This window comes from Globicephala melas, chromosome 2 (genome assembly GCF_963455315.2).
Source record: "Globicephala melas chromosome 2, mGloMel1.2, whole genome shotgun sequence".
In the NCBI taxonomy this organism is placed as follows: Eukaryota; Metazoa; Chordata; class Mammalia; order Artiodactyla; family Delphinidae; genus Globicephala; species Globicephala melas.
Window position 1 is genome coordinate 172,219,495 of NC_083315.2, and position 123,731 is coordinate 172,343,225.

Below are 123,731 nucleotides of genomic sequence, written 5' to 3' on the forward strand. Positions count from 1 at the left end.
TTGTGGAATGAGCTCAGCTCAGGAGAATTTGGGTGATTTTTAGAAGTGGTGCTTTTGAGATGATGATAACCCCGCTTGGCAGGGGAGGAGGGCAGGACCCTGGCAGCAGCAGCCTCCCTGGGGCCGCTCACGAAGAGCCTTTCCTAGCGGCCTCCTGGCCTGACACAGCATGCCGCCGCCTCGAATTCCACCATCCCTCACTTTCCTTCTTTTTTATTTTATTTTATTTTATTTTTTAAACATCTTTATTGGGGTATAATTGCTTTACAATGGTGTGTTAGCTTCTGCTTTATAACAAAGTGAATCAGTTATACATATACATATGTTCCCATATCTCTTCCCTCTTGCATCTTCCTCCCCCCCACCCCCCCAACCCACCCCTCCAGGCGGTCATAAAGACGTTCCTTCTTAAGACAAGGGTTTCTACTAAAATGTAAATATTTTGTCTGGGAGAGGGAACACTTTGCTTTATTACCGAGGGAAAGGAAGTTGGAAACTAACTTTTATTGAGCACCTACTAAGTGCTTTATTATCAAGGGAAAGGAAGATGGAAAGTTACTGTTAATGAGCATCCGCTACGTGAGCTGGGCACCCCTGCACTGCCTTCAAGTCTACGAGGCAGCCTGGCAAGGCGGGGGAGTTACCCATGCCTGCACGCGAGGCGAGGGGATGGGATCTCAGAAGGACAAGGGCTTAGCGGAGCTGAGCTGGAATTCGAGCCCAGACCTAACTCTCCACCTCGCTCTGTTCTCAACACCCAGCTGTTCCTCTTTCTCCTTGGCAGGGGGGCTCCCTGGAGCGTGAGATGAGACAATGCAAGGGTCCTGGGGGCTCCCCGACCCGGGTTCCAGGGCAGCCCTGCCCTCCACCAGCTGTGTGGCCTAAACAGTCGCTTCATCTCTTGGATTTCACCTCCCCTGTGAATAGGGTAGCAACAGTGCCTACCCCAAGGGGGGCTGTTGTGGCAACCGGAGACATGCAAAGCCGGTGACACGGTGTCTGGGCAAAAGGGCTTCAGTAAAGGACAAGTCTGGTCTCCTTATCCACTTACACAGGATGAGGCATTTATAGCCCCAGCTCCCGACCTGGGGACACCCTGCCCCTTCTCTGACCCTGGTAGTGGCAGAAGCGGGACCTGGCTTCTCCTCCCCCGTGTCTCCATCCTGGGATCTGAGCAGAGAAGGCTGGTGGCAGCTGGAGCAGCTGGCCTGTAAGCGTGAGTTTTTTCACGGCGTTGGTGGCCTCTGTAAGCCACCCGATTCCCTTCTCGCTCCCGTGTTCACGCAACTGTGATCTGTGTCCCTTTTTCTTTCCCCCAGGAGCCTAGTTCACTACACAGAGGAGGCCAAATTCGGAATCCCTGCTTGAACTACTGGCCTTGGGCCCCTCTCTAAGATCCGAAGCAAGCCCTTGGCCTCCTGTGTGCCTCAGTCACCGTATCTCTAAAATGGGCAGCCCAGGGACTTCCCTGGCTGTCCGGTGGTTAAGACTCCACGCTTCCACTGCAGGGGGCACAGGTTCAGTGTCTGGTCGGGGAAGTAAGATCCCACCTGCCTTGCGGCACAGCCGAAAAAATTAAAATAAAAATAAATAAATAAAATGGGCAGCCCATCCATTTCAAATCTGCTTAACAGAGAGGAGTCTGGAGAAAAAACTAGTCCCTGACCTAGTGAAAACTGCCTTGAGGATGAAGTGCAGAAGCCACCAGCCGAGGGCGTCTGTTGATGACAGACAGGTGCTGCAGCCCACGGAACTTGGAATTGTAGGTTCCCTGAGCTGCTGGTGGGTTCAGGCTCCACCACGTGGCAGCATCTCGGGGCCTCCTTTCCTGTGGCTGCAACTCGGTCCCCACCAGGCTGGCCAGGACCCTGCCCTGGGCAGCCCGACCCCCGGGCAGCCCGTGGGAACTGACACCTCTCCACAACCTCATCCCACTTTGCAGAGGCGGAAACTGAGGTCAGGGAGGTCACGTCACTGGCAGAAAGTCTTGCAGCCAAGGTGTGCCAGTTTGCCTGACACAGAGTCTGGTGTCCTGGCCACCACGCCAAAACTGCTTCCAGGGTTATTACCATCATCACAATAGAAGACTCATACTGGTTGTAATTATTATTATTGAGGGCAGTGCCCTCGGCAGGCAGGTCTGGGTGGCTGCGTCATTGGGACCAGGTGCCTGGTTGGTGTCCAGGGTTCGGCAGAGTCCTGTCCCATCTGGCCCCAGGACTACACTGAAGATGTGAGGCCCCATCATGCGGCCTGAGTCTGCAGGCTGGGTCAACAACATGGGGTCTCTCCCACCCTCTGGCAGATCCTGGACTCAGGCAGCCACTCAGTGCCCATCTGCTCCTGGAAGCATTTGGTGACGGATGCAGCAGATTCATGGATGGGAACACTGAAAAATCAACCAGAGGCACTCACTGTTTCCATAAAGCAGAGTCCCCCCAGACCTACCCCCCAGGCAAGCTAAGTAAGTATCCCTGCTCCAAAAGGCAGTGCCTCCTGCTGGGTAAGCGCATGGTCCCTGGGCTCAAATCCTGGCGCTCCTGCTTGTTCCCTGTGTGACCCTGGACAAGTGACTTCAGCTGCTGCTCTGTTTCCCCATCTGCACAACAGGGCAAAGCTCAAGGTCATTGTGAGGACCGCAGGCTGGAAGTGTGCTTGGCCTGTGCTGGTGTGCAGTAAACGTTTGCACCATTATCCCTCCAGGTGGGGTCAGCTGAAGAAGGGGCTGTCTGCCCTGATGCTGGAGAAGAGGTGGGGTCACCGGGACGGGACTTGATGGTGATAGACCCTGTGGCGTGGTGGTCTCCATGTGTGGCTGGGACAGCCCTGTAGCCCCAGGGGGAATCGGCTCTGGGCTGGTGAAGCCAGAGGGCTTGCTGTCCCTGGGGGTCCAGGCCCGTGTGTTTGAGCCCCTCAGGCCCCCTGGTTCCCATGGAGCTGAGAGGCCCCGGTGGAGCCTGCCTAACAGGTTCCCTGCTTCCCTGCTCCAGCCAGGATTCCAGTTCCATCTTGTTCTGGTCTGTCCTGCATCTGGGACCAAGAGACAGGGGTAGAAACTGTTGAAGACCCATTTCCAGCCTCTGGGACACAGCCCGCCCAGCTGCCCCAGCTCTGGGCTTAGAGACCAAGTCTGCGGCCTCTGAATGGGGAACCCAGCGCCAGCGCCTGTGTCAGCCCAAAGCTGGCCCTGCAGGCTCCCAGCAGGACGGGTGCCTGGCCTGCAGGCTGCCCAGAAGGCTAGCTCACAGACACAGGGTTGAGAAAACCTGGGGCACCCAGAGGGGAGGCACCAGCGTGAGCAAAGAGGAGGAGAGGGTGGATTTGCAAGGTTCCTTCAGCAAATGGACAGCATGAAGGTGATGAGGTCCCACAGGGACCAAGGTCCCCAGGGAGTGTTGCTAAGGCAGGCTGGGGTCCCAGCATCCAGGAACAGCCGAGGGCCCAGGTGCTGAGGGGTTAGGACAGGACGGGGCAGGTGGGCAGTGGCTGTGCATGGGACAGCCTCTTCCTCTCTGTCTTTGAATGAAAAAACCCAAAAAGATGGCTTAAAAACTGTTGCTCTTGGGCTTCCCTGGTGGCGCAGTGGTTGAGAGTCCGCCTGCCGATGCAGGGGACGCGGGTTCGTGCCCCGATCCGGGAAGATCCCACATGCCGCAGAGCGGCTGGGCCCGTGAGTCATGGCCACTGAGCCTGCGCGTCCAGAGCCTGTGCTCCTCAACGGGAGAGGCCACAACAGTGAGAGGCCCGCATACCGCAAAAAAAAAAACCAAAAAAACAAAAAAAAAAACTGTTGCTCTGTTCAGGAGAGGTAAGTGGGGTCACAGGTGACCTCAGCTTCTTGCCCTTGCATTCCTGGACAAGGAGGACAGTGACAGGATGGAGGGAGAGGCAGTGCTCCTGGAAATTCAAGATGCTGAATCCCAGCCCAGGTGCCTCCCTCCCGCCAAGGAGCCTCCGGTGTTGTGTTGGTCACCTGGGGACATGGTGTGGCCACCGGCAGGACCGGGACGCTCTATGGGGCCCCCTGGTGGCCTGAGGAGTTCCTGCAGACACGCAGGCCAGGGCTGGCTCACTCCCGGACACCCCCTGACATAGGACCGTTCTCAGGAAGCTGAACGCCTGCCAGGTGCTTTGCTGGGTGTCACCAGGGAAAGGTCACCTCCAAACAGCCCCATGAGGTAGGGGTTACCCCCACTTTATACATGTGGACACCTGGAGGGGACTGTCCTGAATCATCAGGCTGCCGCCAAAAAACCATTGTCAGAGAAACAAGCAAGAGACAAAGTACAATTAAAAATAACATGAACATGTATTTATTTGAAAAATTAAGAGCGAGTGTGCTGGCACACACAGACTCCGGAGGATGGCACAGAACCTGGTATCACCCATGGCTTCCAGAAGGGGACCTGAGGCCTGGGCATAGGTGGGAAGGAGCCCTTTTCACCGGTTTAGTTTTGTGCTTTCTGGTTTTTGAACTCTATAGAAATATTGCCTATACTTAAAAGTACATGAAAAGGGGCTTCCCTAGTGGCACAGTGGTTAAGAATCCACCTGCCAATGCAGGGGACATGGGTTCGAGCCCTGGTCCGGGAAGATTCCACATGCCGCGGAGCAACTAAGCCCATGCGCCACAACTACTGAGCCTGTGCTCTAGACCCCGTGAGCCACAACTACTGAAGCCCACGTGCCACAACTACTGAAGCCTGCACGCCTAGATCCCGTGCTCTGCAACAAGAGAAGTCACCACAATAGGAAGCCCTCGCACTGCAACGAAGAGTAGCCCCCGCTCAGCGCAACTGGAGAAAGCCTGCGCACAGCAATGAAAACCCAACCCAGCCAATAAACAAATAAATATATATATATATATAAAGTACATGAAAGATCTAAACATTCACAGATTGAGCGACAGAAAGGAACTTGGAAGTGATCAGATCTTCCCCCTGTTATAGCAGCACTGACTTGCACGCCTCCAGCAATGGGAAGCTTACTCCTTAACGGGTCAGCTCCCAGTCTGGAAAGACCCTCTGTCTATGGACAGAAACGTATCTCCCTGGTTTAAACTCCCTCTCCTGGGATGACCTTTCGGGTATCAGTAGGATGTTTAGTACTGGCTGAGCAGCCCCTGGAGCCGTGGGTCCTGGTTTTAGCCTCCAACAAACTCAGAGTCCAGTTTCTGGAATCCCAGCAACAGGTGGGATTCTGAGGCCATTGTGTACAAGCCCCCAGCCAATATAGGACTCGCCCACCGCACACAGGGCAGGCAGCTGTTTGTAACACCAGGGAGAAGGCCCTGCTGCCCAGCTCCCCCAACCACTCAGAGTACCCATAAATTCCTCTTGCTGCATCCTCTTGCCCCTCTTCCTCCTGTCCAGTGTCTACAGAAATGCCCTTGCATTGTCATGTTCTGATCCAGCGCCTCTGGTCGGTCTTCAGTGTCAACATCCCGGAGCCTCAGTTTCCTCATCTGTAAAATGGCTTAATAATAATGCTTGCCCTAGAAGGTTGCTGTGAGTATCAAGTAAGATGATAGTTGACGCACACTGTGGGGTGAGAGGAGCCAGAGGTGGTGATGGAGGAGATGGGTCTGCCCCACCCAGGCCGCTGCCAGTGAGTGGACAGGATGGAGCTATGGGATTTACATTATTCCAAGTCCACACTATGAATATATATATATATATATATATATGAATATATATACATATACACATATTTGAATGTACCTACTGATGAGGGGGAGAGGGGTGGAGAGAGGTTTCCATCTGGGGTCTCAGCTCTATCCATGGCTGGGACTTGGACCCACCTGGGCAAGTCTGGCCATGTCCAGCCAAGTGATGGGTGGGCCTGACCGGATGGATAAGGAGCCTTCTAGGGGCAGGAGGGCCACACACGAGGGGCTAGGAGCACACTGGGGAAGGCAGCTGCTCCAGGGAAGCCCTATAAGATGCTGCAGCCCATGACCCTGGAGGGGGAGGGGGGGTGACCCAAGCCCAGCACGCCTGCACCTATCAAGCCCTCTGTTGCTTCAGCTGAAGCCTCAGGGGAGCACCAGCTGCCAGGCGTTGTGGGGACACCTAAGGGAGAATCTATGTTGTCAGGCAGACCCCCCCAAAGGAACTAAGCAGAACTATTTGCAACACATCTCAAGCTGGGGGACCCCAGAGCCATGTCACAACCAATGGAGTGTGGGCCCCTATGGCTTGAGACCTGCAGGATTTGGAGGGATGAGTCAGCCCCAGCCAGGGGCTCCCTGAGGCCAGCATTAGGGTACAGACTGTTCTGGGGGTACCATACAGGCGCTGTGGGTGGGTTCTGGGCAGAGAAGGGGCAGATTTAGAAGAGACACCTGGCAACAGTTCTAAGACAGCTTTAACTTATCCCACTTCCCAAGTCCAGGGTCATCAGGTGAGGGAGGCTGTCTTCACGGACTCTTTCCAGGGGCCACTGTCCTTCCAGGAAGCAGAGGGAAGGCAGAGGAGATCAGGTAGCCTCAGCCTTGCTGTCTATGAAATGACAGCCCGGTTTCCAGCTGACATCCGCATGCTGGGATTTTCCCCAGACCTTTGATTTTGAAACAAGGGCTCTGATGTCTTTTGATTGCCGTTCCTTCCTTCCTTGCACTTCCAGGACACGATTGAACAGCCCACAGTGGGCCAGAGGAGTTAAGGTCTGTCCTAGAGCAAGGCTGCAGCTCCCACTGCTGGGAGCCTGGCAGGACAGGAGCAAAGCGGGCATTTATTCCTCATGGAACCTCGGGATGAGGAAAGGAGGCTTCCCAGCAGGCAGAAGCTCTCACAGTCACTCCAGAAAAATCTCCCAGCCCCAGACCCCTAGGGGAAGTGTGCTCAGCATGTGGGAACATCTTCCCCAGGGCTTCTGAGCAGGAGTGAGGGTTAACCTCTATCTAGGGCTGGGAGAGGAGGTGCCCGTGCTCTAGAGATGCTGGGGGACAGGGCCATCATCTACCAGCCCCCCCTCTGGGGGCCCTTCCATTGCATTTCCCATCTAAGTCTTCTCCACTCCTCCTAGGGCGAGAATGCAATTCGTTTTTACAGATGAGGAAGTGCAGATGTGAGGGTTCTGACTTAGAGACGTATCAAGGCAACAGACTAGAAGAGTGTTAACATGTGTGCTGGGAAAATAAGAAGCCTTACTTCTGGGTCCTGGTTTTAGCCTCCCTGGCAGTCCAGCGGTTAAGACTGGCATTCCCAATACAGGGGGCATGGGTTTGATCCCTGCCCGGGGAACTAAGATCCCACATGCCGCAGAGTGTGGCCAAGGAATAAGCCTTACTTTTTTTTTTCTTTTTTTGTGTGGGCTGAGTTGCACGGCATGTGGGATCTTAGTTCCCCACCCAGGGATAGAACCTACGCCCCCTGCAGCGGAAGCGCAGAGTGTTAACCACTGGACCACTGGGGAAGTCCCTTTGAAGTCTTATTTGAGCAAATAAATAAACCAGGCTTTGGCTGCAGGACTTCTCAGAGCCTTTAGCATGCAGAGGTGCATCCTGAATCTCTGGGAGAGGCTTGGAATGTGGCGTTTCCCAAACTCACCTGACCGTGGCACCCCACACAGCCCAGCCCCTGATAAGAGCGCCCAGGACCCGTACTCTACAGAACAGCGCATGGGAAATGTCAGAAGAGAACATGTAAAATCCGGGTCCCCCAGAACAGCTGGGCCATCTTCCTGTGGGTGCAAATGAGAAAACTGAGGCTCAGGGAGGGATTTCTCCAAGGTCAACTTAGAATGCAGATTTGAGCCCAGGACTGTATGGTGTCCAGGCGACTTTCCTCTCGGCCTCCCATCCCTCGGTCTTCAGGGTGGTCCTTGGGCCCCTCCGACTAAAGAAAGGGTTATTTATTCCTTGACGCAGGGAGCCCGCTCTCCAAGGGCTGAGCCCGATCCTGTCGGCACGGCCACCCTCTCCACACTCCCTTTCTGGCACCGGCTCCTGGGGCCATCGGGGCTCCGAGTTCAGCCTGGAGTTAATATCCCGCCCCAGCCGCCGGCCTCTCTGCACCCAGGCCACAGGCTGGAGGTGCTGCCCGAGAGGACCAGGGCCCTGAGAATCAGCCTAGAGCACCCTTTCCTAGGAGAGGGCTGCAGTGTGGCTGGGGCTAGTTCATTAAGCTGGAGGCTTCACCAAAGCCACGGAGTGATAAGCACGCGGTTGCTGCCTCTCCGCCTGATTTATCAGCAGGATAACGAGGCAGGGCTGGAGCGATAAGGCCACATAGCCGGCAGCCAGTCAGAGGGAGGAAGCAGGCTGAGGTGACAGAGTCTGCTGCCTTCACCCTCAGGGCCTCTGGGAAGCATCCTGACACTGAGCCCTGGGTTCAAATCCCGGCCCCGTCATTTCCTGACCCCATCGTGATTCCTTGTCAGCAGCACCCCTTGCCTCAGTGTCTCCAACTGCATGCGACAGGGACCTCAGTGGCAACATGGGCTGGTGCAGGCAAGAGGGGAGCGAGGTCTTCGAGGGCTGCGAGACATCAACAAGCTTGCCCCTGAGTTCATGCCGCACCCCCAGAGACTCGGAGCAGCTGGGGAGACCCGGGGATCCTGCAGGCACAGGGGTGGGGTGGAGGCGGCATGCGGGTCCATGTGGCCCCCGCTGGCACCTGAGACCTGGCGGCACGCAGCTCATGTGTGCAGCCGTGCTGTGTGAGGCCTGCACGAGGTGGCACGGACAAAGCCCCAACACCCACCCCTGCAGGTCTTCAATAAACGCTAATTCTGTCTTCTGCTTTTTTCTTCTTCTTCCAAGTTTAAAATTAAAAATAGATGTTTTGAAAAGAGACCAGCAGACTGGCAGGCGAGCAGGTCTTCGGGGACGGCCTGAGCTGCCTTTTGGTGACTAGCGAGATAGGCAGAAGGGAGCCCTGACGGTCCGACGTGGTCCTAGGTGGCAGCTCGATGAGTGAGCACCCTGATCCTTGCGGACATATCTCCAACACCGGGGTGAGGGGAAAGAAGCAAGTCACAGGAGGAAAAGTACACAGCAGAGCTCAGTTGTAACAAGTTTAAGATGTTAGACGATGTTCTATATTCTTTGTGGTGCCTGTATGCACCCACTTTCAGGAGAACGTTCCCTCAGGAGCAGAGGAAAAGGCCATGAGGCTGATGTGAGGTGCAGGAGGCGGGAGCCGACTAGGTCTGTATTGAGGACATACTACGTGCCAGGTACTCTTCTAACAGGCTCACCTACCAGCCCATTTAACAGATGAGTAGACTGAGGCACAGAGCGGTCAAGCGGCCTGTCCAAAGTCACACAGTTAGTGGCAGAGGCCACGCTCTGGATTACTAACCCACATCGCCGCTCACACTATGGCTCAGCGTTCCTCGTGTTTTGAGAAAAGACTTAAGACGTCTACAGCAGTTGTGGTCAAATATTAACATGGGTAAAATCTGGTGGTGTGTCCTCGGGTGTTCTTTCTTCTGTGCTGTATAATTTCCTGTAGGTGTGAAATGTTTACAAAAGCCTCTTCTGGCCCTAGGCCCTTTGCCCGGCCATGACCCACATCACACCGGTAGTCCAGCTTCCCCGGGTGGCTGAGCAATGACCAGCTCACCTCTCCCTCCCCCCACAGTGCTCATGAGATGACGCCTAGCATACTCTCCTGCTGCGGCTGGGTGGTCTGGGCCCTGGGGAGAAAGGATCAGCCCATACCTGGGCTGCCCCATCGAGACAGGGAGGGCAAGTGGCCCCGCTGGGCAGACAGGTTGGCCCATGGCCTTTCCCATCACTCTGGGGAAGAAACTGATGGCTGTGTAATTGGCGGGCGTCTGCTCGGCAGGAGCTGATGCATGGCTGGCTGCCCACACTGCCCCAGTCTGGCCAGCATAGGCTTTGGTTCCTCTGGCCTGTGTGTCCTGGTTCTGGCATCTGGCAGTGCCCTCTGGGCTCCCGGAAATGTGGGCAATGCGCCTGGACCCTCAGGCAATCCTCAGGACCAATGGGCTGGGACCCAGAGTGGCCAGCAGTGGCCTGGTCTCACCTCCACCCTACCCCCACTCAAGAGGTAGGGAAATTGCGGCTGAGTTTGAGGCAGGGTCCTACCTAGGGTCACAAGGGGAGTCGACAGCAGGATTGGGTGTCCTCTTGTGCCAGGAGGGGCCTGGCTGGGCAAGAAGGCAGCCTTTGGGCCCTGAAGCATCTGCTGACAGCACACACGAAGCCAGTGTTTGGGGAAGAAAATCCGGAGGTTTCGTTAGCCACAGGCCTGGCTTCCGCCACTGTTTCCATCACGTGGGGCTCAAAGAACCAGCTTTGTTCCTGCTGCTTAGGTAGTGTCCCCCTCCCCCCGACAAATGTCCCTGGCTCCAGATGGCATTTGGTGAAATCGTCCGGGCCACATAGCCCATGGCCCCCCGCTCTGGCAGGAGCCCAGGCCTCAGGGGCTATGACATTCACTGGTGCTTCTTAGCTTGTCCCCCGCTTAGGTAAGAAGGCAGGTTAGACGGGGCTGCAGTTGGGGGACTGCCTTGGTGGGGTGGCGGACAGCCTCTGAGAAAGCCTTTAATCCTGGAGAGTAGGCCTTTGTTATGGAGACCACTGTGGGAGCATTTCACTGAGGGCCACTTTCCCCTCCCCCTGCAAGAGCTGTGAGGGGGGCTTGAGGGCTTCCTAGAGGTAAAGTCCCCAAACCACGCCCCTCCTTTAGACTGTGAAATCCCACCCCCACCCCGGGAGTTCCTCAGCCTCCCGTTCTTCTGCACTGAGCGCCCAGCAATTCGTCAACATGACCTTTGAAGCCTGCCGACAGGCTCTGGTTCCAGAAACTTCTGCTCCAGGTGACCAGATCACCGCTGGGACTCTGGACTTATTTGTCTCTCCAGATTTGGGGGTGGCGGTTGACCCTCGGACCTCAGTTCTCAAATGGGTCTGGGAAAAGTCACCAGTTTTCAGTTTGTTCAGCCTCTTTCTTAGTGGCAAGACAGGACTAACAACTTCCAAGCTCCTACACGCCAGAGAGGAACCAGAGACTCTCAGGCACCAGCTTGCTGTGCGACGCAGCCTGTGTTTCCTCGTCTGTCTAGTGGGTCTCAACACAAAGACTCTGTGGCCACGTGCTGCCAAGACCTGTCACAACAGGCGTGTTGGGGACCCTGGCAAATGTGAGTCCGTGGTGGAGTCACCAGAGTCCGGGCCCTCCAGCCTCCCTCCCCGTGACCTCAGGCAGCAGGCCTTCTCTGAGGTCAGACAGCGCAGCACACCAGAAAACAGCCAGGTGGGCACAGGGGCCTCGAGCCTAGTGCCCCATAGCTGCTTAATAAACATTTATGAAATGAACTAACGAACAAATCTCTAGGTTCTCCACCCAGATGGGGATGGGGGCTCAGCATGACACCATGCTCTGGCCTCAGACTGTGCCTCGGTAACTGGCCATGCCAGGTGCGTATGTTGGTGGGGAGGGTGTCTGCCTGGCCATCTCCTGTGGGAATGACATTGGGCATTGATGAGGCTGTCCCCAAAGTTCATGGCTATAGCCCAGGCTCCGTGTCTCCCCCTTCTCTCCCATCCCCATACACCCTTTCCAGGGCCCTGTGTTGATGTTATTATTATGGTCTGAATGTTTGTGTCCCTCCAAAATTCATATGTTGAAATTCTAACCCCCAAGACAATGGTATTAGGAAGTGGGGCCTTTGGGAGGTGATTAGGTCACAAGGGTGGAGCCCCCATGAGTGGGATTAGTGCCCTTGTAAAAAGACACGAGCTTGCTTCCTATCACTCTTTCTGCCATATAAGGATACGATAAGAAAGCCATTTGCAATGCAGAAGGGAACCATCATCAGAACCCAACTGTGCTGGCACCCTGATCTTAAACTTCCAGCCTCTAGACCTGTGAGAAATAAATTTCTGTTGCTTGCAAGCCACCCAGTTTGTGGTATTTTGTTATAGCAACCTGAGCAGACTGAGACAGGTATCATCACCCTGTCTGACTCCAGGCTGGGAGGAAGGGGCCATTGCAGAAGCCCTTTTCAGCTCCTGTCTTGGCTCTGCCCTTGCCCAGATCGTGTGCAGGAGGGCCCCTGAGGGCTGCATTTCCCAGGCTTCAGCTCCAGCCTCCACCTACTAGGTAGGCCAGTGAAAGGAGCTGGAAGGCCAGAGGAAGGGAGAAGCCAGGGAATTTCTCTCCCTCTGTCTCAGGCAGAATCTCTGAAGGGCTTGCCTCCTCCAGTTCCACCAGACAGACCCACTGGGTGTCCGACTTTGACCAAGGGACCCTCGCCCCTTGGCTTTAGTAACATTTCCTGCTGTTCCGTCAGTCAGGGACTTGTGGAATATTCCTGCTGTTGCTAGTCTCAAGGTTGCCTCACTGTCCCCTGTATGGCTTCTTGGTCATCAATTCTCTGCATTAAATTCCCCTTGTTTTAAATACTTAGAGATGTTTGATCTTCTGTGTACTCTCTGGCTCATACACGGCATCTGTTTGGGCCTAAGCCACAGAACTCAGGGAGCTCACAGTCCTGCAGAATCGAATCCACCCCCAGTCCTGCCATGAGGGGTGGCACAAAGACACAGATCCCCTTCCCCAGGGCAGCCCAAAGAGACCTGCCCAGGCTGGGTTTGTGAGTTGGGGCCATGAAGGCTAAGTAGGAGTTTGCCAGACAGAGAAGATGGAGAAAGGCATTCCTGGGAGGAGCAAGTGCCGAGGTCCACTTGGGAAAGTGCCCAGGGGTGGGGGGCGGTTTGGTGCCATGAGATTCTGGGGGGGGGGGCGTGTGTGTGTGCACGTGCGCGTGCATATAGGGGGTCCTGTCTGAGCAGCAGGAGCTGAGGCTGAGTCCCGGCCTGCTCTGTGTGTTGTACACCAGGGTTGCTCAAAGAGTGATCCCAGAATTTCTTGAATTAGAGTTTTGTAGGGGCCGTAACAATCTCTGGGCCTCAGAGGTCCATTTTTAGGGGGCTGGCTTGCTCCAAAGAGTGTGCAAACCACTGCCCTGGGCTCCGAGAGGCCTCAGACCTGGTTCAGCAGGGGAAGGACCCCATGGTATTTGCTTTTCAGAAAAACCTCTCTGGTTCTGTGGAGTGGTGGTGATGGGGAGGGAGGAGAGGCCTGGGGCTGCTGGGGAAGCTGGTTCCATAACCCAGGTGCATGATACAGGGCAGAAGCTGGGGCAGGAGCTGGAGGATGGACTGGATGCCCACCCAGGAGGTACACAGGAGTGGGCGGGGGGTGGGGGGTGGGGAGGGCCGGCCTGCAGTCCCAGGCTGTCAGGGAATCTGCTGACCCAGGAGGGCAGAAAGGGAAGAAGCCTGGGGTGGGGGCCAAGGCTGGATTCTAGAGTCTGCCCCATCCTCCCCCCCCACCCTGGGCCGACGTTTCACTTCTTGTGAGTGTCAGGGCAACACCACCAGCCCTTTACAGGCTGCAGTCCTATTTTTAAGTGATTCTGTGAGCACTCCCAACCACTGGCTCCATCGTGTTCCTCCCCTGGCCCAGTCAGAGGTAGGACCGGGAATCCAGGGGTCCAAACCTCTGGCTGGGGGCTCCTGCACGTCCTGCGCTAAAAAGCACCGGGGGTGGGGGCCAGCTGCGTCCCAGACGGCAACGGGAAACACAGTCCACACCCAGGCCCCAGGAGGCCGGGTCACTGCCATTGTAACTGGAAAGACTCCAGGTCCAGGAGCAAGGGGCTGCCCCAACGGCGGGAACAGAGGTTGCGCCGAGTTCCGAGTTTTGCACCGCGCCCCTCTTCCTTCAGTCCCGCCGGGACGTCCCCGACCAGAGGTGACCTCCTAGCAGGGGAGGTCTCCAAACCCCAGGCCCTGCGGGGCGGGCGCCCCGGGAGGGTGCTGGCGGGGCGAGGGGCGGGCGCTCAGGGCGCGGCCGGCGGCTACTCGTGGGCCGCACTGGGCCGGGGGTGCCCTCCCTCCGCCTCTTCCTCCGCGGGCCGGGCCGGGCCGGGGCGGAGCGGGGCGGCGGCATGGCGGGCCGGCGGGCCGGGGCCGGGACCGGGGTCTGGACGCTGCTTGCGCTGCTGGCGCTGCGGGCGCTCGGCGCCGCGGCGCACCCGCAGTGCCTGGACTTCAGGCCGCCCTTCCGGCCCCCGCAGCCGCTGCGCTTCTGCGCGCAGTACTCGGCCTTCGGCTGCTGCGCTCCCGAGCACGACGCGGCGCTGGCCCGGCGCTTCGGGGCCCTGGCGGCGCGCGTGGACGCCGCGATTTGGGCCGAGTGCGCCGGCTACGCGCTTGACCTGCTGTGCCAGGTGAGCGGGCGCGCGGGGCGCGCGCCAGGGGCCTAGTTCCTAGATGGGAGGTCGGCTCTGGCAACCCCACTGGGACAAGATCAAGGGTGGGCGGCGGGCTTTGTAACCCGAGCCCCCACCCCCACCCCCGCAGGAGTAACTGGGCACGGGGCAGAGATTCGGGCATCCTGGGATGGCTCTGGGCTTTGCCATCATTAGCTTTGTGACTTGGGCTTTATCTGGGCCTCGGTTTCCCCTCCTGATGAGGTCATCACTCCCTCAGAGTTTGGGGGGCTCTTCTGCCCTGGCACCGCCTAAAGACCCCCAGTGCCGCGGCCCTGGAGAGCCCTGCCCTTGTTGGAGTACCAGGGTGGGAAGCCTCTGACCTGCTCGGGGCTCCCCTGCGCTGCCCCCCGGGGAGATGGGAGCCGCAGACCCCTGCAGAGGGCATGGTCAAAGCGCTGGACTTGGGTTTGTCGCGGGGTTTGGGGGCACACTTCTCCCAGTGAGGGCCCTTCCCGCAACCTGGAGGAGCTGTCTGACAGCCCCTCAGTACTCCGGGATCCTGACGTGCGCTGGTGCTCGATCCTGGGTGACCCCCGGTGCTGAGATGTCCCAGGTGATTCCAGACCATACCTTGGTTTGTGCTGTGCCCTTTTCCCGGGATGGCACTCCCACCCGGCGTAGGCATAGGCACTCTCATCCTCCAAGACTACCCCAGTGAGATCCCTTTGGTGAAACCCCTCTGCCCCTGTGGGGGCTGAGTTCCCGCTTCTGCTCGCACCAGACTGTGCCTTAGCTGTTCGTTCTCCTGATTCCGGAGTGCCTGAGCAGAAGCCCTGGCCAGCAATGGGTGGAGGCTGAGAAGTCCTAAGGCTGGCCCTGGCCCCACAGCTGGACAGTGGGAGGACCCATGGGTGGAGGGGTCCTGCCCACACAGCACAGAGTCGTAGCCTTCAGCTGGCAGGGGCAGGCGCTGATGGGAGGAGCGAGAGGGCTGGCTTAGATCCAGACATACTAGGGTTCGATCCTGGCTCTGCCACTTCCTGGCTTTGCGACCCTGGGCAGGTCATCACTGCACTTCAGTTGCATCGTGTTTACAACAGGGGCGACCCTAGCTTCCCCCCCCAGGGTTGCCATGAAGACTAAATGACACATACTCAGGGCTCAGTGGATGATTCTGCCTGGGTTTCTCTAGTGCTTCCTTGGTCCCCACTGGTTGCCCTGCCCTGAGCAGGGACTGAGTGGGGCCTACAGGCTGATTCAGGGAACACCCAGAGTGGCAGGGACTTGCTTGGTGGTCACACAACTCAGTGGTGGCACTTGGACCACGATCGTTGCCATGTGAATGAGCCATCTGGGTAAGAAATAAGGGGGGGCTGGGAGCAGACAAGGGGACAGACCCTGGGGAGCTCCAGAATGCAAGGGGGTGGGCAGCTGTCCTTTGGCAGAGTCTGCTGAGCACCTACACTGTGCATCTCAGGGGAGCCGGAATGGTCTGGTCAAGTGTCCCCCTAGCTCACCTGCCTGGGGACTCCTGGGGCAGATCTTCTGGTCTTCCCACCCTGATCACATAGCAGAGTACGTGCATCCACCCCCCTTTTTTTAATTGAGCATTTACTATGTGCCAGGCTCAGCAGGGCCCAAAGGTGTGCAAGTCTGAGGAGGGAGAAGGGAAGGCTCAGGCCTGCTACCCCTCCCCTGGCAGGAGGCTCCCTCTCTCCTTGGGAACCTTCCCAGTACGGCCTGGCCTTGAGCAAGCAGCGGTAGAAGGGCCACTAGCATCTCGCCCCAGGCATCTCTGGGAGTGACCTCATGTCTGGAGCAAGCTTGGAGAGTACACCCGAGGCTGGATCACAGTTTCCCTGCCAGGACCTCGTGGGAGGGAGGGAAGGAGAATGCTAGATGGGGATGGTATTCTCTGCAAGCCAAGCCTGCGTCTGGATTCAGCACCTCCTGATTTCCACGAGGGGACGTGGCCAGGGTACTTTATTTACGAGTTTCAGTCAATGACGGCATTCAGGGATCCCCATCTGCTTGGACTCCAGATGGGGAGAGAGGCCATGAAACCATGCCTACACCCAAGTCCCCCCCTGAACCTGCCCCTATCTGGCACCCACCACTCCTCTAGATGCCCAGGATGGCTCCTTAGCCAGAGGCCAGTAGTCCCTCCTGGCCCCTTCAGACCCTTTCTTGGGGCTTTGCCCTCGTCCATCTGATGCCTATGTCATCAGGAGGAGAAGAGACAACTTGTGACACATGGCAGCTCAGGTCCCAGATTGATGGGAGCCAGTCCACATAGCGAACTTCCCATGTAACTGAGACGGCCTCTTTAAGTACCTAAGATCATCAAAGCATGGTTTCTGATAGAAGTCCGTGCAAACATGCTCTGCAGGCTCAGGTACTGGGCAGACCTTTCCTCGGAGCCTGTTAGGAGTTGGCCCTATGCTGGGTGCTGGGCCCAGAGGCAGTGGGCCAGTAGCAAGCTCAGTCTCAAAAGTTCCCTTGTTCATTTCAGGAGACAGACACACAGACACTTACCAGAATGGCCAAAAGGCTTCCCAAGGGTGACTGTGGAGCCATAGTGAGAAAGGCCACACTTACCCTGAAAAAGTCAGGGAAGCCTTCCTGGAGGAGGGGACACTGAGTTGCCTCTTGATAGTCCGTATTGTCTGAGCATTAGTTCAACAAACACATGCATCATTTCAGTTTATTCCTCCCAATGATTCTATGAGGTTGGAATTTTTTCCCCTTTTATAGATGAAGACATAGGCACAGAGAGGTTAAGGAAATTGCCCAAGGTCACTCAGGGAATGGTAGACTCAGTCTCCAGTGTGCTCTGACTCCAAAACCCCTCTCTTAATCACTTCGCCTGCCTTCTTGAAGCCCCACCATGTGCTGGGCCCTGGGGTCCCCGCCCTGGATGGTCTCACAGCCTATGGGGTGGACACACAAAGAGGTAATTAAGTCCTAGTCAAGCAGACCAGCTGAACAGTGGGGAGCTGACAGCAGAAGTGGAGAGCTCACACTGCAAGCTACAGAATTACAGCTTGGTGAGTGTTGTGTCTGAGATACGGACAGAGAGCTGTAGGACCATCCACAAGGGCTGGGGGATCAGGGCCCTGAGAGAATAGAGGTGTAAGGGAAGACTGTTGAGTTGTGCTTTGAGTCATGAATAGGAGTTTGCCAGATGCAGAAGTGGGCGAGGAGGGAACGTCCGATAAGAGAATATTGTGTACAAAGACTCAGCCTTCCTGGGGAATTCCCTGGCGGTCCAGTGATAGGACTCAGCATTTTCACTGCTGAGGGCCCGGGTTCAATCCCTGGTCGGGGAACTCAGATCCTGCAAGCTGCATGGTGGAACCAAAAAACAATAGACTTGGTCCACCTCAAGAGTAGACGGTGGACATAAGAAGCCTTCGGGACCCAGGACCATGGGTCATGAGTGTCAGTGACGGCACATTGGCAACCTCGGGGCAATAATGTGGGCAGGCTGTTTGCCCCTGTGCTGAAAGGCCCAGACAGCTAAGCAATGTGATACCGGGTTGGTTTTCCATGGGTTTTCTGCTGCCTCCCCCTCACTGACCACCGTGAGGCTAGTTGCCGACTGAACTCCTTGCGAGCAGCGACCGCTGCACCCTCTTGTCATTTCCTGCTCTGGACTACTCAGGCCTGGGCACCAGGTTTGTATTGTGTGTAAGTAAGAGTGAGTAAGGGTTGGCCGGACCCAGTGGGTTTGACGCATGGATGCTGAAATTCCAGCCTGGCTCCCCGGAGGCCCTCCCTGCTCCATCTCTAGTTCTGGGTGGGGTTTGGATGAGTGGAGGCTTTCAGATTGGCTTTCAGAAGTCTGTTTTGCTCCCCACTGTGTCTCTGGAGCCGAGGACAGTGCCTGGCACAGAGTCGGTACCCAGTAAACGCTTGTTGAATGGAACTCTGCTGAGTAATCTGAGAAAAGCCCCGGTCTGGGCCTCATGAGGCCTGGGTCTGAGCCTCGGCTTGGCCACTTTTTGGCACCTGGCCTTCTTGAAGCCTCAGGTTCTCATCTATACAGTAGAAATCACAATGACCCTACCTCGCAATGACTAAATGAGGCGTGTGCGCACACAGACCCTCCCTGGTCCGCCCACGGCTGCTAGCTGGACTCACAAGAGGCCCCAGGGGAACCGTGGGAGAGGCGGCACTGCACAGAGGCCGGGGCCTGGCCGTCGGGAACATGTGGAAATGCTTTCCCTGTCTGGGCCTGGGCAGTACTGAGCAGAAACACAAGCACGTCACCAAGTGGCCCTCAGCCCCACAGTAGCAGTAGTTGGGCCAGGAGGACAGGCCGTGGTGTGACTAAGAGCCCCAGTCGTGTAAAGGGAGGGAACGGCCCCTGGCCAGGAGCCTGAGAACACGGTTAGGAGGGCAGCCTGCCACCCTCTGCCCCTGAGGGCCTCCTGTTGGAACCCAGCCTGACCCTGCCTGTGAGGGCGGAGCGTGTGCCTGTCTGTGCCTCCCCTGCTGTGGGAAGAGCATCCCCTGATGCCTCGGGGGCCCAGGCTTGAGTCAGACCGGGCCTTGGCCTGGTGAGCTCACGCAGGGGGTGGGCGGGGGGTACCGGACTCATAACAGTTACATATGCTCAGGTCAGAGGCTCTAGACGAGGGAGTCCCTCAGAGAGCCTGGGGTGCTGAGGCCTCTGCTCTGGGGGGCTCTCAGCTCTCAGGTGGTGGGCACTGGAGCCTGAAGCTGGGAGAGGCCTGGTCACATTTGTTGCCACTGCCTGGGTTGCCAGAAAGCAGAACCCGGGGCAAAGCTCATGGCTCTTTCCCTTATTATGGTGAGAGGACGCTGTAAGCAGACGTGGCCAGGGGCAGAGGGAGAGCCCAGTCGAGAATGCCGTTGCGAGTCGGCTGCTGCCAAACGTGACGGATGCTTGAATTGGCAAGACTGGGGTTCCAAGAAAACCACACAAACTGTGAATCAGGACTGTCCTGGGGCGGGGGGTGGGGGAGGAAGGCGGAGCAGGTTATCTGTCAGCTCCCTTTTCCCAGGGGCCAAAGGTCTGTCACATCAGGCATTAACTCCCCCACATTCCGGATGGGGCCCACGTGGGAGATGAGTGGGGTCCCAAGCGTCTCATCAATGGGGATGCCCTCGGTGGGAGGTGAGGGGTGAGCCACGGCTGCTGGGTTTTGCCCTGTGACGTTAGACCCCAGGACCAGTGAGGTCAAGAAGGTCTGAAGAGGTGCCCAGGGGTGGGGGGGTTCCTGATTCATTTGTGTCACAGAACAACAGCTCTGGCAGCAGAGGACAGCCCCAGGGCCCTGCCTGGGAGGGGTTGAGCCCAAGGTGACTAAGGGATGGAGGAAGGGGGTCCCGGTGGTCAGGGGGACATGTGGGCATGTGTGTAATCAACGCACTCACACGTGTACATGCACCAGCCTCCCCGGTGCTGGGAGGATGAGGTTGGCCTGAGACCAAACCCAGATCCTCCATGTTGACCGATGGCGCTGGGTGACACTGGGGGGCCCACACCTGGGTCTCCCCATCTGTAGCACTCTCACCCTCATGGGCTCTTTTTTTTTTTAATTAATTAATTTATTTATTATTTATTTTTGGCTGCACTGGGTCTTTGTTGCTGCGCGTGGCTTTCTCTAGTTATGCCGAGCGGGGGCTACTCTTCGTTGCGGCGCGTGGGCTTCTCATCGCAGTGGCTTCTCTTGTTGCAGAGCTCCGACTCTAGGCGCGCGGACCTCAGTAGTTGTGGCTCGCAGGCTCTAGAGCGCAGGCTCAGTAGTTGTGGCGCACGGGCTTCGTTGCTCTGCAGCATGTGGGATCTTCCCGGACCAGGGCTCGAACCCATGTGTCCTGCATTGGCAGGAGGATTCTTAACCACTGCGCCACCAGGGAAGCCCCCCTTCATGGGCCCTTGTGATGATTAAATGAATAATGGAGGGAGGAGCCCTTATTCCCTGTTAAGGGCTGGTCAGGGTGGGTCAGTGCTCAGCACAACCCCTAGGTATTCACTGTGGGCCTCCTATGTGCTGGACATGGTCTCAGGCTCTGGAATACGACAGTGCCCAAGACAGGCAACATTCCTGCCCTCGTGGAATTTAGGTTCTGAGGAAGACAGACAATAAACACGTAAACACACTGATTTTATAATAATATCAGGGAATGTTAAGATTTTGTTCTTTTTGTTTTTTAAGCCGAGTCAGAGGCCAGGAGGGAATGGAGGTGGTGGCTGGGTGGTCAGGGAAGACTTCCTGGAGGTGCCCCTTGAGTAGGGATCTAAAAAAAGTGAAGTGAGGGAATTCCCTGGTGGTCCAGTGGTTAAGAATCCATGCTTCCAATGCAAGAGATGCAGGTTCGATCCCTGGTCGGGGAACTAATATCCTGCGTGCCATATAGCGTGGCCAAAAAAGTTAATTAATTTTAAAAATTTAAGAAGTGGAGTGAATCATGGAGGTATAGGGCAGAGGCAGCATATTAAAAGAGAAAGTGTATAAAAATGCCTCATATCCTTTCTGGCACACAGTAGGTGCTTAAGATTAGCTCCTGATGCTCATGTTAGTAGTAGTGGTAATAGTGTGGTTATTCTAACAGAAGCATCAGGTGAGAGAGAAGGAATGAAGGCGAGGAGATACAGGCCCTGTGTAGCTGCTGCTGTGGTTGAGACAGTTGGTGGTAATGGACAGATGGCGTCCTCCCATTTTACAGATCAGCAGACTGAGGTTCTAGGAGATGGGATGACCTGCCCGAGGTCACATAGCTGCTAAGACCACCCCAGAGCATCCCTGAGCCGTCCCTGTCTGTGCAGGAATGCTCGCCGTATGCGGCCCACCTCTACGACGCAGAGGATCCGTCCACGCCCCTGAGGACCGTGCCCGGGCTCTGCGAGGACTACTGCCTGGACCTGTGGCAGTCGTGCCGGGGCCTCTTCCGCCACCTGTCACCCGACCGCGAGCTCTGGACGCTGGAGGGCAACCGTGCCAAGTTCTGCCGCTACCTGTCCCTGGACGACACGGACTACTGCTTCCCGTACCTGCTGGTCAATGAGAACCTCAACTCCAACCTGGGCCGTGTGGTGGCCGACGCCATGGGCTGCCTGCAGCTATGTCTGGAGGAGGTGGCCAATGGGCTGCGCAACCCCGTGGCCATGGTCCACGCCCAGGACGGCTCCCACCGCTTCTTCGTGGCCGAGCAGCTGGGGCTGGTGTGGGTCTACCTGCCTGACCGCTCGCGGCTGGAGAAGCCCTTCCTGAACATCAGCCAGGCCGTGCTCACCTCGCCCTGGGAGGGCGACGAGCGGGGCTTCCTGGGCCTCGCCTTCCACCCCCGCTTCCGGCACAATGGCAAGCTCTACGTCTACTACTCAGTGGGTGTGGGCTTCCACGAGTGGATACGCATCAGCGAGTTCAGGGTCTCAGAGGATGACATGAACGCTGTGGACCACGACTCGGAGAGGTGGTTCCCCGGGAGCCCAGGCGGGAGGGGCGGGGCTGCGAGCGTGGCTGAGCCCTGGCGTGACCACACATGGCCAATTGGAGTTGCGCCCCCCAGGAGTTGTGAAATATTTTGAATGTCACGCTTGGTGAGGGGCCAAACCCCCTGTTCTGGGATCAGGGGAGGGGTAGTTGCCAAACAGACATCACCGGCTCATGTCCAACTCCTGGATCAGGTACTTTAGATGGTGCCTTTCATTTGGTTCTCATACAGCCCCATTTTACAAGAAGTGGAGGCTCAGAGAGGTGATGGGACTGTTAGGTCACACAGCTAGGAAGTGTCAGAGCTGGAACCCTGGTCTGTCTGCCTGCCTCCCAGGCCCAACCCACTGCTCCTACCAGGGCACTATGGCCCCAAGGCCCCAGTCTCACCTGGCCCCACCTCCTATTCCTCACCTGGACCTTCTGCCCCCCAGGCAGATTGCTCTCCTCCCCACCCTCCCCCAACAGCTTTATCTGTTCCTTGCCTCCAGGTCTCTGCTCCTCTCAACACCCAGCCTGCTCTCTGGGTATTAGTTATGCCCCAACTGTTTTCAAAACAGGTTTGACCTAGCCTGGCAAGAAGGGCATGCATAATCTGTCTCCAATGGGAAAATAAATCCTGTACCAGGTAACTCAAATAGGCAGAATTTGATACCGGGAATTAGTTCCTCGGGTGTTGGAAATGATGAAAGAGCAACCTGGAGAAGAAGGGAGGCAACTCTGGGTTTAACAACTGGAAGGAGCTGCCTCCGTCTCTTGGGCTGTGAGAAGTGGGGTTACTGGAGCCCCTGAGCTGGGGCCACTTGGTGGAAGCTAGAACCATGGTGGACCTGGGTGGGGGGAGCTGAAGCCAGCTGGAGTCAGGGACTGCCAAGACACTGCCTGAAACAGAGAGAGAGAGAGAGAAATACTGCTGCCTCTCCACCTGCTACTCCCCACTCTCCGCCCTCCAGTCTCTGGCCAATGCCTTCCACTGGCTGAACCTAGCTGGAGGCCATATAGCGGAGGAGCATGGGAAATGTAGTTTTCAGGAGCTGGCCCCCTGAAGTAGAGGAGCATGTAAGGGGAGGACCAGGACTGATCTGAGGGCAAATAGACAAATAATAGCACATGATGCATTCAATAAAATTGTAAACTCTTGACATTGAACTTATAAAAAGAAGGAGTTAAATATGCTGGCTAATGTGAGGTCTAATGTAGATTTTGCCTGTGAGCTTCCCGGCAGCCAGGGCAAAAGGAGAAAACATAATTCTCATTACCTTATATGAGGCTGCACAACCAGTTCTCCAAGAGAGGCCAAGTTTATCACATGGATCTCACAGAGGGGAGAGAGAGGGACAGAGTGGATGTGTCTTCAATGGTGACTTTTAAATATTGATTCCTGATGAAGACTGAAGATGGAACACAAAATAAACAGATGAATATATTGCAGAGTTAGGGTTCAGCAAAGGCTCTATGGGGACCTCACACGTACAAGCCAAGAAATTGACTCTTGCAGGGGCAGAAGTAGTCACAGCTGGCTCAGGGCAGAGCCAGGAGGGAGTGACCATCCTGGCCTGAGTCAGCTGTCAGTCTCTCTTCTCAGGGCTGAGACCCCAATGGGAGATGGATGACCGACAGTCTGAGCTGTCCTCTCCATGGAGGACCTGGAGTTTGGGGTTGTGTATGACTTACCAAGTCGTGTGTGTTGGCCTCACAATAGAAAGGCTTCTGGTCTTGGCTCTGAAGGTCCAAAGTCCTGGGTTCAAGTTGCTTGACATTTCTGTATCTCGGGTTTCTCATCTGTATTAATAAGGGCTTGGCAAGTCAGTCACCAGTCCTGGAACACCTAAACCAGCCTAAGCATTTCGATCAGAGGGAATTTAGTACAAGGAGTTGACTACAAAGGGATTGGGAGGCATGGAGAAGGAAAAGGGGATGGTCAGGTTACCTAAAGATGAGTTCCTGTGAGAAGCTAGAGGAACAAAAGGCAAAAGCATCTTTGTGCTTCTGAGCTTTGCCCCTCCTGGTACCCAGATGTCTGGGTGGAAACCCAGGAGTCCCTATTTGCCAGCCACTGTTGCCCTTCCTGCAACCACCCCTTCTGGAGGCAGCACCAGAAACCAGGGGAATGTGGCCCCTCCCTTCTCCTTGCCTTCCATCCTCCGTTGGCAAGCCCCTAACCGGAAGCCAGCTGGCTGGCAGTGTGGTGGAAGGTTCCGCCCTGGCAGGAGAGGAGGTTGCTGAGGAATGAGTGTGACTGAGCACAACCCACACCATCCAGCCCACCTCCTTAGAAGCTATGGCACATGATCAATGAGAGAGTGTGTCAGAAGTGCTCAGCTTAAGTGGCTGGCGTGTGGGTAGCTGTGATGACGAAGAAACCAGTTGTGCCAGTGATTGGGTCAACAGCTTCGCTTGATCCTAACAGGGCAGGTGCTAGCTGTGGGGAGAGTGGAAAAAGCACTAGACCAGAACTGGAAGTCCTGAGTTCTAGTCCCAGCTCTGCTATCTACGGGCTGTGTGACCTTGGGCAAGTTGCTCAACCTCTCTGAGCCTCTCGGTTCTCATTGGCACAATGGCGTGAATTATTCCTCCTGCCCAGCCTGCCAGATCCTTATAAAAATCACCTGCTATAAAGGATATGAAAAGTCTTTCCAACTATGAAACGGCATCCAGGAGACAGGAGGTTTTATTGCTGTGATCTTGTTTTGTGTTTTGGCTGAGGTTTTTTTTGGGGGGGCGGGGTGCTTATCTTCTTTTAGGATAATCCTGGAGATCGAAGAACCAGCCTCGAACCATAATGGGGGCCAGCTGCTCTTTGGGGATGATGGGTACCTCTACATCTTTACTGGAGATGGCGGGATGGCTGGAGACCCCTTTGGAAAGTTTGGAAATGCCCAAAACAAGTATGTTCTGATTTGGTTGGCTGGTGGGTTGTTTTACATATGCCTAGTTTACATACTATCCTGGAGGGGGGGTTACTTCCTCAGCCACGAAGTGTAGGGTAGTAGCAAGGGCTTTGGACCCCAGCTCAGTCTGCAGCTAGCTAGCTGGGGAACCCAGTCACTTCCTCTCATCAGTTAGAGAAGAAGAAGAATCCCCATGGGATTCATCATCATCATTATCTAGTCATGAAGAATAAAGGTGATCACGTTGTCATGGGTACCTGAGAGGTGACATCACAGAGCCTCTGGGAAGATCAGATTTTCTCTGAAGTCTGCCCAGCCCTGCTGGAGCCAGAGGAAGGAAAAGGGTGTTTTTCAGACCTAATGGGGAGTGTGGGCTGGTTGGGGCAGGGCTGTGTGGATGGGCATGTGGGTTTTCTGCCCCAAGGGTCACCCAAGATGGCCCAGAAATTGAAGCATAGTCTTGCTTTCAGTTCCTCACTTCTGGACTTGAGTAGATGGCCTGCCACCATTCCCCTCCTTACACACACACACACACACACACACACACACACACACACACACACACACACACACACACACACACACCCCTCGTGCATATAGATGAGGATATCCAGGAGTCTCAGGGCAGCCTCCGCCATTCTCTTAGTCAAAATCACAAAACCTTCCTCAGCCCAGAAAGTAAAAATAGCGAGTATGCCGTTGATTACAGTAATTAAAGTGCTCCCAATTTGTGACTTGTGCTTTCATATGTGACAGTGTAAGAATCATTGCAGCGTTCTCATGTTTGGGATGTATTTAGAGATGAAGTTGAGAAAATAGAAATTAAGGATTTGTGGATAATTGGACAGGACTTAAAACATTACTTTGCTGTTATGAGTTTTGCCCACTTATGTAGCAAAGCTTGGTGCGTGGCGTATGGGCTCCGGGGAGTAATCTGTAGCTTGGTGGTGAGCAGACTGGAGCGTATGAGAGGAACCCACTGGGGCAAAACCTAGAAGTCCGCAATAGGGGATTAACTGTGGGACATCTACTGGGGGAGAGCGTTTTATCATCATGAAAGAGAATACTTGTGAGGTACCTTTAATGAGGAGGGAAAAGCTTGGGTGCTGATGCTATGTGAGAATGATGGGGTACACAGTTGCATCAAATGGGCGGACCAGCCAGTCCTGCCTTGAAAAGCAAGCCAAAGGGAGTGCACCAAAATGCTAACAGCTGGGGAAAACCACGCAGTAAGTAAGCGCATCAAAAAATCACAGATGAAGAGGGCGTACATCTTTAAGCATGTTACAGGCTCCATCATGTGTCACTTTTGTTATGCGATGAATGAGACCCAAAAGCCGCTCACCCCCAGGGGCTGCATGGAGGTTAGGGCTGCACCCCGTTCTGCGTGGCTCTGGAGGGCACATCCTGAGGTCTCCTCGCTCCAAGGGCTCAAGAAGCTGATGTTGCACGGTGCCGAGGAGTGGCCTCGCTTCCGGTCCAGAGCTGCCTGAGGGACCTGGCAAGTTGTCCCCCTCATCTTTGAGATCAGGGTGGTGTGTGTGGAGTGTGGGGTGAATTAAACCGCTTCTGAGGACTGTTTGGCTCTCTGACATGCTGCGATGGCACTGGGGGTGTATGAGAGAGATGGCGAGTACCCCAGCCTCCCGTTTCCTGCTAAGATCTGAGGTGCTCTCTCTCCCGTCTCCCTGCCCTGGCCTGTACTCTTGTATGGGGCACTTGACTTTGATTGCAGGTGTTCATTCATTCGCTCAGCAAACACTTCATGAGCACCTGCTACGTGCCAGTCACTGTGCTAGGTGCTGGAAGAAAGCTGTAAATAGAAATAATTTTTCTGGCATGATTTGCACCCTGTAGCACAGCCCTGTGAGTAGGCAGGAAAGAGAGGGACCACCTAATATCACAGTGGATGACACCAAGGTCCGGGGAGATTAGAAAGTGTGGTAAAGAGCTTGGATTTCTGCAGCCAGGCTGCCTAGGCTGGATCCCAGTCCTATCATTTCCTGGGAATGTTTTATGCCCTTTCTGAGCTCAGCTGCCCTGTCTGTAAAAAGGGGATCACAATAGCACCCACCTACCTAAAAGATTCGTTGTGAGGATGAAACAAAGCCATAGATGGTGTGTGTGCCCAATACTTAGGACAGGGCCTGGGACTTGGTGAGGTGCCCCATAATGTCGGATGAATGAATGAGGTTACCCAGCTGGTAAGTGGCTGAGGAGGCCGTGAACCTGGGGTCTCTGGCCGCACAGCCGAGGCTCTCCTTGCACCTGGGTTGGCCGTGGACCGCGGGCCCCGGCACACCCATCCCCGCACCTGCCCCGCAGCGCCCGAGCCGGCTCCTTCTCTCACCCGGCCCGCAGGTCGGCGCTGCTGGGCAAGGTGCTGCGCATCGACGTGAACCGCAACGAGCGCGGCCCGCTCTACCGCATCCCGTCCGACAACCCATTCGTGGGCGACCCCGCCGCGCGGCCAGAGGTCTACGCCCTCGGGGTGCGCAACATGTGGCGCTGCTCCTTCGACCGCGGCGACCCGGCGTCGGGCGCGGGCCGCGGGCGCCTCTTCTGCGGCGACGTGGGCCAGAACAAGTTCGAGGAGGTGGACCTGGTGGAGCGCGGCCGCAACTACGGCTGGCGCGCCCGCGAGGGCTTCGAGTGCTACGACCGCAAGCTGTGTGCCAACACCTCCCTCGGTGACCGCCCCCCGCCCCCTACCCCCGCGCCCTCGAGAATCTGTCTCCCCGGATCTGCCCCCCACTCCACGGCTGTGCGCCCACGCCTCCCTCCGTGGCCAACCGCGCCCCCGACCGGGACTTCCTTGCCCGCGCAAACCCATGCCCTCCCCCCGCTTTACAAACTTGAAACACCACCCTTTCTGGTTGACTGTCTGGGGCCCTCTCGGGAACCTCCCCCCATCCCCTCCCTCCTCCCTCCCCTCCCTCCTCCCTCCCCTCCCTCCTCCCTCCCCTCCCTCCTCCCTCCCCTCCCTCCTCCCTCCCCTCCCCCCCCCCAGCAAGACTCAGGACCACCCAAGAAGCCTTGTTGGGAACCGGCCGCAGACTCACCCAGCTTCTTCCGCCTCTGCAGATGATGTGCTGCCGATTTTCGCCTACCCGCACAAACTGGGCAAGTCGGTCACTGGGGGCTACGTGTACCGGGGCTGCGAGTACCCGAACCTGAACGGCCTCTACATTTTCGGAGACTTCATGAGCGGGTAAGTGGCCTGACAACATTTCTGAGGGGGCAGGGACTGCAGAGGTGAAAGGTGGGGGAATGTACAACACCCTTGACAGCCCCGGGGCCATCTGGCTCCTGTGAGCCAGGACCTGCCGTTGCGCCAACAGGCCAGAGAGGTCACCCTGCTGGAGAGAGGGGAGCTGGGGCTCCAGCTGGGGTCTGCCCGTGGGACCCGTGGAGCCATGCTTTATGGCAGTGTTGCCTCCACTGAGCCCCTAGAGGGTGTGTGTGTGTGTCTGGGAGAGGGGTTGGGATGAGTCACACCCCAAACAGGTTTCAGAGTGGGTAGAACATACCTCCCAAGCCTGCTGTGGGTCAGACTCTCTCCCCAGGGGAGCTTACGGAGACTCATGACCATCTCGTTCTCCTGCTGTATAGAGGGGGAAAACTGAGGACCAGAGAGGCCCAGGGAAGTTACACACCTGGCATGATGTTTAAAAGTACAGCTGAGATGGCCTGTGTTCAAAGCCTGGCACGCTTGTTAGCCATGTGACCTTGAGCCGGTTTACTTCGCCACTCTGTGCTTCAGTTTCCTCACCTGCAAAATGATCATAGTACCTGCTTACTAGGGTTGTCTGAGACCTGTTCATACACATACAGCACTTAGAATCTAGAATGTGCTCAGTTTCTGTGTTTTTTTTTTTTTTGCTTGTTTAATAAGGTGGAAGGATCTGTTGGTTACCTGAGGACCCTTCCAGCCTCATGTGAAATGAATTTTTTGTTTGTGTGTTTGTTTTTTTGCCACACCGTGCAGCTTGTAGGATCTTAGTTCCCTGACCAGGGATTGAACCCGGGCTTCCTGTAGTGGAAGCGTGGAATTCTAACCACTGGACCACCAGTTCTTAATTATTCCCACCCTAGCCTCTCCATGTAAGGGCAGCTGAACTGGGTCTCTTGGGAGAGGAAATAAGGAAGCCCGAGGATGGCAGAATTCTTACCTCCTCCAGGCTGCTGACCTAGGGTGGCCTTGTGGCCAGTGCATCTACAGCTGGAGCTGACAGAGAACCCTGACCTGGGCCTCTGGTTGCTGGGTCCTCCCCCCAGCTTAGGGTCTCCCTCTGGGACTCAGTTATCTCATCTGGAAAATGGGTCTAGATGAAACCCCTTTTTTTTACCCTGATTCTCCTTTTTCCCTCTGCCGTCCCCCAGCAGTGCCCAAGCCACCTGAACACAGAAATTCAATGAATTTTGCCAACACTTCCCAAACCCCTCTGCTGGGTCAGGCTTTGTGCCAGGGCCAAAGCAACAGAGTTGGCGAGTACCTCATACCCACGTCGGGGAGACAGACCCACACTCGGTCCACTCGAGACCAGCCTCAGAGAGCCTGTGAGCAGTGCTGGGGAAGCCCAGCACAGGGGCAGTCAGGAGGGCTTCCCAGAGGAGGGGATGACCGAGCAGGGCCTGAAAGTATCAATAGGTGATTGACAGGCATAGAAGGGAGTAGGGGACAAGATCAACATTTTCTGAAGATGCCAAATTCTCCATTTCACGCTCCGAAGTGGAGGCAGCTCCAGAGTATGTGGAAACTCCTGGGCACCAGCCTTGGAGGCTTCTGAACTGGAAGTCAGCTCCTGACTGCCTCCTGCTGGTCAGCAGGTGGGGTTGAGCTGAGGGGGCAGGAACCAAGCTGGTCTTGTTCACCCCTGTGCTTCTGGTACGTAGCAGGTGTTCAGTAAAGCCTGCACCTGAGTCCGGCTTCATGGATGTGCGGCCTGTGCGCTTACACGGGGCTCCGTCTCAGAAGTGCCCACGCTTGGTTTAATGCTCTGCTGTTACTGTCTTGAAATTTTTAGTACTTTTTGAACAAGGGGCCCTGAATGCTCACTTTGCACTGGACCCTGCAAGTTATGTATGGTCCTGGTTGCATGGATAATAGATGATTGGATGGATGGATTGGTGGGTGGGGTTCCCTCGGGCACCCTGCCAGGCATGATCCCACAGGCCATCCTCCTTCGCAGGCGTCTGATGTCCCTCCGAGAGAACCTGGGGACAGGCCAGTGGCGGTACAATGAGATCTGCATGGGCCGTGGCCAGACCTGTGCGTTCCCGGGCCTCATCAACAACTACTATCCACACATCATCTCCTTCGCGGAGGACGAGGCCGGTGAGCGCTCCTGAGGCTCTCCATCCAGGCTGCCGATGCCTGGGACTGTGCCCCACCCCATGGGTCCTTCTGGCCGCTGATGCCTGGGACTGTGCCCCACCCCATGGGTCCTTCTGGCCTGGGATTCGAGGGATGGCATCTCAGGCCTGAAATCACCTTCTGGCTGGAGACTGACGTGTTCAGAGGGCTTGAGCCTTGCTTCGGTGTCAGTTCTCACTCATCTGAGCTTCCATTTCCTTATCTGGAAGATGGGAGCAGTGGTCCCCGTCCTTCCCTTTCCCCAACTCTCACCCTGGGCAGGCTTGCCAGGAGGGATAGTGTGACCCCACAGGTAAGAGTCCAGGGCAGTTATGGGACCAGGAAAGGATCTGTGATAGTGGAAATGCAGGCAGGTGGGGGAAGAGTGCCTCCCTGGGGACCTCCAGCTCCCTGGGTTCCTGATGGCAAATGTATCCGGGCCTATAAATGAAGCCGCGTTGTCTTCAGAAAGTGGTGGGCACCGCTTTCTTGCCTGTTAGTGGGTCCCCCATTCAGGCACTTGTGTTTTCAATGCAAGGAGCAGAGGGGGAGGGGAGAGGAAGAAGGACCATGGAGGCTGGATCCCGCTTTTGTCCTTGGCCCCGGATTGTCCCTGGACAAAAGCTGAGGGGCCCCCAGTGGGGCCTGGTGGATGCTTGGCCAGGTTACTAAGCAACGCCTTTCCAGGGGCCTTTCGAGAGGTGTCCCCTGCAGGGCCCAGTGCCCAGAGCCCCCAGGCCTGAGTCTGGGAAACCTTTGTTGAACCGATACCCGTCAGAGTCTAAATTTTCAAAAGGGCAGCCTCAGACCCCACCACCCTCCCTGAGCCCTCTGGGCCCTTGAAAGCCATTTCTTTTGGTCATTAGGGAGTTAACATGTTTTGGAAAGGGGAGGATGCCCTCCCCCCACCCTCCTCCGCCTCCAGAGCCCAGACCCAGAGGAGGGCCTGGAAAGCCCAGTTCCCAGGGGGCCCTTCCTCAGCCCTCTGAGTGACACCAAGGGCTGGACAGCCAGGAGGAGGCCCCTCAAAGACAGACAGCCCAGGGGTAGCATGTTGGTGAGTTGGGCAGGTGGCCCCGGAAGGCACAGAGACCTGGGGGTCAGATGCCAGCAAACGTCTCCCAGCTCCCTCTGGCCTCTGCCTCTCTGCATGATCTTCTGACACGTGCAAATTGCAAAACAAGGACCTCTGCTGGCCCAGTGTCCTCCAGGGACAGTCCATACCGCAGATACCAGGAGGGTAGTGTGGCCCTGGGCAGGGCTTAGTACTGCCATGGGGGCTCCCCGCCCATGCACGGGGTTGGGGGCTTCCCGCAGATTAAGGCTGGATGGGGCCTTGGGGTGCACCCGGTCCAATGCTGTCACTTTACAGATGGGGAAACTGAGGCTGACTTTTCCTGCCTGGTCGTGGGGTGGGGGGCACTGGACATAGCCTGGCCCCTGGAGGCCTCCCAGAGCAGGACCTCAAGCACAAGCTTGGTCAGGCAAAGGCAGACAATGGAGAAGGGCACCCAGGCCAAGGGAGCAGCATGTGCGGGGAGCTCCGAGTTGCTCCAGCGCCTGGAGCATAGGGTCAAGGAGGGCTGCACAGCCAGGGAGGGGACTGTGGCCGCTCCCAAGGGCCTCTCTCCAGAAAGGAGCCCAGAAAGGGAAGTAAGGCTCAAAGCCACATGCAAATTCATAGCTGTGCCTATGGACTCTCCAGCAGGGGCCTGCTTGCCAGGGGCCCTGCTCCCTCCCACAGGGTGCATCACGCCTTGTGGGCCTATTCCTCCCCCCACCAACTTGACACCCCCCCCCCCCGCCCCACTCCCACCGGCCACGCTCCCACCACCCACCAAGGCAGGGCTGGTGCTCCTGGAGGGAGGTCAGGGGCCATTGACCACTCAGCATCCTGCCCTCCCCAGCCCCCAGCTCCCCACCACAGCTAGTCTACCCCAGTTGCACAGGTCACCTCTCAAGTGTCTTCCCCTTCCAGAATTCCCCAGGTTTCCTGGGCCTTGATTTTCAAACACCTCCCTCATGCAGCCCTCCCTGACTGCACCAGTCACCAGGAACATACTTTCCTTCAAGCTCCCTTCTCACTGTCTGTATTGGCCTCTCCTTGGGGAAACCACCCCCACCCCCATCCTTGGGAGGGCTCTCCATTGCCTCTTACAAGGACAGAAGGTGTTAGCATGGCTGAACCATCATAACGAGCCACATGTGGCCTGTGTCTGGGCCTCCCAGCTACCACGTCTCCTATGTTAGCGTGGGCTTGGGGACAGCAGATGTTTCTGAGTTCCAGTCCTGCTTAACCATTCACCAGTTGCATGACTTTGGGCAAGTCACTTGACCTCTCTGAGCCTCTGTTTTCTCATCTGGAAGCTGAGAATAATTAAGCTTAATTCCTGGGCGTGGGTACCTGTGGGAACAAGGGCCAGGGGCAGGATGGGGGTGGGAGAGAGCAGAAAGCTCAATTTCCCCGAGAGCATCCGTGGCACCAGGTGCTCATAATTCCATTTCTACAAACAGAGGCTCTGCGTGGGGCTGTCCCGGAGCTGCTGGAGCTCACGTGGGGCCAAGCGCAGGGGCTGGGATTCACACTAGAGACTCCCGAAGCACGAACTCCTCTGCCCCTGCTACTCGCCTGGGAGGCGCCTGCTGGTCAGTGGAGAGAGACTGTGTCCCCAAGGACTTGGCAGGACCTGGACCCTGGGCAACGATGACAATAGCAGCAGCAATAATAGTTCATACTGATGGAGCATCTCCTCTATGCTCTTTTCATCCTCACAACAGCCCTATGAGGCAGGCCCATTGTGGGGATGAGGAGGCTGCGTCATCAGTAAGCAGCCAGTGGGGAGCTGGGCTGTGGACCTCCGCTGGTGCTCAGAGGTGTGTTATCCTGGGCATGAAACCCAGGCAGGGACCAGACGTGGGGCTGGGTCACCAGGGAGGAGACAAGAGTCCCGAGGTCAGAGCCTGGGAGGGTCCGGGCAGAGCAGCCGGCAGCCCGGGAGGCTGTGCTGCAGAGGCCCCTGGGCACATCTGGATGCCTTTCTCAGCCTCAGTTTCCAGTTCTGGGGACTGGAGAGTTACACTGACCTGCAGCATCTCCCCTCCTGGCTCACTGAGGTTGGGGTGCACCTCAGACCTGAGGTGGGGCAGCGGGGCTGGCTGGGAGGGTATTCCAGGCAGTGTTCTCACTTCTTGCCCCTTTTCTTGTCCAAGGGGAGCTGTACTTCATGTCAACGGGCGTGCCAAGTGCCACAGTGGCACGTGGGGTTGTCTACAAAGTGATCGACCCCTCCAGGTGAGTCCCCCCCACCCCACGCCCATCATGGCCTCAGCTCCTACGGTCTGCCGGGAGCCCTCCCCTCCATTACCTCATTTCCCCTCTCTACCACTCCTTAAGGTGGTTGTAGTTAATATGCCCATTTTTCAGATGAGAAAACTGAGGCCTGGAGAGGGGAAGTGACTAGCTAAGTTCATAAAGCTGGTGAGGGGCAGATCTTGGATTCAAAACCGATCTGCCAGCCTCAAAGTCCAGTTCTATTCATGCTAAGAGGGCACCAAAGATACCAGTGGGGACCCATAAATATGGACCCCACAATCACATTTTTTTTTAATTCTTTTTTTTAAATTTTAAAACAGTTTTAGATTTACAGACAAGTTGCAATGATAGTACAGAGTTTCCCATATACCCCTCACCCAGTTTTCCCTATTACTAACGTCTTACATTATCATGGTACATTTGTCACAATTAATGAACCAATATTGGGACATTACTATTCATTAACTGTCACACTTTTTTTTTTTTAACTGAGGTAACTCCATACTTTAAAAACAAAAGGATGTCTCTCGTTTTTCCCTAGTGTCCTTTTCTCCGGGATCGCATACAGAACCCCACATTGCATTTAGTCATCACGTCCTGTTAGCTTCCTCTAGTCTGTGACAGCTTCTCAGACATTCCTTGTTGACCGCACTTTTCTGCTGAAAGCACAAAACTGTTAATTACTGACATAACTATTTATCAAGAAAAACATGAGCGCTTGCTCCTTTCCTCTCCCCGAGGTCTCGGCCCTCTTTGGATTTATGTCATTGTGGAGCAGCACACGCAAACTTTGCATTTTTCTTCGTAGGTCTATCCTTATTTTGTATAAACATTTCCACGTTGCAACATTACCCTCAGAAGGCTCCTTTCTGATGGCGGCATAATTTTCTGTTGAGTCGCTGCACCGTGATTGCCTGATCCGTCCCTTGGACATTTAGGTTATTTCCAGTTTTTGAAAAAAGACTGCTTCTCTAAGGAAATATCACCTAATTCATGCCAGATGCTGCCTGAGACCCACTGTTGCCTTTAGTCTGTGCCGCATCCTTCTGGGCTCATGGCCCCCCGCGCAACAGAGGGAACCCGAGGCTTAGGGATTTCTGCTCAAGGTCTCGTGGGTGGGAGGAGCCAGCAACAGGCTAGACCCCCGTTCCCTCCCTCCCTCCGTGACCCTTCTCATCCCTTTTTTCATTTTTCTCTTTTGGAATCCACGTAATTTTGTGCATCCACAACATATTGAAGAGGGGCGCCGTTCCAGAACATTTGGAAAATGAAGAAATGGGAAGCAGAGGGGGTAGGGTGGGGTCATCGTTGCCGCCCAAACATAAACACTGTGGCATTTTTTGGTGTATCTCCTACCCTTTGGCAAGACAAAAATTTTTATGTAATTTCCTTAAGGAACAAAACTCAGCTGGGTCCGTCTGAAGCGTGTGGCTATTATGTGGAGTTCAAAGCAGCCGGAAAACCCACACTTTCTGCAGCTTGGAGAAGGGCATGAGCTGGGCTGTGTTTCAACCTCTGGGGGGAATGGCCCACGTCCCTCCTCAGTTTCCCTCTCTTGCCAGGGCTGTCTGAAAGCCACCCCAGGTCACGTGGCTGCTTCAGCCCTTGGGCTTCCCCCTCGTGCTCTTGGGACCCATTGAAGTCTTGGACCCACGTGGGTTGGTCCCAGAATAGGGTCGGTCCCATTCAAAGACTCACAGATCAACGGCCAGAAGCTCATTAAAATGGGATTCCATTCCTTACTTGTGCCCCTCAGAGATGTCCAAGGAGACCCAATTCATAGCCCTGGCAACCCTTCTCAGGCTCTTTTCTCTCCCAGCCCTCTCCAACCTCACATTCCAAGGCCGCCAGAGCCCTCAGCTCTGCTGCCAGCCCCGAGGCTTTCTCTCTCTCCCCACTTTATTCTTTAGATCGACTTAACCTTTCCCTTTGATTCTGTATCACCAGAAATCCCAGAACCAGAGGGGCGGAGAGAAACCCTCCTCAGAGGCTGTGGGGAATGGGAACCAGGGTAAAGTGCAGGAATGGGGCTGTGGTGACAGTTACAGGAGCTGGACCGGCAGGCTGGGGAGAAGGACTGTGACATTTGATCACATCCCAAGGACACTTCATGCTGAGAATTAGAAGTGGCCCTCCTGCTCCGCAGGCAGAGGCTGAGCGGGCACTTGGCAGGCCGTTATAGGGGGGTCCTGTCCTGGGGTTGGACTCTCGGGGTCTGGGAGGCGTGGACCAGCAGGGTCACTGCTCCGTAAGTGGCCACGATTGTTACCACGCACACGTGCCCAGGCCTGAATGCACACCAGCCCTTTCCCTTCCTTCCTGGCTGCAGGGGGCAGGTGATGTCGGGGGGGACATGCTCGGGGCGGGCTCCCAGGGTGCGGCTCATGACCTCTTGTGTGTCTGCAGACGGGCACCACCCGGCAAGTGTCAGATCCAAGCCGCCCACGTGAAGGTCCGGGGCCGCCTCGTCCACTTCGTGCCCAAAGAAAGTAAGTGTCCGCCAAGGTGGGGACACGGCGGGAGTTCCTGCAACCCACACCCGCTGCCCCTCTTCCAGATGTGGATGCCCTTCCTTGGCCCCCATGCCCAGCACTGGGCCCTGTGCACAGGAGCTACCAGGAGTGGGTGGAGCTGCTTAAACCTCCTTCCACTCATGCAGAGGCTGCAGGCCTCACGACGAGCATGGCAAAGGGAGAAGTAGCTGGTCCCAGGCAAGGTTCACTCAGAGTTCTTGGGAGGGACAGAGAAAGAGGGTATATCTCAAGATTGGAATGAGTTATTCTAGGTGCAAGGGCGCCTAGGGGAGCGTTTGGGCTGGGTCTGCTATATGAAGGTTCTGTTTTGATGAGCTTGGTGGGGAGAGAGGGGTACAGATCCTCATGGGCCGAGGGCCAGGCAAAGCCACGGTGACCACCCATGGGATCTGGGGCCATCCGAAGAGGGTATGGCCCGAGGAGAGGGCTGTTCCACTGGGTCCAAGCTAGGTGGGAACAGAGAGTGCCCCAGTGTTGTCAGATCTTCCAGTTCTCAGGACAAGCAGACTGTCCATCCATCCATCCATCCATCCACCCACCACATACATGCGCTTCACACTGGGGCTATAATGCTGAGTGAGCAGATATGGTCCCTGCCTTCTCGGGTTGTTATTACACAATCTCCCGATTTGAAAATATTGGCAACTAGGTCACAATTTTCAAAACCGCCCTGTGGGCCAAAGGAAATACTTCAGTGGGCTGAGCGTGCCCAGCAGGTCTCCAGCTGGCAGACTGGGGTGGGGGGCAGGAAGAGGGGGAGGTTGAGTGGGTGGGGGGGTACCCGGCCCTGAGGAAGGGGTGCCCCACCAGGAAGAGGAAGTCTGGGGAAGCTGGCTGTTTGGGGAATTCACTTCCAGCTGCAGTTGGTTTGGGGCCTTGGCAGAGTTTTCCATTCACTCATTCAGCAGTTTCTGCATTTCTGTTAGTTACCCGCTGTGTGCTGGATGCTGGGGCCACAGAAGAAGTCAGACGAGGCCCAGTCCTGGCTGGGGCAAACAGAGGGGTCATTTAGTGTCCCAGGCCCTGTGACAGAAGTTGTGCTGGGCACCGTGGGGACCCAGAGCAGTGCAGAGCTGGGGGTGGAGGGGGCGGGTTGGGAAGGTCCTGGAGGCTGAGGGTTGAGCCTGGATGGAGAGGAAAGTGCATTGCAGAGGCCGGGGAAGGGCAGCCTAGGCAGTGAAGGAAGCAGGAGAAGTAGGAGCCCTGGGAGCTGGAAGTCCCTCCCTGCGGGTGGAGTGGGGGCCAGGGTGCAGGTTGGGGGAGCGTCTGGCTCATGTTCTGGCCCCGGCCTGCACCTGGTCTTGTATCCAAGCCCTTTCTCAGCCCCTGTCTCAGTGGGTTTCCAAGTGAGATGGGCCGGTGGCCCCGGGATCCCTGCCCATAGTAACTGAGCAGTTTGGGGTTTCCACCTCCCCTGAGGGAGGCTGTACCTGGCAGAGTAGCTGATGTGGAGTGACGTTTAGCCCTATGGCTGACCTGGGCCAAGCGTGAGGGCCACGTCCTGCAGGAATCACCCACCACAGCTCCCCAACACCTAATGAGTCCAGGTCCCCGTGGAGGGGTCAGTGGGCGGGGGTCAGTGTGGACCACAGCCCCGCACCTAGAGAGCTCCTGACCAGCCCCCCTGTGATGGGCAGGGGGACCAGCAGCCTTGGGAGCCTGGAGGGGAGGGCTTCACCTGAGCAGAGGGGCCCCGGGCAGGCTGGTTCCCATCCTGCTGGCCTGCCCTCCACCCACTGCAGTTCCCCGCCCCCCACCCCCATCAGCCGTCCTCAGCTTCCTCACCCTTAAACCAGAGGTTGGAGCCAGAAAGCGTCATTTGCTCTGAGAAGCTCTCCCAGACACTCCTTCCCTGCCACTGCGCTTAGGAATTTACAGTGTGAGAGTCCTTCCCCTGGCAGACAGGGGACTCCCAGAAGGGGAGGAGGGAAGGGGGTGGGGAGAGGCCCAGCAGCAGAGGCACGAAGCAGCTGCCAGCAAGTGTGTGCAGAATGGCTGCAGAAGCACCTGGCATTCGGCTCCAGGTGGGCACCCTGTGGGGCCAGGGTGACCCGAGAAGCACGCTTGGGGCACCTCATCCTCAGGGTCTGAGTAGAGGGCAGAACGGGACATCTTTCCCTGGGGTCTGCATTCTGGGGTGAAGAGCCGGGGTGGGGTGGGGTCGCGTGGGCTGGCCTGGGGCGGCCGGGGCCCTTCTGAACACAGGCTCTTCCTCTGCGCAGAGTTCATCCGGAGGATGGAGAGCACCCCGCGGCCCACCAAGGCTCCCCGCCGCAGCCGCCCCACGACCCCTCCACTTGCGCCCACCCTGCGGCCGGCACGACCCACCCCGCGGCCCGGGCGCCGTCGGGGCGGCGGGCGGCGGCGGGGACGGCTGGGCACCGCGGTCCCCGAGCCCTCGAACGGCGCCGTGCGCCTGGTGCGGCCCCCGGGCCTGAGTCCAGGCCGCGGGCGCGTGGAGGTGTTCGCGGGTGGACGTTGGGGCACCGTGTGCGACGATGCCTGGGACACCAAGGGCGCTGCCGTCGTGTGCCGCCAGCTGGGCTTCGCGTACACCGTGCGGGCCACCAAGCGTGCTGAGTTCGGCGAGGGCCACACGCTGCCCATCCTGCTGGACGACGTGCGCTGCACAGGCAGTGAACGCAACCTACTGGAGTGCGCGCACGCCGGCCTGGGTTCCCACAACTGCGACCACCAGGAGGACGCCGGCGTCGTGTGCAGCCGCGAGAACCCCGATCTGTAGGCGAGCATCGTCTGTCTGGCCAGCCAGGCTATCCATTGTGCGTCCAGAGCCCGTCCAACCTGTGCGCGCCTGGTGCGTGCGCCCGAGTCTGAGGGTGGGGGGAACGTGGGGGGTGGCCTAGGGGTGGCCCATCTGTAATGCTGACCTGTGGTGCGTGCAGTGCACGCGTGTTCTTTGTGTGTTCCTGCCCACGTGTCTTTGAAACCCCGCAGCCGCAGTATGTGTTGGGATCCGTGTGGCCCCTGTGGGTGTGTGGGTGCAGCCTGAGGTGTACTTTGCTCACCTCCAAGCATCTCAAGCAGCCGCAGGAGCACAGTCTGGTAGAACCCTGAGCCCTGAGGGCAGCTGCCCCTTAAGGGCAGACATGACCTCACTGCACTAACAGAGGCACAGCCGGTGGGTGGAGGGAGGGGACCAGGCCTGCCCTGCCCACGGTGGGGAGTGGAAGGCCCCAGACCAGCTGGAGCATGGCTTGAGGAATGTGGCCCAAAGGGCGTGGACCGGTGGCCTGGCAGTCAGAGTTGCTGAAGAGAACACGAAGGCATCTAGTAGGGCCAAGGGAAGTCGTCAGACTGATGGGTCCAGGGTGACCCCTGGGCTGTGGCTGTCCCAGCGAGGGTCAGGCTGCCCGGGAGGAAGCGAGTGCCGGGGTGGGCTGGCAGGGATGACTGGATGACTTCCGGGAGGAGCCTTCTGGGCCTCAGCATCACGCTGGACCCGGCCACTCCAAGCACCACGGTCGCTGGTGAGGCTTCAGATCTCTCCACTTCCGAGCCGGTGCCAGGGCCACCTCTGTCATCTCCATTCCCCACCCACCCTGCTCAGTGAGATCCCAGGGAACCCTCTGCCTCCTCAACCCAAGCCCGGGGGCCGACCGGGCTGCGGACCCAGTGAGACCGCTGGTGCTCCGTCACCCAGTGCTGTGCCAACAGTGAGACCACTGGTGCTCTGTCACCCGGTGCTGTGCCAACAGCGCGACTGTTTACAAACCCCTTCCTGCCTCTTTTCTCTGACTCACACCTGCCTGGAAGCGGAGGGAGGGGGTGGGAGAAGGGGGCTGGGCCTGCAGCCTCTGTCCTGATCACAGGTGGAAGCTCCTTTGCCCACTAAGGGCCTCAGCCTTGGCTCATGCCAGGCCGGTCAAGGGGGATCAAGTATGGCTGGGCTCAGCCTCTGATAGGGGGCCAAGGAGGGGAAGCAGATAGAGGGTCACCGGGCAGTGAGGACCGGATATGGCCCGTGTCGGGGGTGTGGGGGAGGGCTCTGGGTGGGGCATCCCAACCCAACCTGGGTGTTGTCCTGGGAGTTGAGCTGGCACTAGGGATGGTGTGCCTGGCAGAGGAGATGGTGTGGGCAGAAGCCTGTCGGGGTCTCCCAGCTGCTCGCTGAAGCTGAGTGTGGAGTACGAGGCTGCAGAAAAAAGCTTTAGGGTCACCCTCTCGAACTCCCCCCTACCTCTGCCCTAAGTGGGGTGGGCGAGGGACCCAGACCCTTGTGGTTCCTCTAACCGTGCTGAGCCCCGCGTGGAAACCACAATTAACCCTGCCACCGAGCGTAGCCTGTGTGCTGGGCACCGTCGTAAGAACAGTGCCGCATACCTGAACTCATTCAATCCCCGCAACAGCCCGCTTCCTCCCCTTTCACAGATGAGGAAACCGAGGTGCACAGAGCTTCAATATCTCAGCTGAGATCACCCAGCCAGGCAGGGGGAAGCCAAATGTGAACACGAGCTGGCTAGCCCTAGCACCCGCCAGGTGTGTAACCACTGAACCCCCTGGCTATACCTGCAGAAAGTCTCAGCATGGCCCAGGGCCCCTGCCCGCTGTAGGCTGCCAGCCTCGCTGGGAAATAGCTGATGGGGACCCCCCACTGCCCAGGGGTGGTTGACTGGGCATCTTCCAGGTCGCTGGGACATCCGGAAGTGTTAGGAGCTGGGAGGCCCGTGGGGACCATCCAGGCCAAACTCCTCACTGTGCTGATGGGGAAATGAACCTGGGAGGCTGAGTGTCCCAGGCCTTTGGTCAGATGGGGCCGAGCTAAGACTAGAGCCCAGGGAAGGCGGGGTGGCCCTCGGGGCCCTCAGAGCAGGGCAGCATCATGGCCCTGCTCAGCGGAAGGGCCAGGGCTGTTGGTCCCTCTGGCTTCGAGGTGGGGTATGGCTTTTAGCAGCCTCTGCCTCCTCTTCCTAGGGCTCCTCTGTGCTCTTTCCTGCCCCTCCCCACCCTGTGGAGCCCCCTTCCTCAGTTCAAGGCCTGGAGGACATGATGCCACAAGGCGGGGCCTGGGAGGTGGGCACCTCCCACTGCAGCTCAGCACCCACAGCCTGGGCCCACCATCTGGGGCCCGTGGCACTTTCCCCAAGTGGCAAGGGGGAGTGGTCCAGCCCTCTGCTGGGCCCTGAGTGTCACTGTTGTTTGTTGGGGCAAGTAGGGGAGGTCCCAGGCCTCATCACTCCTCTGGGCAGTGCTGGCCTTGGCCCGTCAGTGTTGCAGGAAGGGTGCTTCCCCTCCCATCACCCCTCAGGCTCCAAATAAGGCTGAGGCTGCGGCCTGACTCCTGAGAATGAGGCTCACAGAGACACACTGCTGCTTTACTGGTAATAATAAGGGCAGGTGGCTGACACCGGCTGAGCACTTACTATGCCAGGCACTGTTCTAAAGGCTTTACAGATTAGTCACTCTTTAATCCTTGTATTAACTCTACGAGGCAGGTGCTAGGGTCGCCCTCCCACCCATTTTACAGATGTGGAAGCTGAGGCCCAGGGGGCCTTAGTTACTTGTCAGATGTCACACAGCCAATATTAGAAACCAGGTAGCCTGGCTCTGGAGCCCCAGCTGTGTGCTGTCACGCTGTGCTACCTCAAGAGCACTGAATTCAGGGTCCCCCTCATTGGGCCCCATCATTGTGCGGATGGGGACACGGGCCCAGGGAGGGGCAGGGTTAGGCGCAGACTCCCTGTCCTGTGCTCCTTTCACTCCACCACCAGCCTCGGAAAGCCAAGGGAGCAGTCACAAGTGACTCTGTCCCTAGGGACTTTGATCCTGCCTCTGAGTCCTCTGAAGTCGCTGGGGATGGAGGCTGGCCTGGGCCAAGGCTCTCCGTGCTCCCTATCGGCCTCTGCCCTCACTGCCTCTAATCTGGCCTCCAGTCAGCAGCTAGAGTGATCTCTCAGAACCTGCCCAGAGAGGGACTGCCTCTGCCCAGCATCACACAGCTTAGTTCTGGAGCCCTTGGAGCCACCGCTGCAGGCATGTCCCAGGTGTGGCCCAGCACCCAGGACTGCATGCATGGTGTCAGCCTCAGGTAACAACACTCCAGGTCTCTGGCTGGGCCTCATTGGTTCCCTGTTCACCTGCATCCCTCTGGCAAGCCTCAACTGGGCTGGGCCCTAGGTGGCCACCTTTCTCCTCTGATGACAGGAAAGGCCCACTGTCCCTGGCAGCCCTGACAGCTTCAGTCAGTGGCTGAAGGCAACCAAGCTAGGGAGCAACCTTGAGCTCCCCAAGGCATTCCTATGTTTACACGTTGCAAATGCTTGGCTGGGAGACAACGCCTGGGATGTTAGGGGTCCAGCCTTGACTGTGTGACCTTGGCAAGGTCACTTAACCTCTCTGAGCCTCATCGGAAAACAGAAGTAATCAGCAGGATTATTGGAAGAAAAATGAGGTAACATTTACAAACGTGCCCAGGACGTTCCGTATTGTTTCTGGACAGAAAGCTCAGTAGCAGGCTGTTGGCGCCCACATTGGCAGCTGCCAGATGCACAAGACAGGGTGGGAGGGGCATGCCAGGTAGAGGGGCCAGCATTAGAATGACCCAGGGACAAATCCTCAAAATGGGAGGAAGATGAGCCCCTTCAGCTAGCATGTAGAACCCACACCTTTTTTTTTTTTTTTTTTTTTTTTTGCGGTACGCGGGCCTCTCACTGTTGTGGCCTCTCCCGTTGCGGAGCACAGGCTCCGGACGCGCAGGCTCAGCGGCCATGGCTCACGGGCGCAGCTGCTCCGCGGCATGTGGGATCTTCCCGGACCGGGGCACGAACCCGTGTCCCCTGCATCGGCAGGCGGACTCTCAACCACTGCGCCACCAGGGAAGCCCAGAACCCACATCTTCTTGTGGGAGCATCTGTCCTCTGGTCCTGCTGCAAAAAACTTACCTTTATTGATCACTTACTGTATGCCAGATGCCTCAGGTATGCAGAATCATTTAATCCTCACAACTACCCCATTAGGCACCCCTGACACTGCGGACAAAATAATGTTGCCTGCCATCCTGGTAAACGATGAATGTTGCCCGCCATCAAGCCATCAGCCACTGCAGCCACCCGCTACGGTGCGCCCTGAGGGGAATTCAAGATGGAGAAAACCTGGATGCTGGCCCTGATAGTTAAGATGCATGTCTAAGGAATAATTTCAATGAGCCCAGACTCTTACATCTTCAGCACTAAACTCATTAACTTGAGATGGCTGGTTTTTGTGCTTAGCAGTAATCTTTTGATGTTTGACTACATATTTTTTATTTTCAGCAAAAACTCCTATATATGTATCCTGGCTCCACCCTGACCTCTTTGGAACAGTTCCCGAGCTATCTGAGAGGCTGTCTCCCAGGCTATAGTCCTCAGCAATGTCCCCAAATAAAACATAACTCCCAACTTTTAGGTTGTACACTTTTCTTCAGTCAACAGCTCTTTTCCAGATGATCTCCAAGTTGGCTATGTGACTGGGTCCCTTATTCAGAGGGGGGTTAGCTTTGAACCAAGGAGCTTGATCTTTCTCTTTCCCTGGTTACTGTGCCCGTGCCCTGCCTCCTAGGAAACCACTTCCTGTATGGAAGCCATGTGGCCAATAGCTACCACAGTGGATAGCATTTGTCCGGACCTTCCCAGTGAAGGGCCAGGTGGTTGGCCACATGCTTCCAGGCAGCTCCCTCTGCTGGGGGCTTGCAGTGCTGCACGTCCAGGCAAAGGGCTTCCCCTGGGAGCATCAGTGTACAGTCTTAAGCATTCCCTGATGCTCACAGGAGAGCCGGGAGGCTCAGATGAGGTGGCGATGGGACAGAGCCAGAGGTCACTGGTATTGACCCATGCACCAGAGAATATTAATGCCCACTTCTCTCCCTAGCTTAGGTGGACAGGTTCACACTGACAGTTGTACCTGAGGCTGTCCCATGCCTGCCCCAGACTGTGGCCAGAGCAGTTTAAAATCTGGTCCTGCCCTCAAGGAACAATTGTTTGGTGTCCTCCCTTCAAATTGCCCCCAACCCCTGGAGGTTTCACAACCTAGGAGGTTCTGTCCTGGTCTCCCCGCCTCCCTCTCTCCTGCCCCTCAGGGCCAGCCAGTACGTGCCTGTGACTGCTTTTCACCACCACATGGGGGCAAGGTGGCAAGCCACCATCTCCCAGCCCTAGGGGGAGGCTGGTGCTCCCCCTAGGATGGGGCCCCATCCCCCGAGCTGGAATGGATGTCCAGCTTGCCATGCGGGGGACAGAAATCCTGTCTCCTCCGTGCTGGACCCCACTCTTAAAGCTTGGCCCTCTCTGACACCCCATAGCCCACACGCCCCAAACACTCATGCCCCTGGTGGGGACTGTCCCTGGCTGTACCTGGGAAGGAGGTATACAGGCCTTCTCTGTTTTTCCCAAACCTCTCAGGATTCTGGGACTCTGGCCCAGGGGCATGTCCTTTTCTCAGAAACCCAGCAGCATCTAAACTCTTTGGGCACCTCCTCCCCGGCTGTAAGGATCTTTATCTGGATTGGGAGGGGGCACACCTGGCCCTTCCCATCCACTGCTCTCCTTCTGGGTTGCTCCTGAGTCTAAGAATTGGGAAGTAAAAAGCCCAGAGCTGGCCTCTTCTGTCATACCCGGATTGGTAAGAAGAAGCAGGTTATAAAAGGGAGAAAAATCTTCGTTAGTAGTTCAAAAATACCCTTTGGCCACCCCGGGCACATTTCTCGCTTTCGCGCTTGAAGGGGACTTTCCGTAACCAGATTTTCACCCACTCCAACCCTTCGGACTTCGGTCAACGCCTTGGACGTTGCGATCGCGGTGCCCCAGTGGGGCTTCCCCTTGGTCTGGGTGGCAGCCGTGTGCTCTTCATTCGCAGGCATAGGCCTCCCTGTGTCCCCGGGGTCCTCTTCACCTGCCCCGTGTGGACAGGCCGGGCAGGGGAAACCAACTTTGGAGGTTGGGGTTCCAGGGAGAGGTTTGGGAACCGTCGGCGTGATACAGAAACTTGGAGGCTGGGATGGGGTTTCCAGGAAGGTTTAGGGAGAAAGGAAGGGGCCTAGGAACGCGCGCGGAGAAACGCCGTTATTTGGGGGCGCCAAACCGGGCTGAGAAGCCAGCAGGATTCAGCGCCGCCGCCAGGTCAGCAAGCGCCGAGGAATTAGGGTTGCCAGGGACAACGCGTTCTGGGCGGAGCTGCTGTTGGGGTGGAGCTTGAGGGATGTGGGCGGAGGCTTGGGAGGCGGAGAGAAGGCGGAGCTGGGGGGGGGGTCTGAGCCAGAAGTGGAGTTGTTATTGGTGGAGATCACATGCTCTGGGCGGGGCCTGGGAGCCGGGAGGAGACAGTGTTGATGTTAGGACGGAGCTTCAGGATGGGCGGTGCGAAGCCGGGGCCGGCCCGGAGAGCTGGAGCCGGAGGCGGAGACGTGGTTGGCGGGGACCGAGCTCCTGGGAGGGGTCGCAGCCGGCGGGGGCGGAGCCGAACGGGCGGGGGCGGTACTGGGTCGCGCCAGGCCTGGGGCCGAGGCGGCGCGCGGCGCTGACAGCTGAGTCGGCTCGCGGCCTCCCGCCCCCTGCGTGCCCGGCCCCGACCCCGGCCTGGCCTGCCCCGGAGCCATGAGCCCCGGGCTGCTGATGCTGCTCGGCAGCGCCGTCCTGGTCGTCTTCGGCCTCTGCTGCACCTTCGTGCACCGCGCTCGCAGCCGCTACGAGCACATCCCCGGGCCGCCGCGGCCCAGGTGAGCGGGGGGTGGGGGCGGGGACCTGGATGGGGCTCTCGCATGGGGGGCCGGGGGACCGCGTCCAAGCCGGCATCAGGTCCAGCCTTGCCATTGCGCGCGGCCGCTTGGAAACGGCGGCAGGGAGAGGGGCGCTAACTATTCTTAGTAACAAATTACTCACAGCCGCAGCAGCTGCTCGGCGCCCACCGCGCTCTGCTGGGCCCCGAAAACGTGATGGCAGCGACAACCCTGTTAGGTAGGCGCTATTGTTACCCCATCGTTCAGACGAGGAGACTGAGGCGCGCAGAGGCAAAGTCACCTGCCCAAGGTCACACAGTTGGTAAGCCTAGATTTAAACCCAGGTCAGCGTGGTTCTAAAGTGGGTGCTCTTAACTTTGGGACTTGGATGGGGTCACTCAACCTGGGTTGTCATACACTGTACTTTGGTCACATCCCCCCTCTTTTTTTAAAATTTCTGTCCTGGTATCTCCTTTTTGTCTTCTCCTTGGTACTTCCATTCCATCCTCAGCCCTCACCCCACTCACCTTACCTCCCCCCTACTCCACCAGAAGTTCACCTTTCTGAAGTGTCATTTCTGTGTCATTCAGACGTGTCATTTCTGTGCTCCAAAGGCTTCCCATCACTTAGAACTAAATCTAATTCTAAATTAAGGCTACTCTGGGGCCAGCAAGGCCCCTGCTGGGCTCTCAGAACCCACTCTGTACTGTTCTAACCCCATGCTTGCTCACTGCTGCCTCCAGTTCTTTCTGCATGCACCCACCCCAGCTGAACCCCTCCTCCCGGGTCTTCCTTTTCCCCACCCACCCTGTATAAAGCCCACCTCCTAGCTCCAAACTCCTTATGGGGCCATCATCCCTGAAGTTACCTTCTGTTCACCTGTTGACTGTCTGTTCACCTGTTGACTGTCTGTCTCCCCCTTTAGAATGTGAGCCCTGGGAGGGCAGGGATACTGTGTGTTCACTTGTGTATCCCCAGAGCCTGGGACATTGCAGGTGCTCAATAAATATTTGTTGACTGAATGAATAAACAAGGGTATTAGACACACTTCTTAAAACCTCAGGACACCAACATTCTGGAAGGCACCCACCTCCAGCACAAGCCGGATGCCCTGGCATTTGAAGCCTGAATCCCTGCTTGGTGGGTCTGGGAAAGAGCTCTAGCTGGGGACACAGGGAGGCAACTGTTCTCCCTGCCAACTCTCTCTCCTCCCAGGTGCCCTCTCCCACCCTTTCCCCTTACTTCGCAGCTGTGTCTTCCCCTCCATCTAGATGGTTCTTCCCCCAGCCTTCTAGGCTTGTCTTAAATGCCAGCTCCTCAGGGAGGCCCTCCCTGCTCCCACACGCAAATATATTTTGTTCATTTTATAAACTCTAAGTCACCAGAATGGTAATTGGGTAACTATTTGTGCTACCTCTTGTTAAGTGTCTGTCTCTCCCATAGGCCTGTGTCTGTCTTGTTCACTGCTGTGCCCCTGACATCTCGCTCAGCATGCACAGTAGACCCTGGATAAACTCTGATCCAAGGTGGATGGTGGAAGGCTCCTGCCAATTCTGTTAGATACACTCTCACCCTTTCAGGTTTTCAAATCAGCCGTCAAGAGCTTGGAACTGAATGAGTTTTGTGCTCATTCTGACAGGCCTCCTCATGACTTGACCTTCTCATAAACCCAAGTGCTTCAAACACTGCAGACCTGAGCCAACCTCTGTGTCTTAAGAAGAGAGAACTTAAATCAAGCTCCTCTCGGCTACTCTCTCCACATCAATTTTTAAAACTGCACTAAAAAAATAAAGTTATGTATGCCATAACATTTACCCCTTTAAAATGTACAGTACAGTGCTTTTTAGTATAGTGACGGAGTTATGCAACCATCACTTCTAGTTCCAGCACATTTTCATCACTGCAGAAAGAAACCCCATAACCATTAGCTGTCACTCCTTATTGCCCCCGGAACTCCCGTAGCCCCTGACAACCACCTAATCTGCCTTCTGTGTGTATAGATTTGCCTGTTTTGGACATTTCATATAAATGGACTCATACAATATTTGACCTTTTGTGTCTGGCTTCTTTCACTTAGCAGAATGTTTCCAAGGGTCATCCATGTAGTAGCATGTGTCCATATATCTTTCCTTTTTATGCCTGAATTCTCCCTCAAGTCTTACACCACAAAATCTACATGTGACCTACAGGTGTGTGGGTGGTGGAGGAGGCTGACTATAATTTGGGTTGGGCTCTTTATTCTAAGGAGGTCAACTGAACAATGCCTATACGAAAAGATTGTGGGTTAAAAACTGGTTGGTGGTCAAATACAAAACTGCACTAAATGAAGGTTCTGGAACCTCTTTTTAGCATAAATCAGATGCTTTGGCATTCAGAGCCTGGATCCCCAAACCATGATTGGCAACGCCACGGTTGACGAGAAATCTATGCGCACTGATTTCTCCAGTAGTGTGCTTTAGGGCTTTGCCAGCTTGCAGGCAAGGAACCCTCTGCCCTGCAAGAGGCAGCTGCTGTGCTCTCGCAGCCCCACTCTTCATCCTCTTTTCTGCAAGAGTCACCAGCAAGATGCCCTCCCTGAGTGCCCTGCTTCTGTGTGCTGATTACAGACAACATTCTACTGCAACGATCCATGTAACAGCTGAAAACTCAGACCCCATGTTCAGATCCCACACAAACACTTGTAGCCTCTGTATTTCTCTGTCACTGCTCTGAGCTTCCTCATCCCCCCCCCACTCTCCTGGTAGTGTGGGATGAATGTAAACTTGACAATGCAAAATCTCTCTCCCCCAGTTTTTATTTCTTTTGTAATAAGTTTTTCAAAACTCCTGGGCGGTGTTGCTTCTCTCCACCCTCTCCTGCTTGCCGAGTCGCCAGGCCTGCGGGCTGTTCGACCGTTGCTGGGTCTTTCTCGGTGATGGTGGAGACCCACGGCTGGCTCTGCTGGGCGGCGCATCCAGGGGACTTGGGGTGCCCAGCTGAGCACTCGACCACCGCATCCCTCTGGCGCGAGGCACTTTCCTGGCCCCGCACCCTCACCCTCACTCCTAGTGGGTGGCCCACCCCTCAGCCATCTCGTGGGCTCCCGCCACCCCTCTGTGTGGCCTCACAGTGGGCTCTCCGGATGACTTCTGCTCCAGTACTGTCCCAAACTTTCTCTGCCCACAGGAAACCTCGGATTCCCACTGTGCCTGTCGCAGGGTTATAGGAAACCATGCGTGCCGGGGACCGGGCAGGGGAGGGGGATTTTTGCCCTCTCCTGTCTCCCTGGGTTGCTCTGCCATATCCCGTCTACCACCAGGGGCACACCAGGTGGGCTTCGGTCCGCCCCTCCCCATCCCAGGAGTCTCCCATCCCCTCCTTCCATCATCTCTCATCTGCTGGTTTCTAACCCCTGGTCTCCGGGCCCTGCCTTCGCCCCCCACCCCCAGCGCCCCCTGCAGGAACAGGAAGGAACGGGTCGTAGGCTCCTTTCTTGCCTGGCAGTGAGGACCCCACGCCACGCCATGCCCTTGACCTTCTTGAGGTGTCACTCACGTGCCTCCCCAGGTGGCTCTGGACTCCGGTGCTTAGGGCGGAGACTCTCAGGCGTGTGAAGGTGAGGAGGGTCCAGACTCTGTTCTCACTCAGGTGACTCAAAACTGAGAATATTCTCTCCAAACCTGCAGCTTTGGGGAGTGACCATGGGTACTAGATTATTCTGGAAATACAGCCAGTCATGTGTGATATCCACGGTCCATCTTGCTGCAGGCGGGGCGGTGTAAGTTCAAAGCCACTCCCCTCGAGTGGGCGTGGCTGCCCGGCGCCCCGCCGAGCTTCCTAGCGCAGGCCCCGCCCGCCCGCTCTCCCCTCAGTCCCTCACCTCCCGTGCCAGCCAGCGCACGCTCAGCCTTTATTCTCGCCTCCTACTTCCCTGAGCAAATGAACAGCCTGAGACAACTTCCTTCCAGGGCTCTGCCGCCACATCAGCCCCCTGGCCTGCCCTGAGCCCACGTGCCTTCCCCCCGGGACCTCGGTGCTCCTGGCCAAGGATGCCCGCCTCACTCCACCCCACCCCCACTGCTCCAAGGCTCCAGCAATGCCCCCTCTCCTCCGTCATCACTTTTCCTTCTCTTCTGCATCATTCCTATTTTTATGTAATAGGCTGTAACACAAACCTCTTCCCCCTCATTCGCTCCAGCTGCCGCCCCCCTATCCCAGCTTTGCACGCCCACAGCAACACCCCCGTCCGAAGCCTGCCTGTCTCTGGCCCCTGTTCCTCCCTCCCCTTCTCTCTTGAAGCCACCGCCCGTCAGGCTCTGGCCCCCACCTCTCCACCCAACAGGGTTTGATCAAGGCCCAGTGACCTCCATGGAGCTAGATGCATGGTCAGCACTTGGTCCCCATCTTGCCCTGCCACTCCGCTGCTCGGGGCAGGGCGCACCCCTACCTCCTCCTTGAAGCCTTTCTTCTCAGGTTTCCCCCTCTCTCTCCCCTGCGTCTCCTGCTCAGTCTTCCTGGCTGGTTGTCCCTTTACTGTCTGTCCCCCCAACAGTGCCTCACTCTTGGGGCCTCTTCCCTGTCTACACCCACCCCTTGTGGTCTAACCCAGTCTGTCAACACCACTTCTCTGCTGAGGAGTCTCGCATTGACATCTCTAGCTGGGAACTCTTCCCTGAACTGCAGCATCAGGTGCCTACCTGCCTGCTTCCCTTCCGTGTTAGATGGGCAGCGCACACCTAACCGCTCCAAGACTGGCTCTCAGTTCCATCCACTTGTCTCAGGTTGGTTCCCAGAAGCCGATCCTGAGACAAGAATTGAAGTGTAAGTCGTTTGGGAGGCGTGATCCTGGTGGGGTTAGGGACTGGATGGAGAGAGAAGGTCAGAAGGGCAATAAAGCAAATTACCTCTGGGGGCAACTGAGATGCAAACCCCCGGCGAACTCTGGGACCCGGTGGAACACAGGCTCCCCCCACCCCACCACGAGGTGGAGGGAGGGGGGATCGTTGATGGAGGGCTGCTCTGGGGGGTGTTGAGCTGGAATTTCCAGGCTACTCCGCCTGCGGACAGAGCCAAGAGAGCACAGGGCAGAGACTCGGGTTCTGGCCTTTGGAAGCCTCTCCCCCTGCAAGGACAAGGGTGGGGGGCGGGGGCAACAGTGTCTGCTGCCCCCACCAGGCCCCCTCTCAGTCCTCCTCACCTTAGTGAGTAGTAGCTCCATCCAACCTCCCAGTGGCCCAGGCCAAAAGCCCCAGGGTCATCCCTGACCCCTGTCTCACCCCCACATCCAGTCCATCAGCAGGTCCCCTTGGCTTGGCCCACCTTCACGTACATTCAGAGTCTGACTTCTCATCTCCACTCACAGCCCCCTCACTGGTGCCCCTGCTTCTACCCCTGCCCCCCACACCTGCCCTGTTTACTCTCAGCTCTGCAGCAGCAAGGACAATTCATTTAAAACCCAATTCAGATCCCATCTCTGTTCTGCTCCAAACCCTCCAGTAGCCCCACTTCACCAAGCTCAAAGAAAAAGTTTGGATAACAGCCCCCAAGGCCGTACACAATCTTCCCCCCATCGTGGTGACCTCATCGTGTACCAGGTTCCCCTCAAGCACCCTGCTCCAGCCACACCGCCTCCCTGCTGTTCCTTGAACTTACCAAGCACTCTCCTACCTCAGGACCTTTGCACCTGCGATTCTCTTTGCCTGGAATGTTCGTCCCCCAGATACCTACGTGGCCAAGTTCCTCACTTCTTGCAGCTCACATGTCACCTTCTTAAAGGGATGTTCCCTGACCTGCCTATTTACAATAATCCTCCTACACCCATCCCCAGCTCTCCTTACCTCCCCCAAGTCTGATTTTTCTCCCATCACTGTCTGACTCCCTATTTACTTACTTATTTATTCACTCTGTCTCCTCCCAGGAGAATGTGAGTGCCATGACCCAGAAAACCCCAACTGCAGTTTTGTTGTCGCCCATTCTGGAAGCTGTAGTAAGTCAACTTGATGGGAATAAACAGGAGACAGGAAGTCACCAGTACCTTGGAATGTGCCTAAGGTGACACCACACAGGCCTGTTTACAATCTGGTAATCGCACTGCCAAGTTAGCATGACCAAACTATGTCCTGGTGAGAAGGACTGTGGGGGACCCTGGTACCAGCCATGCACCTGGGGCCAGGTGACTTCCTCTTCCCAGCCTCGGTTGCCCTACCTATTAACTACGTTAATAATAGACCTACTTCAGGAGGTGTGGGGAGTTCAGATGGGGTCAAGCTCATCATGGTGCCCAGCATTTAGTAAGTGTTCCCTGAATGTCTCAGGTTATTCCTCATGCCAGCCCCCAATCTCTGCACCAGGGAGATGAGATGGTTTTATCCCTCTCCATCTTTCTAAGAAAACTTCCGGAGCCAGTCAGACTGGGATTTGCATCCTGCCTGGTGACCCTGAGCCAGGACTGTACCTCTCCGTGCCTCAGTCCTCCCATCTGTGAAGTGGGCCTGATAATGCCTACTTCACAAGGTCCTGTGGGGAAGGGAGCATTCTTTGATGGTGACTTCCGGTCATCTTAATGTTTCCCATTTCTTCTAGTTTCCTTCTAGGACACCTTCCCTACTTTTGGAAAAAGGATGAGGTTTGTGGCCGCGTGCTCCAAGATATGTTTTTGGATTGGTGGGTCCTAACTTGTCATTTGTTGCCCCTACTCCAGTCTCTGCCCCTCATGAGCCAGCTTCCCCCAATGCCCTAACCCCCAGTCCGGCACACACCCACCTCCCCAGCCCAGGTCACTCCCACCCCCAGCAGTTCCTACTCTGAGGCACACAAGGGTGGTTCAGAAGGCAAGCTCTGCCTTTTGCCAACTGCGTGGCCTTAGACCAGGCATCAGAAGCTCTCTGAGCCTCAGTTTCTTCATCTGTAAATTGGGTGGGGGTGTGACTAGGTAACAGTCATTGTTTGGGGTGGTGCTTTACACTTTTCAGAGACGTGATATGGCTTGATTCCCAGCACAACCTTTTGGGGCAAAGGAGGAGGGTAGCGACCCTATTTCATGGATTTGGAGACTGAGGGCAGTGGGGGATGCGACTCAGCAGTGAGTCAGCAGCAAGGCAGAACCTTGGCCCCAGACCCCTGCTGAGACCTGCCCCCCAGCCCCACCCCCAGGGATGGGATGCCCTGTTTCTCCAGCTGAACCTGGGCTGATCTGATGACATTCACATCTCTGGTAGCTGACAGCCTCCTTTGCATCACTTTGGTTCCCAGGGCTAAGAAGTACGGACCTGTCGTGCGGGTCAATGTCTTCCACAAAACCTCAGTCATCGTCACGAGCCCCGAGTCGGTCAAGGTAGGAGACAGAGTGGTTTCCGAGGGGAGCCCTCCTCCTCCCTGGGATGGGTGCATGAAAGTCTACCCCAGGGACTGTGGGAGAATCGTTCCAGAGTCACGTGCATTTGGGCTGGTTTCCCAAGGATCCTGAAGGGAACAGCATCTTCCCCTCTAACCACCCACTTTTTGGCAGTGGGGTTGGGGGCCTCCTAAAAGCAGGGCTGTTTGATGTGGACAGTGAGTTATTGTTACACTCTTCTGGGTTGGGAGCTGGTGCGCACAGCTGGTGCGCACGTGTCTGGTTAGTTCACCTCTCTTAGAAGTTCCTTCATCTGCGAGGTGGGATTATAACCCCTTTCTTTGAAGACTATGATGGGAACTAAATATTGATCCATTTATTTAACAAATAAACGGTCAAAAGATGCTTCAACATGCACTTTTCTATGTGCTTCACAATTATTAACCCATTTAATCCGCAGAGGGGTAGGGACTCTTATTAGTCCCCATTTTAGAGGTGAGGAAACAGAGACAGGCAGCATTAGTTGGCCTATAATATGTGCAGGCTGGTGTCTGCCGTGTAAGTACTAAGAATGGCCAGTTGGCAGAACTGGGCTTAAATCTGGGCTCTGCCACCAACTGGCTATGGAACCTTGGACAAATTACTGTTTCACTCTGAGGCATAATTTCCTCGTCTGTAAAATAGGGATGATGCCTCTCTTACAGGTGCTTATAAGAATGGAACTGATGAATTGGGAGATTGGGATTCACATATATATACACTAATATGTATAAAATAGATAACTAACGAGAACCTGCTGCGTAGCACAGGGAACTCCACTTCGCTGTACAGTAGAAACTAATACAACATTGTAAAAAACTATACCCCAATAAAATAAAATTTAAAAAAGAATGGAACTGAAATAATGTGTGTGAACCATCTAGCCCACGCACGGCACACAGCAAGTGCTCAATAAACGATTGTGCTGTGATTCTCACGGTGGGTACTGAGCTGATGTGCGGGGATGATGCTCTCCTTAGGCAGTGGCTGTGGTGACACTAAGGGGGATAAAATACAACTTGGGGTCTAGATCACAAGACAAGTTGAATGACCATGGTGTCTCTAACAGAATGTTAAAAGTCATTTTATTTTAAAAATGTTTCATTGCAAATACAGACACATGCCTTAAGACTTTTTAAAGCATGCTACCAAAAACCATACACAAGACCTTCATGATGCTCAATGAGATAAGAACTTGAAAGACATATATTAATATGATGAATTACATTGCTTAGCATTTAAGTGTTAAATCAGCACTTCCTGGTCATGATACAATTTGTTCCTGGATACGTGGATACGATTTGCTCATCTTTTGTTAAGAATTTTTGTTTCTATATTTTTTCTTCTCTTGATCCCTGGCTTTGGGATCAGGTTAATAGGCCTCATAAGATGAGTTGGGAAATGTTCCCTCTCCTCTGTTTTCTGAAAGAGTTTGTATAGGAGTAGTGTTTTTTCTTCCTTTAATGTTTGATAGAATTTACCAGTGAAGCCATCTGGGCTTGGCATTTTCTTTGAGGGAGGTGTTTTTGTTTTCTTTAAATTATGCAGTCAATTTTTAAAGTTGATATATGGTTATTAAGATTTTCTATTTTTTCTTGAGTTTTGTATCTTTCAAGGAATTTCTCCTAAATTGTTGAAATTACTGATAAAAAGTTGTCCACAATATTTATTTATCATCTTTATCATGTCTACTGGATCTCTGGAAATGTCCCCTCTTTCGTTCCTGAGAACAGTAATTTGGGTTTTCTTTTATCTTATTGAACAAGCTGGCAAGAGGTTTTTCAATCATATTCATCTTTTCAAAGACCCACCTTTGGTTTATGGGTTTTCTCCATTGTTTGTTTCCTATTTTATTGATTTCTGCTCTTTTTTTTTTTGCGGTACGCGGGCCTCACTGTTGTGGCCTCTCCCATTGCGGAGCACAGGCTCCAGACACGCAGGCTCAGCGGCCATGGCTCACGGGCCCAGCCGCTCCGCGGCACATGGGATCCTCCCAGACCGGGGCACGAACCCGCATCCCCTGCATCGGCAGGCGGACTCTCAACCACTGCGCCACCAGGGAAGCCCCAATTTCTGCTCCTTTTTATTTCCTTCCTCTACTCACTTTCAGTTTGTTCTTGTTCTAATTTTTTAAGGTGATAGCTTAGATAATTGATTTTAGATTTGGTTTCCTTTCTAATATAGGCATTTAAAGCTTTACGTTTCCCTGTAAGCCCTACTTTAGCACAAATATACCACACATTTCAATATGTTGTGCTTTTATTTTCATTCAGTTTCAAATAATTTCTTAATTCCCTTGTGATTACTTCTTTGAACCATGGATTATTTAAACGTGTGTTATTCAATTTCTAAGTATTATAAGATGTTCCAGATATTTTTCTTTTATTGATTTCTAATTTAATTCTGTAAGGTCAGAGAAAGTGTTCTTCATGATTTCAATCCTTTAAAATTAATTGAAGCTTGTTGTATGGCCTAGTATATGGTCTATATTTGTGAACGTTTGTGAGCACTTAAAAAAAAAAACATATGTTCTGTAATTGTTGGAGTGTTTTAGAAATGTCAGTTAGGTGAAGTTGGTTGATAGTGTTGTTTGAATCTTCTAAATCATTACTAATTTACTTTCTACACGTTCTAGCATGCAGAAAGTAAATTATTCTCTACTGAGAGAGGAGTGTTAAACTCTCTAACCCCATCATGGAATTGTCTATCTATACTCTCAGTTCTATCAATTTTGATTCATGTATTTTGTAGTTGAGTTACCAGGTGTGTACACATTAAGCAAAGTTATATCTTTGTGATGAGTTGATCCCTTTATCTTTAGAAATTTCCCCTTTTTCCTTGGTAGTATTCCACTTCCTGAAGTATATTTTGTTTGGTATTAATATAGCCACTCCAGCTGTCTTATGTTTAGTGTTTCATGGCATATCTTTTTCTATCCTTTTCCTTTCTTTTTGGCCATGCCATGGGGCATGCAGGATGTTAGTTCCCCAACCAGGGATCGAACCCATGCCCCCTACAGTGGAAGCGCAGAGTCCTAACCACTGGACTGCCAGGGAATTCCCTCTATCCTTTTACTTTTTATTATTATTTATTTTTAAAAATTTATTTCACTTATTTATTCTTGGGTGTGCTGGATCTTTGTTGCTGCACGTGGGTTTTCTCTAGTTGCAGCAAGTGGGGGCTACTCTTCATTGAGGTGTGTGTGCTTATTGTGGTGGCTTCCCTTGTTGCAGAGCACAGGCTCTAGGCATGCGGGCTTCAGTAGTTGTGGCATGCAGGCTCAGCAGTTCTGGCTCGTGGGCTCTAGACCGCAGGCTCAGTAGTTGTGGCACACAACTACTTAGTTGCTTAGTTGCTCCGTGGTATGTGGGATCCTCCCGGACCAGGGCTCGAACCCCCATCCCCTGAATTGGCAGGTGCACCCTTAACCACTGTGCCACTAGGGAAGCCCTATCCTTTTACTTTTAACCTATCTGGAATTTTATATTTCAAGTGGGTTTCTTATAGATAGCATATAGTGGAGTTTTGCTGTTTCAGTCAATCTGAAAATCTCTGCCTTTTAATTGGAGTGCTTAGGTCATTTACATTTAATGTAATTATTGCTGTGGTTAAGTTTAAATATCCCATGCTGTTGTTTGTTTTCTATTTGATCCACCTGGTTTTTGTTCCCTTTTCCTCCTTTCCTGCCTTTTAGATTGAGTATGTTTTAGTATTCCATTTTATATCCGCTATTGTCTTATTAGCCTCTTTCTCTTTGTGGTTGTCCTAGGATTCATAGGATAATCTTTAACTTATATCAATCTGTCTTCAAATAATATTATATCACTTCATCTCTGTGTACTTTTAAGACTTTCTCTTTATCACTGGGCTCAGAAATGTGATTGTGATCCACCTTGGTGTGCCTTTCTTTGGGTTAATTCTATGTAGGCTTCTTTGAACTTCTTGGATATGTGGGTTCCTTGAGCATATTTGTAGAATTGTAATAGATGTGTTACAGTTCTTGTCTGTGAATTCCGTCGTCTCCATTATTTCTAGGCTTTTTGCTTATAGGTCAGATTTTCCTGCTCTTTGGCATGTCTAGTGATTTTATGCTGCACAATGGACATTGTGACTTGAACATTGCTGAGTGCTCAGTTCTGTTTTACTCCTTTAAAGAGTGCTGGACTTCATTCTGGCAGATCACTTTGATCCTCTCCAGGTTGCTTTAAGGCTTTTGAGGGTTGATCAAGTGTAGACTTTTACTCTAGAGCTAGTTTAGCCCCACAACTAAGGAGTGACCCTTCTGAGGACTCTAATAAAGGCCTTGTGTCTGAGGTTTAACTGTGGCCAATGGGGACTTGAACAATTCTTAGCTTGTTTGAGCTCTGAGAATCGTTTAGCCTATAGTTACCCGGTAACTCTCCTTTCCCCAGAAGTTTTTTACCTGGTCTTGTGGAGTTTCACTCTACACATGCCCAGATTGGTAGTTATACAAACACACAGGGGATCCCTGTGCAGATCTCTGCGCAGGACCTCCTTCTCTGCATAGCTCCCTCCTCTTGAGTCCTCTGCCCTACAGATTCTAGGTTTTTCTGGCCTGCCTGGACTCTGACCTCTGTCTTATCAATTTGGAAAGCCTGCTGGGCTGTATTTGAGTTTATTCTTTAAGTGCCTTTGTCCTAAAATTGCCTCTGGGCAGAAAGCTGTAGGGCTCCTATATTGTAGGGCTCTTGTCTTTTTTTTTTTTTCCCTTTTCCTTCTGTCATGGTTCACTGCCCACTGTCCAGTGTCTAAAAGCAGACATTGCATAATTTTTGCTTAATTTTCTGGCTGTTTATGGCCGGAGGGAAAGTGCCTAGCAGTTACTCCTCCATGGGCAGAAGTGCATTGTCAGAATGGGCCACAGGAGAAGGCAGCAAGGTGCTGGGGGTTCCCTGTACATCCCTCATGTCCCAGAGCCCAGCTCACTGGGCCAAACAAAGGATCTGTGGTCCCAGGGACAGCAGGCTGTGGGGACCCTGGTCAGAGACTGTGCCGAGGCTGCTCTGCCTCAGGGGGTGCTCCTCAGTTCAGGTTGGGAAGGGCTGGCACAGACCTTGGACCACTCAGAGGTATTTGAGTAGGGCCTGGGAGGTGGGCCTTTACTGCCAAGGTCTTTTTGCAGAAGAGGAAACCATTAGGCGTAGGATAGTGACAGAACTTGGTTTACAAATGACAGTTTGGGGGTAGGGGTGGGGTCCCTGGGATGTGGCTTGTGAGCTGAAGTCAACATTTCTGGGGTTTCCTTTGAGCTGAAAATTTGGCTTAGATTCCCAGGAGCTGAGTCCACAGTCACCAGCAGCCCCTGGGTTTAATGGATAGCAGAGATGTCACCTTACTGCGTCCCAGTGCCCACAGGGTAAAGCCAAGTGTCCCGCAGGGCAGGCTTCGGGGGTCTGGCCCAGCAGCCTCTCCAGCCCTCCTGCTGCTGCCCCTCCCCCGCCTCCACACCTCTACTCCTCTGCCTGAATGCACCACCATGTGACAGGGGTTCTCCTGCCTGTATCACAGCTTTCTCTCCCCTCGCCCCCACAGCAAATTGCCTGCATTCAAATCCTGTGTCCACCATTTACCATGTGGCGACCCTGGGCCAGTTTTAAACTTCCGTTTTTCACCTAGATGTACGATGAGCATAAAAATACCACCCACGTCTTAGGGTTGATTGGGCATTAAATGAGCTCTAGGGCGCTGGTGTGCATTTGGCATTCGTGGAGCACCTGCTGTGTGCCAGGTGCCCTTCTCTGCACTTTTCACGTAGAAACAATTTTCTCTTCACAGCAACCCTACCAGGCAGGTACTCTCCCGAATCCCATCTTGTAAAATAAGGAAACAGGGGCAGAGGAGGTGAGTAACTCACCCAGGGTCATAGAGTTGGCAAGTGGTAGGGTGAAATATTTGAGCCAGATTCAGATTTAAGCCAGTGGAACCCACAGCCTGAGCTGTCAACCCCTGGGCTGTGCTGCCTCAAAAGCTGCTAGCTAATGTTACTGTTGTTACCCTCCTGCTCTTGGTGAGGAAGTGGACCCTTCCTCCAGGAAGCCTTCCTTGACTTCCACGGCTGGGTTGGCACTAACAACACTGAATCTGTGCTGAATGTCTCTCCTGTGTCCTAGACGCCCTCCCACCAGGCTTCTCCCCTTCCCCACTCTGGTTTCAGAGCAGCCCAGGCCTTTTCTTGTTGCCACTTTGGAAGGTGGCATGGTGTGGGCTCCTGAGTGTGGACATTGGAGTGAGGAAGCCACCCTGCATCAGTCCCCAGCTGTGCGACCACCGGAAAAAATCACTTCACCGCTCTGTGCCCCGCTTTCCTCATCCCTGAAAGACAGGACTTCCGGAGGGAGTAGGTGAGGTCACTCATAGGAGCGTCCACACCGTAGCTGGCCCTCAGCTCAGGGTGATTATTTGGAGATGTGTTTCGTAAGAGACAAGAAAACTGCTGAGTCTTCTGCAGCTTCTCATGGGTGCACAAGCTCATGTTGTTTTTCTGGGGATGTTTAGAAGTTCCTGATGTCAACCAAGTACAACAAGGACTCCAAGATGTACCACGCGATCCAGACTGTGTTTGGTGAGAGGTAAGATGCGAGGTGTCTGGGGCGAGGCCAGGAGAGCCTCTGGCTGCAAGTGGAGGGTTCACAGGGTCCAGAGTTTTGGATGTAGCATTAAGTCCCAATACCCTGGCTGCCGAGCGCACAACAGGGGCCACCTGTGGTGGTCACCGCTCTTGTCACCAGCACCTTCCTTCTCGTCCTTTCCCCTCCGGATGGCAGGTGGGAATGCAGGGGTCACTGAGGTCGGGGCACACAATCACCCTCATGTATGTATGTATGTATTACGGTAAAATTCACATCACATAAAATTCACCGTTTTAACCGCATTGGAATTACAATTCAGTGGCATTGTTACATTCACCGTGTGGTGCAACCATCACCATTGTCTGGTTCTAGAACATCTTCATCACCCCAAAAGGTGACCCGACCCCGTCAGGCAGTCAGTTCTCATTCCTTCACCCCGTTGCTCACATCAAGCGTTTGTCTCTTCCGCAGGCTGTTCGGCCAAGGCTTAGTGTCCGAATGCGACTATGAACGCTGGCACAAACAGCGGAGGGTCATGGACCTGGCCTTCAGCCGGAGGTGAGTGTGGCCGCAGACAGGCCTGGGGTCATGGCTGGTTGCTCAGAGGCGGTGCTGGGCTGCCAGCCTGGGTGGGCTGGGCAAGGGCAAGCCTTCACTGGAAGGGGCTTCACCTTCACCCAGGCTGAAGGGAGGGAGGAAGGACACGGCATTCCTGGTCAAAGAGAGACCGAGACAGCCAGCGGGGTGGGCGTCTGAGAGGCCCCCAAGTAGCCTGTGAGCGTCAGGAGCTGAATGACCACGATGCCTGGAGGTGTGGGGTCCCTGTCCCCCAGCAGCTCCCTTGGCTCAGACTTTATCACTCCTTGTCTGGGCTTTTTCATTGATTATAGTTTTCATTTTTTGGTAACATTTTATTTCTAAAATAGCTGTTTTCATGAGATATAATTCAAATACTATACAATTCACCCATTTACAGGTACAATTCAATGGTTTTCAGTATATTCACAAACGTGTACAACTATCACCACGGTTGATTCTAAAACATTTTCATCACCCCCCAAATCAGTCACTCCTCATTTCCTGGCAATGCCTGCAGCTTCTGACAACCACTAATTTAATTTCTGTCTCTATGGGTTTTCATATTCTATACATTTCTTATAAATGGAATCGTACAACATTGCTTTTATGCCTGGTTTATTTCACTTAGCATAATATGTTCAAGGCTTATCCACATTATAGCATGTGTCAGAACTTCATTCTTTTTTATTACCAAATAAGATTCCGTTGTATGAACATACCACATTTAATTTTCCATTCATCAGTTGATGGACATTTAAGTTGTTTTTACTTTGTGGCTATTGCGAATAATGCTGCTATCAACATTTTGGGGTGGATATATTTCTCTTGGGTATATAGTAATGGGATTGCTGGGTCATATGGTAATTCTATGTTTAACATTTTGAGGGAGATAATCTTTTATTTTGATATAATTTCAAATTTACAGAAAAATTGTCAGAATAGTCTAAGGGACTTCTGTCTATCTTTTACCCAGATCCACTTAATTGTTTATCGTTTAAATCACCATATGTTTTGTCATTTCTTCTTTATGTGGATATATAAATATATTTATAATTTTCTCTGTGTGTGTGTGTATATACATTTTTGCATAGTGCGTGTGTTTTAAGTTATTTGAGAGTAAGTTGGAGACATTGTAATCTCTTCCCTTAAATGCTTCTGTGTGTATTTCCTATGATCATGGACATTCTTTTACATGACTGCAGTTCAGTTATCAAAATGAGGACGTTTAACATTAATCCAATACTGTTATCTAATCCATATTCAAATTTTGTCACTTGTGTAATGACAGCTTTTTGTATTCTTGTCTAGAATCCAATCCAGGTCCATGTGTCAGGTTTAGTTACCGTATCTCTTTATTTATTTATTTTTATTTTAAGTAATTTAATTAAATTAATTCATTTATTTTTGGCTGCATTGGGTGTTCGTTGCTGCACGCAGGCTTTTCTCTAGTTGCGGCGAGCGGGGGCTAATCTTTGCTGTGGTGCGTGCGCTTCTTATTGCAATGCCTTCTCTTTCTGCAGAGCACGGGCTCTAAGCCCATGGGCTTCAGTAGTGGTGGCACGCGGGCTCAGTAGTTGTGGCCTGTGGGCTGTAGAGCGCAGGCTCAGTAGTTTTGGTGCGTGGGCTCAGTAGTTGTGGCTCATGGGCTCTAGAGAGCAGGCTCAGTAGTTGTGGCCCACGGGCTTAGTTGCTCCACGACATGTGGGATCTTCCCAGACCAGGGCTCGAACCCACGTCTGCTGCATTGGCAGGTGGATTCTTAACCACTGCGCTACCAGGGAAGTACCGGTTACCATATCTCTTTAGCCTCCTTCATTCTAGAACAGTTTTTAGTCTTTCCTTAAATTTCTTGACCTTAAGATTACAGGCCGATTTCCTAGAACATCCTTCAGTTTTGTTTGTCTGCTATTTCTGTTCAATTACACTCAGGTTGTGCCTTTTTTGGCAGGAATGGCCCAGGAGTAATGTTGTATCCGCCTTAGGGCATTGTTATCTGGAAGCATGTGTTGATCTGTCTCATTGTTGGAGATGTTAACTGCTCTCTTGGTTAAGGGAGCCTCCAGGCTTCTCCACTGTGAAGTTACTGTTTTGTATGTAGTCTGTGGACAACCGTATAAACATTTTCACCTAGACTTTCATCACAGCCTCCTCCCTGGCCTCCCCGCCTCCTGTCTCCCTCCTCCAATGCATCCACCTGACCGCCCTGGAGAGATCTTGCTGAAACTCAGATCTGACCACATCTCTCCTCTGTCCTGAAGCCTTCAGTGGCTCCCTATGATCTGAAAGATGAAGGTCAGACCTCACTCCCCCTTAGTCTGCCCCTGAGACCCTTCCAACATTTGGACCCTCTCATCTCCACCTTTCTGGAAACGCTGGGCTCTTTCTGGCATCTCTGCCTGTGTTGCTGCCATTCTCTCTGCCTTCCGTGCTACCCCAGGAAATTCCTCTGACTCCTTTGATACCCAGCTAAGATGTCACTGCTTTGGGGAACTGTTTCCTGACTTTCCAAGACTGAGTTCATGTCTCCATGATGGCTCTTGTCACATCCACTGCAAAGATTCTCATTCAATCTGCCTCCCTCACTAGACCTCGGGTCCGTGAAGGCAGAAGATGTACCCTGTTCCTGGACCCCTGCACCCAGCACGGCACCAGGCACTTCACAAGCCCTCCAGGAATGTCCATAGAATGAATACGTGGAGCGGTCTTGGTCTTACTGGAAAGTTGCCAGGAATGATAAAAGGAATAGACTAGAAGGAGGCATTTATTTAATGAATACTTGTGCCAAGTGCCAGGGTTATGAAGGCCAACCAAGGTGACGTGGTCCCACCCTCAGGAAGCTTTGAGGTTATGGGAGGACATAGATTCTAACCAGACGGCCGCCCATAGTGCTCATGATATAAATACCAGCAGCACTGTTTTGGTTGACCCTCTCCATTACACTGAACCTCACGTTTTTTTGTTTTTTTTGCGGTACGCGGGCCTCTCACTGTTGTGGCCTCTCCCGTTGCGGAGCACAGGCTCCGGACGCGCAGGCTCAGCGGCCATGGCTCACGGGCCCAGCCGCTCCGTGGCACGTGGGATCTTCCCGGACCGGGGCACGAACCCGCGTCCCCTGCATCGGCAGGCGGACTCTCAACCACTGCGCCACCAGGGAAGCCCCTGAACCTCGCGTTTGAACTGCACTTTACATTTTATTAAGTGCTTTCACATTTTTATTTAAAAAATTTTAAATTGTGGTAAGATACACATAACATAAAATGTACCATCTTGCGCATTTTCAGGTGTACAGTTCAGTGGTATTAAGTACATTCACATTGTTATGCAGCCATCGCCACATATTCTTATTTTTTAGTTTCACAATAAGGTAGCCAGCTAAGCGATGACTATTTTACTGGAAATGCAAAATTCACAAAGTTGCATGAAAGAAGCTTTGGGAGATTCCTGTGTTTATGAAAGTGTCAGTGACCCCTGGTTAATCCGAATTCACTACTGAGGAAAAAAATAGGAACCACTGGTGAGTTTCACCTCCAGCCGTTATCCACAGAGAACATCATTATATACTTTTAATAAAATCGTGATAATGAACTGCCAGTTTCTGCTTTTCTAGATGTTAATTTTACTGAAAATCTTGCTCCCAATCATTCCATAGAAGACAAGGAAATGTAAACTAGACAGCTAGTGGGAAGCAGCCGCATCGCACGGGGAGAGCAGCTCGGTGTTTTGTGACCACCTAGAGGAGTGGGATAGGGAGGGTGGGAGGGAGACGCAAGAGGGAGGAGTTATGGGAACGTGTATACGTATAGCTGATTCACTTGGTCATAAAGCAGAAACTAACACACCATTGTAAAGCAATTGTACTCCAATAAAGACGTTTTAAAAAATGCGAAAAGGGGCTTCCCTGGTGGCGCAGTGGTTGAGAGTCTGCCTGCCGATGCAGGGGACGCGGGTTTGTGCCCGGTCCGGGAGGATCCCACATGCCTCGGAGCCACTGGGCCCGTGAGCCATGGCCGCTGAGCCTGCGCGTCCGGAGCCTGTGCTCTGCAATGGGAGAGGCCACAGCAGTGAGAGGCCCGCGTACCGCAAAAAAAAAAAAAAAGACAAGGGGTTGGGATTTTACTGTACCGCTAACATTCCAGTCCGATATATATATATTTTTTTCGGTACACGGGCCTCTCACTGCTGTGGCCTCTCCCGCTGCGGAGCACAGGCTCAGGACGCGCAGGCTCAGCGGCCATGGCTCACGGGCCCAGCCGCTCGGCGGCATGTGGGATCCTCCCGGACCGGGGCACGAACCCGTTTCCCCTGCATCTGCAGGCGGACTCTCAACCACTGCGTCACCAGAGAAGCCCCAGTCCAATATTTTGTATCTGCAGTAGCTGCAAGGGATTCAGTACTGGTGTGGTAACCAGCGCATGGGATCCAAATAGTCAATTTGTATGTGATTTTTTTTTAAAAAAAGACAACTACAAAGAATCTTGCAAATAAATATATACTTGCAAACCATGTAAGTGTTATGAAAAGAAGTCAAGGGTACTATGGGAGCATATATTGGGACTACTTAGGCTTAAGAGACATTTCCCTGAGGATGTGGCATTTGTGTGTCCACCTGGAGAGAGGGCAGATGTTAAGGTGTTATGAGGCATAGGGATGGTGGGTGGGAGGGGAGACAGCTCAGGCAGAGGGGACAACATGTGCAAAGGCCCTGAGAAGGGAAGGAGCATTGGGCTTTGGAGAAGATAACAGGTCATTGTAACAGGAAAGCAGGGCTGCAGGCGGGAATGAACGAGAGCAGACAGCCTCCTGGGCCCAGGTGAGGATTTACCCTCCCTCACAACAGGGTGCTTCAAAGCATTTTAGGTGGGCAAGGGACCAGATTCGAGTGGTGCTTTCATTATATGCCTGGGCCACAGAGAACAAGACATGCAGCCAGCATGGGGTGGGAGCAGCAGTGACCAGACAGATGCTGGGGCCTGTGCTAGAGCTGGGAAACAGCAGGGCTGGCTGATCGGCAGCGAAGAGTGGATAGTCTTTCCTAATTAAAAAAGTTATTCTTTTTTTTTTCTCTTCCCCAATTTGCTCTCTTTACTGTTTTTCAAAACCTCTTATTTGGAAATAATTTCAAATTTCTAGATCAGTTTCAAGAATAAGAATAGGAGAAAAAAAACACCCTTATACCCTTTACCCAGATTGCTAACATTAAAAATGACTTTTAATTTCAAAAGCAGCACTTTCTTTTTGTAAAAATCCAGAAATATGTAATGTACAAAGGGACAAGTTCCCCCCTTTCCACCCCTCAGGGATACCATTTTTGTGAGTTTGGAGCATATCCTTCCATACCTCTTTCTAAGCTGTGTGCCAGGCAGACAAGCCAGGTAGCTGTCCCGGGACGGGGGCGCTGTGGGTTGGGAGCTCTGGGTCAGAGGACTCACTTCTGTGTAGGGTTGGGCACTATGATTGCTCAAGGACAGAGAGTGAAATGGGATAACAAAAGGCTGCAGATGGTGGCCCCAGGCAGGGCAGGTAAGGAGAGTGGGCAGTGCAACCAAGAGGTTGGAGGGGAAACTTCATGGACTCTAAGAGGCCCCAGAGGCCTTTCTTCCCTTCCTTCCCACTGTCTTCTGGAGTTTCTACATTGCCATGTCTCTTTGGGGTCAGAGTTGAAGGGCCAAGTGGCAAACAGAGGACCCATGAAACCATTAAAACAAGGGTAAAGGGACAGTGGCCATCCTGAATGGAGGGGGCTGGTGAAATCCAAGGCTTAGTTTGATTACTGCAGCCCCATCCTGTGAGCTGGGTCTTAAGGGGAGACCAGAAAGGCTGGGAGGGGCCCCCACCTCCACTCTGCACACTGGTCTCCCTTCAGAAAGGGGGGCACAGGATGTCCGCAGCCCTGGGCTGGTCCCAGTGGCCGCTGATGGCTGTGCTGTTTCCTCAGCTCCTTGGTTAGCTTGATGGAAACATTCAATGAGAAAGCGGAGCAACTGGTGGAGATTCTGGAAGCCAAGGCGGATGGGCAGACTCCGGTGTCCATGCAGGATATGCTGACCTGCACCACCATGGACATCCTGGCCAAGGTGATGGGAGGATGGCGGAGTGGCCGTGGGGAGGGCCACACGGGCAGAGGGTACTTCTTCCCTCCCTCTTTCCTGCTTGCTTCCCTCCCCTCTCCCCACTTCTCCACATATAAGCTGCCCCTTCTCTGGGCTGGGGGGGGGGGTCATCTGTTTTATCTCCTCGAACTTTTAAAACAACAGTGTGAGGTTGGAGCTACCTAACTCATTCTCTAGAAATGGACACAAAGAGATGCGGAGACAGGCCTTTGGCTGGTCAGTGGCAGGACTAGGACTGGATCTCAGGTCTGCCTGACTCCCAGCCCAAGCCTACCTCCCCCTCAGCAGCCCCCGCGGGGTATTGCTTGACTTTTCACCCTGGCTGTCTCAGCAGTGGCCCAGATAACCCCCAACCCAGGTTAAGGATGGAGTTCAGGCACAGTGAGTGAAGTCGTCACCATTCAACAATTCACTGGGAAACTGGGTGTGAAAGAGACACACAAGGAAGGCTGCATTTCAGGGGAAATGCATCTTGTCAAGGAAGGAAGCCAAGGTTTGTTGAGTGGCTACTATGTGCCACTTAATCCTACCACATCCCACACGTTCGGGATTATCATGGGTTGTTGTAAGGAGTCGATGACATGGTGCACACAACCCTTAGCTCAGGCTTTGCCCTGGGTCTTCAGTCCTCCCATCACCCACGTATGACCTTGCCCTTCTCTCTCCCCCAGGCAGCTTTTGGGATGGAGACCAGCATGCTGCTGGGTGCCCAGAAGCCTCTGTCCCGGAAAGTGAAACTGATCCTGGAGGGCATCAGTGCATCCCGAAACACTCTGGCAAAGGTACCTGCCATCGTAGCTTGTCTTGTCCTCATTTGCTGGAGAACTTCCTCCTGTGATGTTTTTCAGAATGGGTTTTGAGCTCTGATATGTCTGAAGTGACTTGCAAATCAGTTAGGATTTGCATACATCCCCTAAAGTAGAGGCTGAAAATAGAAGTGGTTTAAGTGAATTAGGAGTAAATCTTTCTCTCATGTGAAATGATCCTGAAGCAGGACGGCAATGCTGACCCCACAATGTCAGATATTCCTGGATTTTTCTGTCTTTCTGTTCCACTGTCTCTAGCACATCACCTCATTGTTATAAGATGGCTGCTGCAGATCCAGCTATCGCCTCCTTGTTCCAGGCATGAAGGAAGAAGAAGGGGGAAAGGTGGCACTGTTACCAAACCGAACTTGGGTCTGCTTGCCCACGCGCAGTAAAGCCAATATATTGATACTGGGTTGTGGTGAGGGAAAGCGCAGCATTTATTGCAGGGCCCCAAGCAAGGAGTCTAGGCAGCTAGGGCTTAAAAGGCCCAAACTCCCTGAAGGCTTTCAGGGAAAGGTTTTTAAAGATGGGGGTGTGTGTTTGGGGTGGAGGGAGGGTGTGGGTATGTGATTAGCTTGTGGACAATCTTCTGATTACTTGGTGGTGAGGTAATCGGGAGTCAACATCATCAACCTTCTGGTTCCAACCAGTCTGGGGTCTACGTGCTGGTGCGCAGCATACAGTTAACTTCTCCCACCTGGTGGGGGCTTCAGTATCTGGAAAACAGCTCAAAGGACATGGCTCAGAATATTCTCTGTAGCCCTTGAGGAGGAACTAAAGATTCTTGACTTTGTTTAATAGTTGAACTATTATTTTGTCTTGCTGGACTGTTTCCCTTTCTTTCTGCATTTTCCCCTTCTCTGATTAAATTCACTCTTTGGAACTCGGGGAAGGCCTAGGAGGCTAAGGTTTTTCTATAGACAAGAGGCAGGCGGAGGACATGGGGGTGGGGGGTGTCTGTTCTGGGAAGACCCCATAGAGTCCTGCTCCGCTACAGTACTTGAGTTGATTCCCAGACAGATGCTCAGGGCCCCCTTCTGTACCCTGGGACTTCAGACTCTGAGCTTAGAGTCCCCTGATGCCACCACACCTTTTCAGCAGTTAATTTCGCTCTACTTCCCTCTGGCTGAAGTTTCCTCCTTCGATGTGATCCTAATTGCCTCCATCCTTCAGGAATCCCTTCTTATTTTCCAGTGCTCTGTGGACACTTTAAGGCGTCTTTCCCATCATTTCTAGGGATTTGGGGCAGGAAGGGGAAGCCAGTGCTTGGGCTTGGGCCACATGGCTTGTGGCATCTTAGTTGCCAGACCAGGGATCGAACCCGGGGCCCCGGCAGTGAAAGTGCCCTAACCACTGGACCGCCAGAGAATTCCCCATAGCCCATCATTCTGATAAAGTCTCCTGGCTACTTGATCTTTTCTAGAATGTTCTCACATTCTTCCACCCTCCCAGCTTGCCGGTGCCGCTGTGGATTTCTGAAGTCATTTTGGAGTTGGGGGGACAGGGGAGAGGGAAAGTGTGTGTCCAGTCCACCACGCTGAGCTGGAACTCTCATTCAGTTTATGCCGGGGAAGTGGAAGCAGCTTCGCGAGGTCCGGGAGAGCGTGCGTTTCCTGCGTCAGGTTGGCAAGGACTGTGTCCAGCGCCGCCGGGAGGCCCTGCAGAGGGGGGAGGACGTGCCTGCTGACATCCTCACACAGATTCTCAAAGGTGCCAGGGCTCCCTCGAGGGCCTTGGGAGGGCCAGGCAGCGAGGGTGCCCCCCATCAGTTGACTCCAGCTGGTTCTGTCTGGCTCTAGGGGAGCGGGGAGTGGGGAGGAGACCAGGATTCTTAGTGTCCCAGGCGGCATCTCCTCCTGGGGCTCTGAGACTCGCCTTGTCTTTCAGCTGAAGAGGGGGCCCAGGACGACGAGATTCTGCTGGACAACTTCGTCACCTTCTTCATTGCTGGTTTGTAGCTTCAGCTGCCACCAAAGGTTCAGAGCAGGAGTGAAGGGGACCGTGGATGGCTTAAACCCTGGCTCAGAGATTTTCTTAGACAGTCTGAGCAGAGTTCTGCTGTGGAACTGGGGGGCTGGAGTGAGGGGAGCAGATGCCCTCTCTCTTAGCTTGGCGAGGCCCAGGAGGCTGCCTTCGTGGCCTCCCACCTGCTTCTGGAGCTGGCGATCGTGAGGATTTGTGAAGCTGCCTTTTTGGGCTCAGGAGAGGTTGACCACTTGAATTCAAGTCTCTGCCTCACTCAAAATTTATGCCGAGACCTTCCGTACACTAGCACCGGAAGATGTGCTAAGCGACCTTATTCATTTGCTCATCAAATATTTCTTGAGCGTTATCCTTCACCTGGAAAACTTCTCCTCACCCTTCAGCAATCCCTTAGGTGTCTCTACCTCATGGAAGCCCTCAGGGATTGCCCAGACTCATCAGGCCCCAGTTAGAAGCTCCCCATGGCGCCCAGAGCTCCTCTCTGCCCACACGTCTCACAGTGTTAAGTTGTATGTTTATCGGTGTAGTTCGCTAAGGTCTGTCTCCCCCAGCACATTGCGTGCTCAGTGAACCGGGGGTTATGTTGTTTTGCTCACCTGTGTATTCCCAGGGCCCAGTGCCGTAGGTACTCATAAAGATTGGATGAGATGAACGAAGACCAGGCACAGGGAAGACAGAGATGAACAAGAGGAGGGATACTTCATAGTCTGATTGTGGAGGTGGACAGACAGACAGAATTGCCTTGCTGGGCAGTGGATTTTCAGAGGAGGAAGCCTGCCTCCCCTGCGAGAGGGTCACGAAGGGGGAGGGGGTCTGCCATGTGGACGGCGTGGAAGAGGGCCCTCCAGGTGGGGGTCACATTCGCAGATAGCCCAGGAGACCTGGAGCAGTAGGGCTGGAGCAGGACTTCAGGGCACCATCTTCTGCATGTGATAAAGAGCTTGCCGAATGAAGGCTGGCTGGTCTTCATGCTGTGAGCCAGGGGCCCGAGTCCGGGTTGTGGTTCTTCCATAGGCCGGCTCTGTAGCCTGGGCCTCAGTTTCCTCATCTGTAAAATGGAGATGTCCATCCAGCCTTCCAGCTGGGGTTTAATAACTTCCCTCACGTCCCCTCGCAGCCTACCACGAGCCCTGTGCCCCTACCGCAAGGGGCCGGGGAGAGGACAGCTGCGTCTCTCCTCCCATTGTCCTTTGAGGAAACTGAGTCACTGCTGGCAATGCAGAGCCAGGGCCAGGCTGGGACTTCCGGCCACTTCTGATTCCCCTGCCCGGCCTCCCCTCTGGGGTCCCCTGGCCGTGACTTGCCCACATTCCAGCCCTGGAAGCAGCTGGACCTCCTTCCCAGCACCTACTTGCTGGAAGGTGTAGGCCCTTCTCTTGCATTCGAGCAGCCCCTGGGGCCCCCTGGCTGGCAGTGGTTGCCACCTGTTAAGCTCCCTACCCCTTTAGAGGAAAGTGGTGCAACTCGGCTCCCTCCCTGGCCAACCGGGGTGGGGGTGGGGTTGATGCTATCAACTTGACCAGATCCTGCCGGAACCCAGAATCAGCCCTCTCCACCTGGGAAGTCGGTCCCCGGGACAGGAGATGCACCGTCTCCAGACCTCAGGGGCTGGTGCCCGCAGCTTCATGGGCTTTGGGCTTGAAAGCTGCGCTTGACTTGAGTCCTAGCTCTGTGCCTCCTGCTGTGTGACCGAAGAGGGACACATTCCTCTCAGCCTCAGCTTGCTCTTCTGAAAAATGGGGACGAATATCCCTCCAGGCCAGGCAAGGCACAAGGATGGTTGGAGCAAGGGGCTTTTAGGGTGTGAGACACGGATGCATGGGGCGAAGGCCATTTCTTTGACAACATAGGTGGCACCAGGAACGCGGAGGTGGACAGGCGTCTCCCTCGTATCCGTACGTCTGGCTCAGCCAAGGGGGAGAAGTGAGGGCTTGAACTACCGCCAGGGGCTTGGGGTCTCAGAGGCCAGGCAGGCTGGGACAGCGGCAGCCCCGTAGGCTTCGTGGAGCCTCCGCTCTCCTCCTTTCCTGCAGGTCACGAGACCTCTGCCAATCACCTGGCATTCACGGTGATGGAGCTGTCGCGCCAGCCGGAGATCTTGGCGAGGTACGAGGAGGGGAGATGGGGGGGCTCCCCTTGACGTTGGTGAAGGGGTTTATCTGATGTCTTGTTCCTAGGGGACCACCTGCTCCCATCTCCCACGGCTGAGCCCCCTCCAATGTGTCCTGCCTCCCTTCACCCCAGGGTCTTTGCACATGCTGCTCCTACTTCTAGAAGCTCCTCTTCCTGCTTTTCTCCTGGAGAATTCCCCCTCGTCCTCCTCCCCCTTCCTCTTCCCCCTCCTCAGAGGCCTTCTTAGACCCCTGAAGCATCCACACTGTTTCCCCTCCTAGCCTCCTCCCAGCTCACAGATGCCTTTTCTCCCGGGACTGTTTGCTTTGAGTCTATTTCAGTCATGAAACCAGAAGCTCCAAGAGGGCAGGGCCGTGGCTCTTTCCCTCCCAAGATGTACTCAGGGCCTGGCCAGGGGCTGGCACTGAGGACTGAACAGAATTCCAAGCAAAGTGCTGAGGGAGCGCTTGTCTGCAGCTGGCAAGACAAAGGAGGGCATTGCTGGGGAGATGGCATTTGAGCTGGGCCATTGGTTTCCTTAAATACAAACAGTGTCCCTCAAGGACTGTGGCACAGATGGGCTGAGCTAAATGTAAGAGCGCTCTGCAAATACCGCCGACAGGCTTGGGGGTGGGACCTCCGTGGACATGGGGAAGGGTCCATCAGAGCAGCGGTTGTCATCACCAGCAGGAAAGGGCAGACTGAACGATTGCCTGAGAATATAACACCGTTGGCCCTTGAACGACAAGGGTTTGAACCGTGCGGGTCCACTTACACATGGATATTTTCCACTAAACACCTGCTACAGCACCACACGATCCGCAGTTGGTTGAATCCGTGCATGTGGAACCACGGACACGCAGGGCCAACTGTAAAGTTATACTCGGATCTTTGTGCGGAGGGTCGGTGCCCCTCACTCCTGTGTTGTGCAAGGGTCAACTGTAGCTTATGGGTGTTTAAAAATACATAATAGTATTTATTAAAAATTTGGAAAAAAGCAGAAAAGTTAAAATAATGATTATAATGATAAATCCACCTGTGTGCCCCCCCACCCAGTGACAGTTCATGATCAATTACTGAATTTTGCCAAGTATATTATCAAAACATTGCCCCACAGTTTTGCAACCTCTTCCCAAGTTCCCAAGTTTTTTTTAATATTGTGTCTATGTGTATATATGTATATCATATAGATATCATATATAATATCATATATATAATAAAATTTACCATTTAAACCATGTTCAAGTGTATGGTTCAGTGGCATTAAGTACATTCTCACTGTTGTGGACCCATCCCCACCATCCTTCACCACCATCCATCCCCAGAACATTTCAGCATCCCAAACGGAAATCGTCCCCGTTAAACACTAACTCCTCACTCCCTGTCTCCCTCCAGCCCCTGGCAACCACCATTCAACTTCCTGTCTCCAGAAATCTGACTCCTCCCGGGACCTCATATGAGCGGAATCATAGCGTATTTGTCCTTTTTGTTTGGCTTGTTTCACTCAGCATAATGTCCTCAAGGTTCATCCGTGTGGCAGCAAGTGGCAGGATGCCCTTCCCTTTTGAGTCGGAGTGATATTCCCTTGTATGTATGGACCGCATCTTGTTTATCCATTCATCCATCAGTGGACACTTGGGTTGCTTCCACTTTTTGGCTATTGTGAATAGTGCTGCTGTGAACGTCGGTGTGTAAATATCTATTTGAGACCCATCTACCCAGAAGTGGGATTGCTGCATCACGTGGTAGTTCTGTGTTTAACTTTTTTTTTTGCGGTACGCGGGCCTCTCACTGCCGTGGCCTCTCCCGTTGCGGAGCACAGGCTCCGGACGCGCAGGCTCAGCGGCCATGGCTCATGGGCCCAGCCGCTCCGCGGCATGTGGGATCTTCCCGGACCGGGGCACGAACCCGCGTCCCCTGCATCGGCAGGCGGACTCTCAACCACTGCGCCGCCAGGGAAGCCCTTTTGAGGAGCCTCCGTACCATTTTCTACGGCAGCTGCACCACTTTACAGCCCCGCCCGCCGTGCACAAGGGCTCTGATTTCTCCACACCCTCACCAGCCTTGTTTTTTTCTGTCTTTTGACAAAAGACCCCATCATGGGTGGGAAGTGGTCCAGGTCCACCTGTACGGCTGCATATTACTCTAACGGTGCACGTCCTAAGGCTTGTACCTGCATCCCTGCATTGCTCCTTCTGCTGTTTCCAGCTGCTGTGAACCGGGCTGAAATAGGCATCTTTTTGCAAAGACCTTGTTCTGTGGTGGTTTGTTTCCCACAGCCGATTCCGAGCAGCACACACAGCGGGTGAATGTCTCAAGGGCCTGGAACGTAGTTCCCAGCTGCCCGGGCGTCTGCGTTTGGACTGGGAGGTTCTTTCAAGAACGGGGGCTGGGGAGCAGTGTGTGCAGCAGGGAAGCCCCAGGCCTCTCTCTTCACGCTTCCTCCCAGCCCGCCCTTCTTAAAACTAACGTGGGGCATCTCTCCTTGGAGACGAACTTGTCTTTGTCTGACTGACAGGCTGCAGGCCGAGGTGGACGAGGTCATCGGTTCCAAGAGGCACCTTGACTGCGAGGACCTGGGGAGACTGCAGTACCTGTCCCAGGTGTGGGGATGGGGGAGAAGCTTCTGGGCAGAGGTGGGCGTTCTTGAACGTCACTGCACCTGAGAATCCCCTGGGAGGTTAAAAAACTGCCCATGTCCAGGCTGCTCCAGACCAATGATACTGAGTCGCTGGGGACCCAGCATGGCTACGGTTTCCCAGGTGATTCCAGTATGGAAACCAGCCCAGTTAGTAAAACCCAGTTAGGCCTGGGTTCCACAAGCATTAGGCTTCCCAGCTGGGGGCCAGGCTCAGCAGAACCCCCCTCCAACCCCCAGCACAGCACAGGAGGAGGCCTTCCTCGAGCTGCCAGAGTCCTCGGGATGGTGGGAGCCCTGGTTTAGAGGGAGGCCTGGCTCTGGTCTCTGGTCTGGTTTGGTCTCTGGCACTGTGGCTTTGCACAACCCCTCCTCTGGGCCTTGGTTTCTCCTTCTGTCACATGAGGGGTTGGACACGCAGAAGAGGCTAACCTTGCAGGGGTCAGGGACCCAGTTCGGCCGTGGGCGCACGTTCAGCACCGTGAAATGGAGCAGAGGCTCGGGACATGCTTCTGGCACTTTCCATGGGGTCTCCTGATGTCTCTCGTTATCTCCCCGTGTGGTGTCTGCAGGTCCTCAAAGAGTCGCTGAGGCTGTACCCTCCAGCGTGGGGCACCTTTCGTCTGTTGGAGGAGGAGACCTTGATCGATGGGATCCGAGTCCCCGGCAACACCCCGCTCCTGGTGCGTGGGGGCCCTGCCTGCCTGCCCCTAGCTGGTCAATTCGGGGCTGTCCGCTGAGGTCAGGGACTCCTCTGAAGTCCGTGGCCCCGTTATCCTCCCTGGCCTCCCCGTGCATTCTTGTTTGAGTCCTACTGTAACCCTGTGATGAATTTTCTCTCCCCACCCCACTGTCCAGTGTAAGATTACAGCGGATGATTCTGAAAGGGAGCTGCCTCATTTACAGCTGAGGCTGCCGAGGCTCAGAGAGGTTAAGTCACTTTCCTGAGGTCACAGAGCCAGCAAGGGGCAGAATGGGATGTGCCCAGTTCCAGAGCTGGCCCAAATTTGCCCCAGTTCCTTCTCTCTCCATGGCCCCTCCTCCCCCTGAGGTTGACTTTCTCCCCCCCCCCAACCCCACCCCGTTCTCCTTTACATTTTCTTCCTCTGGCTGTTTCCTCATTCATCCATTCATTCAGGCTCCATTCATGCACAGTGACCTCCCCAAACCCACCACCTGCCCCCAAAACGAGAACGTAACCACCTATGTAGGCATCATTCTCCTGATTCCCCCCAAAAGCTGTCACTCTCCTGGATTTTGTGCTTGTCATTCCCTCGCCTTCGTGTGTGCGCACGCCCACACGAGAATATGTCCTAGGACTTGCTTTGTGACTCAATCCAATGTCTACTAAGATAGTGTAGATTTCCACGTGTGGCTGTAGGCCATCCGTTTTCACTGCTGTGTAATATTCTGCCGTGTGAGTTGCACTATTGCACATTGATTCCGGGGTCAACAGGCATTTGAGAGGGTCCCAGCTTGTTGCCATTATGAGCACAGCTACCGCTGTCAGCTTTCCTGTCCTTGTGTCCTGATGCAATGTGCAGATGTGTTTTTTGGGTGTGTGCCCAGGAGTGGGAGGGCTGGGTTGTAGGACAGATTACTGATCAACTTTATAAACTAGGGACAAATTATTTTCCGAAGTGGCTTTGCCAGTTCAGACACTCCCTTGCGGTGTAAGAGAGAATCTGTTCCTTGTCTGCCTCACCACTTAGTAGGGGCCAATTTCTTATTTTTTGCCAGTTCAATAAGTGTAAGGAAAGTATTTTGCTGTGGTCTTGATGTGCACTTTCCGGACTACTGGTGAGGTTGGGCAGCCCTACCCTGTTTCTCCTCTTCTGTGAGGTGTTTGTTCATTTCCCTCTCTTGGGTCCTTTGTCTTTTCTTATTATTATGTAGATTTGTCTTTACAAATTCACATGTTAATCTTTTATCAGGTAGATGTGTTGCAAATGTCATCTCTAGACAGTGGTGTGTCTTTGTTTTTAATGATCTGACGTTCTTAAATTTTTTAGTGGTTAGTTATCTTGTTTTGTCTTGTTTAAGAAATTCTTCCCTGCTTTGAAGTCAGAAGAGTATTCACTTACATTGTCTTCTACCGATTTTACACTTTTGAAAGTTAAGCTCCTATCTATCTGAAAATGATTTTGCGTATGGTGTGAGGTAAGGGTCTGTGTTTGCTGAGGCTACTATCGCAAAGCATCATGGACACAGTAGCTTAAAGAGCAGAAATTTATTTTCCCATGGTCCTGGAGGCCAGAAGTTCAAGATTTAGGTGTCAGCATGTTGGTTTCTTCTGAGGCCTCCCTCCTTGGCTTGCAGACAGCTATCTTCTCCCTCCATCTTACCTGGCCTCTTCTCTGTGTGTGTCTGTGTCCTAATCTCCTCTTCTTGTAAGAACACCAGTCATACTGGATTAGGGGCCCCGATGACCTCATTTTAACTTAATTACCTCTTTAAAGAGCCTATCTCCAAATGCAGTCACATTCTGAAGTTAGGACTTCAACTTGTGAATTTTAGGGGGATGCAGTTCAGCCCCAGACAGAACCTATGTTTATTTTTACATAGGAGAAAGACGTGCTCCGGTCCCACCTGTTGAGTCTCCCGTCCCCAGGGCTCTATCAAGCCCTCTCCAGCACGTATCAAACCTTCATCCATGTGTGCTTCTTTGTTTTTTTTCTTTTTTGGCCACACCATGGATTTTAGTTCCAAGACCAGGGATCGAACCTGGGTCCTCGGCAGTGAGAGCGTGGAGTCCTAACCACTGGACCGCCAGGGAATTCCGTATCTGTACTTTTTATTTTTTTTTAAAACATCCTGCACCCATAATACCACCTGCCTTAACGACCATCTCTTCAGAACGCCCTTGCATCTGGCAGGGCGAGGCCCTGGGGCTGACTCTTAACCCACGTGTGCAACTCCGTGGACCTTGAGTGGGCACACCCAGGCTCTAATCCCGGCCCTGCTCCCTGCTGGCTGGGTCATCTCAGGGAAGACCCTGAACCTCCAGGCCTCAGTACCATCCCTGTAAGATGGGATAATGGTACCTGAGTCGACAGGATAATACAGGATAATGTACATCACGTGTCTGGCAAAAACCCCTGGCACATAGTAGGTGCCCTTTGCTGACCTTAGACCCCTCCTGGTCTTAGGCTCCCACTCAGCTCCAGGCGCCCCCTCCAGCCCTGGATGCCCTAGACTCTCACACAGAGAACCAGGGGCAGCACGGGCTTGGGGAGACACTTTGTGCAAAGGTCAGCACCCAGGGCCCAAGTTATGGGGCATGAATGGCCCCTGGGGGCCAGGGCATGGAGCATCAACTTCAATCAGGAGGCACCAGGTGTGCAGGTGAACGGCTAGTGGGGCTCTGCGGCTCCCCCACCCCCACCCCGCTGAAGCAAGCCTTGTGCTGAAGAGAAACTTTGAATAATACCAGCTCTCGGGAATCTAGAGAAAGATGGCCTCGCAGCAGACCTGAGTTTGCCTCTCATTTTGGCCGCTTACTTGCCAGGTGACTTCAGGCAAGTCATGAACCTCTGAGCCTCAGTTTCCTCATCTGTAAAATGGGGATAATTGTAGCTCCCCCCGTAGGGTGAGGTCAAGCATGGGATGATGTAGCGTGCCCAGCTGGTTGGCAGCACGTTGGGCTGCCCCCTTTCTTCCTCTTAGAGACTTTTCAGGGGCCAGTGGAATTCCGCACTGGTCCAGATGGGCAGGTGGAGAGATGGCCAGGTAGAGAGATGGGTGGGGAGATGTGTGGGTGGGGAGATGGGCCGGTGGAGTAGAGCAGGGGTGGGGAGTGCGGGAGGGGGTACTCTGCTCCGAGTCTCCCCACTGGGTGACTGCAGCAGGTTGGGGAGGTTCGAGGGGACCCATCCTCGGAGCCAGAGACAAGCAGATCCTCTGCCCGGCAGTTCAGCACCTATGTCATGGGGCGGATGGACACATACTTTGAGGACCCGCTGACTTTCAACCCAGATCGCTTCAGCCCCAAAGCACCCAAGTAAGTCTCTCTTCAAGCTGTCCACAAGTGGAGACCTGGTGAGAGGTTGGTCCCAGCGGCCTCTGGTCTGAGCTGCCTGTGCTCACTGAGCCCACATAGCCTTCCAGATCACTGCGAGGGAGTTGTGAACCCCACTCTACCCGCATTTACAAGGAGGAAATCACGGCTCAGAGAGGCTAGGTAACTTGCACAAGGACGAACAGCCAGGAAGGGGAAGAACCAAGGTTTGAGCCCAGCTCAGACTGGTTTTAAAGTCTGTGCTCATAACCAGTCCCTTATACTGGGAAGGCCTGTGACTTGGGCAAGTGACGGCATCCCTGCCCCCCCACCCCTTGATGCTCCTATCTGAGAAATGGGAATACCAACGGCTCCCTCTAGAGGTGGCTGTGGGGGTGAATGGTTTCAAGTACTGAAGCAGTGGTGGGGAGGAGAGCCAGGCTCAGGGGACAGATGCCTGAGTCCAGACCCAGACTGCCCAGAGCTGGGCATGCGACCGGCTGAATAAGTGGAGTAAGTGACGTAGGACCTTGGGGGTGTTGCTTTGCCTCTCTGAGCCTCAGTTCCTCCATCTCTGAAATGGGAATAATAACAGCTCCTTCCGGAAGGCTCAAAGGAGGATAAAATGAGGCAATGCTGACCCAGAGCTTAGCCGAGTAAGCTGTTGATGTCTTTAGCATGTTCGAAAACCAGCCCTGGCCCAAAGCCGGTCATCACAAGGTTGGCTTTGTCACGACTGTCGCGGGGCTGCCTCCTGACGCCTCTCTCCCCGCACGCAGGCCGAAGTTCACCTACTTCCCGTTCTCCCTGGGACCCCGCTCCTGCATCGGGCAGCAGTTTGCTCAGGTAGGGGGCCAGCGCTGGGGTTTCTGCCCAGAAGTGACTGCGGGGTGACGTCTTGTCCAGGAAGCATTTCAGAGCCCTGCTCTGGGTCCCTGGGCTGGGGGCTGGGGGCTGGGGACCCAGGCAGCTGTGGCATTTGCTGTTCATTCCCTCATTCACACCACTGACCCCCCCCACCCCGCCCCCGCGCGCACAGATGGAGGTGAAGGTGGTCATGGCCAAGCTGCTGCAGAGGCTGGAGTTCCGGCTGGTGCCCGGGCAGCGATTCCGGCTGCTGGAGCAGGCCACACTCAAGCCGCTGGACCCCGTGCTCTGCACCCTGCAGCCTCGGGGCTGGCAGCCCGCGCCCCCGCCCCCGCCCTGCTGAGGGGACCCGTGCAGGACCGGACTCCTCCGCCAGGGCCGCGCCCACGCTGTTCCCCCGCCCTCTTCCCCGGGAGCGCCCTCCACACTGGCTCCCAGCGGGCCCTCTGCGCACCGCCACCTGCTTCACAGCCCTGAGAGCTCTCCGTCCCCTGCTAACTCCGCTGCCCTTCCTGGACCAGAGCCTGCCATCTCCCAGCTGCCGCCCAGATGTGCTGTTGTCTCCCCCCACCTCTTTGCACAGGCCACGCCCTCTGCCAGACACCCTAACTCTTGCTCACTCCCTAAAGCCCTCTTCAGGTGTCACCTCCTCCAGGAAGCCCCCCCTTGCCACCCCCCGGCTGGGCCAGGGGCTCCTCCTCTGTGCTCCCTTGGCCACCTGTGCTACCTCTAGCACCACACTGACCACACTGTATCATGAGTGTCCTTCGATGTGACCGACTGTCCTGCCAGGCTGTGAGTGCCTCAAGGGCAGAGTCTGCGTGTGATTCACCTCTGAGCCCCCTGTGCCCACCCAGGACCTGGCACAGAGTCGATGCTCAATAAATAAATGTGTTGACTGCATGAATGAACTGCCAGACCAGGCCGGGGCGCTCTGGCCTCCATTTTCTCATCTGTAAAATGGGTGCCTTGTTGAGACTGATCTCCCTAAGGGCTGAGGCAGCTCTGGAAGCTGCCCCTGGAGATGCCCAGACAATGCCATGTCAGGAGAAGACGGCCCAGGTTCCCAGGAGGGCCCCATGTTATATGCAAGGCCATGCTCCTGGGGGGTGAGGCTGCGACTGTGGGCAGTTTTGAGAGCTTGATTTGAGAGGGTTGGGGGCCCTGGGGCCTGTGTGGTCTAGTCTGCTCCCAACAAGGCCACTGACACTCCAGAGGGCCTCACATAGGATGGAGCCCCCAGGATCTCTCTTGAGGGCAGCTTGGTGGAGCTGAGTGTGGACGCCTGGCCTCACACCCACTGCACCTGTGCACCTGCTGGCACAGGGCTGCCCCTCCTGACCTGGGCAGAGGAGGCTGCTCGGGCCCAGGGGCTGAGACCGTAACCCTCGCGGCGGTGGGTGGGTGAGGAAGCCGTCCCTTCCTCCTCGAGGCTGAGGGGTGGCCAAGGGGCAGGAAGTACTGGACCCACCATGTCCTCTGGGCCTGTCCAAGGGAAAGGGCCTGTTTCTCCTTCAGCACTTGGGAGTTCGTCATCATGCAGGAACAGCTGGCCCACTGCCCGGGGTACGTGCGCCGGACAGGTCCCCCCACCATACCTGAGAGGGCACAGATCCGGACTGGCCCCTGTACGTCAGCTCCTCAGCCCCTGCTGCGGTCTTGAACGACAGCTCCGAGGGGTCTTCCCAGTTAGCAGACGGGGAAACTGAGGCTCAGGGGAGGAAGTGGCATGCTCAACACAGGTGGGTGTTCTGCCCTAGGATGGGGCTGCGTTCCCAGCCCAGGCTGGACATGGGGTCCCACGAGCGCAGTCGCATCTGAGCCTCTGGGCTGGGCGTCTGGCCTCTGGGACGCCTCTGCAGCTGCAGGTTCCTTGCCGAGTGAGGGTCCTCCCACTCCCGCAACCCCGGACTGACCTGAGTGCTCGGCTGGGCCCTTATCAAGCTACACTCCACCCTCTCTGTTCCCATCTCCCTGCCTTGGGGGTGGGGTGGGGAGGCCAGAACCTCCTGTGGCTCTGAGAAGGGTGTGTCTGGGCCAGCTGGATCAGGTCAGCTGGGCTGGAAACCTTTCCTTTTAAGCGCCCCCCCCAGGAGACCTCAGTGTGCACAGGGCTGGTACCAACCCCCTGGGGCCCAGGCAAGATGGATGGGATTAAAACCAAGGTCCTGCAGCCAGACCTCCTGGGGTCAAATCCTACCCCATCTGTCACTGGTTATGGGGCTTCGCCCCCAGTTTCCCCATTTGTAAGGGAGGACAAATAACAGGCCCCGCATCTGAAGGTTTGTGGGAGAATTAAGAACATTCTACGTGGACGGTGCTTAGCACAGAGCCTTTCAGCGTCAGTGCTGCACACTCAGCAGCTGTAAACTGTAACTGGCGGTGGCACCTTTATTGCTGTTACGTCCAGAGGAGGAGGCCGGGCGGTGCAGTTCCCAGAAGAGCCACACGGTGGCGCCCCGGCGCAGCTCTCAGAACTGCGGGTCCGCCGCAGGCAGGGTGGGCGGTGCCTCCCCAACCCTCGGAGGGTCCAGAGGTCCGGAGGGGGAGGGACTCGAGGCGACGCAAGCCCAGCCTCCTGGAGGAGGGGTCAGGGCGAGAGGCGCGGGTGGTCTGGGGCATCCAATGACCACTGGGATGGGAGTAGGGAGGCGGGCATCACGGTCCCTATTTCACAGATGGGGCATTGAGGCATGGCGAGGGTCAGGCAGCTGGTGGGGCGGCAGGGGCACTGCCACGCGGGTGGGGGGGCAGCGATCACTCGGTGCTTCCCCCCCCCCCCACCTCTCCGGGCGGTGGGCCCGCATGCGGTGGTGGGATGCCGGCAGACCCGCAGTGGGACGAGCCGGGAGGTCTGGACTCACCTGGAAGGGGCAGTTTTGGCAAGAAAAGTCCCGCGGTGGAGAAATGCCCAAAGATGAGTATGGCGTCAGGCTGTTTCCTGCTGCCTCACTAGGTCTCTCTGGTCCCCTCTGCCCTGCCGTTCCCTCCCTCAGGACCTCGGGCATTGATGGCCCTTTCCCAGCCCGCCCCCGCATCTGTAAACCTGGACAAGGTGAGGTGGGGCTACAATCTCACTCCGGGCAGGAAGCTTCCAGCCTGCACACTCACCCAAGTCCCCCGATCCCTCAGGTTTGAGCTGCTCTAACACCTCCCCGGAAGTCACCTCCGGTGCCCTCGGACCCAGGGGTCTGGAGGCTGGTGATGGGGGACCCTCAGGTTGGGGTGGGGAGGCTGGGGTGGGGAGTGGCCTCAGGAGCCTCGTCTGCTGGTGTGGAGATGAGAAGCTTGGCCCAGCCATGGTCAGATGGGATGTTTTCTTCCTCTGTGCTCTGGGTGCTGGGACTGGAGGCTGGCTCTGGGGTTGCCTGGCGGCCCTGCTGGGCCTCAGTGGCAGCCAGCATGGGTGGGCAGAGGGCCACAACTAGTTGCCCTGCTGGGAAGGTTCTGGATGGGGCTCAGCCCCTCCTGGTTGTCTTGGCCGAGTAGGTATGGTGTCCGCTACCCTAGTAGGTCCAGCCAGGCAGACCCCACAAGCACAGTGTGTGTGGGGTTCCCTGGGTGATCACGAGAGGGGATGGCCACCTGGAGGTGACCTCAGGGGAGGGGCGAGAGAGGGCTCAAGCCAGGGGTTCGTTCTGCGTCGCACCCCCTCTGTGTGGACGCTTCCTCCCCTCTGAGGCGAGAATCCCGCATCTTCTGGTGGCTTCCTGATAAGTATGTGGCCCAAAGGGGGGTCTCGAACCCCTAAATGCACGTCTGCCCAGACTTCACCCTGGGCTCCTCCAGACAGCCTTGGGCATCTCTGCCTGGACGTCCAAAAATAACCCCAACCGGGGGAGGGGGCAGACACTGGGGTATTTCTGGCGGGCGACAGGAGACTTGCAGAGGAGGGACATTTCTCTGAATCAGGGTTGGGATGGGGACAGATGGTCTAGGGCTTTAAAAACACTCATTCTTCCCAGAACATGGCTCTCCCGCACTTTATTCCCACTGGAGGAAACCATGGGCACCCTCCTGGTGTTGCCCACCTTAGGCAGCCTCTGCTGGTGGGCTAGCGCCAGCCAGCCAGGCCGAGTGGTCACACCCAGGGCGGGGGGCCTGAGGGTCACGGCAGAGGATGGGGCCAGAGGAGGCCCGGAGCCTCCCACTCTCGGCGGTCCCACAGGCAGCCTCCAGCTGGCCATGCCCAGGCCCCAGGCCTGCCCTGCAGGAGGCTCCATGGACCTCAAGGCGGTGAGGCCGGGTGGGAGGTGGGGAGTCCTGGAGCCTTTCATGCAGGAGCCCGGCCTCCCAGGTGGGGTGTGGAGGGTCCCAGGGCCAATGCCAGGCAGGCAGCGGCAGAGGGCTTGTCTCCCCTCCCTACTCCCGGTCCTTGGGCCCAGCTCCGCTGGTTCAGCTTTTGGGGGGCAGAGGGGGTGATGCAGCCGTGGCAGAGCCCCTGCATCCCCAGCCTGGGGGCAGGGCCCTTCGGGCGGCCCTGGCATCCTGGCTGAGGAGGAATCCGTGATGGTGGTGTTGGGCAGCCCCAGGCCCAGCTGTACTGTGACCCCAGGCCCCTTTCTACAGACAGGGCCCCGAGAGGTGGGGCCTCACTGTCTCTGGGGGGCCTCGCCCCTGCTGTGAGCCCAGGAGCCTGAGGAGGAGGCCAGAGTCTCCCCAGCAGCTCTGCGTCCCCTGGGCCACCCGCCCCTCGCACACACCAAATGACGGCGGCTCCTTGGCCTGCGCCTAGAGGTGAGGGGTTGCCCCAAGGAACCCAGGAGCTGCCCACGCCCTCACACCCCAGGGATACCCAGTGCAGTTGACGGGCCTCTCAGGCTTCTTTCTTGGCCGGGAGCCTGGAGACCAGGAGGCTCACCCAAGGCCCCCAGGCAGCCATCAGCTTAGGGTGCCTGGGCTGGATGGTGGTGCCCCGGGTGTGGGAAACCAGCTCCCAGAGCTGCACTGGAGTGTGTGTGTGTGTGTGTGTGTGTGTGTAAGCCCTATGTATGTGTGAGCCCATGGGTGCGTGTGTGAGCCCCACAAGTGTGTGTCCATTTGTGTCTCTCCATATATCTCTGTGTCTGGGGTCTCCCTGTCTCTGTGTATCTCTGTGTCTCGCATGTGAGGCTGTGCATACGGGTCTCAGCGTCCGTGTCTGCGTGTCTCAGGCTGCGTGCATCTGGGTGTGTGTCTGCCGTGACCTGAGCTGTTAAAGGAGGTGTCTGTTTTAAGCTAAGGAGGTGGATACACCTGGTGTTCGGCCCTGGCTGTGCATCGCACACCCCATCCTAACCCCGACAGGTCAGGTGGCCCGTCCAAGGCCACACACCCAGGGGACGCAGGTCCATCCAACGGGGACATCCTCTGTCCTTCTTCAAGTCATGGTCACCAAGGCCCCAGGTGAGGCTCCTTGTTTGAAACTTTCCTGCCTCTATTTATGGAGCAGAGAGCCCAGGAAGATGGGGTGTCCAGCAGGGAGGAGGTGCCGGAACCCCTGAGACCCAGCTGGGGTCTGTGTGAATGTGGGGAGAGCAGGTGCCCGCAGGAAGCAGGGCGTCCACCTTGACCCCGCCAGGCTCCCATGCCCTCCCCCTCTGATCAGGCCAGCCTGACCCTCCCTCCCTCCTGGGTCACTTTGCTCCCAGCATCGGCGCTGGTTGGCTGGACAGTGGGAACTCAGGTGCTGACGGGGGAGCGAGTGGGGTGTGGGAGGTCGCTGAGCGCACGGTCCCCAGACAAGCGGTCACTGCGAGGCTCGTGGTCGTCCTCCCCTGTGAAGTGGGACATGGCTTCCCCTGAGACCGCACGATGTTGGGGAGGGCCTGGGAGGGTCCCCAGCTCAGAGCAAACCCAGGAAATGTGCACCTCCTACCCCCGTTCCCTTCCAAGCACCCCGACTCTGGCCAGCTGCCAAGTTCACAGGAGCAGCCCGCCCGCCCCCTCACCCTATCTCCCGCCACATCCATCCCCGCGGCACCCCGAGCTCTTCCCCGGAGCTTCTCCTCCACCTTGAACCTGACCCTGGGCGTCCAGGTGTCCGGCTGCCCGTCCAGGTGTCAGCCTGCTCCTCCCTGACCGCCTCCGCTCGCCCTGCGCCCTGCCCTGCCCTTCCTCCGCCACCGCCCACGTGCCCGAGAGCCCCCCAGGAGGCTGCGCCCACGTTCCCCCCAGGCCCCGGCAGCCACTGCCCATCACGGATGCCCACCGGATGGCTGAAATGACATCACACGCTTGTGAGCTAAGACCATGCCAGGTCTCGGTGCCCGTGACAGGGACACGACAGGTGCCCTGGGCTGGGCAATCAGGGCTGCAGGATAGGCTGGGAGGGGCCAGAGGGCGCAGGTGCACAGGTACCCGCCCCCCAAGTCCACACGCACATACATGCTCACACAGGAATGTGCACACACACACACACATTCCCCTACACTCGTGTACACGCTCCCATGCACGCAGGTGCACACACACACACACACTGTCACACACACGCTCATGAACACACACGCAGTGGGCTCAGGGGAAGAAGAATCGAGTTGTTTTTTCCTCAATACATGTTCCCACACTAAAGAAAACAGGAAGGTACTTGGGGCCAGGGACAGGAAGAGGAAGTGGCCTGCACACAGGGAGCCGGCTCCAGCCGGGTGGGACTCAGGGGCAGACAGACGGCTGCCGGGTGGGGAGGTGGAGTGTGCCCATAGGGGGTCTACGCCCCGGTGCTGGTCCTGTCTGAGGGCCCCACAGGCGTCACCTCTCACGTATCCAGTTGAGAAACCAAGGCAGGGGTGGCTCGTCCCAGTCCCCAGGGAGGGCAGGCGGAGCTGGCCCTGGACCCAGGCTCATCTGATATCACGCTCCCCCAGCCCTGGTCCTGCAGCCCCACCTGGAAGTGGCCACGGTGGAGTCCTCTGCCTGCAAGTCCAGGTGCCTTGGTGGCGCTCTTTCTGCAGCCACGCTGCTCGTCCAGCACTGGGCACACCCGTGGTACCTGGCCTGGCCTCTGTGGTCTCGGGGGGCACCCTGAGGTGGGTTCCACAGTGTGCTCCTCTGGGGGCCCAGCCCAGGGAGCCCCAAGCACATGCTGCCGGAGATGACACACACGCGATGGGGCCATCAGCCCAGCCTGCGAGGCCCCGCGGGGCCATGTGTGCCTTATGGCAAGGGCTCTGTGGGGTTCTCCCTGCCCCCAAGCCTGGCCCAGGCCTGGGTGCACGAGGTTCTCATAAATGCTCCACCCTTGTGGAGATGGAGGCACAGAGAGGGGCCATGACCTGCCCAAGGACACACAGCGAGACAGGTCTGAACCCTCTCATGCCCTCCCGCTGCAGCTCCAGGGGAAACGTAAGGTGGAGGCCTGGGCACGTGGGTCCCACCTGGTTCCAGCCCCTCAGTAGAGATACAGCTGCCACCTGTGGTGCTCCAGCTGCAGCGTTATCTCGTTAGTCCTCCAGACCCAGTGGGAGAGACTCCTCCCCACTCTGCAGGTAGGGGGCGCCCAGAAGAGCTGCTTCTCTCCTTGCTGACCTGCCTCCTTTCTTTCCTGTGTGCCCTCCCAAGGCACAGGGCAGCTAGGTTTCCACTCACGCCTAGAATCCCAGTCCTGGGATCACATCTAGCTGGTGCAGAAGGAGGGGGAGGATTTCTGGGTTGCAGTGGCTGGGGGTTTAGGGCTCCAGAGACAGATCCAGTCCTTCTTTGTCTTTTTCTCACTTAAAATAAAAATCTCAGTTAGGAGAGACCCAGGATGACCAGCAGTCCTTGTTTGCCTGAGCCTGAGGGTTCCCAGGATGCATGAGGACTTTCAGGGCTAAAACAGGGAAATGTCCAGGGAAACCAGGACAAGTCACTCTAAAGGGACTCCAAAGCCATTTAATCTAATTCCACCTGATGCTTGAACTCTCCACTGTGTCCTCACACAGTAGCTGTCCAGCCCTGCTTACATAACTCCAGTGACAGTGAGCTCATTACTGTTCATAACAGCAAGAGCCAACCAAGAGGTAGACACAGCCAGGACCAGGCACTAACCACAGTGAGGTCAGAATTTGCAGAGCAGAGTGCAGGGTCCTCTGACCTGCCTTTAGGGACAGTCAGAAAAGGCTTCCCAGAGAAGGAGACTGGGGAGGAGGACGGGGAATTCCTAACCAAGGGAACCCCACAGGCAAAGGCCAAGAGGCCTAGAACCATCTCACATGGATTGAATTCCTTTGCTGTTCTCTCTGACAGCTGGTGTGACTCTACAGCCCTCCCCCGACCCCATCTCTGGAAAGGAGCCCCTCCTGCCTCTACTCCCCAGGTCTCCAGGCTAGGAAAGGTCTCATTGCCAAAGGAAGAGCTGCTAGATGCCTTGGAATACCATTCCACCCCCCTCTCATTTTTCTGAGGCTCGTGGACCCTTCACCACCAGCATCTGCCCCCTGTTCCAGGAATCCTGCCCTGGCTTCCCCAGCCCTGTATGCCTCCCCTTTCACAAACATCAACTTTCTTCTCTCCTTGGGGTCACTACTATCTCCAGCCCCTGCCAGGGTCCCTTGTCACTCTCCAGTTGAGCTTTCCCACTTCTCACCTTTGCACCTGCTGGTCTCTCTTCCTGGAATGTCCTTTCTTCCCCTGAAAAAACTTTCTTATTCCTCAAAGATGTAACTCAAATGCCAACTCTTCCAGGAAGCCCTCCAGTATTTCTCTGATTGGGGTTGATACCAGCCTTCTCTTTAAGTCACTGTACTCGCTCTGTGCTCTGCGTGCAGAACAAGGTAGACCTCGCGCCTGGGCGGGCTCGAGCCCTGGGACCGGCACTGAGCCCTGGGAACTCAGCCCAGAGCCCTCCACTTGCCTCACTGCCCTGGTCTCTGGCCTGGGTCCCTGTGGGGACTCAGGAGCGGGACTGGGTAGGCTCTTAGGCAAGCACACAGCAAGAGCATACTAAGTGCTTGCTGAGGTGTGTTCTCTCAACTGATATTTCCTGACCACCCCCTCTGTGCCAGACACAGGGTCACATGGCTGCCCTTGTGGGGGTGGGTCCATCTCCATTCCCCGCCCCCCCAGCACACATGGAGCAGTTAGAACCCAGGAGGCGGAGGTGCCCCTGAGTGTGGATGGCTCCCATCTGCCAAACAAAGGCGAGGGGCACACCTTACAGTCGCCTTGGAGACAGACAGCCCGGCTCCAGAGCCCAGCTCCGGTCACACCCCTAACTGGCTTTGGGTAGGTCACTTAAGCCCTTCTGTGACATGGAGAACATAGGGAAGGCCGCCCCAGGGATCTGAGAGCAAGGACAAGGGTGGTAGCTCTCAGCACGACCCCGGCACCAGGCACATGTGCTCCAGCGTGGTATCACTCCTTGTCCTCCTTCTCTAACGCCCCTAAGTGCCCCTCACTGCGTAGGTGGGACCAGTCCCAGGGACAGAACTTGCAGGCATTCTGGGGTCCCAGGCTGGGGCGGGGGTCTCGCAGCCTGACCAAGCACCTCGGGGTGCAGTTGTTTCTTGGGCAACATTCTGAGCCTGCCGGAGAGGCCCAGGCAGGGGAGGGCAGTGCCCAGATTTATCCACCAATCCCGCCGGCTCCTGGCCCTGGAGCGCGTTCTTATCTGCCTGACCCAGCATGGGGGGCGGGGGTAGCCAGGGCTGCCGGGGCAGGACACTGTCTGGGGACTGGACACCGAGCAGGGCCGGCAGCCGCGAGCCCCACCAGGTGGGTGACAGCCACCGAGGGCCCTGAGCGTCCCAGCGGGCCGTGGCGGGCTGCCTGCCCATCTCCTGCACCATGTCGGACGGCGAGGGCCCCTCGGCCGGTGAGTGGCAGCGCTATATTTACCCACTGCTGCTCTGGTTGCAGCGCCAAGGCCACTGGTCACCGAGGGCGCTGGGCCCCCCGCAGGCTGCAGGCAGCTGTGGGGCTGGACCCCCTTCCTCTGGGCCTGATGTCTGGGGGGCTGGCTCCTGGAGGGGGGTGAGAGACTTTCAAAGCTCGCTGTGCCTCACACGCCCACCCACCCCCCTCCTCTTGCCCGGCTTCCCGACGGGGCTAGAGCAGGAAGCTGTTTCTGCTGCAGACCCTCCCGGCTTTCAGCGGGGCGTCCGGAGCGACCCACGGTGCAGCAGGGGCCCTGGCTGCGGCTGGACCCTGGGTGGGCTCAGGGTGCCGGCCTCTGGAATCACGTGCAAACGAGTGTGCGTGAACATTTCCCTGTCATCAGGGGGAAGGGGGAGTCCACAGCACCCATCAGACTCCCCCGCGGTCTGAGGCCTCCAGGAAATTCTGAGCTTCTGGTCTGACAGCACAAAGCAGACCCCCCCGTGGGCCCCCAAATCCTCTAGGTTGGAAATGGCCAGGGACACAGGCAGGCGGAGGGGTGGTCTGACACTGGAGTCTGCCCACATGTCCTCTGCTCTGCCCGGGGCGAGGGGCTATGGTGGGGACTGGCTGCCCATGTCCCTGGCTGGTGGCCCCTGGCTCCGTCCAGCTGAAGACAAGCTCTGATGTGGATGTCATCCTGAACCTGCCTCGGGTAGGGCAGGGGCTGGGAATATACTGGGGACTCTGGAGTCAGGCTGCCCAGGTTCAAGTTCCAGTTCCTTCATTTCCAAGCTGGGTGACCTTGGGCAAGTGGCTTGACTGCTCTGAGCCTTAGCGTCCCCAGGTGAGAAAGGAGACAGTGGTAACAGTACGTAACCCACAGGGGGTCGTGAACATTGAATGTGATGACGCGTGAAAGCGTTTGCAGGTGTGCAGTGAGCGCTTAGCAGTGTCTTCGTGGAAACAGCAAGTGGGGGTCCCGGGCCGGCGCAAAGAAGCCCATGGGCCTGTGCATCCCTGCCCGGCCCCCTCCAGCCAAGTCTGGCCGCCTAAGCCGCTGCGTGCCTGTAGGTCATGGATTCCTTCTCCGTCAAACGTTGCTGTGGGGAATCTCGGGCAGGTCAGGCTGTCCCGGAGGGCCTCAGGGTGCCTTGTGGGCAACAGCGGTGTGTGCCCACTCTGCATGGTGTCGGATGGACAGTTCCAGCGCCTGGGCCTGGCTGAGTCAGATGTGGAACAGAGGGTGTGTGTATGTGTGCTGGGGAGGGGGACAGCGACAAAACTGGCCTGACCTCTCCCTCTTCTGCTGGGCGCCAGTGGCGCTGGCTGCCAGGAATTGTCCGCTGAGCCAGCATGGTGGGGGAAGTGCAGACAGGCCCTTTCTGGCTGGCTCTGCCCACACCTGACGCAAACCCGGAATAGCTCTCTGCCTCCACCAGGGACACAGCGCTGCTTTTAGCAGCTTGTAAAACCACCCTGCTGTGGGGATGGGTATTTCAGGAAGCCCAGGACAATATTAGCCCTTCGGGGCGATGGAGTGGGTACCGAGTGTGTGTGTGTGTGTGTGTGTGTGTGTGTGTGTGTGTGTGTGTGTGGCCTCGAGGCTGGGAGGAGACAGCCTTCACTGTCGGGTCTGGGAGAAGGTCAGCTGGACGGGAAGCTGGTGGGCAGCATCCTTGCTCTGCCCATCCTGCCTGGGTGGGCTTCTCTGGGTGAGGTCGGTGCCTGGCTTCCCGCCTACAAAATACCGTGTGATGGTCTTTGGTCTCTGATGTGCTGGGCTTGGGATCACACCTGGTTGGCAGGAGTAAAGACAGAGCCTGTGTGCAGAGACGTATGTTTGTTTATGGTGAGGGGGGAGCGCTCCTAGAGTCTGTTGTCTGAAATTCAAGTCTTTCTTGGATTCCTACTGTGCAGCAGTGATTGGGCCCAGGAGGCTGCTGTGAAATATTTCCACCTATTCTCAGTATCCAGTCTCTGCGTCTGTGTAGACATGGGGAAATTTCTCAGCTCTCTGGCCACGACCTGTGTGACCTTGGGCAGATTACTCAAGGGTGCTGTGCCTCAGTTTCCTCATCCGTTAAATGGGGACAATAATAGACATTAGCTCTTCAAGTTCCAGGGAGGATTAAGTGACAGAAAGCATGTAACACACTGAACATAGTGCCAGGCTTGTTGTTAGCAGTCGTAGCTGTTGTTTTTATTATTCAACCAGTAAATGAGCTGCGACCCAGAAAGGAAAATGAAGGGACCAAACTGTCTGCTGTGTACTGGCCATTGTGGACATTGTGGCCATTGTGGCATGAACTCCACTGTATAACTAAGGAAACTGAAACTCAGAGAGGCAGACAGACTTGTGCAAGTTCACCCAGCTTTGAACCCAGCTTCCTGGACCCTGTTTGTGCAGAACCCAGATCAGATGCCCCTTCCAGGAAGTCCCACCCTGCTTACCTGGGGGGTGGGGAAGCTAGCCATCTTGCAGGTATTTCTGGCTCTCCTGTGAGCAATGGCCCTTCTCATTGGGAGGCAGCTAGCTCAACATTTCTCCAATGTTACAGGCTCCAATTATTTCCAATAATTTGCAGCCTGTTAAAAAAAGAAAAGGTGGGGCTTCCCTGGTGGCGCAGTGGTTGAGAGTCCGCCTGCCGATGCAGGGGACGCGGGTTCGTGCCCCGGTCTGGGAGGATCCCGCATGCCGCGGGGCGGCTGGGCCCGTGAGCCATGGCCGCTGAGCCTGCGCGTCCGGAGCCTGTGCTCCGCAACGGGAGAGGCCACAACAGTGAGAGGCCCACGTACCGCCAAAAAAAAAAAAAAAAAAAGAAAGAAAAAAAAAAGAAAAGGTGGTACCTTGTTAGAGCGCCAGGAAAGTTCCGCAGTGCGGAGCACAGTGGCAGGTAGTCCGCTCTGGGATTTATGGCCCTGTGCCTGGGCAAGGGAGCCTGGAGGCTAAGGTTACCGGGAGTCAGCATCATATTTATAGCAGGGACTCGCCTGCACCGAGGACTGCCAGCCTGTAACCATGTCCAGTGAAGGTGCTTCCCTTACAGTCGCCTGGCTTCCAGGCCTGGCTCTGCCCCTTAGCAAGGTGGTGGGCTGGACAGGTCACTTCCTCACTGAGGCTCGGCTTCCTCATCTGTAAAGTGGGGCCTTGCCGCGTCCCTCACTGGCCCTGAGACTTACACAGTGTCTGTAAGTGCTGGCACCTGCCGGGGTAGAGGGGCTCCTTATACCCTGGGTCTGCTGACTGTCTTTTCCTGCCTTTGACCTTGTGGTGACTTTGACCTCTTGACAGAACTCCACAGGAAGAGAATCCAACCTCCGTGCTGTCAGTTCCTCCCATGTTTGGGAGAGTTTCCAGCAAAGCAAGTTTATGATTCCAAGCACCGAGGAATAGGCCGTTGTATTCTCAGCAGAGCACCTGAATGCAGGTCCATCAGAGCCTGGGGTTTGAATCCCTGCTCTGCCATTCCCTGGCTCTGTGGTCTTAGGCAAGTCACTTAACCTCTCTGGGGCTCAGTGACAGGTGGACACTTGCCCTTTCCTGAGGCTGTGGTGAGGATGGACGCCCCTAACCTGAGTAAGGGCTCAGCCGGCAGAGTGACCTCCTTTCTCCTCCTGTAAAACCTTCTTCCACCAACACCACTGCCCACTCCATCCCCCTGACCCCGGGGACTGCAGTCACATTGTTTGTACAGTTGGAAGTGTTTTTTCTGGGGAGAGGGGGGCTGGTGGCTGACATCGGGGTGGTCTACCCCTTTCTCACTCAACTCCTGGCATCCCAGAGCCAGAGACAGCCTGCCCCAGCCTCCTGCCCCCAGACCTCGTGGTGGGCCCCCCGCCAGTCTGCAGAACAGCGTCCACCTCCCTCCGAGGTGTGGGCTGGGTTCTGCTCTCCTTTATGGTGACCGACCGACCTCTGGGCCTGGGTCTGGGGCGAGCATCTCCGTGAGGAGATAAAAGCAAAACGCTTTAATTATTATTTAGTTAATAATTATTAATTATTTAGGCCCCACTCTTTGGGGGAAAGAGGCAGGCTTGGCCCCTGGGCCTCAGCGTCTCTCTATGTGGCTCCCCTCCTGGCAGTGAAGGCTGTCCCCGACCCCAGACAGCAACTGGGTTCCATTTTCACCTCTTGGCTGGGAGCCAGGGAAACCTCAAGCCGGGGAGGTGCCTGGATCACTTCCATGTGGGGGGGTGAAAGGTCAGGAGAGAGACTCTGGGGGCCAGGAGGCCCGGGGGGAGGCTGGTGAAATGGTCCTGAGCAGAGAGGGTGAGGCCCACTGGGGGGTGGGGGGAGAACGGGAGGATGGGGCAGCTGCTGGGGTGGGGCGGGACAGGCCGAGGCCCGATGCTGCCTCCCCACCAGGACGGTCCAGAGGACAGAGGGCTCATCCGTCAGGGACTCGGGGTACAGTGGGGTGACCTGGCAAAGCCCCAGGTGTCGGTCCGCACAGCACGTTGGAGTCGATGGAGAATGGCTTCCCGGGCCAGGCACACCTGTCCCCCCCGGACACAGGCAGGTCTTTGCCCTCTGAACTTCGGCCGGCTCAGCTGTAAGTGCGGGTGACACCAAGGCCTAGGGCGCGTCATGGGGGTTAGATGAGATGCCGCCTTCAGACTCCCGTGAACCGCGGGCCGGGAGAGGTATGGGTGGCAGCTGGTGGTCCTCAGGAATGAACCTTAAGACTGTGGCCATAGGTGGTCCAGGTACCTGTGCTAGTGACGGCAGGAAGGGCTTAAGCTGAGAAGCATCAGACCTGGCGCAGGAGGCTGGGGTCAGGGGCGGCTCGGGACCCTCCAGACAGCACCCCGTTTCCACCACTCTCGGTTCCCACGCGTCACAGTTCACTCCAAGTCCACACTCCCTACCCGTGGATCCCCATATTATGGAGGGGGAAACTGAGGCCCAGAGAAAGAGAGATTGGCTCAGGGTCAGCGGCTAGAGAGTGATGAGCCCAGACTTGATTCCCTAACACAGGCCTCTCGGCACCTGTGCGCGGGCTTCACCCCTTCACTCTTCCCGCTCAAAGCCGGCCCGTCATCCAGGCTGGTGGGACCCTACCTTCTCCAGGGACCCTTCCCTGGAGTCTGCAGCCCCAGGGGCCCTGCACTCCTGGAGGGCGCCCCCCACCCCACCATCTGCCCGTCTTGCTCAGAAACAGCTTGACTGGTGCCAACCTGGACACCCCTGTACCGCTCACAGGATACTGGGCGTTGGGCGATGTGTTGGGGGTTCGCTGCTGTGTGACCCAGAACAAGCCTCCTGCCCTTTCTGGTCCCAGAGGGGGTTTTTAAATTTGCATCCACCCCGGTAGAATCCTACAGGTGAGCACAGAGCTCTGCACATGTGTCCTGTGTTCAGACATCAGGCAGGGCTCAGGGGCCCCGGCTCTACCCGTGAACCTCTGAGCAGCAAATGAAGAAATCTATGCGGCTCCAGTCCCAGCTCCAGTGTCTGAAGCACCCTCGGGGGCTTTTACGCTTAGGACAAGAAATACAGTTTAGAAGCTGTTAGGAATTCAACCAGGAAATCAAAGTTACCCTCTTCTGTGTTTTGTTTTGCTTTTGTTTTTTTTTTTTTTGCCCGTGCCGCACAGCATGCTGGATCTTAGTTTCCCAACCAGGGATGGAACCCGTGACCCCTGCAGCGGAAGTGCTGAGCCCTAACCACTGGACCACCAGGGAATTCCACCCCCCCCCCACTTCTGTTCTTTTAAAGTATTGGGTCCATTCTAACTGACCTTTCTTGAGATAGCGGGATACATTTTAAATATTTTAAATTATATTTTTTAAATGACACAAAGCTGTGGGTGTCTGCAAACGTTTATCAGCTTTTTTCTTGAAACTATGCAGGCAAAATAACATACAGAAACTGGTGGCTGAGATGGGCCAAAGCTATCTGCTATCATCCATATTTATTGATTTCCAGTTTTTGCATTGATCAAAACAGCCCCTTTTGGTTTGCCCTGTTGCTCAGGACAGGCTCAGTATCCTGTGAAAAAAACAAATCTCAGTGGCTTAAAGCAACAAAGGTGTATTCCTCGCTCATGCAAAGTCTGTTGCAGGTCTGAGTAACTCTCCAGGGCAGGTCGCCTACATGATGACTCAGTGGGTGTGATGCCTCCATAGGGACCCAGCTCCCCTTCTCACGAGGCAGGTGACAGGAGGGGCTGAGACATCACACCGGCAATTAAATGCTTCTGCCCAGAAGTGATCAATATCATCACTACCAGCATTTCATTGGCTAAAACAAGTCCTATAGCCACACCTAATGGCATGAGGGCAGGGTACAGGTTCCCGTTAGGGAACAGATTAGGAATGTCTTCCCCGCCCCCTTAACTTTTTCTCCCAATTGACTCTTTGGAAAGTAATCCATTTTAATGATGACATGTTTGGAGCGTATTGTACGTGCTGTGGTCAGCAAGCCTCTGAAATGTGAATCACGAGTCCTTCTGATATGCAAATCCCAAAACCAAGGGCAAGATTTTCCAAAACGTGTTCACTCCCACAGATGTGAACCTGGGTTGAAAAGCCCCAAAATTAATTTCTGAAAGACGTGGTCACAACACCAGCGAGGAAAACAAAAGCAAGAGAGAAGTTTGCTGCTTATCGCCCCAAAGCTCTCTCGATTTATCATTTGCTAAGGCACAAAGGAGGGAGCTGGGATGAATAGTTCATGAGCCAGTTTAATCACTGAGATCAACAGATGAAAAAAATAGGACGTGAGTTTAGAAGGAGATGGTTATGCAAATATATTGGAAAAAAAAAAAACTGTGAGTCTGTACCTCCTTCTTCTCGTACAGACACTGTTTCCTCTATTGTACGACGTCACCAAATAAATCCTGCAGCATTAGTTTTGTTACAGGCTTTCCTACCTGACTTTTAATAGTATATAACTAAACAAATTTCAATAAAAATGCACAGCCTAACAGAGGGCTGTGGCAATGGACGACACACGTTGTTTTGTATAACGAGGTCAGACCTGGTTTAAAAATAATGTTTGCAGGGACTGGAGGTGGTCTCCGAGCCCTGCCCCAAGAGTCGATGATGTCACCCAAATTGCAAGACTTAAAACTGGAATTTGGGGATACTGGGCTCCGTGTTGGGGCACAAACCTTCCTGCAGTTCTGGGCCCCGTATTTCAACATCTAAGCCAAACCGTTTAAAGAACTCTCTACCAGCTTAAAACACATTTCTAGGAATCCCACCTCATTTATTTCGGGTGGAAAAACACATCAGAGCACCGGTGCAGTTGCCGAAAACACCCCTCCTGCCACTTCTCGCTGGAGGGATGAGCTGGCGGTCTGAGTGGACACCCTGATTCAGAGTGTTTGTCGTAAGCATGTCCTCCGTGCACATATCCTGCTGGGCCCTGCAGTGTGAGGGGAGAGCTGGGTCTCCTCCTGCAGACTTGCCTTCACCAAGCCACATCAGTTTCCTCCTCTACAGGGTTAACAGACTTAAGTTATGAGAGCACTAAATGAGACTGTATACAGTAGGCACTAAATAAATGCTCTCTCCCCTTTTCCTAGGTCCTTTCGCATACCTGATTCAGCATGACTCTCCTTATACTGTAACCCTATGTGGTAAACACTGTTTTTCCATTTTACAGATGAGCAAACTGAGGTTTAGAGACACTGAGTGACTTACCCCAGAGCACACAGTGGGGGAGGTGGGACCAGGATGCAGGTGTGCTGGCCCCAACCTGGGTCTCCTCTTTTGCACCAAGCAGACTTGGAGGAGGGCCGGGAGAGCTTCAGTCCTTCCCAAGGAAGGCCAGTGGGTCAGGGAGCAGGCTTGGGAGAGGGCTTTTATGAGAGCCAAGACAGCAGATGAGATTGGCTCTGAATTCCTTTGGAAGGCAGGGGTGTGCCACCGGGAGCACCGGGGTTGAAGCCTGGACACCTGGCCCTGAGCTCAGTTCTGACATGAAAGTACTCAGTGACCTCCAGCAAGTCCTTTGCCCTTTCTGAAGAGGTTTCCATCAGAATCTGGACCCAGGAATGTTATGTGAGATAATCAGTTCTCTTTCTTGTAGCAGAATCTTAGGACTCCGCAGGGGCCTCCAAAGGCCCAGCATCTCTCTGGAGCAGTTCTCTGCTTGCTCGGTGACTGTCACCCGGCTCTGCCCCAGGACCACAGTGGGGGCTCAGCCACACCCGTGACAGTGGGGCCCCTCCACGCAGCCCGGGGCTACAGTCCATCCCTGAACTGCTGCTGGAGGGTGCTCCTGGCAACTCTGTACCCAAGAAGTGTGGCTGAGGCTGGAACAGAGCCTGGGCTGTGGCTCCACCCGTTTGGCAGTCCCCACCCCAGGCCCCCCCAGTTCCTCCCAGAGAGAGAAGCACCAGTGGCCACGAGCTCCGGTTCACTGAGCGTCGGCTGTGTGGCCTGCTCCGGGCAGCTCCCTCCCATCTGCGTTTGCTACCCCGTGCCGTCACAGCTCTGTGAGGGACGCTGTCCCCATCTCACAGGCCTGGACACTTGTGGGTGATGAATTACCACTGAGTTCCAGCCTGGAACTTGGGAGCCCCCCCAGCAGGTACTCCTTCCTGACACCTGGGGGCGTGACCGGGAGGAAATCCAGCCCTCAGCGCTGTCAGAGGTGGACACGGGGAGGCCCTGCAAAAGCTCCATCCCTCAGCCCCCATGGAATGCCTTCCCTTTTCTTTCCATCTTGAAGCTTGTTGAGAGAGGAGGAACCTCAGCCATGACCCCAACCCAGGAGGCAAGGTGCTATAAATAAATTGGAACCACCAGGCCTGGCAGCTGCGCCGTCGTGAGACCGTCCAATTCCTGGGAGGAGCCCCACCCCAATCCGCATCCACACCCGTGCATCTGGCAGGAGGACAGGCCACAGCTGGGAGCTCCCTGGTCCTGCGGGGTCTGGGGGGTGGCCTTAACTCAGAGCATGCGGGGGTCCCAGGCTCCCAAGCCTGCCCTGAAGCTGTGGGATCAGCTGTGGGGTCAGCCGGTCAGGGAAGCTGTGCTCAGGCCCCTCTGAGTGCCACAGGGCAGCAGGAGGGTAGAGCCAGTGACCCTCAGGGCTGCAGGCTCTGTGGAGAGTCCTGGGCCATCACTTTTTTAACTTTTTGGTAACTGCCTTATTGAGATGTAATTTACATACCATACAACTTACCCATTGAAAGTGAGTTATGCAACCATCACCAAAATCAATTTTAGAACAATTTTAACACCCCCCCCCCAAGAAACCCCTAACCTGTTAGCAGTCAACCCCCAGCCCCCGGCAACCAGTACTCTACTTTCTGGTTCTATAGGTTTGCCCATACTGGACATTTCATGGAAGTGGAATCATACAGTACCTGGCGTTTTGTGATCAGCTGCTCTCACTCAGCATTTTTAGGTTCACTCGTGTTTGGGTGTGTGTCAGTGCTTCGCTCCTTTGTGGACAAATAGTATTCCATTGTACGGATCTAGATCACATTGTATTTATCCATTCATCAAGTGATGAACATTTAGCTTGTGTCTACTTTTTGGCTCTTATGAGTAATGCCACCGTGAATGCTAGTGCACGAGTTTCTGTGTGAACATAGGTTTTCATCTCTCTAGGGTTGTTATACACCTAGAGTGGAATTCCTGGATCCATGTTTACCTTTTTGAAAAGCGGTCGGACTGTTTTCCACCGAGGCTGCACCACTTTATATTCCCACCAGCAGCGTGTGAGGGGCTTGATTTCCCTGCCTCCGCACCAGCACTTGTTATGATCTTTTTGATTCTAGCCATCCCAGTGGGTGTGAAGTGGTGTCTCATTGTGGCTTTGATTTGCTTTCCCCTAGTGACTAACAGTGTTGAGCATCTTTTCATGTGCTTGTTGGCCATCACCTCTCGGCTCTGAGAACTTATGCCTCAGTTTCCTCATCTGTAAAATGGGGATAATGACAGCAGCACCCGCCTCACAGGCTGTGGTGAGGATTCAGTGAGATAATTCTAGGGTCCTGGTGCAGAGAGGCTGTCAGCAAACATTTGCTGCTCGAAGCTGCAGGCTGGGGTCAGAGCCTCTCCTCTGAGGGCTGGTGTGAAGGAGGAACATGGAGAAAGCTGGAAATCTCGAGCCTTCTGCAAGTTCCAAAGAAAGGGACAAACACCATCAGAGAAGGTGCTGACTGGCAGTGGCCCAGCCCTGGCTGACTTCCCCAGCTTTGAAGCTCTGCTCGTCTGGGCAGTCCAAGTGACTGGGCTGTGTCTATGCAGCCGGGCGAAATGCAGATGAGGCAGGTGTCCAGACCACATGCGCAGTGAAGATAAGCCCGGCCTGTCATCTGGGTTTCTGGGGAGGGGCACCTGTGGGTTTTCTTATCATGAGTTATTTGGCCTCCTCCCCGTGGCTACTCCCAAGAGGGGTGACGTTGCCGTTCCTGGATTTGTACCCTTGCGTCTGTCAAAAGAGAGCTCTGGAACTAGGCCAGGAGCATCCTCCCATGAGGTTGGGTGAGAGCCTGGGACCTGGCGGAGGTGCCAATGGTCAGGCCGATTGTGTAGCAGAAACCTGAGCCAGGAGCCAGGCGGGAGGTGAGGGAACACAGTCAGCTCATCACGGGTGGAAAACAAATCCACTGCTGGACGGCGAGCTCATTAGGCTGCCCCGGAGGGAACAATTATGTCCTGTTCTGGAGCCCACCCTGATGGCCCTGGAATGCTCAGCTGAGTCTCTAACCTGGGAAGGGCGGGTCACATCCTAAGGGGGCTCCAGGCCCTGGGGGTGGGTGTGGATGCCGCAGCCTGCAGGAGTCCCAGGTTCCTTCCTCATCCTGCCACTCTGTCCACAGTCACGCGGGACACAGGTGGGAAGCAGGGACAGGGAATCAGACAGGCTGGCCCTGGCATGCCAACTCTGCACCTGGCGCTGTGTGGTCTTTGCAAGTCATATAATCTCCCTGGGCCTTTGTCTCCTCATGTGCAAAACAAGGCTGATGATACCTTATAGGATGGCTGCTAAGTGTGAATGAAATAGCACACGCGGTCAAGGGCAGAAGTGGGGGGGATTCTAGTCTATAGAGCAGAGCTTCTATCCTATGCACCTGGCTTATCAGGAGGGGCTTTTAGGAGAGGAGGGAGGGAAAAAGTGTAGGGTTTCAGGTGACGTCTAGCCTTTTTTCTTTTTAAATAATAGTTTAATAAAATAAATAGTGGTTTAATAAAACTGTCCACTCCATGGGAAGACTTTGGAGAGAAACACGTCTAGCTTTCTTTTGTTCGCTGTCCGTACACTCCAGTGTGGGCAGAGACCACGCCTTCCTCGTCTGTGCTGATCAGTAAATGTTTGTTGAATGATTAATGACCAAATGTTGCTGCCGCCTCTGCTTCTGTGCCGGGTCACCCAGGACCTTGCAGTAGCCTGGCCCTGCGTGCGGAAGCTCTGGGGTACAGACCGCACCATGGAGTCTGAGACAAGAAGGCCCAGCTTTTGCACCCCAGCCCCAGTGAGTCAGGTGGCGTCAACCGCAAGGGTCCCGCTTTGTTCTCCCCTCCTCCCTGCCTCCCCCTCTGCTCCTGCACAGTTCGGCTGAGGTGCTGTATTAATTTCCTGTGGGGTCAGCAGGGCTCGGCTCCCACTGGACGAGACTCTGTCCCCGGCCTCTCCCAGCTTCTGGTGGTTCTGGGCGTCCTGGACTTGTGGCCACATCACTCCCATCTCTGGCTCCAAGGCCACACTGCCCTCTCCTCTGTGCATCAAATCTCTGTCTGCTTCCCTCTTATAAGGACGCTCGTGGTGGCGTTTAGGCCCACCTGGATAATCCAGGATAATCTCCCCGTCTTGACATCCTTAATTTCATCACACCTGCAAAGACCCTTTCTCCACATATGGTAACATTCAAAGGGTCCAGGGATTAGGGCCTTCAGCCCACTGCAGGCACAAGTACAGGATTCTTCAGAGAAGCTTATAGTTTCCCGGGGCTCTTGCTGGGAACCAAAGGAAATGGCCCAAGGGTCTCAGATGTCCCCAGGTGGCTTTGCCCCCAAGGGAGAGGCAGTAAGCGCCCGCCTTACCTGTGGCCCCTCCTCGCCCTGCCCTACCCTCTCTGTGCTCTTTAGGCTTTTCTCTTGCTGTGGAAAGGGAAGTTTGGAGGCTTAGAAACCCTTTTAATCTTTCTAGGAAAGATCCAAGTCTATTCTCTCTGGAAGGACTCAGTCTGGGCTGAACATCCCAGTAAGCCATGGCCTCGGTGCAGGCGGTGACCTCCGCCCCCCACGGAATGGCCGCGGAGAGTCCCACAGCAGCTGGGGGTGTGGCCAGGGGAGGAGTCTCCCTGCTCAGACACTGGTGCTGGGCTCAGAGAACATGCTGGAAAGGAATTAGTTCCCGCGCCTTTCATCTTCCGGGTCTCAGTTTCCCTGCCTGTGAAATGAACCAGTCTGGAGCCAGTGCCTCCAGTGAAGCACCAGGATCTATGAAGGAGAAGCTTAAAAGAAAATAAAAAGAAACTATGCAAGCCATTGTTCACTTAGCTGCCAATCATGCCCTGAGCACCTGCTGTCGGTCGGGCCACCGCAGGGTCCTGGGGACACAGAGGGCTCTCTGTCACAGCTGGGAAGGGAGACAGCTGAGAATAAGGACAATGAGAGCCCAGTAACCCGTGTGCTGTGACTCAAATTATGAGGGATAGACAGGGAAGGCTTCCTGGAGGAGGTGACCCTGAGTTGGGTCTTGAGGGACAATTGGGAGGTGACAAGGGAGGGGAGAGGGCAGCATGATTGGCTCAGAGGCACACGAAATCACAGCCACCCGGGGCCCAGGAAGAGCTGAGCCTCCAGGGTGCTGGAGACAGCCTCACATACAGGTATTCCTATTACAAAGCGAGTCCTTGAAGCGAGGCCTGCTGCATGGAAGGTCCTGGGTAACCTGGCACAGAAGCAGAGGCAGCAGCAGCATTTGGTCAATCAGTCAATCAACAAACATTTGTTGATCAGCTGTAAAGAGTGTGTGGTCCCTGCCCTCACAGGGTTGACACTTCAGTGTACAGACAATGAACAAAATAAATAGCCAAAGGATGTACAATGGTGATGAGGGTGAAAAGAATGGAGGGCAGTGAATCCGGGAAGAGAGAGAGCAGTGCTTTGGAGAGAGCCCGGGAAGATCTTTCTAAGAGGGTGACAGTTGAACAGTGAGCCCTGGGAATAGCTGAGGGAAGGGAGTTCCCAGCAGAAGAAACAGCAGGGCCAAAGGCCCTGAGGTGGAGGTGCCCGATCTTTTCAAAGAACACCAGTGAGGTCAGTTTGGGCAGAGTGAATAGGGGTGTGGGGAGAGATGAGCCCAGAGAGGAGGGGGCAGGAAGGTTGTGAAGGGCCTTTCTGCAGTCCAAGAGGGGCCCTTGGCTTTGACCCTCTGTGAGGTGGGAGCTTGGAAGGGTTTAGAGCAGAGGAATGGAGAAGCCTCACTGGGTTTTACAAGCAAGCAGCAGGAAGGAAGTGGAGATGCTAATTTCCAGTGATTCTGAGCATCAGAAGATAAGAGGTGTCAAAGCCAAGGCCTTTTGCCAGCCCAGGCTGGAGTTGTTAATCACCGCATCCCAGATGGAGCTGCTCCAGAGGCCCTCTTGATGGACCCGGCAAACGACTGGTCCAGCAATCCCACTACTGGGCATATACCCTGAGAAAACCATAATTCAAAAAGAGTCATGTAACAAAATGTTCATTGCAGCTCTATTTATAATAGCCCGGAGATGGAAACAATCTAAGTGTCCATCATCGGATGAATGGATAAAGAAGACGTGGCACATATATACAATGGAATATTACTCAGCCATAAAAAGAAACGAAATTGAGTTATTTGTAGTGAGGTGGATAGACCTAGAGTCTGTCATACCGAGTGAAGTAAGTCAGGAAGAGAAAAACAAATACTGAATGCTAACACATATATATGGAATTTAAGAAAAAAAAAGTCAGGAAGAACCTAGGAGTAAAACAGGAATAAAAACACAGACCTACTAGGGAATGCACTTGAGGATATGGGGAGGGGGAAGGGTAAGATGTGACAAAGCGAGAGAGAGGCATGGACATATATACACTACCAAACCAAGGTAGATGCTGGGAATGTGACCGCCTGGAGGTGTGGGATAGGGAGGGTGGGGGGGAGGGAGACGCAAGAGGGAAGAGATATGGGAACATATGTATATATATAACTGATTCATTTTGTTGTAAAGCAGAAACTAACACACACACTATATTGGAGCGATTATACTCCAATAAAGATGTTAAAATAAATAAATAAATAAATAAAATAAAATAAAACAAAATGCAGCCAGCTCTCAGTGCAAACGTGCTGGGAGCTCCAAGCCCTCTGTCTGGAGACAGTGCAGCCAGCACAGCCCCCAGGAGAGGCATTTTTTATTCCAAGTCCTTGTCCCTGGACTCCACCACAACACACACACATGGGTAGGCACTCACTGTAATTCCCGTGAGCAACACCGGGGCTGCCAGATAGAATGCACACGTCTGCTCCAGGGTGAATTTCAGATCAACAACAGGTAATTTTTTAAGTGCAAGTAAAACCCCCAAATTTCTCCTTATTGGCAACTAGAGCATCCCTCCAAGAATATCTCCCGTGATGACGGTTCTGAACCTTCCAGGCTCACAGGACTGAGGGCCTGGCTGGTCTGGACCTTCACCCCCAGCACATCCCTGAGCCCTGTGTGTGGAGCCAGAGGGTGAGGATCTGGGTCTCAGAGCTCAGGCCTGCAGCGGCAGAAAGCTTTCTGGTCCCGCTGGTCTGAAGAACAGACACGAGGGGCTGGGGCGTTTTCCCAGGGGAGCAGTGCCTGCCTCAGGGTCTGGCGACTCCCGGCTGCCCCTCTGGGCCTCAGGAGCCCAAACCTCTTTGGCTGGTGAACTGCAGCTTGTCTCCCGGCCCCCTTTAAGAAAGTGATTTATGGCCCTGAGAAAATGGGGCTGGAGGGAGAGGATGCATGGGGGACCGACTCCGGAAGAATCAGCTGCTACTTTTTAAAAAGATGCATTAAAAATGCACATTTTGAAATAGAAGGGGTTTTTTTGTTTTTTGGGGTTTTTTTGAAATAGAAGTTTTTTAAAATAATGAAGCCTGAATTAGGAAACAAACCCTGAAATGTGTGGCTAATGGAAGAAGTACTCCAGGAAGCGGAAAGGTAGCATAGGCAAAGGAAGGAGCAAGGGCTTCGACTCCTGCTGAGCGCCTGCCCCCGGCTGAGCCGTGGTTTCCCCATCTGTAACTCGGGGTCCACCTCGAGACGGCCGTGAGAAGGAGGCAGGGGAGGTGGCACAGTGAGCACAGCCCGTGCTGGGGGGGTCCTGCCTATTGATGACTTGTGCCCCACGGAAGCACCCCAGCCCCCCACCTGCCCTTTCCGCGGGGCAACCTCTGGTCTCAGCCCAGCGGCCTGGGGTCCCTGACACTTCAGCTAGTGAGACCCTTCAGGGAGAATTCCCCGTTAGAGTTGAGTCTGAGCCCTTTGGCCTGGCGCCCACTGACCCTCTCTGGGTGGCCTGACACCGCTGGCCACGCCGGGCTCCCCGCCCAGCACTGCCCGCACCCCACCCCCTCACGTCCCGAGTGCAGCCAAGCGGATGGAATCCCACATATTTCACGCCGTTTCTCGCCCTTTGGTCCTGACCCGTGCTGGTCGCTCTTCCTGGAATGCCTTATCTTTCCCAGGGATGCCCTCCTGCCCTCCCCCACCTCCTGCCCTGGCAGGGAAGGGCCTCCTCTGTGTGCCTCCATTGCTCCACTCTGTGCATCTTCTCATCAGATGCTGACCATCTTGAGGTCAGCAGTTATGTCTGAGTCATCTTTATGCCCAGAACCTGGCACGTAGCAGGTGTTCAACAAACTGTCTTGTTATTTCTCTGTTGCTGCTAGTCATTGTTCCTCCAACAGCCCTTACAAAGACTTAGGGTTGAGAGCTCTCTGCAAAGCCTTTAAGTCGTAGTGTCTGTTATCTTTTCCCTGCAACCTTGTTAGCTGGCGTTATTAACACTCTCATTTTATGGACAAGAAAACTGAGGGTCAGAGGGTGTGGATCCATGGAGGAATGAGGGTTCAACTGCAGGGCTGCTGGGATGCAAAGCCAGAGAGCTTTCCAACCAATGCCCCATCCACCCCATTTGACAACCCCCTTGGCCCTGGGGGTTCATGGATAAATCCCTTCCCCTCTCTGGTCCTCAGTTCCCTGATGTGTAAAATGGGTGGGGCTGCAGCGGGTGATATTAAAGTGTCTCATCACTGGGGTTGGGGAGACACAAGACGTTGCTGCGTTTTGCTCATGCCCAGGTGTCACTGGGGTGCCTGCCAACATTCTGAAGCCGTTAATTTGTCCCAGCACTAGGCTGCTTCCCGTTACATCACCTTAATCCTGTGTGGGCAGTGGCATCATCAGCGTGGTGGGGTCTGCCAGGGCAGGGAGGGACCCATCTCCTAGCCTGGAAGGCTGCCTCCCTGCCCTGCTTCCCCCGTGGTGGCACCCATGACACTTGGAGACCAAAGGCATCCTTTGATCCAGGGACTCCGTCGAACCTCTGACTGGAGTCGTGACTCGCTCCCAGACCAGCTGCACAGCTCCCTGTGCTGAAGGCAGAGGAGGAAGGGGTGAGGGGGCCGCAGGCCGACCTTCCGCGGCTCCCTGTCATGGCCTCGCATTTTTGTTCTCTCTTTACGATTTCTGCTTGAGGCAAGTATCGAGTTAGACGTGGAGGTGCTGGCGGGCAGGGTTTGCTCGTACATGAGTTCACTTCTTCCGAGGCTTGTTTTGAGGACAAATGAGTCAGCTTGCCACCCGGCATGGGGCAGGGATCCCTGGCAAAGTCATCCACCGGCTGTGTGGTCTGAGTGAGCCTCAATTTCCTCACCTCTAACATGGGACTAGTAGCACCGACCTTGAAAAGAGTTGCATGGGCTCCACGATGCAGCTGAAGTTGGGCTTGTGGGAGCCGATGCCGCCCCTGCCCGAGACCCCGCAGTGGGCAGGCACCCGCCGCTCGTGCCCATGCAGTGTTACAGGAGGGAACAGGTGGCCACAAGGAAAAACTGTAACTCTAATCCTGTAATCCTGCTGATGGCTTGTCTTCCTTTCAGGAGAGGGAGGTCCGGCCTCCTGCACTGGGCCAGGAACAACAGGCCTTCGTGTTCTTTGGGGAAATTGAGATGGAGCGCAGAGGAGGATGAGTCAGGGGTTGGCGTGTTATCTTTCCTGGCAATGCTGGGGCCTCTGGGCCAGGTCCCCATTGACAAAGAGAGGCGTGAATAATAGGAGGGCTGGCCTTGTGCTCCCAGCCACCTGGGCTGTGTCAGGGAGCTGAGGGGGGACCCATGGGAGCTACACAGCCTCGGATGGCATGGGGACCCTAGGGGCCCAGAGGAGCTTGAGGCTAGGCTGACGCTGCTCAGAGAGGCGAGGTGTCACTGTGAAGGCCCCAGCTTCCGTCTCAGGTCTCATAAGCTGTGTGTCCTTGGGCAAGATGCCTAACCTCTCTGAGCCCTCATCTCCTCATCTATGACATCCCTGCCTACCACTTATGATCATTTCAGGGGCTCCAGGATCCAGCCTGCAGAGTGGCTGGTACACAGTAGGTGGTTGGCAGGGGCAGCTATGGAAGAAAGCATTCAGGGAGTAGCTGAAAATATCTGTCCCGTTACAGCTTCGGGCTGGCAGTGTGGTGCTGGGCCAGCCTGTTTCCCGTCCTGGAGCCGCTTCCCTCCTGGGAAACTGGGAGCTCCTTCTGGTCCACCCAAAATTTGCAGAACTCTAAGTCTTTCTTTTTGGTTTTGTTTTCAGATTGTGACTATATTTCAAACATACATTAGGTTTTTTTTGTTTGTTTGCAGCACACGGGCCTCTCACCACTGTGGCCCCTCCCGTTGCGGAGCACAGGCTCCGGACGCGCAGGCTCAGCGGCCATGGCTCACGGGCCCAGCCGCTCCGCGGCGTGTGGGATCTTCCCGGACCGGGGCACGAACCCGTGTCCCCTGCATCGGCAGACGGACTCTCAACCACTGCACCACCAGGGAAGCCCCATACATTAGTTTTTTATAATACATTTAAAAAAAATTTTATTGGAGTATATTGATTTACATTTTTTTTAAATTTTTGATTGGAATATAGTTGCTTTACGATGTGTTAGTTTCTTGCTGCGCAGCAAAGTGAATCAGTCTTATGTATCCATATATCCACTCCTTTTTAGCTTTCCTTCCCATTTAGGTCACTGCAGAGCACTGAGTAGAGTTCCCTGTGCTATAGAGTAGGTTCTCATTTGTTATCTGTTTTGTACATAGTAGTGTATATATGTCAGTCCCTGTCTCCCAATTCATCCCACTCCCCCCTTCCCTTCCTTGGTAACCGTAAGTTTCAGAACTCTAAGTCTAATTTACACTGGCGCTGATGAGTGGCTCCATTCCCAACCCCCCACAGGGCAGGGATGGGGAACCCGAGATGAGCTTCTGGTGGCCAAGAGGGGCTGCGGGGAATAGGTGTGGCCAGAGGGAGGCCGGAGGCAGGAGCCAGGCCCCAGGCCAAGGGCTGGCACAGGAAAGGGCCGTTTCACAGATGAGAAAACTGAGGCTCAGAGAGCTCAAGGGATTGCCCAGTGGCAGCGGCAGCCTGCTGCCCTGCAACCCCTCACCCAGCCGTGATGTGCTCAGCGAGGGGGACCACCTTGACCCTGGGATGGCTTTTCAGTGAGATGGAGCCTGGGAACAGTTATTCTGGGTGGGGTCAGGTGCCAGCAATCTGAGGGCCAGTGCCAGCTAGGCCCCAGGAGGGTACAATTAGGACCTCCCCTGGGCTTCTGGAGGTGGCATCCCCTGATGGCAGCGGGGTGCTGGCCAATGCCAATCACCTCTGATTTAGGGTGGGTCTCAGTGTGGGTGAGGGTCAGGCCAGGAACACGGACAAGGGCAGGAACATGGGAGCAGGGCCCGCCGTACGACCCACGCTGATAAATCGTAGAAGTCACGGCAGTGGCAGCCCTGGCCCTGCCCCCCCGATGCAGGGACGTGGGCTGGGAGCGCTGGCCGTCAAGGCCACTCTGTCCTGCTCTGCCGTGAGTCACCACCTGGCTCAGGGCCCGGGAAGCTGAGGGAGGCCTCCGGCTGGGCTTCCCCTGCTTAGCAGCCTCAGGGTTCACTGGTTCCTTCGCGTTCCTGGTGGGCTGCTGGTCCTCTGAGAACCTGAACTCGGATGATAGCGTGGGCAGGGAAATGGTTTTGAGCAGCATGAGTTTCTGACGCACCCGTAAAGAATGCCGCTGTGTCATGGCCTTGATTTTCAGTACCTAAGACCTATGGCCGGTGGTTCTCAAACTGTAGTCACTTTGAGGGAGGGGCTCGCGAAAATCCTGCATTCCTGAGCTGCACCCAGGCCCGTGGAATCTGCATCTGGGGGCTCCCCTTGTGGGCTGTGGGTCCCCCTCTCAGGCACCCTCTGGCACTCAATGTCCCCTCACGTCCACTTTCTCAGTCCCCACCCACACATGTCCTCACACACTCCTGCACCCCATCCGTATGGACTCACGCCCACACAGACGTGCAGACCTGCACAAGTACACCCAGGCTGGCGACACAATGAAAAGAATTTCAAGCAGGACGTTAAGCTGAGCGCAGGGCCGTATTGTGACAGCACAGGTCACGTGTCAACAAAGCCAGCACTGCAGACCCTCACATCGTACATCCCGGGACGCTCCTGGATGAACTCACCCCAGGGTGCAGGTGCACGCGCCTGTGCGTGCACGCCCACACACACATATACACTCGTGGGCGCACAAGCTCAGGTGCAACAAGGCTTCCAAAATGACTTTTTTTGGGGGATGAGCGAGTGTGCTGGTTAACGCTTAACAAGCAAAATCAAAGTTGAGTCACATGTGAGCTGCTTGTCAGCGAGAAATGCCAGCTGCGATATGCAATGAATCACCGTCCTGGGGTTCATGAGTAACATTCTAATGGGGTTGTGACTAGTTTGGGAAAACTTTTCAGTCCTCCCACCTCAACGCAAATCCACATTAAACCTGCACCACTTAATTAACGCTTCAAACACCATGAAGCTCCCCGAATAAAATGCGGACATAAGGAGTTTCGTGAACAGACTTCTCTCCCAGGCAAATTGCCATGAGCAGGACTGCCCTTTCTTCCTAGGATTGAGAAGGGGAGGAAACTCACCTTTATTGAGCACCTACTACGCGCCAGCCCCTGTGCTTAGTGGTGTGCGTGGTGCCTGGCATACAGTAAATGGTAGCTTACTGCTGTATTTCGTCAGAGCCTAGGATGCACTGATTGTAACACACACTTTGTCTTCTGGACCGCTTAGAAAGAGGAAACACTGCCCTTCAAACCCTGACCCAGTCAAGGCATTGATGGCAGGGCACACTTCTGTCTTGAAGGTGCTTAAATGTGAAAAGCATGTTTCAGAGTCAATGGAAGGAGGGATTAGCCTCCCCAGTCAACAGATGGAAAGACTGAAGCCCAGAAAGGAGGGTAACTGGCCAGAGGGCCTTTTAGCCTCTTGCTGGTCTGTGATCAGAGGCTGAGGAGGGCTCAGTCTTGAGTCACACCTGCTGGGTATGCAGGGTTGCTCTGGGGATGGAGACCTGCCTCAGGTTCCCTGAAACGCTGCTGGTCTACCCTGATCTATGCAGCCTGGGGGCTCAGGGGTTCCCCACGGTGGAGACTTCATTCTCTGCAACCCCCCTCATTTGACCAAAGGCAGGCACATTGGGAGCATTTTCTTCAAAGCAAGCTTTAGAGATTATAGACATTTTGAGGACTGGAGGCCTGCCCTCGGCCCCCATAGCTCCTTCACGCAATAATTCATTGCGGGAGGATTTTTCACAGACAGTGACTGGCCTTGGAAGGCAGCAAGCTCTTGAATATGCATAGGCTCTTCCTCATAAATTATGCATTTTTTTACCGGGGCTTCCTGGGGAGGCCGAGGAGGGCTGGGAATGGTTCAGTCCTGTGTAGGAAGTCTTGCTCCCAAGGGCTTCTTATAAAGCACGTATTCCTGCCTGCCTCCCTCCCTCCCCATCGCGGTGAACTTGCAGGACGCCTCTCTAGCTCTATTAAAACACGGCACCTTGGTTTTCACGGAATCTGGAGTTTACTTGGCTGTTGCTTCTCCGATGACAATGCTGGTGGGCCTGGAGGGGCCGTCGGGGTCAGAGCAGGCCTGCGCTCGTCTGGGAGACTTGCTTCAGGCCCGCACATCTTGAAAGAAGTTTGACTTTACCGAGGCCCCCCACAGCTGAGAAGCTGACGCCCAGATGTGTAATTTACCGGTCGTTTAAAGAGCTTACGCGCCTCTGGATCAGAGCACTCAGGCGCAGGCGGCCCCAGCATCACATAACAAGCGCTGGGCCAGGAGTCAGGGCAGGGCCCAGGTTCTAGCAGGGAGGGGAGGGAGCGGCTCTGCTTCCCCCAGCGCAGGGCCCCCTGCCTCGCAGGAGCCAGCCTTGGCCTCCCGCTGGTGACGGCGTGCACGCGGTGGGCACACAGGCAGTCAGGGTTGGGGTTCGAGGTGAGCTCTGCACGGCCTCCTTGGCTGAAGGTTGCTCCTCCCTGGGGGGCCCTCCCTCCTCCTCCCCAGCTGCTGCCATTGGTGCCCACTTCCTGATGTCACTGACCTCACAGCTTTCCGACAGTTCGGCTGTTCCTTGCCAGCTACGCCTCTGCCGGCCTCGTGTGCATTCCTGGGCAGGGAGGTTTCTCTCCTTAGCGAATGTCCTGTGACTGCCAGCACCTTCCCTGCATCCACGGCCACCACGTGTGGCCACTTCACCCTTCCTTTCATTTCAGCCTCCCAGCAGCCTGGGCAGGAATCCGGTGCATATCGTATGGTCCAGGCCTCGGCCAGAGAGGGAAAGGCTTGTCCTGGTCAGCAGCTGGGATGTGGCACTGCGGGTCTGGAGGACGCCCGTCTACACTCAGGCACTGCTTCCAGCCCAGCCCAGCCTCAACCGTCTTCACGGGCAACAGGGCCAGGGCTATGCCCTCAAAAACACCATGATTGTTCACGGATCCGAGCTAAAGGGCTAGGCTTAAACCATTCCATTTTTTTAAAAAGTCAACTTCCAGGATTTCCCTGGTGACACAGGGGTTAAGAATCCACCTGCCAATGCAGGGGACACAGGTTTGAGCCCTGGTCCAGGAAGATCCCACATGCTGCGGAGCAATAGGCCCGTGCGCCACGACTACTGAGCCTGTGCTCTAGAGGCCGCGAGCCACAACTACCGAAGCCCGCGCACCTAGAGCCCGTGCTCCGCAACAAGAGAAGCCACCGCAATGAGAAGGTCGCGCACTGCAACGAAGAGTAGGCCCCGCTCGGCGCAACTAGAGAAGCCCGCGTGCAGCAACGAAGACCCAACGCAGCCAAATATAAAATAAATACAGAAATAAATGTATTTTAAAAACAAGTCAACTTCCAAATGTGTATAAAAAACAAAACCTCTGCATTAAACAGAAAAAGAAAACAAAACCCACTGTAGTGTCTTCATTTGGAAACCCAGCACTGCCAGCCATGTGGGCCTCCCTTCTCTCCCCACCTGTTCTGAGCAGGGTTGCCAATCAAGCCACCCATCAAATGGTATCTCCTGTTCCTTCCTCTCAGCACTGTGGTAAGTTTCCCACATCGGTGCGTCACGTCCACAGTTACCGCTTTTAACGATGGCAGAGCGCTATGCATGGAATCAGTCCTTGATGTTGGGCGTTACTGTGCAGGATTTTAAAAGTCACTGGTCACGGGAGATGACTTTCAGCCTTTTGTTGATTTAATCCCTGTGTCGCGTTGCCAAAGGAGGACCATCTATCGACCGTCCCTCCTTCACGCCTCTAGTCTCCTGCCGCCTGAAACACGTTTCCCTCCCCAGCCGCTGGTATTAATCTTGGCCTCAGCAAGCAAGCACCTACCCTGGGCTGACGGTCCCCGCGTGCGGCAGCCCTGCTTTCATCTTAGGCTGTGCAAACAGTGTCTTGCTCAGCCAGTAAGTATAGAGTTGGGTTTCAAACACGGGTGCATCTCACCCAAGTGCTTCTGGTGCATGTTTCGCTCTCTGCTGTCCGAGGGCCACAGAGACGACCCTGGGGGAACCCCAGGCAAGCAGAGAAAAAGAGAAACGGAGGAATCACAGATGGATCCACAAGTCATGCCATCCAAAGCTGTAAAGTGCTTTCTCTTTCGGAAGAGCTTTATAATTGTTAACTCACTTACTCCTCACCACACCCCTAGGGGCACTAGTATTAACAGATGAGGAAACTGAGACTCAGAGAGGCTGAGTAACTTGGGCAGAGTCACACAGCTTTCAAGTGACAGAGTCAGGATTTGAGCTGTGGCTGTCTGGCTCCAGAGTCACCTTTCTCCTCTCAGCTCTGTAGGAGCCAAGTTCAATCCAGCTCTGTACCCGTACCATCGCCTGCACAGGGCCTTCCCAAAGGAGGTGCTGAATCAGTGTTTGTCCAGTGGAGGACTGTTTGCCAGATAGCACGCTTGTGGATAAGTTGGGAGGAAGCAGGCTGGCAGAGCCATGGCGGGGGGGTGGGGATGTCAAACACAGACCAGAATGGATCACTGAGCCCACGGCAATCTAGCCAGGGCTCTCGCTGGGTGTCGTGAGACCTGGCTGCCCCTTCCCAGGTAGAGGAAAGCTGCTCAGCGTTTGTATTGGCGTCTGGATGGACACATGGAAGGTACGCTTATCAGATTCGTGGAAGATACTGAGCCTGGGGCCAAGAGGTGGCCTGGGAGATCACAGAATGAGTATTCAAAATGATCGCACCTGGGCAGGAACTGAGGGCAACGTTAACATGAAATTTGAGGGTGACAAAATCCAGCCTGAGGAGTACCACGAACGGAAATGGGTGACCAGTTAGAGAAACACCGTGGAGGTAGAAATGACTCAGTGACCGAACAGATGTGGGGATGGGTCAGGAAAGGGACTTCCTGTAAATTGACTCTGATGGTGAACCCAGCACCAGGTCGTGACCTTGACCTTCAGCATCTTCATATGAACCAGAAGGACTATAATGGCCCCTGTGCCCCTGGATTGTTTCTAAGTTTACTTTTTTTCATAAACTTTTTAATTGAAGTTGACCATTGCATGCAGAAAAGTGCACAGATTGTGAGAACACAGCTTGAGTTTTCACAAAGTGAACACACACACATGTCACTAGCACCCTGATCAAGAGACAGAGCATGACGGCACCTGAATACCCCTTGCACCCCTTCCAAGGTGAACACTACCGGACTTCTCACTCTAGATTAGCTTTGCTTGTTTTAGACATCATGCAAATGGAAATACAAATGCTGGTGAAGATTTGGAGCCACTAGAACTCACGCCTGGTGCTGGTAGAGTGTAACTTGTAAGAAGCATTTTGGAAGACTGAGATTATCTGCTAAAGCTGAATGACATTCCTAGGTATGTATGCCTGATGTGCGTACATGTATATAAGTGTGTGTGTGTGTGTGTGTGTGTGTGTGTGTGTGTGTAAAGACAGACATGAATACATGTATTCACCACAAGACAAGAATGTTCACAGCAGCACTTTTATGACAGCTTCAACTGCCCAGATGTTCGTCCACAATAAAATCGATCAACCATCAGTACGTTCACACACCACACTGCTATTCAGCAATAAGAAGGAAAGAAGGATGGACAACAGGAAGGATCTCAGAGGCAGACCTCCAGGCGCACCCACAGCGAGGTTCCCTGGGTCATTCTGAGGGAGCCCCAAGGCCACCCCTGGGAAGCGCTTAGAGCAGCGCCTGGCAGCCCCCACGTGCCTGGGGCACGGAGCTGGTGTCCTGCTCATGACTCTCGTGCTGGGGTTTCTCTCTGGCTCCTCCACTAAGCTGTACAGATGTCTCCATTGATGTTAGCATTTACCATTCACACTCCTTAGCCTCTCGGAGTCTCAGCACAGCTGCACAATACACACGAGCGTGGATAGTGACGTGGGGGGGCCTCTCAGGGCAGTGGGGGACACCAGAGGGCCCGAGACGTCACTGCCTGCCCTTCACACAAATCTGCCGAGTGGGCGGGGCCGGGCCGAAGGAGGCTTTGGCTTCAGGAGGTCGCTATCCGTGGAGACCCTCCTGGAAGGCAGGGTTTGGGTGTTAGGGCTGCACTTCACACGGTGCTAACATCACAGGTCAGCTGAAGGCCTCAGGTGCCTCCTCCAGGCGGGGACGGTCTACGGCAGGGCGAGGAGAGCCCAGGGCATTAGTCAGCGTTCTCTGGAGAAACAGAACCAATAGGACAGAGAGAGAGAGAAATAAGAGGTGATTGGCTGAGCCGATTCCCATCATAAATCCTGCAGACGGCAGATCACGGGAGGCCGAGAAGTCTCGTGATCTGCCCCCTGCAAGCTTCAGAACCAGGAGAGCTGGGGGTGTCATTCAGTCCCAGCCCAGAGGCCTGAGAAAGGGTGGCCAAGAAGTCCCATTAGGTGTCAATCCCAGGCTGAATCAGGAACTCCGAGGTCCACCGGCAGAGAAGATGGCTGTCCCAGCTCAAGAGGAGAGAATGAGCAGGCCCTTCCTCCACTTTTTGTTCTGTTCAGGCCCTCCGTGGATTGGGTGGTATCCACCTGCACTGGGGAAGGCCAACTTCTTTTTTTTTTTATTCAAGTATAGTTGATTTACAATGTTGGGTTAGTTTCGGGTGTACAGCAAAGTGATTCGGTTATACATATATATTCTTTTTCAGATTCTTTTCCATTACAGGCTATTAAAAGATATTGAATTTAGTTCCCTGTGCTATGCAGTAGGTCCTTGTTGTTTATCTGTTTTATATATAGTAGTGTGTATATGTAAATCCTGAACCCCTAACTTATCCCTCCCAAGGCCAACATCTTTTTTATTTATTTCTGGCTGCGTTGTGTCTTCGTTGCTGCATGCGGGCTTTCTCTAGTGGTGGTGAGCCGGGGCTACTCTTCATTGCGGGGCACGGGCTTCTCATTGCGGTGGCTTCAGTAGTTGTGGCACAAGGGCTTAGTTGCTCCGCAGCATGTGGGATCATCCTGGACCAGGGCTCGAACCTGTGTCCCCTGCATTGGCAGGTGGATTCTTAACCACTGCGCCACCAGGGAAGTCCCAAGTCCAACTTCTTTACTCAAATGCTCCTCCAGAAACACCCTCACAGATACACTCAGAGATAACGTTTCACCAGCGATCTGGGCACCCTTATCCCAGTGAAGCTGACACAGAAATTGAACCATCACACTCACTAAGGTGTGGAGGAATGAGGCTAAAGAGTGACACTGTAAATGGTCCCCTTAGTGTGTCACTCCCTTGGTTGAAAGAAATGACATCTTTGGCGAAAATTAAAAAACACTTATTAAAAGATGCACTGACAGATGTTAGACGATAGAGTTTAACACAAACAATGACTGACACCTACTGCACGTCCAGCCGCACAGTACGAAAATCAATGAGCCATTGCTGTGGATGTAAGGTGGGTTCCCCAGAGCCGTGCTCCCAGGAGAAACCGGTATAGGAGAGGGAGAAGCAGGGCAGGGAAGGGGAAACGGCCACACTAGGTGGGACTGCATCCTGCGGGGCTCTGCAGGCTGCATGGCCCCTCAGAGTCTGCCCCTACCTGAGGTCAGGGGCTGGCCTATCCCACTGGCTCACCGGGCAGTTGTTGGCTAAGAGCCATGGTGGGGGGCAGGGTGGAAGATGGGTGACAAACCCCTCTTCACCTGGAGGGCGTGGTAAAATCCAGGTTCCTGAGCCCGTCCCCCAAGATTCTGATTTGCGGGGTGGACAAACTGCATCTCTAGGCAGCTCCCAGGTGCTGTTGATGCCACTGGTCTGAAGTTCATGCCTTGAGTCCCAAAGCATTGCATTCTGCTTTCAAGGGCTGCAGACTAGGGGGGCACAGGGGCCTGTACACAGATGGGGGGTAATGAGGGGCCTGGAAGGGCAGGGCACAGCAGGCTTTCTGCAAGAGACACCTGAGGCGCAGTGGGAAGGAAAGAAGGAGGTGGCCGACCAAGTCAGGAGTGAGAGAGGCAGCCGCCTGCCTCTCAGTTCAGGAATAGAACAGAGGAAGCAGGGTGGACCGCACATGCCCGCAGCACCCTCCATGCTTGGTGAAACATGGACTAAAGTGCTAGCAGTATAGACCCAAGTCAGAGTTCAGGGACACCAACCACTGCCTTGCCCATTCCTCGATTGGTTTTTTTTTAAGTTGTGATAAAACACATGTAACGGAAAATTTACCACCTTAACCATTTTTAAGTGTGCGTTTCAGTGGTATTAAGCACATTCACATTGTTGTACAACCGTCACCACCATCCATCCCCAGAACCCTCCATTGTGCAAAACACCAACTCTATACCCTTGAAACATTAACTCTGAATTCCACACCCCTCGGCAGCCCCTGGCAACCACCATGCTACTTTTTGTCTCTATGAATTTGATTCCTCTAGGAACCTCATATAGGTGGAATCTATATAGTGTTTGTCTTTTTGTGACTGTCACTTAGCATAATGTCCTCAAGATTCATCCATGGTGTAGAACATGTCAGAATTTCCTTCCTTTTTAAGGCTGAATAATATTCCATTTCATGGTGTACCATATATATTTTTTTATCCATTCATCTGTCAATGGACACTTGGGTTGTTTCCATCCTTTGGCTATCATGAACAATGCTGCTATAAGCATGGGTGTACAAACACCTGTTCAAGCCCTTGCTTTCAATTGTTTTGAATGTATAGACAGAAGTGGAATTGCTGGATCATATGGTAATTCTATTTTGACTTTTTTTTTTAAATAAATTTATTTATTTATTTGTTTTTTATTTTTGCCTATGTTGGGTCTTTGTTCTGTACGCGGGCTTGCTCTAGTTGCAGCTAGTGGTGCGCGGGCTTCTCGTTGTCGGGGCTTCTCTTGTTGCAGAGCACGGGCTTTAGAGCACAGGCTCAGTAGTCATGGCACATGGGCTTAGTTGCTCCAAGGCATGTGGGAATCTTCCCGGGCCAGGGATCGAACCCGTGTCCCCTGCATTGGCAGGCAGATTCCCACCCACTGTGCCACCAGGGAAGCCCCTATTTTGACTTTTTTGAGGATCTCAGTTGGTATTTTTTATCACACGTAGATTTACTATGAATTTTAGGGAGGCTGACCAAGAACAGGAGAAGCCAGTCATGACGTTCAGACAATATTTAATGTTGGGTCATCATTCTAGACTTAAAAGCCAGGCTCGGCCTGTTCACCATCGAAATTCTATTGGACAATGTTAAATGTTCACCCAAATCAACATCAATAATTTGTTCCACTTGGCAAGGAAAGATGTTTAACGTTTCATGAAGCCAGCACACGATCACAGTCCCATGGTGCCGAGCTGCAGTCACACTAATAAACGGACGGTGCTTTTCTTACAAAAAGGAGAGAAGACCAGTTCACCCGGAGAAGTCTTTCTGTCGCTAATGGAGTGAGGCTGGCCTTCAGGTTTCTGTAGGAAGCGAAGTGCAATCCATCATTCTGGAGTGTTTGCTTTGAAAATACGGCATGTCCACTGGGAGTCATGGTTTTCCAAAGGTCCTTTCGCTGGTTCTGCTGATTCATATTCCCATAATATTTCCCCATCACCATGGTGACTGTGTGAGAACAAGGCACAGGGAGAAACTTCAGGATTTACTTCTTATTTCACAGAACTGAGATTAGACTTCTGCTGAAGAGTGGGCTGCGTGTTTTATATTTTCAAGAGGAGAGTTAGGTCCCACGAAGCAGAGTTTACTCTAGCCAAGAGAGCGTGGGGGTCAGGGGATGAGACCAGCTGGGCCGCTGGCCCTGGTTCTGGTACTTTCTAGCTGTTGACCTTGGGCAATGCTCTTTACTTGGTTCCTCTCTCTGCAAAATGAAAATGGCAAATGGGAATTTAGGATTCTCTATAGAATTGATTGAAAAAATTCAAGACACTGACAAATTGTAAAAACTTATTCAAAAAAAAAAAATCACGAACAAAATACAAATACAAAACCTCTACTTAGTGCAGGCCAAGGTGCTGTTGCAGGTGGTTTTATCTTGCGTTACAGTCGACGGCATTCCTTATGGTGTCTCCAGCCCCCCATTCACACACACACACACACACACACACACACACACACAAAATCTGGGACCCCCTAGAGGCAGGAACTTTGCTTTGCCTTACCCAGAACCCTCCACTTTGCAAAGCAGGTGATTTGACTTAGTGCGGGCCTCAAGAAACGCTTGAACTGAATTCCGCTTTGCATCTAGCAAATGCTTGCCAGTTCCATCTGCACCAGGCTGTGGGGCATAGAGATAATTCGGGGGAGGGGGGCTGAGTCCCCCTGATTCTAAGACCTGTCTGTGATTTCACAGCAGCTTCTCCCCGGGGTGGGGAACAGGGGAGAAGCCCTCCTACACAAAAGGTATGCACTGAACATTAAGAGCCAGCCTTATTTCGGAAAGCTTCAAAAGCAAAAAGGTTGGTCTTAGAGTTGAGAAAATAGGGTCATTACGATGGCACGTGTTAAGTGGACTTCTCAGAAGGATGTCCTGTCGACAGAAGTGACCCGGAGTGGGGAAGGATGTGTTCTGCCTGGCGAGGTGAGGACTAAGAGAGTCTCCCGGGGCAGCCGTGTGGGCCGGAGGGTTACGTCTGAGCTGGGAGGGTGAAGGCTGTGGAGCTCCGTGAGCTGCCGCAGAAGAAGAGATTTTGGAAGAAATCTGGAGGAACGTGGGCAAAGGCACAGACAGCCTGATGCAACTCAAGGAACCATCAGTAATTCCACGGGGCTGGAGCACAGAAAAGGGAGGAGGTGGAGAGAAGGCAGACGGGGCGCCACGCGGAGAACCGCCACGTGCACTGTAGCATTTGATTCATGGGCACGAAGGGAATCCCTGCTCAGATGCACCAGAACAGCTGGTCAAAGGCAAAGACTTGGAACTTCACTGGCCAGAGCCCCCAGAGCAGGGGGGGCTCCAGGGTGACCCAAACTGGCATTGGTTGGTTGTTTTGATGTGGACTCAAGGTAGCCAGGAAGCACAGACCCCTTCAGCGACAAGGGGAAGCACCGGAGGCTCCCTCTCTGGTCCTCCTTTCTCAGCCAGCCCCCGGAGCCCCCACCTGCCAGCTACTTGCCTGAGAAGCAGAAAAGGGAACAGCGTTAATCATCTCTTTTGGCAAGTCAGGCTGGTGGGAGTTTTGCAGCATTGCTGGACACTTGGGGAGCTGGAGGGTGTTAGCATGCAGGCAGCAAGGCCTGCTCTGCAGATGGCATCCTGGTCCCCTGTGGGGACACTTGACCCAGGTTGAGGTCTTCCTGTGGGCAGAATTCATCCCTGAGATGCCAAGAAAAGTACCGACCCAAAGGGCATGGCCCTGGCTCCAGGGGCCCTGTGGTGGGCACCAGCAGGAGAAGGCCCTCTGGAGCGCGTGCAGGAGGCAACCCCCGTGGAAGTCAGAGCCGGAAGTTCCACAGGGTCGTCTTCAGTAGGCAGGGCTGGCATTGAACCTCAGTAACCTTGGCCTGCCCGGCAGTGGGCAGGGAAACAAGTGTCTTCTCATTTGTGGGCATCCCTTTCTTCCCCTAGACATGCATCTAATGCAGACAGTCCGAGGTTCCTTAGCTTATGTGGTCCATCTTATTTCACTCCTTTCGGGGCCTCCCGGATAGTGAAGGGGATGCTAATTGTTTATATGTCTCCACACGACCCATCCCCATCCTTTAAGCCGTCACTCTGGACTGGGAACAGGGAATATGTGTGTCAGCACTTGGACAAGTGTCACAATGTCCTCTAGACGTCCCTGCCATTGATGCTCAGGTTTTCTCAGGACATTACACTGGGGACCCTCAATTTAAGTGTAGGGAAAATTCCTCCCAGGCTGCATCTCCCACATGCAGCCAGCCAAGGAGGGGGAGATGTGCACTTTATTTTGCTGCTGCGTCTCTTTCTCCCTTTGCCTGGGAATGGAAATGGGGCTCAGCTTGATCTAGTGCTTGTAGACCCCTCCAGCCACATTTGCCACCAGCCCCTCCTATTCCCTCCGAGTTCCAGCCACCTGACATCCATAAACACCACACACAAACTTTCCCCCCTCCTCACCTTTGCTCATCCTCTTCCATTTCTCTCTTGTCCACCCTGTTCTGATGGCACCTAAACTTCGCTGGACCATTATTCTCCACTTTCCTCAAAAGTAAAGGAACTACCTTCTCTGTCCTCCTATGGTCATTTTGTAAGAGTCAGAGCTGATTCAAATGCCAGTTCTGACACGAACCCAGTAATTTTACCTCCCTGGACCTCAGTTTCCCCATCTGTAAAATGGGGATGATAATACACCTGGACAAGTAACAGGAATTATATGACCATGTAATGTGTTGAGCACAGGGCCTGGCTCATAGTGGATACTCAGTAAACATTAATCCCTTCCCTTTCCTAGCCTTCCTTATAGCAATTTCCAATTATACTATCATGATCTGTGCCTGCCTCCCCCACTAGATATTGAATTTTAAGGGTCTATGGTTCAGTCCTCTGTGTTTGCCTTGGCAGAGTGATTTTCAAACTGTTTTTTAAAGAAATGATTCATAGTAAGTAATACATTTTACAGCGTAACCTGTACATATAAATATCAGGTCAGGGTGTGTTGGAATCCTCTTTGTCATTACTGATTTTGTTGTTGTTGTTGTTCCAACTGTTCTATCAGTTGCTGAGAGGAGGGTGATACAATCTCTTAGCGTGATTGTGGAATTGTCTATTTCTCCCCTTTAAAGCTGTCAGTTTTTGCTTCATGTATTTTTTGAGGCTCTACCATTTGGCACATAAACATTTATTATTGTTATGTCTTCCTGATGAAGACATGCTGAACTTTAAATCATTATGAAGTGTTTCTCTTTAGCTTTAGTAATATTCTTTGTCCTGAAGTCTGTTTTCCATGATATTAATAGAACCACTCCAACCTTTTCCTACTGACTGTTTACATGTTACCTCTTTTTCTATCCATTTACTTTCAGTCTACACATGTCTTTATATTTAAAGTGAGTCTCTTGTAGACAGCATATAGTTGTGTCTTACTCGTTTTTCCATTCTGGTAATCTCTGCCTTCTAACTAGAATGTTTAGCCCAATAAGATTTAATGGAATTATTGGCTTAGTTGGATATTTTTCCACAGACTGGGGGGCGATAGTTCAGAGGTAATGAGAGCGATGGGGAGCGGCAGATGAAGCTTCGCTCGCTCGTCTGCCGCTCACCTCCTGCTGGGCGGCCCAGTTCCTAAAAGGCTACAGACTGATACCGGTCCACGGCCCAGGGGTGCGGGACCCCTGCTTTACACTACAGTTGCAAAATGTATTATATCTATATCTATTATAAATCCCACAAGACAGTGTTATAATTTTTGCTTCAGAAAGTTACGTGTAATTTTTTTAATTAAGAAGAAAAATCGTTTTTTATATTTACCCAAATATTTACTATTTCTATTTACTATTTATTCATTCATGAATATCCGAATTTCCCACCTGCATCATTTCTCTTCAACTGAAGAACTTCCTTTAGCGTTTTTTATAATGCAGGTCTGGTGGTGGTGAATTACCAAAGTTTCCTTTATTTTAAAATATCTTTATTTCATCCATTCTTGAAAGATAGTTTTGCTGAATATAGAATTCTGGGTTGATGGTATTTTTTTCTTTCAGCACTTTAAAGATGTTATTCCACTACACTCTGACTCCGTGGTGTCCGATGAGATGTCTGCAGCCATTCACACCATGGATCCCCTGTACAAAATGCATGGTTTTTCTCTCTCTGATTTCAAAGTTTTGACTTTATGTTTGGTTTTCAGCAGTTTGATTACGATGTGCCTAAGGCATAGTTTTCTTCATTTACTCTGTTCAGATTTTGCTGAACTTCTTAAAACTATTATGTATGTTTTTGTCCAACGGTGGGAAGTTTTTGGTTATTATTTCTTCAAATACTTTCCCTGCCCCATTCTCTCTTTCCTGTCCTCTGGGACTTTTAGACTTTGATATTGTTTTACATGTCCTTGAGGCTCTGTTAATTTTATTCTATTATGTTTTTTCTCTCTCTCCTTTTCAGATTGGAAATTTTTTATTCATCTCCCTTCAAGTTTACTGATTTTTTCAGTCTGTCATTCCATTCTCATTCTGAGTCCATCCCATGACTTTTTTTCATTTTAAATTCTGTAGTTCTCAGTTCTGAAATTTTCATTTGATTCATTTTTAAGTATATAATTCAGTGGGGTTTTTTTTGTACATTCACAAAATTGTGCAATCATCACAACTATATATTCCAAAACACTGCATTACACCCAAAAGAAATCTAGTACCCATTAGCAATCAATCCCCACATTCCCTTCTTCTCAGCTGCTGGCAATATCTAATCTAATTTCTGTCTTTATAGATTTTCCTCTTCGGGAAGTTTTCTGTTGATGGAATCATACAATATGTGGTCTATATGACTGACTTCTTTCACTTATTGTTTTCAAGGTTCATCCATGTTGCAGCAGGTATGAGTAACTCATTCCTTTTTATGGCGGAAAAATAGTCCATTGTGTGGTTGAACCACAGTTTGTTTACTCATTCATTAGTTGATAGACATTTGGATATTTTCCACTTTTTGGCTGTTATGAATAATGCTGCCAAGTGGTTCATTTTTATGTATTATGCCTCTTGACTGAGATGTCGTATATTTTTATTAGGACGTATTTTTCTTTACCTCACTGAGTATTATAATAGGTGCTTAAATTTCTTGCCTAATAATTCCAATGTCTGGGTTGCCTTAGGATTGGTATCTATTGATTGACTTTATTCTTGAAAATGGCTCTTCATGTGTAGAGTAATTTTGGATTGTATCCTGGACATGGTGAATGTTGTGCTGTGGAAACTGATTCAGTGATATTGTTTTGTAGAACGTTGATGTTTTTGTTTCATTAGGCAATTAACTTGGCTAGACTTGAACTTTACACTCTATGACGCTTGTGGTAAGTGGGAGCTCAGACCGCTTTGATCTGTCAGGCACATGTTTGGGGCTCAGCCAGAGACTTGGGCTGGGTTTACACACAAAATCTGGATTTTTCTTCTCCAGCTCTCTGCGTCGTGGGCTTCCTTCCCACTCTCCAGTGACCCTGGTTGTCTAAGTCTCCTTCTCTTGGTCCCTCTGTCCACAGGGACAACAGGCCTCCTACTAGAATTTAGCTACCTCATGCCCCCATCACAAATGTGGCTGCCCTCAGGGCAAACCCACAAAAATAGGAAACTTGCCCCTTGGGGGTTGATCCTTCTAGGCTTTGATGCTGCTCCAAAACACGTCTACTTATGTTTACCCTCTAGGGCCCTGTTGTTTTTGGTTATATTGTCCATAGTTTGTAGATTCGTATATGTTGTCTGCAGGAAGGTTGGTTTGTGAGCAATTTACTCCTCCATACAGAAGCAGAATATACACATATATATACATATTTTTAAATATTTGAATATTTGGATTTATATATACTTGAAACAAAAGGTTCGTGAATCAATACTTACCTACTACATGTCTGCATATGCTATACTCCGATCATCTCTGTTCTATTCCACAATCTTTCAGTTAAAAAAGGCTGGTCTAAATGTAAACTAGATAGCTAGTGGGAAGCAGCCGCATAGCACAGGGAGATCAACTCGGTGCTTTGTGACCACCTAGAGGGGTGGCATAGGGAGGGTGGGAGGGAGACGCAAGAGGGAGGAGATACGGGGCGATATGTATACGTATAGCTGATTCACTTTGTTATAAAGCAGAAACTCACACACCATTGTAAAGCAATTATACTTAAAGATGTTAATAAATAAATAAAGATTTTAAAAAACGCTAAAAAAAAAAAAAAAAAAGGCTGGTCTCAGTCCTCTGCTAAATTGCTTTGACCCACCGCGCTGTAACGCCCGCCAGACAAGGAGCTGGTGCTCTTACCGCACAGGCTCATCGGATGAATAAAACACAAGAGCATCTCAATCCCCTGCACAAGGCTTAGAAGCTTTGCATCCTGAACATACTATGAGCGTGGTGGTCATGATGGTGTCCCCACAGATGGGGTGCCCACCTGTGTCCCCTCCCCCTCCCACCCCTCTGGGGCTACCGTGACCAAAGCCCGCAGTAAGAGTCCTTCAGGACCCAGGACTCCCTGCTAGATGGGATTCACAGACTTCATCCATCTCTGGCCATCCAGGACAGAAACATAAGGCTGCCAACTTTTTATTTTGTTAAATAAGGATATTTAAAAATTATGACCATCTGGGGGTTCCCTGGTGGGCTGGTGGTTAGGATTCTGGGCTTTCACTGCCGTGGCCTGGGTTCAATCCCTGGTTGGGGAACTGAGATCCAGCAAGCCGCGTGGCATGACCAAAATAGATAAATAAATAGAGACCATCTATTCTGGCCATCATTTCATAAACCAAAGGTTACAAAAATGCCAGATGGACAATCGCAGAATAAGGCCAAGTTCACTTCCTGCCATGGAAATCTCACTCCCTACCTTTG

General features: G+C 54.3%; 2 protein-coding genes across 3 annotated transcripts; both read left to right on the forward strand.

Annotated features, from left to right (window-relative positions):
• The first annotated feature begins 13,929 nt into the window (after positions 1-13,929).
• HHIPL1 (HHIP like 1) lies at positions 13,930-43,150 on the forward strand. Of its 2 annotated transcripts, none has more exons than XM_030883390.2 (10): positions 13,930-14,211; positions 20,996-21,642; positions 24,407-24,550; positions 26,915-27,243; positions 27,638-27,764; positions 29,746-29,891; positions 33,120-33,201; positions 35,629-35,711; positions 37,979-38,571; positions 42,731-43,150. In XM_030883390.2, exons 1-9 carry the CDS (start codon positions 13,930-13,932, stop codon positions 38,497-38,499), a joined length of 2,361 nt encoding a protein of 786 aa, XP_030739250.1. In that variant the 3' UTR covers positions 38,500-38,571; positions 42,731-43,150. The 2 variants fall into 2 exon arrangements, with proteins under 2 accessions (XP_030739250.1, XP_060151254.1); XM_060295271.1 differs by having other exon boundaries at positions 43,025-43,150.
• A 2,050-nt stretch (positions 43,151-45,200) lies between these two features.
• On the forward strand, positions 45,201-79,409 carry CYP46A1 (cytochrome P450 family 46 subfamily A member 1). The gene is made up of 15 exons (XM_030883389.2): positions 45,201-45,462; positions 52,024-52,104; positions 52,693-52,774; positions 59,330-59,403; positions 59,875-59,961; positions 65,918-66,056; positions 66,764-66,874; positions 68,461-68,611; positions 68,789-68,851; positions 70,918-70,990; positions 73,515-73,599; positions 74,207-74,317; positions 77,546-77,634; positions 78,411-78,477; positions 78,671-79,409. Exons 1-15 carry the CDS (start codon positions 45,341-45,343, stop codon positions 78,839-78,841), a joined length of 1,506 nt encoding a protein of 501 aa, XP_030739249.1. The 5' UTR covers positions 45,201-45,340; the 3' UTR covers positions 78,842-79,409.
• The last annotated feature ends 44,322 nt before the right edge of the window (positions 79,410-123,731 follow it).

What these genes read in the sequence shown, in the direction of transcription:
- HHIPL1 (XM_030883390.2), top strand. Translation starts at nt 13,930, where the DNA reads ATGGCGGGCCGGCGGGCCGGGGCCGGGACCGGGGTCTGGACGCTGCTT. An exon ending in TTTGGAAATGCCCAAAACAA is followed by an intron (nt 24,551 to 26,914) that starts GTATGTTCTGAT and finishes CCCGGCCCGCAG; the next exon opens with GTCGGCGCTGCTGGGCAAGG. An exon ending in CTTCGCGGAGGACGAGGCCG is followed by an intron (nt 29,892 to 33,119) that starts GTGAGCGCTCCT and finishes TTCTTGTCCAAG; the next exon opens with GGGAGCTGTACTTCATGTCA.
- CYP46A1 (XM_030883389.2), top strand. Translation starts at nt 45,341, where the DNA reads ATGAGCCCCGGGCTGCTGATGCTGCTCGGCAGCGCCGTCCTGGTCGTC. An exon ending in CCCGGGCCGCCGCGGCCCAG is followed by an intron (nt 45,463 to 52,023) that starts GTGAGCGGGGGG and finishes CATTTCTTCTAG; the next exon opens with TTTCCTTCTAGGACACCTTC. An exon ending in CAAGATATGTTTTTGGATTG is followed by an intron (nt 52,105 to 52,692) that starts GTGGGTCCTAAC and finishes TTTGGTTCCCAG; the next exon opens with GGCTAAGAAGTACGGACCTG.